General features: G+C 39.3%; 11 protein-coding genes and 1 pseudogene across 18 annotated transcripts in view; 7 read left to right on the top strand and 5 right to left on the bottom strand.

The window, feature by feature from the left end:
- LOC146450794 (pyrethroid hydrolase Ces2e-like) overlaps positions 1–1879 on the bottom strand; it is a 2775-nt gene extending 896 nt beyond the window's left edge. The window contains exons 1-2 of the mRNA XM_085099974.1: positions 605–1879; positions 1–239 (exon numbers count right to left, since the gene is read on the bottom strand). The exon at positions 1–239 is cut by the window's left edge and continues 896 nt beyond it. Coding sequence (XP_084956100.1) covers positions 1–239; positions 605–1752 — 1387 coding nt within the window. The 5' untranslated portion in view covers positions 1753–1879. The remainder of the gene's footprint in view (positions 240–604) is intronic.
- Positions 1880–6137: 4258 nt separating this feature from the next.
- LOC146450793 (fatty acyl-CoA hydrolase precursor, medium chain-like) lies at positions 6138–10920 on the bottom strand. Its single transcript, XM_085099996.1, has 2 exons — positions 9537–10920; positions 6138–8472 (listed from the first exon to the last, which is right to left on the bottom strand). The coding sequence occupies exons 1-2, from the start codon at positions 10688–10690 to the stop codon at positions 7854–7856; spliced, it is 1773 nt and encodes a 590-aa protein (XP_084956122.1). The 5' UTR covers positions 10691–10920; the 3' UTR covers positions 6138–7853.
- Positions 10921–13261: 2341 nt separating this feature from the next.
- Positions 13262–16823, bottom strand: LOC146450792 (neuroligin-4, X-linked-like). The gene is made up of 2 exons (XM_085100000.1): positions 15450–16823; positions 13262–14104 (listed from the first exon to the last, which is right to left on the bottom strand). The coding sequence occupies exons 1-2, from the start codon at positions 16562–16564 to the stop codon at positions 13489–13491; spliced, it is 1731 nt and encodes a 576-aa protein (XP_084956126.1). The 5' UTR covers positions 16565–16823; the 3' UTR covers positions 13262–13488.
- A 5614-nt stretch (positions 16824–22437) lies between these two features.
- LOC146450791 (hsp70/Hsp90 co-chaperone CNS1 homolog) lies at positions 22438–35916 on the top strand. 7 transcript variants are annotated; one of them, XM_085100022.1, is made up of 7 exons: positions 22438–22539; positions 32912–32962; positions 33300–33418; positions 34399–34560; positions 34666–34743; positions 35073–35140; positions 35537–35916. In XM_085100022.1, exons 3-7 carry the CDS (start codon positions 33328–33330, stop codon positions 35708–35710), a joined length of 573 nt encoding a protein of 190 aa, XP_084956148.1. In that variant the 5' UTR covers positions 22438–22539; positions 32912–32962; positions 33300–33327; the 3' UTR covers positions 35711–35916. The 7 variants fall into 7 exon arrangements, with proteins under 7 accessions (XP_084956148.1, XP_084956152.1, XP_084956154.1 ...); XM_085100028.1 differs by having other exon boundaries at positions 22478–22539; positions 32912–32966; XM_085100025.1 differs by lacking the exon at positions 22438–22539 and adding an exon at positions 24880–25599.
- LOC146450790 (uncharacterized) lies at positions 35912–44345 on the top strand. Its single transcript, XM_085100035.1, has 6 exons — positions 35912–36011; positions 36133–36210; positions 37060–37127; positions 37817–37930; positions 40835–43378; positions 43777–44345. The coding sequence occupies exons 1-6, from the start codon at positions 35912–35914 to the stop codon at positions 43795–43797; spliced, it is 2925 nt and encodes a 974-aa protein (XP_084956161.1). The 3' UTR covers positions 43798–44345.
- Positions 44346–52263: 7918 nt separating this feature from the next.
- Positions 52264–55515, top strand: LOC146450789 (cocaine esterase-like). Its single transcript, XM_085099997.1, has 2 exons — positions 52264–53656; positions 53864–55515. The coding sequence occupies exons 1-2, from the start codon at positions 52515–52517 to the stop codon at positions 54477–54479; spliced, it is 1758 nt and encodes a 585-aa protein (XP_084956123.1). The 5' UTR covers positions 52264–52514; the 3' UTR covers positions 54480–55515.
- Positions 55516–57009: 1494 nt separating this feature from the next.
- LOC146450788 (acetylcholinesterase-like) lies at positions 57010–61742 on the top strand. Its single transcript, XM_085099998.1, has 2 exons — positions 57010–58498; positions 59249–61742. Exons 1-2 carry the CDS (start codon positions 57357–57359, stop codon positions 59859–59861), a joined length of 1755 nt encoding a protein of 584 aa, XP_084956124.1. The 5' UTR covers positions 57010–57356; the 3' UTR covers positions 59862–61742.
- Positions 61743–65686: 3944 nt separating this feature from the next.
- On the top strand, positions 65687–70286 carry LOC146450787 (neuroligin-4, X-linked-like). The gene is made up of 2 exons (XM_085099995.1): positions 65687–68178; positions 68615–70286. Exons 1-2 carry the CDS (start codon positions 67034–67036, stop codon positions 69243–69245), a joined length of 1776 nt encoding a protein of 591 aa, XP_084956121.1. The 5' UTR covers positions 65687–67033; the 3' UTR covers positions 69246–70286.
- LOC146450786 (pyrethroid hydrolase Ces2e-like) lies at positions 69924–75053 on the top strand (annotated as a pseudogene). The gene is made up of 3 exons (XR_014860229.1): positions 69924–69966; positions 71807–72999; positions 73655–75053. The product of XR_014860229.1 is annotated as a pyrethroid hydrolase Ces2e-like (transcript).
- An 8089-nt stretch (positions 75054–83142) lies between these two features.
- On the bottom strand, positions 83143–87109 carry LOC146450785 (TNF receptor-associated factor 6-like). The gene is made up of 5 exons (XM_085100007.1): positions 87039–87109; positions 85655–86128; positions 84759–84933; positions 84449–84651; positions 83143–84072 (listed from the first exon to the last, which is right to left on the bottom strand). Exons 1-5 carry the CDS (start codon positions 87107–87109, stop codon positions 83895–83897), a joined length of 1101 nt encoding a protein of 366 aa, XP_084956133.1. The 3' UTR covers positions 83143–83894.
- A 16015-nt stretch (positions 87110–103124) lies between these two features.
- LOC146450784 (TNF receptor-associated factor 6-like) lies at positions 103125–107757 on the bottom strand. The gene is made up of 5 exons (XM_085100034.1): positions 107461–107757; positions 106082–106555; positions 105173–105347; positions 104916–105066; positions 103125–103246 (listed from the first exon to the last, which is right to left on the bottom strand). The coding sequence occupies exons 1-5, from the start codon at positions 107529–107531 to the stop codon at positions 103125–103127; spliced, it is 993 nt and encodes a 330-aa protein (XP_084956160.1). The 5' UTR covers positions 107532–107757.
- A 13089-nt stretch (positions 107758–120846) lies between these two features.
- Positions 120847–125684, top strand: LOC146450783 (neuroligin-4, X-linked-like). Its single transcript, XM_085099994.1, has 2 exons — positions 120847–122137; positions 124140–125684. Exons 1-2 carry the CDS (start codon positions 120984–120986, stop codon positions 124759–124761), a joined length of 1776 nt encoding a protein of 591 aa, XP_084956120.1. The 5' UTR covers positions 120847–120983; the 3' UTR covers positions 124762–125684.
- Positions 125685–127104: the final 1420 nt, after the last annotated feature.

The raw sequence follows: 127104 nt of genomic DNA, 5'->3' as shown, positions 1-127104 counted from the left end.
GGACCGCGCCCATCCACGGCTCCGTACCTGGTCTCGTCTTTGCAAGATGAGCAAACTCGTACATGTACACCGGGGCAACTTTGCTGTGAACATCAGCCACCTCGTGACTTGGGGCGACGAAGAGGTAATCACCAACAAGATCTACAAGTTGGCTTCTCAGTGCGTATTTATCACTGTCGTCAGGCCATGGCGTGTACATGAACTTCAAGGCGTCTGAAATGAGGTTAGCGGTTTCTCTCCTGAAAAAAGAGGCAAGACAAGTGCTGTTAACAACTGTATCAAATGCAAAACCAGTAAAACTGTAGAAATGCAGGGTTATATTGGAGGATAAAATCCGGCATTTATACATGGTCGACTCATCTGATTACTATTTCTATGCTTAAATTGCAATTTCTATACATGAAGATTACATGAACCAAACTAATTGTAAAGCTGACACTACGGCTAAGAGCAAATTATTTGGGCCAATATTTCAACTAAGTACCGCTCATCTTCTTCGGGATCAGTTTGGTTTATTTAGACGTAAAGTGACATCTGGCACTTGCAATTCTACTACAAGAGATCCAAAACAAAGGTACTAGCTTCTAACTGACTACCAACTTACTTTCTGTTCCGCACATGTGTAAACTTTGTTAAAAATGATTTGAACAAAGCTGGGCGCACACCGTTGCTCACGCTTTCCATCAGCTCAAAGGAGGCGTTCACCATAAAACCAAGAAACGTGGCACCCTCGTTACTGGTAAAACCGATTATCAGCGGCACTTTCTTGTAACCTCCGCTTTGTCGGAGATTCCGAGGCGTGTCATGAAGAAAGTTCTTGTCTACAACTGGTGCCCACATTGGGTGATCAGTAAATTTATATTTAATTAATTTGGTGGCTTCCATGATGTCTTTGGCCTCTTTCTCGCGAATGCAGGCTACCATGGCGTTATGGTTACTCTTTGCACAGTTGAGCTTTTCAGCAAGTTCTTTGGCAAAACGGACGCCTAAAGACGTCGGCTGAATCGCAAAAGGGCTCAAATCTACACCGCTCTCTGCAATGGCTTGATGGAAGAGATCTTTGGATAGAGGCGATAAGAGATGAAGGCTCACACTCGACCCGCCAGCGCTTTCTCCAAATATGGTAACCTTGTTGGGATTCCCGCCAAAATTTGCAATGTTCTCTTTGACCCATTTCAGTGCTTCCACCTGATCCAACATTCCGAAATTTCCAGGAGCCGCGGAATCCCCGGTCGTCAAGAAACCAAATGGACCGAGACGATACTGGATTACAACTACTACCACCCCCTGGAGAGCCAGAAGGTCGCTGGGATGGGTGACTGCAGTACCAATCTCGTATCCTCCACCATGAATGTAAACCATCACTGGTAAACTCAAACTGACATTCGGGGTGTAGACATCGAGATACAAGCAATCCTCGCTGTAAGAGAAATTTGCAGTCCAAGCCTTTATGAAATAGGCTTCATAGCCCTTTCTTTGCACGCACACGCCTCCGTGTTTTTTAGCCGGCCGAACGTTTGGCTTCCATTCTTTTAGCGGCTGTGGTGCTTTAAATCTTAGATCTCCAGTCGGAGGAGCGGCGAAAGGAACGCCAAGAAACTTGCTGACGGATTTGAACGAACCAGAGGCATTCGGGTACGAAACCGGCTTAAGCCCTTCGATTTTTCCATACTTTGTTGACACTATCACTGACCCGACCAGATGCAACAATGCACACGATATGAACAACTTTGTTAGTCGAGTCGCCAACATGCCTCTCTTCGTAACGTATGCGATCACTGAGAGCTGCTTCTGTTTGACTCAAACTCTACGCAAGCTTATAAATTGATGACTAACAAGTTTGATCGTCTATTCAGCAACTTTAAAATTAGACGCGTTCAGGTCGTGTTCTTTGTCACGCCAAATCAATTGGCATTTACGTCATAAGTATTTTCCGGTACGTAAACAGTGTTGCGGAATTTTTTACGGGCTCCGCATTCGCCGGTTTACAAACTGAAGAGGACTGTATCTTTCCCATTTTGAAGTTTTATTCTAACCTTCCAACAATCTCCAATGTCCAATCTACAATTTACTATTCTCCATTTGCGATTAAAACTTCCGTTCTCAATTCGTTCTGACTCGAATCTGACCTTGCATTGCAATTGTAGTAGATTTACTCAGTTCCATTTGCGCAACAAGTACTTTCCCTACAATCACGAGCACAGTAAAATCCCAAGCCTACACTATTGTAATGCTACTAAATTTAATTCTTATTACACAATTACACGAGTTTCTCTTCCTTATTACTCGGTCTTCCACAAAGGAAATTCCGAGTTTAAAAATGGGCACAGTTTTGGTTCCTGTCACAAATCACGCTCTGACGTATTCTGCGCGTGCGCAATGTATAAGAGTATGCAGAAAAGGTCAGCGGACTTTAGCGGAGTACATGGGCGGAGTGTTGGCAGAGTGTTTGCGAAGCGAAGCTATCTATCTGTCTTCGGTGGAACTTAGGGATTGTAAGCTTGCTTACTACATTATTTCTAATACGCTAAATCCATGGTAGACTCACACTAAAACATGACGAGTGTCCATTTTGGAACAGGTCGCCCCATGAACTTTACGACAGACCTTTACGAGCGAACCCTTCCGAGTGAATCCTTTATCGAGAAACCTCAGTAGATTTAGTGAGCTATCTATGGAGTTTGAAACACTTAGAGAATCATCTATATTTCGAGAAACTGACGCTATTGAACAATTTTAAAAACATTACGAATAACTGGACTACTGAAATGCAACAGAGTTACCCTGATAAACGCAAGAGTCTTCTCGAAGATGCAAGGAACGCCATTATTTAAGCTAAGTTGCTTTATAAAAACGACATGAGTAAGCTTACTCTTCAACGGCAGCTTTTGGGCCAGCTTTTGGGTAACTGTATTCTTTCTTTTAATTTTTGCTTTCGTATTGATTTTATTGAATTTATCTTGCTTTGTTTTTATCATGGTCTCTCTACAATTATTGCAATCGCATATGCCCGCAAATGAGCAGTCAAGCTCTTCATGCCGTATGTAGATGTCTTTGCAGAGAATGTTGTTATTTTGACATTCGATGATCGTGACCAAGCTATTTACCTGACTGGAAATGTATTCAACGATTTAATGGTGACAATAAAGGTGCGGAAAAAAATGCTATCTCGCTATGCGAAGTATGAATGTGTGCGTAGCATGTTCTTTGCTTATAATAGGGACAATGCTATGCCATACAATGCTATGCCATACTTAAATCTTACACTTAAAATCATTTAAAAATTTAGGGTGGCCTTTTTCACACATAAGATTACTAACAATACTACTAACGTCCCTATGATTTTCAAAGGAACCCTTACTCTTGCCTCTGAAGTTCATAGCGACAACACCAAATTTGTATTGAACCTTAATTTTCATCGGTCAAGGATACGGAATAATTACGGAGCTACCACTTTTGCACTTGCTGGGTCTTAAATTTGGGAACAAATTCCCTTTAAACTAAAAAAAGTCCCATATAACAGCTTCTACAATCAATACAAATTGTACCTTTTAATTACCCAATGAGTTTTTGATTTCTCTGCCCTCACTATTAATTATCATTTCTGTTGTTTTTTTATGTAAAAATTGTAGTATGATTTAATGCACTCTTACTTTTCTTGTCTTTTGTTTTGTGCTACTTGTTCAGTTGCCCGTTATACGCCAGTTAGCTGCACGTGGCAATGACCAACTCGAAAGCCTAAGCTCCTTTAGTCACTGCGCACATTTTACCGTTGATGATTTATATTATTTAATATTGTCCTTATGTTACTTTTGTGATGTATCGTAATTTCCTTTTGTAGTAAACTATTGAAATAGTGCATATTAATTAAAATAAAAAAATCTAAAAATCTATCTTTATTGTAATTATTCTCATGTAAGGATATGTAAATACGTATGCAATATAGATGTTCTCCTAGCTCGCTTTGAAGCCGATGGTCCAAATCACGTCCATCTGGTCCATTTTGTCTGTAAAATACTTAAATCGTCGATCAATCGCCAAAAGCATTTCTTGACCGCTAAAACGGCCACAACAAAAACCTCCTTTGTCGCGGTTTTGTTGTTGGGCAACTGGCCAACATTATCTAGAGATATATTTATTCCTGTACACAAAGTTTATTTCCATAAGAGAAGCCCGAGTACACGCAGTTATGCGTCTAGTTTAGCTCAATAGATACGCGCAGTTTCATCATTGTCACCTTTGTGATATATTTCATGACATTATTCATTCAATTAATTTGCTAGTTAATGTTCTATCATGTAATATTTTTAGTCACGCACGTCAGTTCGTCTGTTCCGACACGCTAGTCTTTTGAAAAAGAAAAAAAAACTGGTGTTTGGACAGTGAGTGGGTATTTTTTTGTAGGAGACAAAAGTAATGATGATAATGTTAAAGTATTTAGATACCTCACATATCACATAGTCTCATGGCAGTTTACAAATCTTCTGTGGGGTGAGATCGGACGTCAGCATGTAAAGGCGCCACTAGCAGGCACTGATCAGGTCCGATCCATATTTTGATCTCACCAACCCACAAATGAATGTGAAAGACAGATGAATTGAGAGATAGAGATTTTACCACAACACCGGGACTACGTCCCCTTCTCTTTTTAAACAGTGTGTGGATTCTTTAACGTCCCACAGATTATTAAGAACAAGGGTTGTGAGACGGGAGCTAACCGGTCGACGGTTATGTAGCTTTATGTGTACGTATGACTTTAAAAGGCTTAACGCCTCATGAAACGGACTGAAAGAAAAAATAAACAATTCCATTCTCTTAACTAATAAATTTCTGAAACTATAAATAGGGTCTGTGGTTGGCTCTTGGGAAATTGATTACATGTGATTAATTGCAATGTTTTTTCCCTTGACTCTTCGGTTTTCTAAGAGAGCGTCGCGTTGGAGCCAGTTTTGACAAAACAATTAAGAGTCCTCATAGCGTTACGAAGCGCTTTTCATTTGTCTTCTCATAAGTAGGTAAATTATGATCATCCAGGTCAAGTGAAGTCTTGAGAAGGACTGTTTGAGGTGACTGACGTTCGTGAGCCACGGAAGTCGAATGTTTCCTTTTTAGGTGTGGTTTTGCTCCTTACCAAAGACAGGAAAAACTCTTATTGATGACCTTGGCTTGACGTTACAAACACGATGACTTGAAAACACTCCAAGAAAGGAAAAATTCAATTTCCGGTTGCCGTCAGTGGCTTAAAAATGTCTGTGCTTTAATAAGTTCCCTGATGTTTCAACAACCTGAGCGGAAGTTGTCTCAGAGTCAAGTAAATTGCGCAACATTATGTGATCGAGTTAACGAACCTCTATATAACGAGTTCAAACGAACGCACAAGCGAACAACGAGCGGATGAACAAGCGACTAAACAAAAAAGGGCCAGCGAGCGTCCACTGGCATGAACGGCGAACGAACAAGAAACATAGTGAAACCGGATGAACAGCTGAACGACCGACCGTGACCGAGTGGACAGTTTTTTTGCTTGCATCCATAAGCATTTAAAAAGATCGACTTCCTGATGCATTTCAAAATATACACTTTAAACTCAATATCCTACCAGAAGGAGAAAGCGACGAAGTGGACTTAGTTCTTATTGCTATTGATGTAAAGTTCAATCAATAAGCATTAACCATAATTCTTATCATTGTTTTCATGTATGGTTAATAATAATAATAATCTTAAGGACTTAATTATTTCAGCGGTGAGCTCATCAAAATGAAACATTAGAAAAGGCATGCATTGATAAAAGCAAAAAATACTGATTCGTCTGCTCAGGAGGTCTGTCATTCTCCTCAAATTTCTCTCCGAGCCAATTTTTAAATAGCCTCCCACGCAGTCGTTTTTAGGGGACTCGTATTACCTCCGGGGAGGAGAAAATACGGACTCCCCTAAAAACGACTGTGTGGAAGTCTAGTTTTTAAAAGTCTCTTTTAGTCTCTCCCGGCAGGGGAAAAATATTTGGAATTCTCTCCCTCTGAGTCTATCAAACGCCGTCAAACCATCGTTTCATAGTGATACCTAAATCAGGGGAGAATCTAATTGTCGCGGGTTAGGGTTAGGATTAGCGACAATTTACCCGCGACCCGCGACTTCATGGGGCTTTCATCTAAAGAAGTTATTAACTTATTGAACTACCGTATTAAAATAAAAGTGATTCATTCATTCAAAGACGACTTGGGGTTATATGGGCGGCATTAACTTCTTCACGTTCCGGTGAAACGTTTAAAGAGACGGCTCAGCTAAGCACACTAAGCAGACAAAGACATCATGGTTCATGGTTCATTTATTTCACACTATTTACACAACATTAAAATGTTGTGTAAATAAAACATAGAAAGCAAAGTATTACAACAGATGATTTATACAAGATAAAAATTAATACAGTACAAATTATAAAATCAGATGTGTGTGGTGGCATCCCACTATAATTTGGAATAATTCAACCTTTTTCCTTGTTCCTCCGTTTTCGTACTGTAAGTCAGGGGCGGGGTCAGGGGCCTATGAGAATACATTCTTCCTTTTCACCTTACGCTGTACAACAAACACTCAATTAATGTCCAGGCAGATTTCTTTTTGATATATAGAACAGCAACGTTTGCAAATGCTTCAAAAGCATTTGAAAATTATACATATTGCTGATGGGGTAGTTGAACACCTGCATCAATATTATGGTACGGCGTGACGATGGTTTAAATAGGGACTTTAAGCAACTTGGCGGACGACACTGAGCAACGCCAGCGAAAAGGTCGCTAACTTCGCGTTACTTTTACGACTTCGCGATTATTCCAATTCGTTCGACTTGTACAATGTGGGCGAATTATCTGGGAACTAAATTGATAGGAACTGCTTTCAAGTAAGGTAGGAAAGTGAAAAATTTACCGCCTTGTGTTCGCGTTCTCCACAAAACCTTGAATTTGGTTATTTCGAGTTGTTGTGTTAACGATAACGGCAGAGACATGTACAAAAAAATATAACACACCTGCAGAGCTGAGTGATTAATTTTGCTCATTACACCTATTGTTCTGTGGCGTACTTGTTGTCGTCGCCGTCCCCGTCGTCGTTGCTTAAGTTCCCTTATAGTAAAATAAGCAAAACAACAACTCTGCACGTGCATTACACTTTTTTGGTACATTTCTAACTTGCCGTCACTGCACGACTAGGACGTGAAGTGTCCTGATGGAACGTTTTATGGAGAACGTGAATACAAGACAACGAACATTTCTTTCTCTTTCTATACTTGGGTACGGCATCATAGAATTCAACTCCAGGGAATTTCACCTACATTTTACATTTAAAGCGAGTTGGAATAATCGCGACGACGTTTGGAAAAACGCAAATTATATTCATGTTAATAATGACGTTTTCGCTACCGCCGTGGTCTTTGCTAAAGCTCCCCTTAAAGCAGCCACGACGCCAACGGCAACGCCAACGAAAACGTAACCTCAGCTTTACGTTTCTCGAACTACTGAATCGTTCAACTCGTACAATGTGGACGAACTATCCAGGAACAGAATTGTAAGTAACGGCATTTTAAGTTAAGACATCCATGCAGAGAACAATTCATCGGTATGTTCTCACGTTCTCCACAAAACCTAGAATTTGGTCATTTCGCGTTGTTGTTTGGCCTAGTACGGGGGTTGAAGAAGTGTACCAAAACTTATAACGAATGTGCAGCGTGTTTGATTCTCACGTTAAATGTTATTGTTATTGTCGCTGTAGTAGTTGTACTCCCCAAACCATACTTCATTTCAGGTTTGAAGAAACCAGCCGAAAATCAAAGAAAACTTTTCCCGCGCTCTTGAAAATCGCATTCACACTAAGAACATGATAATGCTGAGTACAATATGAAGAAACGTTCCCATGGTAACAGCAGGGCTGGCACCGCTGAAGCCATCCTTGTTGGTTTCAAACTTCGCTTTAACCAATTTAGGATGGTAATCATTCCAGAAAGCCATTCGAATAGGATAAAACGACGACGCCATCTTGGGATTTGTGTCAACTCGCACGTAAGCTCTGTGACTCGAGTTGAATCTCTCCCACGAGACACCGCTGGCTGAAGGATCGCCTGATCTGGCAAAGTTTGCGTACATGGTAATGATCAACAAACTGACATTCCTGTCACCCTCGCTATAATAGGGTAAAAAGTTCGGGAGCAGCGGAATCCCAAAATCGAAGGGGACGTTTTCAGCATGAACCACGCCCATCCACGGCTCAGGAGCGTAACTCGCCTGTGAACGATGGGCAAACTCGTACATGTACACTGGAGCAACTTTGCTATGAATATCGGCCACCTCGTGACTGGGGGCGAAGAAGAGGTAATCACCAACGAGATCTACGAGCTGGCTTCTTAGTGCGTACTTATCACCGTTGTCAGGCCATGGCGTGTACATGAATTTCAGGGCGTCCGCAATGAGATTAGCAGTATCTTTCCTGAACAAAGAAGTAAAGTAATGTCTTTCAGTATTTATTTCATTCTGTGCTAAGAAAAAAATGATCATATATTGGACAGAAACACTTGTTTTGGTGTAACCGTTGACACTAAGACTGTGCCTTATTGAGCAGCCCGTCTGGGTTTTTCAGGCCAATCTAGGCAATATTTAAAACGCTGCATATAAACGGCTATTACAGTATATGGTAAAATGTACACTGTACAGAAATAAAACTATCGATAGTTTAATGACATGGTTTAATTTAATGCATTTCATTTTGGTCAATCATTCATTAACACTGGACAATAATCATTATTAGTATAGACAGATTAAAATTGATCGTTTTGTAGGAGAGAGCTTTCGATTGGCTCACCACTTGTGGTGACGCTTTAAGTCTAGGGGACGCAAATTCTGACAAAGATAGTCTATTTTGCTTCGCATTTTATCGTATCCTATCGCATTTTAATTATTATATAGACACGAGTTTTATACTGGAAAATACAACACTTGTAAAATTTACACGAAACTACATCTGGGACTGGCGTGGCGTATTTTCCATATCCTTACTAACGAGGATATTAATGACGTCATTTCCCGCGTTTTAAAGGTTGTTAGAGCAAACAATCAGTAAAAAAATGGCGAGCGATAGATTCGTTTATATAATAAAAGAAAACTACATGGAATTGATTCTGTCTCGCATTTTATCGTATCTTATTGTATTGTACCACATTGTATCGTAACGTATTGCATACTTTAGTTTAGTTTTCTTTTTTTTTTCTCAAAAACTGATGATCAAGGCAGATAAAAATTAAAATGGTTTGCTAGAAGGGATCATTGTTTTTAGAATAGGATATAGCTATAAAGCGTTTTCATTCACATGACTACCGGCCATATTGGTTTACTGAAACAAAAGAAAGTATTTGCATAAAAATAGAGTTCAATTCCCAGAGGTTTAGTTTGGAAAGCCAACATGCATGGCCACCATTCACCAACATGGCCGCCGTGACGTCATGTGAAAACACTCTATAGAATCGTATAGAAGTATTAACTAATCCACCAACTTACTTGCTGTTACGGGCATGTGCAAACTTTGTTAGAAATGATTGAAACAAAGCTGGGCGCACTCCACTGCTCAAACTCTCCATTAGCTCAAAGGAGGAGTTAACCATTTCATAAAGAAATAGAGAACCCTCGTGACTCGTGAAACCAATCATAAGTGGTGCTTTCTTGAAATCAACGGTTTGTCTGAGATTTCGAGGCGTGCCTTGGAGAAAATTCATGTCTATAACTGGTGCCCAGATAAAATGGTCAGTATATTTATCTGTAATTAACTCGGTAGCTTTCTGAATGTATGTGGCCTGTTTCTCGCGCATGCAGGCCATCATTGCGCTGTGGTGGCCGGTGGGACAGCTCAGCTTTCTAGCCAGCTCTTTAGCAAAACCAACACCTACTGAAGTTGGCTGAATCGCAAAAGGGCTCAAATCTACACCGCTCTCTGTAATGGTCTGGTGGAAGAGATCCTTGGATAGAGGTGACAATAAATGGAGGCTTACACTTGCTCCTCCAGCGCTTTGTCCAAATATGGTCACCCTGCCTGGATTTCCGCCAAAATTCGCAATGTTTTCTTTGACCCACTTGAGCGCTTCCACTTGATCCAGCATTCCGAAATTTCCAGGAGCCACAGAATCCCCGGTCGTCAAGAAACCAAATGGACCGAGACGATACTGGATCACAACCACTACCACCCCCTGGAGCGCCAAAATGTCGCCGGGAGAAGTGACTGCCGTACCAATCTCGTATCCTCCACCGTGAATGTAAACCATCACTGGTAAACTCAAACTCACATTCGGGGTGTAGACATCGAGATACAAACAATCCTCGCTGAAAGAGAAATTCGCTGTAAAAGCTTGGACATAAAATTCTAGGTCTTTCCTCTGCAAGCAGATATTTCCGTGCTTCTTAGCTGGGCGAACATTGGGTTTCCAATCTTTTGGTGGTTGTGGTGCTTTGAACCTTAATTCTCCAATCGGTGGAGCGGCGAAAGGAACGCCGAGAAACTTGCCGACGGATTTGAATGGACCAGAGGCATTCGGGTACGAAGCCATCAGACCTTCCATTTGTCCATACTTTGTTGACACAATGACTGACCGGACCAGCGGCAGAGATGCACAGAATATGATGAAGAGATATATTAGTTGATTCGCCACCATGATTCTCATCACTTTTTCATTGGAACTTATACCTTTCGAACAATTTCTATTTTGCAGGGTTCCGAATGTGTCTTTATAAAGCTGAGCTCGCACGTTCTGCTTCACCGCTTGCCTTTGTTCAAGTAACCGTTTTGATGCTAATATCGACTAATATTTTTATTGTCTATCTAACTTCACCTTTCAATTGCATACTTATTAGATCTCTTCAGTTGAAAGTAGAATTAATTTGAAGGAGTTCATTTGAATTTATATTTGTTAGATTCCTAATTTATTGCACGTTTGTTATTTATCTTTGTTCAGCATTACGTTATAAATTCAAATGTAACTTCAAATTAATTCTACTTTCAACTGAAGATGGTCGTTGTACGACCGAAACATGTCTTGTAAACTCAACTGAGTCAAGGTCTCCATGAGACAACCGAACTGGCGGGGTGTGTGTTTGTTTTTGTATGGACGTGACGTCATCGCCGCCATGTCGGTGTACTGTCAACAAAAGGTTTCTCATTAGCTTCTTTTATTGACAGTACACCAACATGGCCGCCAATCAATTAATCTTTAATTATGCAGGGTTAAAAATTCATCAGGCCGATACAAATAAACGTACAACACAAACTATCAATATCAAAATGTACATAAAAATTCTAATCCTAAACAACTATAAACTATGAACTGCTTTCCATGAATGCCGTCTCTCAAGCTCTCATAAAATTGAGATTAAGCAATTGCTTAAATTGATTAAGTGATTCAACTTGCCTAAGATCACACGCTGCGCTGTTCCAAAGAGCTGCACCGCTTCAGCTTAATTAAGTATAATTTGTTTGTGGCACTGAAGAACAATCAATTTGTTCGCAGAGTCCCTTTATAATAAGGAGTGGCCAGTTTCGTTGCGTTTAGCAAACTTAAAGCATAAATACTCAGTAGCAAGACCATTTTAAGACTTGTATACCATTAAGGCTTTCTGAAGTTAGATCTTTCCATTGTGGGTTGAATCTCGTGGGATTGGTCACTTACGCTCCATAGAAAAATCTCAGTTGATCGTTCCACCATACCCCCTTTTCCCTGAAAACAGTCCGTCAGTAACTTTCGGCCGCTGAATGTCCGTCGTTGGACGTAGGCCTTCCCGATTGACCTCCACTGGACCACGTTTTGCGCGACACAGTGCCAGAGCTTTAGGAAACTATCTAAGTCGTTCCTCCATCTCGTTCTTGGTCTTCCTCGGTTCCTTGTGTGTCCCCGGGGCGTCCAGAAAGTAATGCGGGTTGTCCAACGGTTATCCGTTCTTCTCGCTACATGACCAGCCCAATTCCATTTAAGTTTGCTTATCGCCTCCATGATATCTCGTTTTTTCACGTATCCATTGAGCTCTTTTACGATCTCGCCATGTGATGTTTAACATGATTCTTTCATGGACTCTCTGCATAGTTCTGAGTTTCAAGGTTTGTTGTTTCGTACGATTCCAGGTCTCAGATCCGTAGGTAACTGTTGGTAAGATACACTGATCGTTAACCTGGCGTTTGAAAACGGTCGTAATACCTTTGTTTTTTGAAGATTGCAGTTGCTCTACCAAACGCTTGCCATCTGAGGGTGATACGACGTTTGATCTTTTGTTCTTACGAGGCCGAATCCATCCATGGAGAGGTGTTGATCAAGGTAGATGTAATGATTGACTTCATCGATTTCATTGCTGTCGATAGTAGTAGTTCTCAGCGAACTCGTTGTACTTAACTTTGGTCTTCCCTGAGAACACTTCCAGTATAATAGGACTTTTTTCGGCTTTTCTTTGGTGTAAGAACCTGTAAAACTCACAACCGATGTAAAACAAAGGAAACAAAAACGTCAAAACAATTCGGGAAAGGAAAACAATAACCTTCAACAGAAAGAAAAACCGTCAGGTTCTTACACCGAGGTAAACATTTTTTGTCATGTGGCGTACAAGGTTCTTTTGTGATGAAGTCCATTCGTCCTTATTTATTTAAAAACTTCTTCGAGAACTCAATTTTGTGTGACGAATAATTATATCAAATAAGTGGTACAGCTGCAAATGGAGTTTGGAGGCGTACCATTACCCCATGGTACGATATTAACAAATGAACAAACCATTCGAAGCGCAAATGCAAATTTCTCACTCTCGTGGAAGGGCTCAATGGTTTAACAGAAAATCATTGTTGTCTGGAGTCAACAGTTCGTTCGAATGTACTTAAAAGTGAGCTTGATGATGAGACCCCCCCCCCCCCCCCACCGTCATCAAAACTGAATTTTTCAAACAAAAGCTAAACACACGTTGTCACAATGTTCTGTATTACTTTAACAAAAGTTCTCTCTGCGCCAAAAAGATTCTGAGAACAAAAGTAATTTTAATTCAAACAAATGTTGCATGCAAATAGCAAATGTAATCAACATTTTGTCATTAACCTTATTTATGTGAGATTTATTACCAAGAGGAATTTATTTATGCAGCCTGCGTCGCGTTTCATTATCCCGGATGGGTCACATCCGGGACTTGACTACGATTTTATTTAAGCATCTGAGCTTACATGTTACAGGCCTCTTTCATTACCAGCAAGGGGCATAAATGATATGTTATGTTATGTTATGTTATGTTATGTTATGTTATGTTATGTTATGTTATGTTATGTTATGTTATGTTATGTTATGTTATGTTATGTTATGTTATGTTATGTTATGTTATGTAAAAACAGTCAAAAAAGGGACACGTCAGATCTGCGCCAAAACAATCGGAAGTATAAACTTAACAAACATTTCAAATGCTAACTCAGCAAGTTATTACTGCTCAAACGAAGTCGTTATCACTTGAGGAACATTCCTACAATGGTAACAAACAGAATGTGGAGAAACGTTCCCATGGCAACACTGGTGTTGGCACCACTGACCACTTCTTTCTTGGTACCAAATTTCACCTTAACCAATTTAGGATAGTAATCATTCCAGAAAGCCATTCGGCGAGGATAAAATGACGCCGCCATCTTGGGATTTGCATCAATTCGTAGGTAAGCTCTGTCACTCGAGTTGAATCTCTCCCACGTGACACTCCTGACTTGCTCTGGTGTTGGGTTCCCGTATGTGGCGAAATTTACGTACAACTGCATAATAAGTAGACTCACGTTTTTGTCTGCCTCGTAAGTCAGGTTTGAAAATTTCGGGAGCAGAGGAAAACCAAAGTCGTAAGGCAGGTTGTCGCTGTGTTTCACCAATTTTCCGGGTATTCTGCTGTAGGCGAACTCGTACATGTACACCGGGGCAACTTTGCTGTGAATATCGGCGACCTCGTGACTGGAAGCGAAGAACAAGTAATCGCCGAAGAGATCTACAAGTTGGCCTCTCAGTGCGTATTTATCACTGTTGTCAGGCCAGGGCGTGTACATGAACTGAAAGGCGTTTGCCACAAGATTTCCAACCTCTTTTCTGAATAAAAAAGGCCAAAAATGTATGAGTAAAAAGTGTTGAGAAAATGTTCTTTCCACGAACATTCTAGGAATTCCAAAAACAACTTGTTCAGGAAATTGAAGTTAAATTCAAAACGAATGAAAGGGGTTGGCTTGAAAATATGTGCAAACAGAAAGAAAAGGACTTCAAAAATGAGAACTTTATAGGTGAGAAAAGGATCACTGTAGGCCTGCACATGTTTCGAACCTATTCAAAGCTCTATTTTTACTAAACCCTGATAATCTTCAGCTACACTGTTTTATGTCTAAGAACATTGCTTTGTTGTTCGTTCTTCGGTTCTCTGGACCAATAATGTGAGACGGCCTGTTCCAAGCGTGCAGATGGTGGTTAGCAGCGCAAAGAAAATTGACATGCATAAATAATAACAACGTGTCTCTTCCCGTTTTCTCCCGCTCCTCGTCTTTATTATCCGCCCGCATCGTGATTTTCTCCGCATCCCTCCCCAGTTTCTTCTCGTATTTTCCCGCGCGAAATCTCGGGACGTCACCGGAGGTGACAATTTTGTAAACGGTTTCACCTTCCCATGGGAGGGGAAAAAGGCTTCTGTGTAAACCGCATGAGCTTGGTCGGTAAGCACCATTTTAAAGAAGGAATAGGTTTCTGACTTCGCAAGGCCAACCAGAAAAGAATATTCATTTAAACCTTCTTAGAAGGGTGGTCTATTCTGAAATGGGGTAGAGCGGAGTCTGCGTTTTGTCTCTAATGTAAGGGTACGAAATCTGGAGAATAATGTGATAAAAGCACTAGTTTCATTATCGCATCCGTTTGTGTGTTTTATTTATCTATTGATATTTATTTATGAAGATATGTGTAACATTTGTAACATGTGTAACTATTTGTAATTTGAATATTGTCAGCCAATTTATTTATTTATTTATTCATTCATTCATTCATTCATTCATTCATTCATTCATTCATTCATTCATTTATTTATTTATTTATTTATTTATTTATTTATTTATTTATTTATTTATTTATTTATTTATTTATTTATTTATTTATTATTTACCTTTAACGACCCCTCACAAGAATCTTCATTTTTGAAGGAGGTGGGGTTTCTTGGAAGAAGAGGAAGAAGAAGAAGAAGAAGAAGAAGAAGAAGAAGAAGAAGAAGAAGAAGAAGAAGAAGAAGAAGAAGAAGGAGAAGAAGGAGAAGAAGAAGAAGAAGAAGAAGAAGAAGAAGAAGAAGAAGAAGAAGAAGAAGAAGAGGATTTGAAAATTTACGCTGCTCTTAACTCCTCACCCCAACCTATAAACTACACAACGCATTTTAACGCATATTCATGATTACATGAGTACTTACCCACTGTTCAGAGCATGGGCAAACTTTGTTAGAAGTGATTTAAATAAACCTGGCGTCACAAAGGAGGCATTCACTGTAGCGCTGACTAGGTTCGCCCCCTCGTGACTGTTAAAGCTGATCATAAGCGGCACTTTGTGGAATTCGTTTTTCTTCCGCAGATTCTGGGGCGTGTCATGAAGAAAGTTCTTGTCCACGACAGGTGCCCAGAGGAGGTAATCTACATAGCGAAAGTTAGCAATTACTGATTCGGAAGCTTCTTCTATGTCAGTGTCTTCTTTCGATCGTATGCAGTCCATCATGTCCTTGCTATTGCTCGTAGCACAATCCAGTTCTTTAGCAAGCTCTTTAGCTTTTTGGAGACCAAACGAAACTGGCTGCGTTGCCCAGATGCTCAAATCTACACCGCTCTCTGCTATGGCTTGGTGGAAGAGTCCTTTCGATAAAGGGGATAATAGGTGGAGGCTTACACTTGATCCACCAGCGCTAGCTCCAAATATGGTCACCTTGCCTGGATTCCCGCCAAAATTCTCAATGTTTTCTTTGACCCATTTCAGAGCTTCCACCTGATCCAACATTCCGAAATTTCCAGGAGCCGCGGAATCCCCGGTCGTCAAGAAACCAAATGGACCGAGACGATACTGGATCACGACCACTACAACCCCCTGAAGAGCCAAAATGTCGCTGGGAAATCTTATTGCGGTGCCAATTTCGTATCCTCCACCGTGGATGTAGACCATCACTGGTAAACTTAAGCTGACATTTGGAGTGTAGACATCAAGGTACAAGCAATCTTCACTGTATGAGAAATTTTTTGCGAATGGTCTGATTCTAAATTCATAGGTTTTGGGCTGCCAGCAGATGTTTCCATGTCTTTTAGCTTGGCGCACTTTTGGTTTCCACTCTTTCGGTGGTTGTGGAGCTTCAAACCTGAGATCTCCAATCGGCGGAGAAGCAAAAGGGACGCCAAGAAACTTGCTGACAGATTTGAAAGGACCAGGGGCATTCGGGTACGAAGCCGGCGTCAGGCCTTCGATCTTTCCATATCTTGTCGACACCGTCGTTGACTGAACCTGAAGTAACAACGTACAAGATACGAATAACAGTAACAGCGACATGTTTCTGTTCAAGAATATCCTCTTTCGTTGCCCGTTTCGTTGTTCTCGAATGTTTGCTTGTCGAAAGTCACTGTAACGAGACACCGATGACTGTCCTCTATATTTAGTGTTATGTCGTCATAACTCAGACAAGCGACACGTACGCTTCATTGCTTGAAACTGAACTGCATTTTATATTACAATCGAAAGAATACATCCCGGTAAATCGAGGTTGCAATACAAATAGGGGGTAATTCTGCTTTCTGCTTAGAACAGTAACATTACAGAACATATTGAGTACATGACTACGTGTAACAGGAAATTTACTAACACTGACAAGTAACGCAATACACTACACTCGCACCTGGGGCATGGGAGAGTACTCCCATATATAACAGGGTCGTAACGAGGTATATTTTTTCCCGACAGATCCCACAGTTTTAGCCTTAAATTTTGATCCCTGATTCCAAAATCTTTGTAAATCTTGATCCCTGACACCGTGGAAATTAGTTGATCCCTGGGTTCAGAATTCAGCTCAAACGCGGAATCTGGGTCGGAAGAAACGGCGAATAATTATTGCTTAATTCCCCTCGAAAGCGAACACTGCTTTAAAAGACACTGAGACATTAATTGTTTGGCACAGAGAGAGGCGTTATTATACCCACGACCGTCCCTAGAAGGAGTACCCTGGTTCCAGAGGCCCGTTATCCAAATAAATGGGAGAATATAATCCTAATAAATGAAAACTCGGCAGTTTGAGGCACCTTTTTTCTCCTCGGCGCTTCGCGCCGGTGGCACGGCTTTCGCCGCGATTTTTCGGGTTAAAGGAAAAAATAAACCTCTGGCACCCAGGGTATAGAAGGAGACGGAGGGGAAGAAAAAACAAACAATAACAACCTCTCTGATCACCGAAGGGTGGGGAGGGTGAGTACAAAAAGAACAGAACTGGCTACAGTGGAACCCCGGTTAAAATTGCATCGTTAAACTGGGATATCGTTATAGCCGAGTTAAGGATAAGGATATGATCACCCTAGATGAATTTTCTCAATAGTAAATGACTACTCCTCAGTACTTTTACAAGAAAAGTGTATGGACAAGCTAAGGGCAGGATAATTTCTTCTCTGATATAAGGGATTAAAGGGTTAATAATGCATTGGTTTATCACACGCCGTGTAGCATGATTCTGAATGTTATATCACTTCAATTGTCGCATTACTTCAAAATGAGATAATCAAAACAACAATAATTCTCACGTCACAAGATAACCCCATGATTAAGCCGGTATGTTTTTATGTTGTTAATGTTAACATGTGTTGTCGAGAAATAAAACCGTTCTTATTTGAAACAACATTGCTTAACTTTCTCTGAAACAACGGAGCAGTGGGAATGCAGATCTCAGAAAGATTCTGTAGACAAACAGTTTTGGCATCATTTTTCTTTGACAAGAGAACTTGCTTCACATTGTGTTTCCCACGGCCTTGGTACGTGAAGTTAGCATGTGAACTGTTGTAGAAATCTAACAGAATGCGAGAAAGTAGCAACCTTTACGAGGGTGGCAGGTTTAAAATTAACCAATCACTTTATTGATAGGAAACACTTAGCAAGGCAATGATTTGGAAAGTTATTTTCTTCAACTATAAAATTTGCTTTGCATTATCTCTCCCCACCTCGGAGGACTGCAACACTGGAATGGAAACCTTAGAAAATTGAGACAAACTAGCATCTTATCCAGGAGAGTGGGAAGGAAAGGGGTTCTTCTTCTTCCTTTATGCCTGGAAAACTGGTGATGATTGTCAAAATGGCTGACCCTCTTGGCTCACATAGTTAATTGTTTGAAGCACCTTATTAAGACCTTGCGAGACTTATCACAAAGACCTCACAAAGAACATTATTTTGGCTCACAACTTACCCGCCACTGCCTATCATCTTGCTTTAAAGAATTTGAAGCTTTCACACCGTTAAACGAATGGAACCAGTCAACGTTCGTTATAATTAGCCAGCGTCTTTTCCTCGCCCAGTCCCAAGCTTGAGAGCGGAGAAATCAGTGGTGACGTGTATAAACTGCATTAAGTATTTTGATTTAAAAACGTTCTCGTCGGGTGCCCCCGTGATCGATGTAGTCTGTCCTCCATTGGATAATTTGAAGCCACTGATGCACCTAAAGTACAGTCGATTCCCGATAACTCGAACTCTCCCTAACTCGAACCTCGCCCTTACTCGACCCAAAATCGATTTCCCCTGGATTTGCGTTATACATTTACCGTAATTTTACCCGGCCTCGATAACTTGAACCTGAGCTCTCGCTAACTCGAACCAATTTTCGTTTTTCCCTCAAGGTTATTTTCTATATAATTTTACCCTCGATATTAAACTCGAACCATGTTTGTCAAGACGTGACAGGTCAAAACAAACAGCACTGTACAGTCCTGAACAATGAATTTATTTTGAAGCAGCCGTGAATTGTTTCAGTCTTTTCTTTCATTACACGAAACGTGCCAGTCCAGTTCTAATTTTGGTTTCGCTGGTTTAGGATACATTTAACTACAGTGTATTGTATTTTCATAAAGCTTTAATCCTTCTCCGTAGAAAACTTTAAAGGACAATCGAAAGTAAAGCGCCAGGCCGTATTAACTATTTCTCAACAAAGTAAATCGCATGAACTCTGTATCAGTAGCCCGACGTTGTTCTCTTCAAAACCTGCAAAGTTCGCAGTACTCAGTAGTCTTATCCTGCGGCTTTGCTTTGTTTCATTTGTTTTACGTTACGTTTCGTTCTCAGATTTATAATTTAGAAATGTTGTCCCATTTTCATTCGACTTCTCTACAATTAAATTTGATGAAAATGTAAACTGTGTGAATAGAATGACGCAGTAAACCCCGTTTACTTTCCTTATTTCCGGTCATTTGTCCTTAACCTCCCGATAACTCGAACTTTTTTCAGTTTCCGTTTAAGGTTCGAATTATAGTGAGTCGACTGTATCGATGTCAGGCCGTAAGGGGGGAGGGGGAAGACCGAGCAAGGCCGGGTAGGGCTTTTGAACAGAGCTGGGATGTTCTTGTTCATTGCCTCGCTGCAGGACATCTGTGTAACGTCAGTCAACTCACTATACGTCATTGAAAATTTGTTAAAAAGTCCACTGAAATCGGTGAGGGTAAAAGGCGGAAAGAGTTTGCGGAATGGTATGTGGAATGGCGTGCGGAATGGCATAATTATGCGAAATACGATTTACGTGGGAAATAAATTAACTGAAGAGCGCGTCATGTTTTCGCGCCAATTTTATAAGAGCAGCAGCTTTTTTGATGCTGCGGACTCTTGCTAAATATTAACAACAATTCGAGGATTTGATCGTCTGATTGTTGATTTGGAAGAAGTGAGGGTAAAGAAAGCGATGAAAACTTTTTATAGTTTTCGCATTCAAGGAACTATGAGTAAATCCGTAGTAAAATAAATTTCATGTTCACTTTACTCCATGCGACTTCGGTTGACAAAAATAACGTGGCAGCGTGAAGTCTTCTCAGGACAAAGATTGATCCTTTACCGGGGGTAAATAATAAACATATTTTTCTTTTTTTTAAACCCTCGGTAAAAGATCAATTCTCATACCCTGTATGCTCGATGATTCATTTATCATGAGCGGAAAAATGAACAACAATTTGACCAAAATGCATTTGTGATAAGAATAGTTTCACAACCTTTCAAACAACCAGAGTCGATATTTAGACACCATACTTGTCATCTGCTTTTTTGCTCTAGGGCTTTTTCGCTTTTAAATCTCATTTTAGGCTGGGACGTCTGGCACTGAAAGACCTTAATTAAAGACGGATATGTTTAGTTCGATAACGCGTTACTGAACTATAGCTACCTGAATCGCCGTATTAAATAGCTAGGTAGCTAGCTCAGCAGCTCAAAAGTGACTTGCGTACTGTACTCGTCGCTCGACGAAAATGTAAGGTGAGAAAAAGTAGAACATATTTCTCCCTTGAGTCGTACAAATTGTAACCGTCAAAGAGTCTGATAAAATGACCGAGTTTAAATTTAAAATTTCTCACATAATAGTTTTGGCCTTGGACTTGGATTTCCCCAGTCTGGTGTTGCTTTTTGTCTAGGCTACTCGCTGCCACGTTCTTTTTGTCAATTAGAAATTTAATTTATTCTTAGTTCCTTGAATGCGAAACTTCGTCGATTTCTTCACTCTCACTTCCTAACCAGCGATCAGACATAATCTATCCCAGGCGTATATTTTCTAATCCTCGATCTGTTGTTTGGTTGTTTAATAGTCCGCAACATCGAAAAAACTGCTGCTCTTATAAAATTGGCGCGAAAACAGGATGCGCTCTTCAGTTAATTTATTCCCCGCGTAAATCGTATTTCGCATAATTATGCCATTCCGCACGCCATTCCACATACCATTCCGCAAACTCTTTCCGCCTTTTACCCTCACCGCACTGAAATAGCCAAAAGTACCCATTGCGGGTCAATAAATTGCTTTCAAGCCCCCTGATTTTAGCCAGTACGTTTAACAAAATAATATGCAAGGCCAAAAATATTCGGGGATGTTCGTTTTGACAAATGAAGTCAGAGAAAGTAACTGCATGCAAGAATCAGCGGACGTTTATTTATTTACTTATTTATTTATTTATTTATTTATTTATTTATTTATTTATTTATTTATTTAGCTTTGTCAAATATAGACAGGGATATCGCAACAGCTAAGGCCAATTACTGCGGACCCGGGATATACGGAATATACGCACAAAGGCCAGACCACAATACCGGGAACTACGTCCCCTATGGCTTTGCGAACAGTGAGTGGGCTCTTTAACGTCCCACAGAGTTATTTACAAACAAGGTTTGTGAGACGGGGCCTACGGTTTATCGTCCTTATTCGAGAAGACTAGAAAGTCTAACCATTTGCAGATGTCAGAGCAAAGGCAGCACTTTCTCCTCAGTTAGTTAAAGACCCTGAGTGGTGGTCCGGCCGGGGTTTCAACCCGCGACCTCCCGCACGGTAGTCCGGCACTCTACCAACTGAGCTAACCGGTCGGGGGTCTTGACATCGTCGCTTTTTCGCTTTCAACTGCGATTTTTCCCATCACTTATTTCTTCCATCTTGAACTTGAATCTGCCGCTGATACTCTCAGGTTTTATAAGTCAAAGAACGTTTTTATTGAAACATTTTTTATTATAAGTCAGTACAATGATTTAGAGCGCCTTAACTCCCTAAAGCTTCATCTAGGGTTTAGATTTCACAGACACTACAACACGCTTCTTAGCAGTTTTGTCGGAATGAAAGCTTTAATTCCATCACTTAAACATTTCTAGACGTAATTGCAAACTAGTATTGTTTAAATTTTATTTTTCGAAGCCGAACTGTTATTTTAACCCCCAAAACGACCTGAGAGTTCATTGCGAGCGAAAATCCTACATGACTGTGATTGATGTGCCGAGTGCAGAGAGATTACCATTTCAGCCCTCCCCTCCCCCCACCCAATAATTATAATAATAACAATAATAATAATAATAATAATAATAATAATAATTATAATAATAATAATAATGATAATACCCATGTAAAATATTATTTTCCAACTGGAGCTAATAAAAATTCAACACCATGGTTTGATTTGTTTAACATTTTTTTAGAACCAGTTCTGTTTCTGTTTCATTTTCCCAACGAGTTGATAAATGAAGTTTATAGTTTATTGATAAATTCTCTTAATAGCCCAAGCAAAAACCTTTAACATGTATAACAATGGAATATTTCTCCAGTTTTCATTTCAAAAACAACAACAACAACATTTTATTGCACATGAACCTTGTCAAAGTGTATTTTCAACGTATGACGTCGTAACATTTGACAACAAATTTCAGTTTCTTGGAGAAAAGATAGAGTTCCGTGATCTTGAGGTTCACTTTTCAATGTGAAATTCGTCGAAGCAAATCACTGAAAACTCATCAAACGAAAGTGAACAGAATCAAGATATCAAAGGTTTTAGGTAAGCACAACTTTAAAATCATTTTTCGCGTGTGAACTGTATGGCCCACGTAATTTAGCGGCAGCCGTTTTGAATTGAGCGAAAGAACATAAACAAGCCCAGTTAGACAAACTCGGTCTAGTCTTGTGTTTCTCTTTTGTCTGACTGGTTACCAAATGGAGATGAAACTCGATAAAAACGTGTAAAGTATTTTATAACTTGGCTAAACACTGATTTGGCGATTGAGAAACTAAATAAGGCCTTACGAGAGTTTTACAACTGGTGCCTAAACAACCGGTTGACACCTCACCCCAGCAAGAGCGAGGTCATTCTTTTCACAAAGGGGACACCGATGGGACCCATCGCCCCTGTGTACTTAGGAAATTCAGTGTTAAGTTTGGTTACGAAGACGAGATTATTAGGACTGACAGTGGACCAGAAACTCACCTGGGTAGCCAACGTGCTTGAGATAAAGAGAACCTTCGCTAAAAAACTTGATTTGCTTAAACGATCTCGTTTTTTACCTAGAGGCATTTTAAAAGACTTTTATTTTAAAGTGTTCGTTCCAGCTGTTAAGTACGGTTTAGTTTTGTGGGGCTCGTGTTGTAAGTCCGACCTTCTTAATTCAATAGAGAGACTACACTGTAGAGCAGCACGTATAATCTACAATTTACCAAAGGATATGGCTTCTGATGAAGTCCTTAGGCGTGTTCAGTGGCCCACCTTTTTTCTTTACTATAAGCTAGACGTTCTCAGACTTTTTTATAAGGCTCATAGTGAATCTTTACCTGATACGCTGTCTGAGACTATTTGTCAAAACCGCGTTAACACTTATTTCACTCGAGAGCAGAACTGTCTCCTCGTACCAAGGTGCGAATCAAGATATATGAAAGATTCTCTCTCATATAGAGGCTCATCCTTATGGAATTTTGTTAATTACAACGACAAGGAGGCAGCGGCGTCCCCGAACTTTAACTACCTCAGAAAGCGGGTCAGCGCTGAGAACTTTTTTAAAGATTTTAAGTTTAACTGCACATCTGCATCAACCACACGATATAAACAACAGAATTTTGTCTACTATTAACTATTATCATACCTGACATATTCTAATGTAAAGTAGATTAGGTTAGTTTAGAAGTAAACACACGACCCCACAAGCTAACAGCTTTAATTATCATCGTGTTTAAATAAAGATTATGTATGTATGTATGTATGTATGTTCCTCATGTATTGTTACACCAAGAATTGGGAGCCAGATTTTTTCTCAATTATCCCACAAGCGCGCGTTGGATATGAGATGATAGATAGCCAACGAGACTCTTTAAGTGCCGAGTTGGCTATAATCATTTCAAATCCAACAAGCGCAAGTGGAATAATTGTTTTTATTAAAAACTGCATTATTGTATAATGCAATTCCAGAGATTTGATTGGCTTAGCGGCCAAGGTATATGAGCCATTATACCATGCCCGAGGAATGGCGACCAATAAATTGTCTTCTGGTTGTTCTTTCAAAGCGAAATCAGCAAGATCTAGCAATAATTCTTGATTGTTTTTAATAAAACAATTATTTCACTCGCGCTTGTTGGATATGAGATGATTATAGCCAACTCGGCGCTACGCGCCTCGTTGGCTATCTATCATCTCATATCCAACGCGCGCTCGTGGAATAATTGTTAATTTGAAAACACTCAAGAAAAATTGCTAGATATGATCTTGCTAATTTCTCTTTACGACAGTTTAATGGTCGCTATTTCTCGGGTATGGTATAATGACTCACCGATACCATGGCAGCTAAGCCAATCAAATTCCTGAAATTGCATTATATTATACAATAATCCAGTTTTTAATAAAATAATATATACCATAAAGGGCATTTGCACGAGCGGCGAATATTTTCAAGAAACATTTGATATTTTCATAAAATGTTACCCGGGACTTTCAATTTCCATGCAAGAAACCGAAACAAATCAATGGTATTTTACGACGTCAACCGTCGGAATTATTTATCTTGTGGTTGAAGTGTTTCTCGGAATAAAGCTTAACTGAGATGCTTCGAAGCAAGTCCAGAGAATTCATCATCAATAATACATTGTAAAGACACTTGAAGTTTCCGCGAAGTATAACTATAAAACTATGCGGCTTTGTATGTGGACTGTCTTACGTACTTCACAGGTTAAAGATTAAGAAAGGCAGTAAAACGCGGCCAGACAAACCTGACGTCTTTCTTCCCTATTGCGACCGAAGATGGCAATCTTACTAAATTACTTGGGCGGACCCCAAGGTATAAAAAAGGATTTCTTTCTTAAGCCTTAAATGGCAAAGAGGAGTCTACTGCGCGTGCGCTACGTATTGGGCGAGTCTTGGCCTGTTTCCGGCTCCTGTATCTGTCGAGGGATCGTGAACGTGACAAAGTTTAAGTTGTCCTTCTGTTAAATGGTATGGGCACGTAGTAATATTCATAACCTTTGCAGGTAATATTTTTGATATGTAAAAAACTTGTGTTCCCGAGTGGCTGTGATAATTTTCTGGAAAGTAAGGCATGATTTCAGTCGTTGCGTAATGTGGTGCGTCAGAGCTTCAGGGTGTTGTGCGATTCAACCAAGTTACTAGTATCAGTGGGCGAAATTAAAAATCTACAGTGTTGTCTGCTGGGCGACATGTTAAATACAGCAATGTGTCGATAAAACAGCAGCAAGCAATGATTTACGACTTAAAATCGTAAGGGGAATAATTTACTGTCTTTGTTTTGGTGGCAGAGATGACCACGTGACTATGTTTATAATTCATTTGCCGCTCGCTGTTTTCAGTTTCTCAGAAGTATAAATGCGTTAGCATCAAAGGTAATAATTATTTCGCACTATTCTCGTGTATGTATTCATTTTTTTAAGAAAACAAAACCGCCAAAGACAAGCGCTGTTCGCGGTGGACTCACACCAACAAGATGTTGACCGCTTTCGGAACGGGTCGGTGCGCGAACTCCAAGAAAAAGCAGGAGATATTCAATGATACCAAATGGACGAATGGACAGATTGTCAACAAAGCAAAATGGAAAGCAGTTGCTCCACTTTCGTACCTCTTGTGGTAAATCCAGTGATTTTTCTGATTGTTGTTTTAATTTATACTCGTTTTTTGTAAATAATCGTGTAGTTTGGCATGTTCCACAAGTGCAAGTACAGGCAAACAGTCTGGATTTGTAGGATTTTTAACAATGAGACTTTAAGCTGTTGGCTGTGAGTTTCAATAAAACCTCGAAAGCAAACCAGCTTCATTTGAATCTGTCTTGAAATTTTCTGGTCCGACGGGTTAAACGTTGTGTTCGTTTACACAAGTTAGGTTTTGTTTTTGTTTTAGGTTTTCCACTTTTCAATGAGAAGTTTGTCGAGGCAAACACACAGGTAACTTGAAACTGTTCACACAAGCACAATTCGTCAAAAAATCCCTTGCGGTCATTTGGTTGACTAAAAGGAAATTTTTACCTCGTGAATTAAATAGGGAGAAACCAATATGGACTGCCGATTGATGAAGCTTGCATTAAAGTTTTTTTGCCGAACGTAAGAATTCCACAAACGGACCGGTGACGCCACTCAAACGTGTTAAAAAAAAACCCGTGCATACACGATTCTTGCGTGCGAGGAATCCCAACCTCGTCTAATAGGCTTGTTTTCCACCCTGAACGCAAATATACGTATAACCAAAGACCAACACCCAAAACGTATGGCGTTGGCTGAGAAACACATGGCCTCAAGTAAAGTCATTTTTAGATATGCGGACCGCCACGGAATCCCAGTTTCTTCTGCAGTGGAAGCCATTTGGTTCATAATTACCTTTAAAACACTCAGTGTCTGTATGAAAGAAGTAAAAAGGGTTCAATTTACCTTTAACCATGATTTTGTCTTTCGTTATTGCTAATTTTGTAGGTTTTATTCAATTGCGTGACTGAAACCAGCAATTCTGTTCGTCCTTTTGTGATCTTTAGTAAGCGTTTCAAAGATTTTTCGTCGGTTAACATGGGAGAAACATAACACGTGTTGTTAGGACGTCAATTAAGGATGACGAAACACCTTTTCTGCGTCAGAAAATGCATCCTTTATCTAAGTAGTCATTGTGAAATCCCATCTTAAAAAAAATGCGACCACAGATCCCTCCCATCCTTTATCTAAGTAGTGATTGTGAAATCCCAGCTTTAAAAAAAATGCGACCACAGATCCCTTCTTAGCACCTAGAGTCTTACCGTATTTATTCGATTAACCGCCCTGAGGCCCGTTCCTTGAAAGTCCCGCTAACTTACCGGGCCCGATAAGTATATTTTTAAATGTTTTTTCGCCGATTACATAGTTATTCCAGACATGGTACTTGGCCAATGTTTTTATATTATTATAAGATTTCAAAATTAAGTATTCAATGCTAACAAAAAATTGACTTCTGGTTAGAAACATTTATCACCAAAGACACTTATCGGGCCCGGTAATTTACCGGGAGTTTCGAGAAACGGGCCCCTGGGCGCTTATTTAAGGTTAGTCCCATGAGGATGGGCGCCTACTCGAGGTGGGCGCTTATTCGAGGGTGGGCGCTTATTATTTTCATATCACTTGAAGTTTTTTTTTTTTTTTTTCACAGTCTTTTCACTTTTCTGTTCTTGAACAAACTTTTGTATCTCCTCTGGACTGTTACCGCAATTTTCGTCTTCGTGATTGATAATTTTGCTCATGTTGTTTTGCTTACTTTTGACTTGTTCTTCGTGTATTTGGAAAATAAAACTCGCTCTCGCTATGGCTCTCTTCGTCGCTCATACTAAAGAAGTATCTGTATGCTAGTTTTTCTTTCAGTTATTGAAAATATAGTTGTACTTTGTCCATATTTTTTGTTGTTTTTGCCCACGGGATCGTGGCTTTTACTCACAACTCAAAAGAGCCGTAGAGCCGAGAAAAATTTTCATAACGCCCGGTCATTACAAGAAAATCTTGGGACGCTTTTGACTGGAATTAAACAAATACCGGCTCCCTGCAAGATAGAGATCAGGGGCACCCAACGACAATTTTCTCTCAGATCCTTTAACACGTTCTTTTAGGCGATCTGGAGTGGCTTGAAAGCTCTGTAGGTTCATTTTAGGCAGCGCTATAATATTTTTATCTGTTCGGTCATTCTAGGGGAACTTGAGTCTTTTCGAAATTAGTAGGGTATTTTTGTCCATTTCCCGAAAACCTTAGGTCTTATTTCCTTTCCGAAAATCTTAGCTGACCTTTTTTCGGTACCCGAAACAACGTTTTTATCAATCCGAAAACACTAGGCCTTAAATTTCCCATACCACGAAAGTTCGTGGTGAAAATTCCCTTTAGAAAATTGTAGGGGATTAAGGGCCTTCCGAACAGATAATTTACCGAAACGATCCGTTGGGTGCCCCTGAATGCTATACATCAAACAATTAAGACCACGCTTGAATGTACAAACAGATTTGATCCGCGCCAAAGTATTTATTTAAATTACTCCATTATGCTAATCTAAGATCTTACTCCGTTGAACTCGCTTATATTATTCATTCCTTGAGAATGGCGTCATGACGTCGCCGAAACATTATATCGCTAGCTTTTACTTGCCTGTATAATAATAATAATAATAATAATAATAATAATAATAATAATAATAATAATAATAATAATAATAATAATAATAATAATAATAATAATACCCGTGTAAAATATTATTAATTTTCAACTGGAGCTAATACAAATTCAACACCATGGTTTGATTTTGTTTAACATCTTTTTTAGAACTAGTTCTGTTTCTGTTTCACTTTCCCAAAGAGTTGATAAATGAAGTTTATTGATAAATTCTCTAAATAGCCCGAGCGAAAACCTATAACATTTATAACAATGGAATATTTCTCCAGTTTTCATTCCAAAAACAACAACAACAACATTTTATTGCACATAAACCTTGTCAAAGTGTATTTTCAACGTATGACGTCGTAACATCTGACAACAAATTTCAGTTTCTTGGAGAAAAGATAGAGTTCCGTGATCTTGAGGTTCACTTTTCAATGTGAGATTCGTCGAAGCAAATCACTGAAAACTCATCAAACGAAAGTGGACAGAATCAAGATATGAAAGGTTTTAGGTAAGCACAAAATTTAAAATCATTATTTTTCGCGTGTGAACTGTATGGCTCACGTAATTTAGAAGTTTTGAATTGAGCGAAGGAACATAAACAACCCAGTTAGACACAGTACAAACTCGGTCTAGTCTTGTGTGTTTCTTTTGTCTGACTGGTTACCAAATGGAGATGAAACTCGATAAAAATGTGTAAGGTATTTTATAACTTGGCTAAACACGATGTTTCCCATGCATTGTTACACCAAGAATTGGGAGAAAACACTCAAGAAAAATTGCTAGATATGATCTTACTAATTTCTCTTTAAAACAGTTTAATGGTCACTATTTCTCGGGTATGGTATAATGTCTCATATACCATGGCAGCTAAGCCAATCAAATTCATGAAATTGCATTATATTATACAATAATCCAGTTTTTAATCAAATAATATATACCATAAAGGGCATTTGCACGAGCGGAGAATATTTTCAAGAAAAATTTGGTTTTTTTCATAAAATGTTACCCGGGACTTTCAATTTCCATGCAAGAAACCGAAACAAATCAATCGTGTTTTACGACGTCAACCGTCGGAATTATTTATCTTGTGGTTGAACTGTTTCTCGGAATAAAGATTAACTGAGATGCTTCGAAGCAAGTCACACAGAATTCATCATCCGTAATACATTGTTAAGGCACTTGAAGTTTCCGCTGAACTTCAGATAACTATAAAACTATGCGGCTTTGTATGTGGACTGTCTTGCGTACTTCACAGGTTAAAGATTAAGAAAGGCAGTAAAACGCAGCTAGACAAACTTGACGTCTTTCGTCCCTATTGCGACTGAAGATGACAATCTTACTAAATTACTTGGGCGGAGCCCAAGGTATAAAATAGGATTTCCTTCTTAAGTCTCAAATGGCAAAGAGGGGTCTACTGCGTGTGCGCTACGTATTGGGCGAGTCTTCGCCTGTTTCTTTCCTGTATCTGTCGAGGGATCGCGAACGTGACAAAGTTTAAGTTGTCGTTCTGTTAAATGGTATGGGCACGTAGTAATATTCATAAACTTCGCAAGTAATATTTTTGATATGTAAGAAACTGGTGTTCCCGAGTGGCGGTGATAATTTTCTGGATAGTAAGGGATGATTTCAGTCGTTGCGAAATGTGGTGTGCCAGAGCTTCAGGGTGTTGTGCGGTTCAACCAAGTTACTAGTATCAGTGGACGAAAATTAAAAAATCTACAGTGTTTTCTAGCTGAGCGACATGTTAAATGCGGCAATGTGTCGATAAAACAGTAGCAAACAATGATTTACGACTTAAAATCGTAAGGGGAATAATTTACTGTCTTTGTTTTGGTGGCAGAGATGACCAAGTGACTATGTTTATACTTCATTGCTGCTCGCTGTTTTCAGTTTCTTAGAAGTATAAATGCGTTAGCATCAAAGGTAACAATTATTTCGCACTATTCTCGTGTATGTATTCATTTTTTCAAGAAAACAAAACCGCGAATCTCACGTTTGCTCCCTAAAAACAGGGAGCGAGCACTTAGCAGTCAAATATGGAATGAACTTTTTGCTTTTGCTTGTTTTGGTGAATTGAAGCTGGTTATGTCACATCGAGGGACACCCATAACACAAGCGTTGAACTAAGTTGAAAAAACGAATGAATCTGTGAGACAAAATGCGATTGAGCGATAACGATCAAAACACTGTTTGTTTACCTTGTAGTGTGAAGCAGCATCTCATTGATGACTAAATGATGGTTTTTGACATTCAAGCAAGTCAATATTGCGTTGCTGTTTTGCTTAGAAGGCGTGATTGAGTCAGAGTGACAAGAAATGTCGTCTAGTGCGCTCATTCCACATGTAACTAAAAGCGCTGTTCGCGGTAGACCCACACCAAAAAGATGTTGAGCGCTTTCGGAACGGGTCGGTGCGCGAACTCAAAGAAAAAGCAAGAGATATTCAACGATACCGAATGGACGAATGGACAGATAGTCAACAAAGCAAAATGAAAAGCAGTTGCTCCACTTTCGTACCTCTTGTGGTAAATCCAGTGATTTTTCCGATTGTTGTGTTAATTTATACTCGTTTTTTGTATATAATCGTGTAGTTTGGCATGTTCCACAAGTGCAAGTACAGGCAAACAGTCTGGATTTGTAGGATTTTTAACAACAGAATGAGACTTTAAGGAGGCTCACTGCAGTTTTTTGGACTTTGGGTGAAAGTTTTGAAATTACAATCTCGTTACCATAGCAACGGTAGCGCATAGCCTCTCATTTTAAACATTGTTGATTATCTCGAAATATAGTCAGACACTGCTTCATTTGAATCTGTCTTGAAATTTTCTGGTCCAACGGGTTAAATGTCGTGTTCGTTTACACAAGTTAGGTCTGAAGAACAGTCAACCCCAAGTTTTCTTCTCCGCACGGTCCCGCATGATTCGTGCAGTGTTTGTAATTAATTAATTTATTGACGTATAAGGTGATAATTTATTTCGGTTTCTGTGAATAAAGGAATAGTTGCGTTTTTTTGTCTTTGTTTTTGAAGCTCGCTTTTCAGTGTGAAATACGTCGAAACCAATTACTACTGAACACTGAGGGCTGTAAAACTTAAGTAATCTAACAGATCGACGAGAAAGATAACAACAAAGCGTTTAGACGGACAGAGGATGAATATCTCACCAAACTGTGCTATAAAAAATCCCTTGCTGTCATTTGGTTGACTAAAACGAAAATTTTACCTCGTGAATAAAATAGGGAGAAATTAATATGGACTGCCGATTGATGAAGCTTGCATTAAAGTTTTTTGCCGAACGTAAGAATTCTACAAACGGACGTCACGCCACTCAAACGTGTTAAAAAACGGGCATACAGGATCCTCGCGTGCGAGGAATTCCAACGAAGGACTATAGGCTTGTTTTCCACCCTGAACGCAAATATACGTATAAAAAAGACCAACACCCGTGAAAAACAAAAAACAAACTTTATGGCGTTGGCTGACAAAATACGTGGCCTCAAGTAAAGTCATTTTAAGATATGCAGACCGCCACGGAATCCCAGTTTCTTCTTCAGTGGAATGGAAGCCATTTAGTTCACAATAACGTTTAAAATACTCAGTGCCTGTATGAAAAACGTAAAAAGTGTTCCATTTACCTTTAACCATGATTTTATCTTTCGTTATTGCTAATTTTGTAGGTATTATTATATTGCGTGACCGAAACCAGCAATTCTGTTCGTCCTTTTGTGATCCTTAGTAAGCGTTTTGAAGATTTTTCGTCGTTTAACATGGGAGAAACATTACATGTGTAGTTAGGACGTTAATTTAGGATGACGAAACAACTTTTCTGTGTCAGAAAATGCATCCTTTATATAAGTAGTGATTATGAAATCCAAGCTTAAAACAATTGCTAGCACAGATCCCTCCTTAGCACCCAGAGTCTTACCGTATTTATTCCATTAACCGCCCTGGGCGCTTATTTAATGTTGGGCCCATGGGGATGGGCGCCTATTCGAGGTGGGTGCTTATTCGAGGGTGGGCGCTTATTATTTTCCTAACATTTTCAGCAAACGAGAGCATTTTTAAAGAATAACAAAACAAGGGCTAATAAGTTTATTTCGCTTCAACAAGACAAAACAAAGAGTAAAAGCTAACATAGACAAGTCATAAACAATAGCAAAGTACATTGACTACCGTATCTAAAACCAATTTTGGAACACAATAGGACATTTTCATTATGGCGTCATTTTACTACAACTACCAGAATCCTTCTGGTTTTTCTTTTCTCATGCTAATTAGGGCTATTGTTCTTTGCTGTCCACTGGGATTACAAAATTTACATTTAAAAAGGAAAACGAAATGAATTCTGGTAGTTGAAGTAAAATGACGCCATCATGAAGATGGCCTATTGACTCTCCTCTTACTTCACGCTTGGCTAGTACAGAAAGGGTTTGTCGTTGTTGTTGTTGTTGTTGTTGTTGTTGTTGTTGTCGTTGTTGCTGTTGTTGTTGTTGTTGTTGTTGTTGTTGTTGTTGTTGTTGTTGTTGTTGTTGTTGTTGTTGTTGTTGTCGTTGTTGTTGGGAGAGGGTGGGGTAGGCGCCTATTCGAGGGTGGGTGGTTAATCGAATAAATACAGTACTCTAGCGTCTAAAAGATTTTCAATGATTGGCCTCTGTTCCTTGGGTCTAGTCAGTAAGTTACTTGTCCGTGAAGTTGGTTAAATGTTTTGCCTCTTTGAAACATAACTGTCTATTCTTCAAAAAAACAATAAATGGAGTGACTAATGTGGGCAAATGAACTTTTCTCCTGTAGCTAGCCACCTTGACAAGTTCCGTAATGTAAATCATACTCTGGGCTTCTGAGGTAGGTATTAATTTCTTTCACTGTATTCATATTATAGACGAATTAGCTTATCTAGAACGGGCTTTTTGGTCTCTTTGGCCTGGGTGGAGGGAGGGGAGGGGGGGGCGGGGACGGAATAACTCCGAGAGTATTAAGAGTAAAGTAGTGAAACTTGGAGGGTGAATATTGCTGACTTCGCATGACGTTGCATTGCTTTATGATTTCCCGAAAGCGTCCATTTTCTTCGCCTCTAGAACTCATTGGCCTTTTCTTCATACAGACCTTTCTTTTTTAAACTGTTTTAATGCAACAACAGTGACCTGCAAACTAAACGAACGTGCAAAAATTCGCTCCATAGCATTTTGAGGAAGACACTCGCAGCATTTATGGCGAGCAGTTCAACCAAAGCTGCAAGTGAAAGTGACGTCACACCCGCTGGTGAGAAAACGCTGGATTTTGATGACGTCACCTTAAGAGGTGAGAAGAAATATATTACTTCTTTTTTCAGAACACCGTAGAGAGCCACTTCAGTATTAATTCTTTCTTCCTGGGTAGCGTGTAGCGCAGGCGTATATTGGGCAGTGGGTGCCGAACATAATCCTTTCAGTAAAAAAGGCCAGAATTATAGCCGAAACGATGGCTTTTGTATTAGTATTTGTCATTTAAACGAAATAAATTTTTAATATGAATACCAATTGTTCTTTTCATTTTGCTGTGAGTCCACTTGGTTAAAAACCCCATACGTTATATGAAAAGATAGTTCAAGGTATGTGCGCGGACGTTTCTAGGTAAAGGGATGATGCAAAAACTTCCTTTCCTTTGAGTGTTTTAAGTCTCTGCTCGACCAGGAATTAAAGACCCTCCAATCTGACTGCTCCACACTAAGGACTTATGGGTAAATTAATGCGAGGAAGGGATTGTGGTTTCGTTCTGGTGGAGGAATTAGGAATAGACATTGCGCCGACAAAAAAAGGATTTTTTCGACATTTTCATTGCTTAATTCTTGTTTAATCTCCTTTGTTAACGGCTTTTCCTTGCAGGTCACTGTTTTAAATCCCAACGTCTTTTGCCATAGAGTCAGTTTTAAAAACACCCTGAAGAAGAAATGCGTGCCTTTCGAAATACTGGCAAAATATATTTCCCTGACAATGAAATCAGCCTTGCTCATTTCTGCACTATTTGTCTGCAAATGCCGGTTATTTATCTTTATTTATTGATTATTTTTTTTTTTTTATATTGCCACTTTTTCTTGACAGCGATCCCACAATTCCCTACTAGTACCAGACTCCTCATTTTTATCGGAGAGGGAAATAAGCCCTACTCTCCCTCCCCATACCTTACTTATTTACACAAAATTACAACATTTTTTTTTTCAAACACTTTTACTATGCTCCTTGAAGCTTCTTCACGGCGTACTCGCTTCCCTATCCCAATTCAACACTTTTCATTTCTTTTAGCCATTGCAGAGGCTTATAACACTGAAGGTAATGAGAGATACAGAGAGGAAGATCTCACCAACGCAATTCACTTCTACACGGAAGGAATTCAAGTGAATTGCAAGGATGAAGAACTGAAGGCCGAATTGTACAGCAACAGGGCGGAGGCCTATTTTTGTTTAGGTTAGAATTTTCTAATTGTTTGGGCTTTGCCTAACTAAGATATTTAAATGTCGCAAATTTAGGGAGCATTTTAAATTGAAACTTCTCCTCTCTCTTCTTCTTCAGGAAATTATAATGATTCGTTGAATGATGCTAACGTTGCTACTGACTTACAACCATCATTGGTGAAAGCGATCGTGAGAGGTAAGATTTCTAAAAAACAAAAAAGGCGGCGAGTGTGCAGTGACAAATTTGAAATCTTCAACACCGCTTAATGTTGCATGTGCTGAAAATTTAGTTTGCACTTATAGCAGATTAAGTTACGCATCATAAAGTTTAAAATACCTCTTCAGTATAGATGTTGTATTCAAAATTTTAGTATTTCGATTTCACAAACGTCTTTGAAGTCAATTGCGGCTAATACCCGTGATAACACACCAAAGTGGCCTTGCCTTCCTTGGGTGTCCTTATAGAAGTGTCCGTCATTAACATTGTACGAGCCATACCGAACTAACATTATTCTGCTTTATTAGGAGCAAGTGCCTGTGTTCAGCTGAATCAGTTTGAGGAAGCCATCAAGTGGTGTGATAAAGGATTAGCCGTATCCTTTATTACAGATGCTACAGATGCTGATTTTAGGTGCCATCTTATGCAAGACTGATCAGAACAAATGATTCCTTTGTTTTTTCATGAATATTTCAATGTTTCTGTTTCTCTTAAATTCTCGAAGAGAAAACCAAGCAAACAAACGGACAAGAAGTTAAAGTGCACCTAACCCCCAAGTGTTTTTTTCTCTTAAATAAATCTTTGCACCTGTTCGAAACATATTGCGCTATTTGGCGCCTTTTTCAACCAAATCTTGACTTTTTAAAAACTGTAAAAGTTACGAAATTTGGCCATCATCTGTCCCATGACCGGCCTAGTAAGGGGCATGGGTCTATTCCTTACTTAAAGTCACAAACTTGTTTGCATTGTATTAAGTCTTGACTCATGTAAGATTGACAAGAACAACCAGACGTTGTTGGACTTAAGGAACCGCGCTGTCAATGAACAGAACCAGCTGCAAGATGCAGGCGGAGAGGACGATGCAAATGAATCTGACATCACAAGTGCTACTGAGAAAACACTGGATAATGATGACGAAACCACTTTAAGAGGTGATAAGTTTTAGTAATGATAATTTATTTTCCAAGAGCTGTTGCCAGTTTAATTAGAAAGCTGAAAGTCTAAGACAAAATAGTTCTTAGGGAGTGTTCATTATTTGCTTTTTAAGAGTGTGGGGTGGGGTGGGGTGAGGGGTCAGCCTGTCTTCTGGAAAAACAAATGAAGCCCCCTCCTCTTCATTTTAAACCTACATTCAGAAAAATGCAAGATGTTTTTTACTTTTTACAAAGGAATCAAACTGAACTACAAAGATGAAGAACTGAACGCCAAACTGTACAGGTACAGAGCAATGTCACATTTTAATCTGGGTGAGGAGTTTTGAGGTTTTCGCAGTTTTGGCAAGTGAACTGTCTTTCAACAAAAAATAAGAGTGCTTTATTGTGCGTTCATCAACATTGCATATTTCGTTTCTGATTGATTTTCGCGCAGGTAACTTCCATGATTCACTGAGTGATGCAAAGACTGCATTGGACTTACAACCGTCTTATGTCGGAGCGACTGTTATAGGTGAGCGTCACAGACGGAAATGGTGATCATATGGCAGCCTTTAATCGCGTTTGTCACTAATTATAATCCATCAAATATTTTCGCTCGTGCGCGATTGGAATAAACGCCTCACGTGACCGAATATTACCCAGCTAAAACTGGGGAATATCCGATGATATTCCCCAATTTCAAAAACTTCAAGGCCCCTCAAGTTTGCAATTAAAATTAGAGTCAAGATGGGGGAACGGTTTGCTTTTGTGACAGAAGAAGAGATAAACCTGCTGGTCGATAAAGCAGTATCAGAAAACAACATACGCTCTAAACGTTTTTGACGGTAAACTGTTCTTAAACGAAATGTTTCAAATACTCAAGCTCGTTGCTACATGTTGCGAAAAATATTTGAAGGATAATAACAACAATAGCCTCCATTTTGCTTTAAAATTATGGTCAGATATTTGTCCTTGGACATTATCTGTTCCTCGAAGCTCACAGTTTTCCTCGAGCTTCGCTCTCGGAAAACTGTTCGCTTCTCGGAACAGATAATGTCTGCGGACAAATATCTGAGCATATTTTCGCGCCAAATGGAGGCTATTGTTTATTTATAACTCAAATCCTTGTAACTTGTCATCCAATCTGGAAGAATATTAATGAAATTATAATCAGATTATGTTCACTGATTTTTTTTTAAGTCTGATGATTGGCCATAGTTGGGAAGGCAACCGACTTTTTCATGTATGATTTTGTATCAAATATAACAAAGAAGGACTAGTTTTTCTAAAGTACTTATCTTATTTTATAACTAATTCGTGGAGCCATGATACTGATCTAACATGAGTGAACTAAAATGCTGTTATAATTCTGTGTTATTAGGAGCAAGTGCCTGTGTTCAACTGAATCAGTTTGAGGAAGCCGTCACGTGGTGCGATAAGGGATTAGCAGTATCCTTTTCAAATAAACTGTGCAATTGCCGTTCCGAAGTTCATAAAGGGACTGGGCTCTTGTTTAAAATTGTTCAAATTGCGTCGTGTGAAAATATGAACCCCATCGCCAGAGAGATCACATAAACTGACCAATTTTAATGCGATCTTTCTTTTGATGGACTCCAATTTCTGCTAAAATAAAAATTTAAAAACTCATCCCCAGTTTCCATTTGAACACAAGAACGCGCAATAGCAGAAACTTGATCACTGGCAAGGATCAACTTATTTAAAAGAAATAAGTGGATTGTGACGTCGTTTACTATATCGCTTACTCTCTTTGGAGAAGTGGTTCAGCAAGAGGGAACAAAATACTTACAACAAGGACATTGATATTTTGACATTTACAAGTGACTGTCTTAATTTTAAAACCATTTGATAACATCGCAACCTTTTGAAAACATTCCTTTGAACCTCTCTTTAAGTCTTTGAAGTTTTAGTCTTGTCTTAAATAAAAGAGCAAAACGTGTTAGGTGGAAACGTAGCTTGGCATACTGAGCCTCTTAAATAACATTTTGAAAGTCAGTGTCAGAAAATATTTGGAAAAAGTTTAATCTAGATAATGCCCATTCACTATTCCCTGTAAGGGTTTTTTAAAAATCCTTTATAGCATTTGTTCTTCATGTATTGGAAATCTTGACTAATGTAAGATTGACGACAACAATCAGAAGTTGTTGGAATTAAGGAGCAGTTCGGTGAGTGAGCAAAACAACTTGCAAGGTACTGGGGAAGAGGCAGCGAAGGATCTGTCAGAAACGCAAACAGTAAGTTTGATAAACAACAATTTAAGTTTTATTCATTGATGATTGGTTATTAATTTAAAAACAAATTAAATTAGCCACGCTTATGGAACAGTTGAGTGGATTGAATGTCGTAAAACCAAAACAAAAGCAATTACTCTGGCTAATCACAACAGCACAATGGACCAATTAGAATTCGAAGCAAATACATGAAACCAGCAGCGAGCGCGGGAAAACGCGGGCGAGCAAGCTACGATTGGTATTGGCTTAGCTTCCATTAGTTTTGTGTGTTGCAAGACTTTCACGTACTAATACCAAAACCACAATCCGCTTGATCGGACACTTTACGTTTAACGAGTTTCAAAGGAGTTTGCGTCATCCGAGAGAATCGTCGTGAGGATTTATGTCGAGGCTTAAATTTAGTAGAACTTTAAACATGCATTTAACAAGAGCTAAAAAACTCTATAAGAAACAAAGAAAACATTCAGTTATATTAAATCTTCACAGTGACTGGCTTAATGAACACCTAAGATTTGTTTTTGTTTTTTTTGTTGTTGTTGTTGTTTATCGTCTTTTTGTCTGAACTCCCAATAATTTAACTTAGCCGCCACGAATAGAGTAAATAAACTTCATTCGGCGCATTTTTTCTTCCTTTTCATTGGCCAAGAGCAAACCATGTGAAATGCAAATAACTGTCTACATCCTGTCTACAAATAATGGTCTGCCCATGCGCAGTACTCTTCAACTGTGTTTTGCTGTAAATGGTATTCTGCTTATGCGTCAACGAAACCACGCTCTTGTGTGAAAATGGCAGATCGCTTCCCTGAGCTGTCAGAGCGATTTGACATCTTTAGTTGATCAAAAAAACTGTGAGAATACTAGAAAGCAACAAAAGGTGACCTCAACATCTTTCGAGAGTACTAATTGTTCAACCTTTATTTTTCTCAAGATTAATTACAGTGTTTTAATTACATTCTTATATGGTAAAATTTGTTTAGTTTGTTTTGAGTTAACCATCCGATTTTCTAGGTGGCCTCTATATTGCGTAATGATGTTTTGAAATTAATAACAGGTGAGGAACCAAAAATGAAAAGATTTAGAATAAAAAGAACTAAGGGAATAAGTTACAATAACTAATAAAGAAGATTATGATATATTGTTGTGACAAGTGTGCGATGAACGTCAGCTTAAAGTATTTTTAAAAATTACTCGCGATCTCAAATAATGAAAGATAGACGAAGAGTCAGTCGTGTCATCGAAAGACAAGTTGACAACTGTTCTGAGAAAATTTTACTCTGAAGCGCGAGCATTTCACCAAAAACAAACCAAAAAAACCACGGTGATGGAATGATAAAACAATTATTGAACTCGATTATCCCAAAATATGGTGGTTTGTCAGTGTCACGCAGATCAATAATTTGCCTCAGTATTCGGCTTCGGCAAATAATTGATCTGCTTGCCACTGACAAGTCAACCTCGTCCAATAATTATTAATTGATTGTTAAACATATACAGGCAAAAACTAACGATAGAAGAGTCCTTCTGTTCGGCGACATCTTGGCGCCATGATCAAGGGAAACTAAAATTAAATATGCGATTTCAAGACTAACTGAGAGTTCAGAGTCACTAATTTGTATAAGTTAGACAAAGACCTTAGCGCAAATTGAGTCTGATTGCACATTTAAGCACGGTCGTAATTGTTTAATGAGTAATATCTCATTAATGAGATAATCAAACTTGTTCTGGCAGTTTTTCAACACATTAAAACAATTACGAAAGTCATCTGGAATCCTTGCTTTTATGTCCATCAACGCGTGCGAACAGATAGCCACGGGTGTGATTGTTGATTACTATTTTTTTTTTTTTTTCATTAACTTTCAACGCCACTATGGCACTTAGTTGTATTTTTTGTTCTTAAAACCTTTTTTTCTAAGTAACAAGGAAAGTTCGCTTATTTTCTCTGCTGTATTCTTAGCTTTTTTCGTTTTAATAACTTTATGTAAATACGTTTCTTTTGAAAAGCTAGGAAATGACCATTTTGCTGTCGTGGGTATAGCTAAGAAGGTAAAAAGTTAATGTTCTTTTTGTACAACTCGGACCTGTATCCGTCTCCACGAAGGATTTCTATTCTGGTTAACAATATTTTCTTTACTATCTGAAAAAACAAACGAACAAAGAAACAAAAATCAGCATGTATCACGAAACAAAGCCAAATTAAATGAAATCTAGGCTATACAATAAAGGTTTTTGAAAACAAAACATTCTCCACATTAGGTTCCGTCGTTTTGCTCCTCTGCCCAGAGAAAAACAGATTTCAAATAAAAAAATATATATACGGTATCTGTCTTCATTAAGTGGTAATTTTGTCTCAAGGAGTGAAATGTTTGCCTCGTTTAACTAAGGTAGAAGAAAAATAAGCAGCGGTGAAGGAAAATATAAAAGAAACAACGCAAACTTGCAATGCAGTTACTTGGAACATAATTCACCGCTTCAGAAAAGATCTCCTTGTTAACCTCTGTTACAACTTGTTCCCACTTTTAAAATGGGAAAATTTTAGTGTGTCATTGTCTATATTTCGTTTTTTTTTGCTTTTCTCGATTTACATAATATAAAAGACGATCAACCACTTGTCTTCCTACCCGCCTTGCATCAGTTGTTGGTGTATGTCGGCAGTGACGATGATGATCATGACGATGATGATGGCAATTAAGATTATTAAAATTCTTTGTAAAAGCTTACTCGTTTCCTCCACTAGAAATCGATTAAGTAGATTCAAAATAAATTACACTATTTAACATTTGACAGTAAGGAGCCTATTTCAACAGCTAGTTTAAAACACATGATCAGCAAGCACCTTTTTCCTATTTCCATTTCTTCCACAAGTTGAACAAAATCGTTTCGAAAAACAGTTATGTTTATATTTGACAGAAAAAAGGCAGAGATGCAAATGACAGCTGTAGAAAAAGTTGGACCTCTGGTAATAACATCCCCGGAAAACTCCAAGCAAAACTGCAATACTATGGCCATGAACTTAAGATTGCAAAGGAAACGGGAGACAAATTACAAGAAGAGAAAATTTGTTGTCATCTTGGGAACGTTTATTACAGTCATGGGGATTTCCAAAAAGCCATACATTACCATGAACGTTGCCTCGAAATCGCAAGAAAAGTAGGAGACGTCTCAAATGAAGGAAGGGCATACAGTAATCTAGGTTGCAATTATCAGGGACTCGGAGATTTCCAAAAAGCCGTTCACTACCATGACCTTTGCCTAGAAATCGCAAGAAAAGTGGGAGACGTCTCAAGTGAAGGAATGGCGTATCTTGAGCTAGGCCATGATTATCAGAAACTCGGAGATTTCAAAAAAGCCATTCACTACAATGACCTTTCCCTAGAAATCGCAAAACAAGTGGGAAACGTGTCAAGTGAAGGAAGGGCATATGGTAATCTAGGCAACGGTTATCAGGCACTCGGAGATTTCAAAAAAGCCGTTCACTACCATGAGCGTTGCCTAGAAATCACAAGAAAACTGGGAGACGTCTCAGGTGAAGGAAGGGCGTATGGTTTTCTAGGCAGCGATTATCAGGAACTCGGAGATTTCCAAAAAGCCGTTCACTACCATGACCTTTGCCTAAAAGTCGCAAGAAAAGTGGGAGACGTCTCAAGTGAAGGAACGGCGTATGGTTGTCTAGGCAGCGCTTATCTGGGACTCGGAGATTTCCAAAAAGCCATACACTACCATGAACGTTGCCTAGAAATCGCAAGAAAAGTGGGAGACGTCACAAGTGAAGGAGCGGCATATGGTAAACTAGGTACCGATTATCAGAAACTCGGAGATTTCCAAAAAGCCATACACTACTATGAACGTTGCCAAGAAATCGCAAGAAAAGTAGGAGATGTCTCAAGTGAAGGAAAGATGTATTGTAATCTAGGTAGTAGTTATGGTAAACTCGGAGATTTACAAAAAGCCATACATTACCATGAACGTTGCCTGGAAATCGCAAAAAAAGTGGGCGACAAAGTCTTCATTGGCAATGCGTTTAATAACCTTGGAGTTACCTTTTTATTTATTGGTTCTTTATGCCAAGCTGAAGAATGTTTTTTACACAGTATAAAGACGTTTAATAATGTAAGGCGCGATCTTGCGTTTAATGATGACTGGAAGGTGAGCTTTCGCCATTTGTACCAAACAGTATATGTTACTTTATTGCGTTTGCTTTTACAGCAAGGCAAGGTTGTGGAGGCACTCTTATGTGCCGAGCAGGGACGTGCACAGGCTCTGAATGATCTCATGGAGTTCAAGTATGCATCCAAAGACACCCGAGCCGAATCTTGCACAGAAATAAAAAACATAACTGACATTTACAGTTATCTTTCTTCCAATGCAGTTTTCATAGCGCTCGGAAACCAAGTAGTAAATTTTTGGGTTTTACAGAAAGGAAAGGATGTACAGCGAAGAGCAAAACGGATCCCCGATGGCCAACTTGATGCCGAAGATTTCTTGGATACCACGCTAAAGAAAATTCGTGAAAATCTTTCAGATGCAAGAACCCCTCCCGGGAAGAAGCAAAATCAATCCTCCAGTTGCTGGAACAGTGCCTTAAGTTTACTATATGAGACCATCGTGAGTCCTATACAAGATTTGTTACTTGACAATGAAGTGATATTCGTTCCAGAGGGTCCATTGTGTTTGGCTCCTTTCGCTGCATTCATGGACTCAGATTCCAAGTACCTCTGCGAATCTTTCAGAATCCGCGTGATTCCATCACTGACGAGTTTGCAATTAATCGCAGAATGTCCCGCTGATTACCACATTAACAGTGGGGCGCTGATCGTGGGTGATCCTTGGATCGAAAAGGTTACTTTTGAGGGGACAAAGTGGCCGCAGCTGCCATTCGCACGAAAAGAATCGCAAATGATTGGACGAATACTTCACACTACGCCGCTAATTGGAGAGCATGCAACGAAGAATGAAGTATTGAAACGCCTCTCCTCGGTTGCTTTGGTGCACATTGCAGCACATGGGCGAATGGAAACAGGAGAAATTCTCTTAGCACCAAATCCGTCACCGTTATCACGGACTCCCATCGAGAAAGACTTTCTTTTAACAATGAAAGATGTACTGAATGTTCACATGCGAGCAAGGTTGGTTGTGCTGAGTTGCTCTCATAGTGGCCGTGGGGAGATTAAGGCTGAGGGTGTGGTTGGCATCGCACGGGCATTTTTGGGTGCTGGTGCTCGGTCTGTTCTGGTGTCATTGTGGGCGATTGATGACGAGGCTACTATGGAGTTCATGAAAAGATTCTATCAGCACTTAATGAAAGGTGAAAGTGCCAGTGCAGCTCTGAACCAAGCCATGAACTCCATGAGAGAATCTGACGAGTTTAGTGCAGTGGATTACTGGGCTCCATTTGTACTCATTGGTGATGACGTTTCACTAGAATTAGGCGGACAAGAGCAGTTGACCTCCTCTGTGAGTAGATAGATCAACGTTCACAAAAGAATTTACTAGCTCTCATTAAAGTTATTTGCAGCTGGTCTCCTTTAACTTTTGAAAAAACAGATGAGAGATCCCTTCCCCGTTATATGTTTTGTAGGTGTGAAGTTGTTTTAGGAACTATGTTCTTCCTTTACAAAGGGCAAAAAAAAAAAGAAAGCACAAAAATGAAAAAAAAATACTCGGTCGCTACAACACTATGGTGCATAATTATTTCAGACATTTGTTGTTGTCCATAATATTTGTTTGAGACTTATAATACTATTTTCAAGGTTAAAAAGTTACAAGAGATATTAACTTTTTGGCCTTGTAAATAGTATTGCACATCTGTTGCTGTTACTCAAATTTGCCTTTCGGATGTTTTTGCTTTATAGCTTCTGAACGGAGATCCGTAATAAACGAAGAAAAGACCACAGGACCATTTGTGACAGCTTACATGATGAAGAAATCGTCGTGAGAGGAAAACAATGTCAAGGAACTTGTACAAGAGACTGTAAATAGCTTGTTAATTTTGAGTATCGTGTGATTTTGATTGTTTAAATAGTGGACAGACTTTTTTCTGCAAATTTTATTAGAATTGTTTTTAGATAAGTATTACCGTGGACTCTCTATAAAATTGGGAATTATTTATCTGACAAAATTGTGTTAGCATTTTTTTCCGAGAAAAGTTTGTGCTGAAAAGCAATATTTTAGATTGAATCTTATACTTCAGTAAAAACAAAACAAGACAATAAGCGTCTAGATTAAAAAGAGAAGGGTGCGATTACGTTATAATTTTTTTGCTGGTACTACCAGCATATTGGTAAGATGCCCGATAGTAAATAGATGTTTGATTTATTTCTTTATTTCGAAGACATTTATTTCAGAAATTATAACTACTACAGGATAGGAATAGTAAGAAAAGAAGCAGAAAGCAAAAAAAAAAAAAAGAAAAAATCACAAAGAGAAACAAGAAAAAAAATAAATTCCCTAGATTTAAGCTGCAAGAATGAACTCCTAAACTTAAGAATTAGTATTTTGCGGTGTAATTGAAACATGGTTTCTCTGTATTTGTCTTAAATGAACTAGGAGTGCTGGAAATCACATACGAAAGTAAAGAGAGCTTAGTGCTCAGAAAGTTTCAATCACAATGTTTAATTAGAAATTGGATCTGCAAAAACTGAATTCTTTTCATGCCTGAGCTCCGTTTGTTTTAGACTTTTAAGCGGAGGAATTACGATTGCAAATGGAGCGACGAATTAAGATTTATAAGACTGCAGATTTACAAGAGTAGGCGCTCCAACCTTTAGTTAGCTGTGTAATGTTAGTAGGTACCAACTGGCCACTGGTTACCTAGACACAAAAAAGCATGCCTATTCATGAAGCTTAGTTTTAGTTTTTCAATGTTGGGTAAACTGGATTTTAGCCCCCGAATGCCAAATTGATAGGCAGTCATATCAGTTTAAAATAGTTTTCCTTTGAATAATAAAGAGAAACTCGATCATCTGGACTCATCAATTCTCTAGATTCTTATTCCGGGTTGCTGAATTCTTGATAAATATTACCGAGTCGAGATTTCTAAAACCATGCAAATCTAACTCGGTGCTAGTAGGAAAGGTGCAGCACCAGAGAGCCAAATAATCAAGTTTCAACTGTAAATACCATACAACGTTTTGTTTTAGGATTAATAATAATTTATGGCACGTTAAGAAAGAGTGACTAGAAGCTCAAGGCAGCCGCTTTTACTGAAATAAGTTTGACGCCTTCTCATTAAATGGCTATCTCAAATAATGGTTTAAAGTTTCGAAATTTCAATATTCTCCAGTGTATTACTGAATTATTCCTCCAGAATATTAAATCTGTAAACCTGAAGTCCTTCGAGTTCTGACAATGAAATTCAAGTTTTGGGGTCTCTCCCTTACTCTTTCTCACTCGTATTCTACTCCCTTCACTTGCATTCGATCCAAATCTTTTTCCCTTTTGTTATTGTGAAAAACAAAATTGACGTCAGGTTTTGATGTTTCTGTATTCTCATTGATTGTTGAAGTTTGTTGTAGATCCATGAGCCGAAAGGGCGCATGCATCCACAACAATTTTTGACAATGTTCTGAAGCAATTTATCATCGATAAGGAGACATAATAAATAAAAAGCCTTTCGCCTTGGGAGGTGATGCTTGTGTAAGCCGAGGCGTTTTTTTCAAAGGATTTACAGTATATCCCTTCAGGCGCACAGCAGAGTGGTCAGAGGAGAGGACCTGTAATCCGGAGGTCCCGAGTTCGAGTCCCCCTCTCTGATCACTTCATGGATTTGTTTCATGTTTTTGTTTGTTTGTTTGTTTGTTTGTTTGTTTGTTTTTTCAACGAGGGAAACAACAACCCAAACGACTTTTCGATTTCCTCTGCTCATCTCTTAAAATATCCCATCATCATCATCATCATCATCGTCGTCGTCGTCGTCGTCGTCATCATCGTCATCATCATCATCATCATCATTTTGGGCTGTCACTAGAGCGTTTATTTCATTCCACAGGGAATAACCCGGCCGATATGGGATTTTACATCGGTCTAAACTTTGCGATAAATTCTTTTATTTGGACTTAGCAAATCGCTGTAAGGACTTTAAAGAAATCTCATGACAACGATGAAAAAGTTTCCTGTGTGTGTTGGCAATTGCCAGACATGCTTTTTGCGTTGATTTCGGATATGCCCCCTTAAACTGAGTATTTAGGGATAATTTAAAAAGTCATATTACGTATCAGTTACAATCGGACACCAACATTATCAAGGCTGCATTCGGAGAAAAAATGAAAGAAATTTTAATTTCCAAAGATAATAGCGTGTGCAATCGTTGTGTACCACGAAAAGGCAACAAACATCGAACTCATCAAATACTCGTTTTCGCAAAAGGCCATGGAAACTGCCTGCTAGGATAGCTAAATAAATTTGTGATAAGATGGCAGATCCATCCTTGATTCTTTGGATTTTGAGGAGAGAGGAGGTGAGATCTTTAAGTGTGACCATTTAAACTAAGCAGTACTTTCCTGTGGTGCTATTTGTTAAGTTATACAAGGTGGTTCTAACTTTTCAGTCTGTGGAAGAAATCCCAAAGCAGTTGCGAAAAGAAAGCCTAAAACAATTCATGACCTCTGCGATGCCGGTGCAGTGATCTACTAACTGAGCTCTCAAGCCAACTGGGAGCTGGTCATATTGTGAGTTCGTAATATACCCGTGAAGGATGAATAATTGATAACTATCAGCCAGGACTAGGTCTTCTGTCTGGCACACAAACGTTATACTGTCACTTGAGTTTCTTACCCCCCTAACCTCCCTCCCTCCCCTTTTTTACTCCCATGATCTGAATGATAATTCTCCATACTGACTGAGGCATGAATGTCTCACTTTGAATGTAATGATCAGACCATAACCCCTAGCTCATGTTTTTCCTCATCACCAGTTTGCTAAGAATGTTTCGTATTGTAAGGTGTAACTGCATACTAATCACCCCTGAGAGTATAAAGGGTGCATGGTTTCAGCATCACCCAGTGTTTGTGGTTCGTCTTGGGGAATACACTGCGTGTATTTTGGGGGATGAAGTGCTCCCAAACAGGTCACCCTTTTCCCCGTAGACTCATGTGTTTCTTCTATACTGGGTATTGAGCCCCAATGCAGCCTTATAACATTGTTACTATAGCAACTAGGTGAATATCTTATAAAAGATAAGGAATTCTTCATTAGGGAACTTGACCCCTTGGAGAGGGCGAAGAATTGTGACCTCTCGTCTAGCATTGTTACCATAGCAACTAGGTGAATATCTCATAGGATAAGGACCTCTTCATTATAATAATAATAATAATAATAATAATAATAATAATAATAATAATAATAATAATAATAAATACAGTCGAACCTCCCTTTGCGACCACCTCTTGTAAGCGACTACCTCTCATTAGCGACTACTTTTCCAAAATACCAGAAGTTTTCAAGTCAAATCACTATAGATGGAACCTCTCATAGGTGACCACCTCTCGTAAGCGACCATCTCCCGTAAGCGACCACTTTTAGAGATGATTGTTTAACATTTTCAATTGTTTTTAACCTCCCGTAGGCGACCACTTGACACACTATCTGCCGTTTCTCTCAAGGGGCGGAAATTGACTGTAACGTATTCTCGGATTTCACTGTCACGCCATTGAAAAAAAAAATCGAAACCATTTCATGAATGAAGTCAAGAAATTGACATAGTATAGAGGATAAATAAATAAGGCATCTGTCCAAGTGTCAGGTCTGTGCGGCATTCCGTACTCGAGTTATTTGACAAAATGTTCCACATAAATTTATAGAGCTTAGTATGGAGACGCCATGTTTGTGTCCCTCTGAGGGGCACAAACATGGCGGCCGGAAATAGGAAAAGACATCTTGAGTTCACTTTTGCCAGAAAAGAGGTTTATTTGCCCTTGTGAATTTTCGAATGTTTAGATTAATATTTCTCCTCAAACTTGAATTGTTTAGAGTGCTGAACATCACCCGAAGAGTCATTTTTTTAAGATAGGGAAAAGCTCTGTCACGGCCGCCCTCCTGATGTCACGCACGGTGGAAACTCGGAAATTGAAACTGTTCTATTTTCAAAAGGAAGCACGACATCGAGCTAAGAAATTATGAACAGGCATATTTTTAGGTAATCTTTCCTTGAATGAAGGTAAAAATTTTGTAGGCCCCCAGTTTTGAATTCTAGAATTTGGTGACGTCACGTGAAAACCAAGAATCATTACAGCGGGTGCCGTATTAAAATCTTACCGCCAGAGCTACCGGAAGTGTCTGCCGACATCGAAACAAATGATAATATATACATGCACTATAGTGTACACTGAAAAAAACTTTAATCAGGCTAAATCCCTTGCAGGAAAGAAACTCTTTTATCTTGTAAATAGCATGCATGTACATGCACGACCGGTGATGACTCTCAACCTTGTATCATTCAACAGAAAAATTGTGGCGATAAAGAACGTCAACTGGATCAAGTTTCAGCCGGCTACTCGGCATTGAGGAAGAAAATTTTTCGGCGGTTCTTGGAAGGAAAACTGGACGGTTTCTACTTGTTATCCAATAGCTACGAGAGCTGCAGTGTCGTTCCACTTTATAAACCCAACTTCTTCCATTAAAAGCCCTTCTAAAACCTGGAAACACTCTCTTTTGTGTCATGATGTTTTGTACATTGGCAATCACGCAAAACCACTCACCACTAAAACACTTCGACTTTTGCGTTGCCTTCCATATCAATAGGAACAGTGAGAGTGAAGTTTATTTTCTATTTTGCGTGTAATAAACAAATAACACTTACTGTAGACATAATTTGAAATACTTCTTTCACTGGTCACTCACAGAGCGCTTTGATTTTCTCGTTAAAGTTCTGTCCCATTCCAGTGATCATGAAATAGATTCGTTGAGTTAACTTTCTGTAAATCGGATGTTCTGTGAGGTTTGTCTTCTCACACGCGTCCCATATCGAACGCATGTCTTTTCGCACGCGTTTATATTACACGTTAAGCGTTACAGTTTTAGATTAAGGTGTTTAACCCTAAAGGTCAAGATCATCAGTGAAGATACGTGCAAAAGTGTTGGCACTTTCTAGAGTGTCTACAAGAATCCAAGAAACGTGATTTTTCTACAGAAGCTAATACCAACAGATGAAAAATACTTATTTATAATGTTAGGTATACGCGATGGGTCATCAACAATGTTAAGTTTATTGATTGGCTTAGAGCTTCTTCTCCGACAATTTTTAGCGCATTTATAGCTTGCCACGTTTTCCTCATATCATTCAAGTTGTTCTTGAAAAATTCGTGATAGTAACTTTTCTTACTTAAGCGAGTCAGAGTACAAATTTTGTTTCTATTTAGAACAATATCGCACAGCACAAACAGTCGCAGTCTAAAAAGTGACATCCACGTTGATTCGAGTATTGATGAGAACGAAAAAGCAGAAAGTCTAATATTACATTTGAATAAACTTGAGAAGTATAATATTTCGATGTTGCAAGAATTTTACTAATAAAGTAAAGATAAGGTCTGTGACCGGAAAGAGCGAGCTAATGATTACTTTCGGTTTTAGAACCAAGATCCAACGGCTCAGCATTTCTCAATAATTCCCCTCGCAGCACTACACGCCTGTTACAGGATCTATTGTAGTCGATCAAGTAATTGAAAAGGACTAATTCATGCATATTATTTAATGAATTTATCTGTCTTTCGACATGGCATTTCATCCAAAGATCCGATTCTCTATTTCCACAGATCCTTTTTTTTTGTTTTATTATTAATATTGTTATCATCGTTATTATTATTATTATTATTATTATTATTATTATTATTATTATTATTATTATTATTATTATTATCATCATCATCGTCATCATTATTATTATTATTATTATTATTATCATCATCAATCATCATCATCATCATCATTATTATTATTATTATTATTATTATTATTATTATTATTATTATTATTATTATTATTATTATTATTATTACCTGAGTGGAGCCCAACAAAACCCATGGTTTTGTCCATGCTGTGCCTTTTAAGCATGGTTTTGTCCATGCGTTTCAATGTTAAGATGGTTTTGTCCATCTACATTCAGTTGACTTTGCGAGACAGGAATTCGATGCTTTGTCTGCTTTCTTCCTGAGGCACGTGATGTGGCAGCGCGTGGTTAGGTTCAAAGTACGATACTTGATAGGACATGGGTTTTGTTGCATTTTATTTGAGCTGGCTCTGTCGCTGGTTTCATATAGAACTGCTACACCGTGCTGACGAGTTCCAATAAGAACGAAACAGCTGTCCACGATTGCAGCCCTGTTTTGTTGGTTTCTGTCGGGTTGTTGTCTCGCAAAGTCAACTCTTTCACGTAGTATCAGCCTTGCAGTTTGTGTTACAGTTTATTTTTGGCTGATTAGGTCTCTTGTAGATCCTACGTCAACTGACAGCAGTATCGTTCGCGGTCCTTTGCAGTTTTCACGTCTACTTATGTAAGTGGTTTTGCTGTTCAGTACTGCTAATCAGTCGCTAGATAGCCAAAGTAAGTTTCAGGTGTTAACACTGTTTTTCGGCCGTCAAATTGGTGTTCCACGGAGGTACACCAAGATGGCGGATCCATACTGGGCTCTGTAAATTTCAGCGAGTAAAATGGCACGCAAGTGACCAATTCATCTTCATTAGACGTTCTTTAACGCGACATAAACTTACGAGGGATACGAGAAAATGTCAGATGACTCGTGTGCTCGTTTGAGCAAACATAAAACGCAAAAACAAAAACTTTCAAAGAAAATCACCGTAAAAATTCAAGTTAACGTTGTGAATGGAATTATAACAGTAGAATCTGAAAAAAATCTTTCCTTCGGGGTCGGGTGTTAGCAATAAGATCGATTCATTGGAACAAACGTAAACGCCGAAAATTATTCACACCAACAGCAACTGAGTACCGCAACGCTAAACGCATTTTTATTTTTACGTTGGATAAAGTCAAAATAGCAACTTTAGCACCCGGGCTTCTATAGCAAAACTGAAAGCCCCTTCCGATGTTACAAAACGTGCTAGGCAACCAAAATCGTTCACGTGTATCAAGTTTCATCCGGCTAAGCGGCATTGAGGAAGATAATTTTTTTGGCGGTTCTTGGAAGGAAAACTGGACGGTGTCTGCTTGTTATTCAATCGCTACGGGAGCTGCAGTGTTGTTCCACTTTATAAACCCAACTTCTTTCATTAACAGCCCTTCTAAACCTGGAAACACTCTCTTTTGTGTCATGATGTTTTGTCCATTGGCAATAACTTAAAACCACTAAAAGAATGAAAGTACACTTCGACCTTTGCGTTGCCTTCCATATCGAAAGGAACAGTGGGAGTGAAGTTTATTTTCTTTTTTGCGTGTTTAATAAACAAAAAAACTGTAGACATAATTTGAAATACTTCATTCACTGGTCACTCACAAAGCGCTTTGATTTTCTCGTTAAAGTTCTGTTCCATTCCAGTGATCATGAAATAGATTCGTTGAGTTACATGCAACTTTCTGTAAATCGGATGTTCTGTGAGGCTTGTCTTCTCACACGCGTCCCATATCGAACGCATGTCTTTTCGCACGCGTGCATATTACACGTTAAGGGTCACAGTTTCAGATACAAACAGAAAATTAAGGTGTTTTACCCTAAAGGTCAAGACTGCTTTCGGACGTTACTAAAAGCCAAAAAAGAGAAATATTGTTGAGCTATAGAAGGGTAATCAGACCTAAGAAAGGGCCGATGACTTTATTCAACAGATGCAACGTGTCAAATAAACCGATATTACCTGCTGTTCGAAAACAATTTATTCACTTTCTAAACTTTTCCGGGCTTAAACAACCCTATGCTAAACAATGCAACAATGGCTTAACCCTTTGGATCCTAACAACGCATATTTGCGTGGAAAACACCGTTCTTGCTTCTATGAATTGCTTCTTGTTTAACTTAAGCTACAACGTCATGATAATCTGGGAATCGCACCAGCTGATGTATATTGCCATCATCACACCCAGCAAACCGGCTACACCTCCCGGTTTTCGCTGCATTTCACCGTTCGTTTGGCAACAAAGCCCAAAATGCCAATTTTGCGCCCAAATAACAACACTGAAACTTACATTTATTTATCGTTAATTTTTAATCCATATAATTTGTTCAAAACTGAAAAGTCTACATTTACCTTAAGGTCAGACCTTAGTATCTGACTGAAAGTTTTCCTCTCAATGCTTTCTGAGGGCTATACTTCAGCCATTTTATCAGACCTAGTATTGCGTATATCACGTTGCCTCGATCACGCCCGAAAATAATTCTTGGTAATTCAGCCATAGCGCGAGCGTGGAACTCCTGCCCTTTCCATTTCATAGGATGTTCTGTGAGGCTTGTCTTATACGCGTCTCATATCGAACACATGTCTTTTCGCACGCGTGCATATTACACGCTAAGCGTCACAGTTTCAGATACAAACAGAAAATTAAGATTTTTAACCCTAAAGGTCAAGATAATCAGTGAAGATACGTGCAAAAGTGTTGGCACCTTCTGGAGTGTCTACAAGAATCCAAGAAACGTGATTTTTCCTCAGAAGTATGTTCTCCTCAATGGCGACGGCGACGCTGTTCATATTCTGTGCATTTCTGCCGCTGATCCGGTCAGTAATTGTGACAACAAAGTATGGCATGATCGAAGGTCTGACGGCCTCGTACCCAAATGTTACTGGACCGTTCAAATCTGTTAGCAAGTTTCTTGGCGTTCCTTTCGCCGCTCCACCGATTGGAGAATTAAGGTTTAAAACACCACAACCTCCAGAAAATTGGAAACCCAATGTTCACCAAGCAAAAAAGCACGGCAATCTCTGTATTCAACCGAAAAGAGATGAATGGCTTTTCAGAATTTATGCTCAAAATTTTTCGTACAGCGAGGATTGCTTATATCTCGACGTGTACACCCCAAACATCAGCTTAAGTTTACCAGTGATGTTTTACATTCACGGTGGATCTTACGAGACTGGTAGCTCATTCGTTCAACCCAGCGACATTTTGGCTCTCCAGGGGGTGGTAGTGGTCGTGATCCAGTATCGTCTCGGTCCATTTGGTTTCTTGACGACCGGGGATTCCGCGGCTCCTGGAAATTTCGGAATGTTGGATCAGGTGGAAGCACTGAAATGGGTCAAAGAAAACATTAAGAATTTTGGTGGGAATCCAAACAAGGTGACCATGTTTGGATTTAGCGCTGGCGGAACAAGCGTAAGTCTTCACCTGCTGTCTCCGCTGTCAAACGATCTTTTCCATCAAGCCATTGTAGAGAGTGGTGTAGCTTTGAGTCCCTTTGCAACCCTGCCGCTGTCAATTGGTATCGATGTGGCTAAAGAGCTCGCTCAAAAGCTGAATTGTCCAACAGGCAAAAGTCAAGAAATGATAGCGTGCATGCGCAAGAGAGATGCCAGGGACATATTAAAAACTTCCGAACCAACGAATTCTCGATTCGTCGATGTTCTCTATTTTGCACCAGTCGTTGACAAAAACTTTCTTCACGATACGCCAGAGAATCTGCTAAAGAAGAGAGATTTCAAACAAGCGAAGCTGATGATCGGCTTTACCAGTCACGAAAGTGGAATCTTTCTTGGCGTTGTTGCATATTCCTTTGGACTGACAGAGAGTGCAAACAACGGCGTGAGCCAGACCTACTTCAAGACATTCGTCACAAAGCTTGCACATCACCGAAACAGCGGGTGAGTTGAGACTACTTCTTGCAGTTTGCTTAACAAACCTTGTTTTATCTTTAAAGGATAACCCCACCCTTATTGCACTCTTTTTAAAGTTCAATTTCCAAGTCAAGCGATTTTGAAGAAAACAATGGTAATTGTAGGCCTTTTCTCTCAAGAAACACACTAATGAATACTGACCCTAAGACTTCTTTCCTCTTTCCTCATCCTTAGAAAGACCGCCGATCTAATCACGGACGCCTTGAAGTTCATGTACACGCCATGGCCTGACAACAGTGATAAATACGCTCTGAGAAGCCAACTTGTAGATCTTCTTGGTGATTACCTCTTCTTCGCCCCTATTCACAAAGTCGCCGATGTTCACAGCAAAGTTGCTCCGGTGTACATGTACGAGTTCGCCCACAAGTCACTGAACGTCAGTTCTGGTACCGAATGGATGGGAGTGACTCATGGGGATAATGTCGATTATGACTTTGGAATTCCCTTTCTCCCGATTCGTCCATACAGTGCGATTGACAGGAGCGTTAGTTTGTTGATCATGACCATGTACGCAAACTTTGCCAGGTCCGGCGATCCTTCAGCCAGCGGTATCACGTGGGACAGATTCAACTCGAGTCACAGAGCTTACCTACGAGTTGACACAAATCCCAAGATGGCGTCGTCGTTTCATCCTCACCGAATGGCTTTCTGGAATGATTACTACCCTAAACTGGCGCAAGTGAAATTTGATACCAAGAAAGAAGTGGCCAGTGGTGCCAACACCAGTGTTGCCATGGGAACGTTTCTCCACATTCTGTTCACTACCATTGTAGGAATGTTCTTAAAGTGATAAACGACTTCGTTTGAAAAAACTAACTTCCTGAGTTAAAACTTGAAATGGTGCAATTTTTAGTTATATACTGTATGTGTGTAAGACTGTAGTTAGTGGTAACGTCAATAATCAATCGACATTCTTTTCGGTCGATTTAGCGGCTGTTATAAGGTCTCATGTGATTGGCTCGCAATCCTTCTAGAAAACAATAGAACAAACAACAGAACAATACTCTCAACCCTAAAAACAATAGCAGCTGCTACACAGTTGAAACAACTACAAACTTACAAGAGCTGCTACTGTTAACAACAACAACAACAACAACATTTTATTATTTGCCAATAAATCCTTAATCCCCTGGCTCCGCAGATAGCAGTGCTAATCGAGGCGGGTCAGGATAATCAGTAAAAAGAGGAAAGTACACACAGTAAAAACTACAGATAAGTAAATAGGTAGGTAAATACGAAAACAGATTAAGTCTACAGAAACAACTATGTAATTAATTCAAGTTGGCAACGCATTATGTTGTGAAAAGTGAATAAATAAGGCAAAGTGAATTAGGTAGGATAGACGAGACAAGGGTGATGGCTATTAAGAGTATTTTCTAACTTTTGCGATTATCGATTCTAAGTCTTCATAGGAGTCTTCAGATTCTAATATATTAAACAAGATCGTACGAATTTTCCTTATAAAGATGAGATTTGGTAATGTTCGCAGCTTAGTTGGTATCTCATTCCACAGTTATGCACCAATTTTTGAAAACGATTTTCGTTCAATTTCAAGTTTCGATTTTTTAATATAAAAATTGCTGAAGATCGCGTATTATATGAATGAATTTTTGCGATAGGGATGAACAAATCCTTCAATTGTTCCTTGTCACGCTAACGCTGACTTAGGTGATATCAAAATTAGACGCTTTCTATTCAAGAACTTAAGACAAAAGTCACAAAAGGTGTCATAATATTAGCTATGAGTAAACTTCTTAATCATAACACAAATAATTTTTCGATTCATTGTGCTGTCTTACGCAGAATCGATAAAAGTGCCGACTATACGTATGACGTGTTCATTCATGTTAAGCCCAAAGTGGGATCCCCATGACGTACTTTACCTTTTTTTGAGGAATGTTTGATCAAAATCTGCTTTCTAGGACCGAATCAAATCAGATGAAATTTTCTCATCATTTAGGTAATCTGAATCCATCCTGGTTATAAACGTTACAGTCGAACACTTGAGGAAGGAAAAAAGAACTAGATCAGTTGCCCTTGCATTTACGGGTGTCAAAATCACAATAAAACCAACATTTCTCAGTCACTTGAAAGACAAAAATGGCGCATAAGAAATGATGATGTCACTTTTATCCTAATAGTTATTTAATTATCCATGACCACTCATTGGTTCCAATCTTGTTTTGTGTTGCGTCAGGTATTCAGCCTATATTGAAACTCATTGTCCTTAGGCGTTTTAAATTAAGGTGGCTTCGTTAAATCTGCACCGTTAGCATGAATTGGGATTTGGTTTGTTATAGCCGAGTTGAGGAAGTTTTAGGGCTGAAAGTTGCCTCATCAGTTGGAATTTAAGCCTACGACGTATCGAATCCATACCGTTCCATACATTTATCGATGAAATCCTCGAGGGTAGCAATGGAAAATAGATCAATTGCGCAACATCTGCTCGAGGTCACTCGAGGTCACAACCGTTTTAAATCACTCAGTCATAAACTCTGCACTGTTGACATAAAACGGGGATTTGGTTGGATGGGTTTTCTACATTTACTTCTAAGTAGACCCATCAGCTTGCATTACCATCTCAAGCGTTTTAGCTATTTTTTTTAACTTGCAAATTGGTCGTCTCAATACGACTCTGTCATAAAATCTCCACCGTTGGCAAAAGTCCGGCTACGGTTGAATTGGTTCGTGCGGCAGAAGTGTTCACATTGTTCATGGGGCCTCTGAAACGTTCTACAACACGTTTCATCGAAAAAAATCAATCGTATAATCATTCACATAATTGTTAGTCAGTAGAGGCAAAAAAACTACATTTGGTCCGCACAAATTTGGCTCTGTCTTGTCTTTGCAATGTTTAAGATCACTGAAGAGAGTCATGGCTCGCATCTACTCAGTCTACTTAAAACGTGGAAAAGCTGGCCATTTAACGTATTACACCAAGACACAAATCTATCAGTCAAAATACTGACAAACTTTCTACGTGACTTTTTTATCATTTCACAGAAATGTCTCTTTACATAGCTACTTGAGTCCGCAAAATTGAGTCATTGCGTTTTAATTTATTCAATTACATATTGTTTTCACAAAGTTCTCAAGGACTCCACCTATGTATTCCTCTCAGTGGATTTTTTTTTTTAGTAAATTGCGACTGCTTTCAGACGTTACTAATAGCCAAAAAAGAGAAATGTTGTTGAGCTATAGAAGGGTAATCAGACCTAAGAAAGGGCCGATGACTTTATTCAACAGATACAATGTGCCAAATAAACCGATATTATACCCGCTGTTTAAAAGCAATTTATTCACTTTAATTCTAACCCTACGCTAAACAATACGCTTAAGTCAAAACTGCCTAGGATGGGGTCACTCGTGCATGGCAAAATTTTGTTGTTTATTTGTTTTGCGCATCGTGCATTGCGCATACAGGCAGCTAAATAGCTGAAGTCAACAAAATCTCTTGACATTTTACAAAAGTGTTACACTGACGTCATGATTTCTCAAAGTGTATTTTTAGCATATCATGACTCATCGTGGGCAGTGGCGAGTAACAAGTGTTGCATCAAACCCTTAAAAGCTAAGCATAGGTGCGGCAAACTTTATTATCAACCACCAGTGTTAAGCTGAAAGCCTACGAAACTAGGTTCGTGGAAAAATATCTCTGAAGACAACTATGACGCCCTTGCTACCAGAGTTGTTCATGTTGTGTGCAATATTGCCCCTCGTTCAATCTGTAACAGTGTCAACAAAGTATGGACAAATCGAAGGTCTGATGGCTTCGTACCCGAATGCCTCTGGTCCGTTCAAATCTGTCAGCAAGTTTCTTGGCGTTCCTTTCGCCGCTCCACCAGTTGGAGAACTCAGGTTTAAGGCTCCACAACCCCCAAATACTTGGAAACCGACTGTTCGCCAAGCAAAACGGAATGGAAAAATCTGCTGGCAAGACGAAACCTACCCATTTCTATTCAACCCCTACAATGAAAATTACTCCATCGGCGAGGATTGCTTGTACCTCGACGTCTACACTCCAAACGTCAGCTTGAGTTTACCAGTGATGTTTTACATTCACGGTGGAGGATACGAGACTGGTTCAACACTTGCATACCCCAGCGACATATTGGCTCTTCAGGGGGTGGTAGTGGTTGTGATCCAGTATCGTCTCGGTCCATTTGGTTTCTTGACGACCGGAGATTCTGTAGCTCCTGGAAATTTTGGAATGTTGGATCAGGTGGAAGCACTGAAATGGGTCAAAGAGAACATTGAAAATTTTGGCGGGAATCCAGGCAAGGTGACCATATTTGGAGAAAGCGCTGGCGCAGCAAGCGTGAGCCTCCATTTGATGTCACCTCTATCCAAGGATCTCTTCCACCAGGCCATTGCAGAGAGTGGCGTGGGTTTGAGCCCCTGGGCAACTCAACCAACTTCGTTTGGTGTCAATTTTGCTAAAGAGCTCGCTCGAAAACTGAACTGTCCAGCTGGAAATTCAAACGAAATGATGGCCTGCATACACAAGAAAGAATCCAAAGACAAAGTGGAAGCTACCAAATTAATCCCTTTTCCGTTGATTGATTTTCTCCGCCTGGCTCCAGTTGTGGACAAACACTTTCTTCTTGACACGCCTGAGAACCTGCGAAAGAAGGGAGACTTCAAAAGTGTTCCACTCATGATTAGCTTTAACAGTAACGAGGCAGGAATCATGCTCAGTCCCATGGCCCTCTCCCTCAAGCTGATGGAGAGCGTGGACAATGGAGTGAACTCGTCTTTCTTCAACACATTTCTTACAAGGCTGCCGCATGCTCGAAACTTGGGTTACTCGTAAGTTGAGATATTTTTTTCTTTTAGTGTTCATTTTCTCTTGACTCTAAGTCAGTCATCGTGGTTCTTACCGCGCCTTTAAGCCTATGAAATGTGCTAAAACATGTCCGCAGTCAACATGTATAAGGTTAAACATAATTTGTGTTCCTGGCTAGCAACCACACTTATCCAATGAATAAAGACAAACCGACTTTGTGCTACCCAGATTTAACGCGGTTATTCACGGTAAACACCAGTCAGTTAAGATACCTTGGTGCTAAACTGTCGAGTAACCTCTCCACTAAGGAGAGACTCGAGAGCAATCTCAAGGCTTTTAAATTGCAAATAAGAAGGCGTGATCTATTGAGCTTTCTACAGGATGGATGCCAGGGTTGCCATCTATGCAATTCTTAGTCTTTGTAACAGGCAATGTAATATTTACTTGAATTTTTTACATAGTTTTTTTACGTTGTTATCTCAAAGTCATTTTATTATTAGTTAGGTGACCTCTTTTGACTGAGGGATCTCCCATAAATTTCATTCATTCAGTCATTCTCGCGGAACCGCTTATCATGCCATTTAAAGCAGTTCTGATTTTTAATTAAGTTTGTGGAATATAATTATTATTCTGAAGTGCGTAACCATTCAAATGTAGACTACTGGGCAACAGTTTCCTGTGCTGCTGTTTACTATCTTTTCAAGGTGGTTAGAACTTCTCTTTCTCATACTACATGAAACTCAAGCCTGTAACAAGTTTCCGTTCTTTTTCAGAGACAAGACCGCCGACCTTATTTCGGACGCCTTAAAGTTCATGTACACGCCATGGCCTGACAACAGTGATAAGTACGCACTGAGAAGCCAACTTGTAGATCTCATCAGTGATTTTTTCTACTTCGCCCCCAGTCACGAGGTCGCCGATATCCACAGCAAAGTTGCTCCGGTGTACATGTACGAGTTCGCCCACAGGTCAAGCGTGTCTTATGGACAGGAATGGATGGGGGTAGTCCATCTAAACAACGTACCTTTTGACTTTGGAATCCCGCTGCATCCTGGTCTTCCATACAACGCAACTGACAAAAACGTCAGTTTGTTTATCATGACCATGTACGCAAATTTTGCCAGATCTGGAGATCCTTCAGCCAGCGGTGTTACCTGGGAGAGGTTTAACTCGAGTCACAGAGCTTACCTGCGAGTTGACACAAATTCCAAGATGGCGGCTTCGTTTAACCCTCGCCGAATGGCTTTCTGGAATGATTACTACCCTAAATTGGTTGAAGTCAAGTTTGATAGCGAAAGAGAAAAGACCAGCGGCGTTGGTACTGGAGTTAACATGGGAACGTTTTACCAGACTTTTTTCATCATTTTAGCTGTGTTCTTTATGTAGATGTTATAATCTGCCTAACACACGAACTCTGTAGTGAAAATCCTCGGATAAATTATAGGATTCCTGAATATGACAGTAACCAAATGAAATGTAACTAAATCTTCAAAACTATCAATCGTTGAAAGCCTATTCGCTTCCTGATGCACTTCATGGTTCGTTTGTTATTGACAAACTCAGTAAGTGAAATTTCATCGATCAACCTCCCCTCCATTGTTTTCATCCAGCATATCCGACGGTAGCTGTAGTTCCTCTTATTTAAGATGATACTTTACGAACACTTTTAGGCCAATAACTCCAATGATAGTCAGACGATAAACATTGTTTTGATTACCTCGCGGTTTCGGCACACAAATATGTTATTAACATATGTATTTTTTTCAGTCAGTAACAAAGGCATACACAGAAAAAGATAATCTGCCAGTTTTCCGGCCCAAACGCAATCAAACCTAGGACCTTCCAATTACTAGTTAAGTATTTGAATGTCAGTGAGTGGTGTATTTAAAGAGATGTGATGTTATGTTTTAAACCAGGGCTCAGTTGTTCAAAGGCCAATAAACTAATTCTGTGTTAACGTGAACTTTGATTCGAGTTAAATCACTATAATCAATGAAGACTCTTCAAAAAGATTTTTGTTCCTCGGGTTTAACTAAAACTTCCCTTTACCATTAGCTTAAAATTAGCACTTTTTTATACGCGAGATGAAAACCTCGGTTAATTTTTAATCCGGGATTAGCGTTAATAACCTCTCGAGCGATCGGGTCCAGGGCCGGGTTGTTCGAAAGCCGTTTAACGTTAATCCACGATTAAAAGTTAACCGAGGTTTTCAGCTCGCTCCCTATAAATGTTCTTAAAAGCCAATTTTAAGCTAATGGTAAAGAAAAGTGTTCTTCAAAACCGAAGGAAAAAAATCTGTGGCAAAACTTTATTTGTTAGCAATTAAACTCGAATCAAACTTCACGTTAACCCAGGAGTAGCTTAATCGGGCTTTGAACAACTGGGCTCTGGTGAATAAATGATAGAGGTATTGTTTCAGTTAGTGGGAGAGGCGTTATATCCCATGAGTCTCCTGTAGCTCAGTGGTAGCAAATGCCTGTGTCAATGACTGAAAAAAAAATTGCATCGATCGTTTATTCACCAGATTTAAAACATAACACAACATCTCGTTCACAAAGACAATTCATATTTTCTAGCTGCCTTAGCCAATTCCTTCACTTCAAATCAACTGTCCACCCAGCCCTAGCTTCGCGAGGGTTTGCGAGTCACGTTATTATTAGCTTCGCTCTTGCTTTGCACCGGTTCTGTCGACACAGCCCTAACCAAAGCGTTTTGGACAGCAAAATACTTTGGGCTCAAAACATGAAAAGAAACTACATAAACATGCTTTGCACTAGATTACTTTGGCGTAATGGTCTGCTTGAAGGAAAACAACCAGCCTTGTTTCCAGGGCTTTTCCCTTGTAAATCGGGACGGATGCATGGAAAAACCCTAGGATCAAGACCGAAAACGACTTCGTAAGTTCTAATAAATTTGGGGCTCCGTAAAGTTGTTGAAGAGGGCTGTAGTTTTATTGGTTAAGTAAGCAGCTGTAATTTTATGTTAGGTGGAATACGTTTAGTAACAAGTCAGTTGGTGGTGATAAACCCCTAACAATCCACTGGCAAATTTTTGGAACCAATTCGACATTTTCATCGGCTTTGTTCAAAACGTTTCTTGGCCGTGTTGTCATTAAAAACAGTGAGATCAATAGTGGAAGCGTGAGATTCCAGAAAAGTACTAAAAATATTATACCATTACATACATTAGCTAGCTGCACAACATTAACTTCTTTATGTAATCGGCTTTTGTTATAATAAAGTGGATGACATGAGTCAGTGTATTGTATAGCTGTGTCTGTCCATTGCAGTGTGGTAAATACTTATTACTTTCAGGAGGACAAAACGGAGCTGTTCCACAAAAAAGCTGTTCTTCATGCACCTCTCTGCTGGCTGGAAGAAACAATATTTCAACTCGTCTGGCTGGGAGAAACATTATTTCAACCCGCCTGGCTGCGAGAAACTTATTTAAATTACCTAGCTGGTAGAAACTGGCTAAGACTTGGCTGGGAGAAAGCTCAATGCGCCCAGCTGGCTTGGACTGTAGGAGCTGAGCTAGCTCAGGCCGACGCCCTAACATCGCCAGGAAGACCTGGGGGCGAGGTAAACTCGTACCCAGATCTCAGTCGATTCGGGAATGTCGAAATGACTGAACGTGGGAGACTTGGGTACGAGATTAGGGGCGAGGTTGCAGGGTCTGGGAGTGAAATTGGGAGAGCGGGTGCCTTGTTGCTAGAAAGCCGGCACTTGGCTAGGAAAGTCAGGCAGCTGGCTGGGAGAATTAGTTGGCTGGCAAGTTGGCTGGCTGGCTGGCTGGCTGGCATGAGTCAGCTGGCTGGCGGGCTGGCTGCCCCTTACAAGGGTGAGCTGGCAGGAAAGAACAGCTTTTATCCTCCCAGCTCACTGTAAAATTAATCACATGGATTCCAGAATAGTATAATAGCTATTTTCTGATCAAAATGGGCATTTTTGGCGATTTGGGTCGTTTTGTCCTCCTGTACTTTATTTCTAGCCTTCTGGTTAGGTGATGATATAACAGTATAATACACTCTCTATTTAAAAGAACCTTTTTATAAAACCTCTATTTAAAAGAACGTTGAGGCTAAGATCAAAATTAGTATAGGAGAATGGTTATGAAGCCAAACAAGTTTTTGTTATTATTTTTGGCCTTGACCGTGCACAAACCACAATAGATTTTGAAATGTGTTGTGACAACTGGCCAAAAGCAACGTTCCTGTTAAACTATCCAGCTGTAGTGTGAACGTTAAAACAAAGGATTGTGCACGGTCACGGCCCTTCCAACCTAAATTGCAGCACCGCTGTTATCAACCTTGAAAACGGCAAGATTTCATAACCAGTCCCTCCTAAGATTAACTGAAATTTCCGCAGAACATACTAAGAACATTACCCATTACACATTATTTTGACCTAATGTTTTTAAATGAACAGTAAAATGATAAAGGGGCACATTTTAACATTAACAATGGATTTCTTGTCTGAATATCTCATTTTGTGTCGGACTAAGGCTGTATTTTTTTGTTTTCATTCGGGACTATTAAAAGTACAGCAACATCTTTAGAACTTTTTCAGGTTCAAATTGCTAAGAAAAATAAGAACGTTCAGCCTGAGCCCCAAAATTAGACGTTCTTATAAAAATGGTTTATCGGCTGTTTCCTGACATACCATTGGTTCTCCTTGGGAATCCGTACTTCACCACTCAAAAGGCTCTGACAAGAGCGCGCCTCGGTTCTTCCTTGAAGAAGTGTTTGACGGTGACAGGCGGTGGCTGTATGGTCGACACTCCTGTCAGATTCTAAAGTTGTTTCTCGGCAAGTCACCCACTTTTCTGGACGAATTAACAAGTTTACCAAGAGTTATTTCACGGGAAACAAGCTTCCATGAATATACTGAGACTTATAAAAGCGGCTTCTTTAGAAGCCACCAAAGATAACAAACGTTATTGACCAACATGATGTCGATAGCAAAAAATAACAAATTTATTTATAAATGTGTAAGGCACAACTTCTCTCGCATTCCATTACATACCTTCCTATCACGGTATTCTCTTTCACAAATCACACCAACTCTTTAACGCATTGCATACACCATCTCTCTTATTCTCATCACCGATACATACACTCCAAAGGATACATATTAAGTGGAGGAAAATGTAGTTTGTGTGGTATGGATGTTATACCACTAAAAAATCTAACAAAATCTGTATAACATCCATACTTCAGAATCACGAAATAGGTTCTTTATTCAGAGCCGGTCATTTGGGTCATATGATGTGCTTGAAACTTTATAAGCCTCAAAATGAGTTCGTTTCGGCTTTTTGTACTGTTATCCTACTACATAAGGAGCATCTATTGATCCAGCTTCGCCAACTGACCAGGATAGTAATAATATGTAAGCAAAATTAAGGTATCCGCTCAAATCAAAATTCACGAAACTTTGGCCGGATGCCAAAATGTTTTCTGTCCAGTGTCCTACACTTCCCTTGCAGTCACTTTACATGGCATTAGTTCTTTCATCAAGTTTTTGTACAGAGTTACCATGGCAACGTTTGTTCCAGTTCTTCTCGTTCCTCTAGTGATGTTCTACATACAGCTAAATGATTAAATGAAAGCACTTGGATATGCTTTTGTTATTTTCAATTAACTGCAATAAGTTCTTGGCATTAGTTCTTTCATCAAGTTTTTGTACAGAGTTACCATGGCAACGTTTGTTCCAGTTCTTCTCGTTCCTCTAGTGATGTTCTGAATACAGCTAAATGATTAAATGAAGGCACTTGGATATGCTTTTGTTATTTTCAATAAACTGCAATAAGGTCTGACATATGAGCAAATATCATGTACCCATTCTCTGGGAATTTGTTTATATTGTGCTGCACTTCGAAGATAAAATTCACTTGCTAATGTAAAGTGGTTCTACATTGAGTCTGTGGATGAAATCCTAAAGTGTGACCATTCAACTGAAAGCTACTGAGCAGTACTTTCCTGTGGTGTAGTTTATTATGCTGTACAAGGTACTTCTAACATTTGATTTTGTATGTAAATTCTAAAGTTTGGCCATTGAAATGTAAGCTACTGAGCAGTACTTTCTTGTGTTGCTGTTTATTATGCTGTACAAGACGGGTCTGTATGAAGTCCTAGGTTTTGACTATTTCAAATAACTCAGCTCTTTTACTGTATTTTCCAGGAATAATCGCTTGGTTTTCACGGCTCATCCATAAAGAAATGCTCATCATTTTTGACATTCTTCAAGGAGAAAAAGAAGATTCGAGAAGCGAAGCATGAGTAGAGCAGGCGCAATGCGTGCCACTGGCCCAAGCTTGACACTAGGCAATTTTTCTTGCAATTTGTCAAGCAATTTTGTTACGAGAAAAGTTGCACGAATCGTTGCCTAGTGTAACATGCTCTGAAATGAACATGTCTCGCAATTTTTTTGTTGCCGCAATCGTTGCGAGAAATAGAAGTCGGTTCTACTTCTCGCTACGGTGACTGCAACAAAAACGTTCGAGACATTTTCAATTCAGGGCATGTTACACTAAGCCACGATTCGGGCAACTTGTGTCGCAATGGCGCAACGAAATTGCGAGACAGGTTGCAAGAAAAGTTACCTAGTGTTTACCAAGTGTAACAGCGCCTTGAAGGCCAATTGAAACACAACCTTGTTTTCAGGGTACTTATCTCTTCCTCCCTCACGAAATGATCCTGGGAACAGAGGTTGATCGAAAGGGTAACAGAAGAGTCATAGTTATAATTAATCGAGGGCAGTTTTCTCATTATAGTCTTTACTCCAATAGACCGTAAAATGACGTCATAAGATGTTCAAAACTCAAGTGTGTTACTGCAAGTTTAGAACCTTTTATGGCATCATTTTTTGGTCTATAAGAGTATAGACAGAAAATTGCCGTCGATTTGTTTAATTTTTTGCATGACTTGGAAAAAAATTCGAGCGGAATCGGCGTTGAGAAAACGCACGTGACAGAGCGTCAATCCGTCAATCAACCATAAATCTTGTAAAGTTGATAGTCTTATTAGTTTTGACATGAATGAATTACAAATCTGTCGGCTACAAATCTTGTAAATTTGTGATTGCCGAGGAGTATACTCGGTAATTTCAATGATGCTATGGAATATTTTATCTGATCATATTAGAACTAACTACTGCATGCTTAAGTACTTTTAAAAGTAGAGTCAAGACTTAAAAAATAGACTTTTTTATTTAGTCGTCCCTTTAAGATCCTCGTTGCATTACAACCGTTTTTATATTAGTGAATTAATTACTATATTAGTAAAGTAATGCTTATTTGTTTCAGTAGTTTTGTCAAGCGCTATTGCCTTACTAGCAGAAATGGTGCCATTGAAATAAAGAGCTCTATGTGATATCATTTTTATCGTCTGCACTCTTAATAGCTCTGAGCTAATCCGAGCGCGCGTAAAAATAGTGTCTCCAGTCATTTGATATTGTCTTTTGATTTCAAGAAAACATGCATTTATTTTAATCGACCGTGCAAAATAAGACACTCCATTTTTTGCTCTGGTCACAGTTACATACGAGTTTCCAGTTACGCTGGTTGAATTGAACCCGTTTTGAAATTCCCCATAACGTTCCTCTCGGAGGATCACTCGGATAATTGGCATCCAACGGTGTTATAAAAGAGAAATCTTTCTTATCAGTGCATTATTACACGTAACCCCTGACATTTTTCTAAGTTTGCACCGGCTCCCTCCCGTCACGTTTGCTAAATAAAATTTTGAGGACGGAGACGGGGAAAACATGACAGTGTCGCAAGCATTTTGTTCGAAATTTTGTTCTAACCAAAAAGAGTTCGCGAAGAGCCACACAAGTTCTAGCTTTTCAAGAATTTCCTTTCCGAAGAAGCAGCTAATTCACCGTACTGAAAAGGATTTCGACTGGTACATAACCCAATAATTCCTAGCATACGAAAACCCTAAAAACGCTAGTTAAAACGCACAGTTAAATTCTAAAAGCTTCAAACCTACCAAACGGGGATGCGAATCTTCCTTTTGGTTGTGTTAGTTTCGCAAGGTATTGTGGTAAAATTTTCAGGATCCTCTATCATATCTCTTTATATCACGGTAGATAATCACATTTATTTATGACCTATGGATGCTCATGTACCATTTCTCGCTAATATCACGCAACGTAAGTTCGTCGGCACGCAACATCATTTCTCCACTGACTCACCCCTGAGCAGTATGTAAAATGTCATGTTTCTTCTAGTGAACTGAATAAAGCACAGGTGTAACTTTCCATAAACGTTTAAGCCCTTCTGCTGTCGATTTGAGTCTCGTTGTGGTGCAAGTTCTGGATGTGTGATGTTGAAAAGCCTATATATAAACCAAAGCATGTTTACAATCACAAGTGCTTCTGTTGTTTCAAAGTGGATCATTTCAGCGCGACGCAACTCGTTTTCGTCATGCGTGACAAGTTATGTAACAGACCAAATTAGATACAACGTATTTAAGGCGTGTTTAAATGCAGTTATAAACACGATTTTAGGAGCGGTACAAAGCTGCCTCAAAAGCTTTCTCCTGAAAGAATAGAAGTATGCTGAAGTCTTCCCTAACAACGTTGTTCATATTCTGTGCATTTCTGCCGCTTGCCCGTTCAGTAATTGTGTCAACAAAGTATGGAAAGATCGAGGGTCTCATTACTTCATATCCGAATGCGTCTGGTCCGTTCAAATCCATCAGCAAGTTTCTTGGCGTTCCTTTCGCCGCTCCTCCGATTGGAGAGCTAAGATTTAAGGCACCACAGCCGGTAAAAGAGTGGAAACCGAACGTTTACCCAGCGAAAAGTCATGGAGGCGTTTGCTGGCAAGGTAAACTGCTTGATTTTTTTACCAAACTATTCGTCCAAAATTTCACGTACAGCGAGGATTGTCTGTATCTCGATGTCTATGCCCCAAATGTCAGCTTGAGTTTACCAGTCATGGTTTATATTCACGGTGGAGGATACGAGTTTGGTACATCAATCACATGGCCTGGCGACCTTCTGGCTCTCCAGGGGGTGGTAGTGGTCGTGATCCAGTATCGTCTCGGTCCATTTGGTTTCTTGACGACCGGGGATTCCGCGGCTCCTGGAAATTTCGGAATGTTGGATCAGGTGGAAGCACTGAAATGGGTCAAAGAGAACATTGAAAATTTTGGCGGGAATCCAGGCAAGGTGACCATATTTGGAGCTAGTGCTGGCGGATTAAGCGTAAGCCTCCATCTTTTATCACCTCTGTCAAAAGGTCTCTTCCACCAGGCCATAGCAGAGAGCGGTGTAGATTTGAGTCCCCAAGCATTTCAGCGCACTTCGTTTGGTCTCCATTACGCTAAAGACCTTGCTCAAAAGTTGAATTGTCCTACCGGCGACCATGGCGAAATGGTAGCCTGTATACGCGACAAAAGCCCCACACAGGTATTGGAAGCTTCTGATGCAGCAAACTTCGAGATCGTCGATGCCACTCACTGGGGTCCTGTTGTGGACAAGATCTTTCTCCATGACACGCCACAGAATCTTCGAGAAAAGGGAATGTTTAACAATGTGTCGTTAATGATTAGCTTTAACAGTAACGAAGGCGCTGGTTCTGTCGGCATTATGGCTAACATGTCTATTTTTGGACTGATGCAGAGCGTGGACAACGGAGTGAGCAAACAATTCTTCAAAACATTTCTAACAAAGTACGCCCATGCTCGACATAGCAGGTAAATTGAATTGGGATCTTTTTCATAGAACGATCTTTTCGTTTTTTAAGAGTCAACTCTCGCCTTGCAGACACCCCGATAATACGGACGACAGCTAAATTCCCAGTAAAATAAAGTACAGACGTTTGACTGAAATAAACTCCCGTTAGACGGACTCTCGCTGTTAAGGACATTAACTCGCAGCCCCGAGGGTGTCCGCAATAAAGGGAGTTAACTGTACGTACCAAATTTTCTCAGTTAAACACTGGGCTGAAATAAAAACCTGATGCACGAGGCCCAAGCCCAGCCCTCTTGTAGTCCTGGTCATGTAATTTTAACAAGATCAAGGTCAGTAACAAAAAAACGAACCTCGCTACGATATCGTGCTGAGTAATTGACGCGAGTCAAAACATTTGAACTAACGCTTTATTTGCCTATTTGCTATTTTTTCTTTTAGGAAAGAAACTGCTGACGTCATCGCGGAAGCCTTGGAGTTCATGTACACACCATGGCCTGATAACAGTGATAAGTACGCACTGAGAAGCCAACTTGTAGATCTCGTTGGTGATTATTACTACTTCGCCCCCAGTCACCAGGTTGCCGATATTCAAAGCAAAGTTGCTCCGGTGTACGTGTACGAGTTCGCCCATAGGTCAAAGTTTAGTTTCAATGCCGAGTGGATGGGCGTGGATCACGGTACCAACGCACCGTATGATTTTGGAAGCCCTCTGGTACCAAGATGGCCCTTTCAACACAATGAAGCTGACAACAACGTTAGTGTGTTTATCATGACCACTTATGCAAACTTCGCCAGGTTCGGCGATCCAACACCACAACCGGTCAGCGATGTCACGTGGGAGAGGTTCAACTCGACCCACAGAGCTTACCTGAGAGTTGACACAAATCCCAAGATGGCGGCGTCATTTAACCCACGCCGAATGGCTTTCTGGAATGATTACTACCCTAAATTGGTGGAATTGAAGTTTGATACCAAGAAAGAAGTGGTCAACGGTGCAAGTGCAAGAGTTACAATGGCAATGTTTTTCCAGGTTGTTCTCCCCGTCTTTTTAGTAATCTTCAGAATGTAAATTAAGAGATTACGCGTTGTACCTTAACTCAATCACATTCTAGTGCAATTCTTACGTACAATGCGAAATCTTAAAGGCAAAGCCCTTACGTTTAGACTACGCATGCGCATGCCGCCGACCCAAATGCCTCAAAAGCCTCAAATGACTTATGTGCTCACGCAGTTTGAGTTTTCAACTTCAAGAGGAGCAATATTTTACCTAAAATCGCAGAAAATGAGCTTTAATCCAATAATTCTGGGTCACTAATGTAGCAGCAAAAATTTCTCACTTCTCAATTGCTGAGGAAAGTTAATGTTTTAATTGAAGAGCATAGTCATGAAACTAACTTGCGATAGGCCTCGAAGCATGATAGTCCCATAGATGCCGTTGAAAGATTTACACTCTAATTTTCTAAAATGCTGTCGTGTTAGTTTTGTTTTGTGTTTTTGTTTTGTTTTTGTTTTTTGTTTTTTTCAGTTAGTTTTCTCGCTGGTTTCAGTTCATTTAACAATTTGTTCATGCGTCAGCGCGCTTTCATCGAGATATTAAGCACGCGGGAAGTTTGGAGAGCACGAAAGATGCTTCTTGAGAACTCTCAAAACTTCCCAAGCTGAGATTATTTCGGACCTTACCTCTGGGGTTAACTGAATTATAGTGACCGGAATAAATTAAAGAACAATCACAAGTTTCAGGGACAGCATGAAGAAAAAAGATTTCACCATTTTGATAGGGGCCAGTCACGGTAAAAACTGTGATCTGTGTAATTGAAAGTATACTTAGTTTTTGACTCAAGAGCGAGAAAATGTTTTAATTAACATTGTTTCCGCATTCCACCTGGAATCTCAGACATATATAGTTTTATCCAGAAGGATTTCGTAGTAGCTTCAAAATTTTATCATTTCTTAAAAAAGTATTTTAAATTCTTATTGCTATATTAGGGCATGACTTGTATACGGCATTTTAACATTTTCTAAATAGCAGTACTTTATCTATAGTGTCTCCAATTAGTTCATGTAGTTAAATAACCCAGACACTTCAATAAAGTCATTCTTTCTTCATGCATTCCTTCGGCTCGTGTATATTTTTCTTCAGTACTTATTCTGGTACAAGCTGACTCATTCTTTAGAGAATAAACTGGCTCTACAAGAAAACACTTGCGTGCAAAGAAACAATAGAATGTCATATTGAAAGAAAAACTTTACAATTCAAAAACCCGAGAAACAAAAGATTCAAGGTCATTAGATGACGCCTAAAAGGATATTTGTACAATAAGTATCTACAAAGCGGTGAATGAACATTGCAGTTTTGTACGCAACTTGCGAAAAGGAAGACTGAAGAAAATTAGGGTTGAATGGGGTTAGAACGCATGACCTCTGCCATACCATTGCAGTGCTCTACCGACTAAGCACTGCACCCGTAATTAAGCCTGAATTTTTTCAGGCTTTCTTTTCGCAGACTGGAATCTTTAGAGAACAAGCTCAAACTTTTGTAAACGCAAATCGTGTGCACGGCATTAACGCAAATTTTTGCAAGCGTGATATTACAGATTTTTGCAGCTGAAAAACCTGTATCGGTTGTATCTTTGTCGCATTCATATCGTTTTCTGTGTGGACTGGTAACTATTTTAAAATGCGTCGTGTGAACGCTTTGGTTCCTACTTTTTGTTTCTTTCTGAAAACGAAAATGACGTGTGCACCCAAATGAGCTGTGACATTCTGCGACAAAAAATGAATTCCTTAAAATTGTTTCTGTTCCAATAAGTAAATATCAGCGAAGACTTACAATGCTTCGACATCAACCTGACACTATTTACAACTGAAGTTATTAAGGTCATGATGATTCATGAAAGCCTATGAACATTCAAAAGTATCAAATAGTTGCATAAAGAAAAGGTCAATGACCTCTTTCATAGTTTGTATTCTTCAGTGCGTTAACACTGGCTTGTAAACACTAAATAATTATCATATTCTGTTCGCTCTCACGCAACTATATATATATATCTGACCCTTGCTCAAGGGTCCGTGAACTTCGCGTTATAAGGCGATTAAGCTTAGCCAGTGTTTGAGTAGTTTTAAGGGTAATTTAAGAAAGTATCTTCTAAAAGACTTTTTACGATGAGCTACCCCGTCACCTGTTTTTAGCTAGTTTTTAATTACTTGAACTGATTATCATTTTTAAGATTTATTTATGTATTGCAAATTGTCAATGAAAAACCCCTATGGGGAGTGTCAATGAAGTATTGTTTTGTATTGTATTGCATTGCATTGTATTGTATTGCATTGTATTGATGGTGATGTTGGAATAGTGTCGAGACACTTTCGCTGATTTTTTTAATTTCCTGTAAAATATAACTGGAACCTCGATTTAACGAACCTCTATATAACGAGGTCCTCGGTATAACGAAACGATACTCTTGAAACGATACTCTTAAAATGTATGGAACAGGTGTAAAGCCTTCTTTGTTGTTCTCATATAAAACGCATGACTGCCAAAATTTGCTGATTACCAAACAAATAATTTCAAACCACAGAACAAAACCGAAGAATGCAGTAACGTCATTCAAAATTGCATGAATGCCTGAGTGATAGTAGAGTATAAACCTCATTTTCATTACGGTGCAGATTTATTTGCTTTGCGGACGCACACCGTTATTGAGAGAAGCACTGAGCTGACAGTGTTGCTAACTACGTTCCTCATATTCTGTGTATGTTTGCCTCTAGTTCCGTCAGTAATAGTGACAACAAAGTATGGAAATATCGAAGGCTTGACGGCTTCGTACCCGAATGCCACTGGGCCGTTCAAATCCGTCAGCAAGTTTCTTGGCGTTCCTTATGCCGCTCCACCGATTGGAAAGCTCAGGTTTAAGGCACCACAACCGCCACAAGAGTGGAAACCGAACACCCGTCCAGCAAAAACTCACGGAAACATTTGCTGGCAAAGTGACACGTTTGAAGAGCTTGTCAAAATGTTCACTCCAAGTTTCAAGTACAGCGAAGATTGCCTGTATCTTGACATCTACACCCCTGATGTCGGGTCAAGTCTACCAGTGATGGTTTACATTCACGGCGGCGGTTACGAGGGCGGTAATGCGATTTTATTTCCCAGCGATGTTTTGGCTCTGCACGGGTTAGTGGTGGTTGTGATACAATATCGTCTCGGTCCATTTGGTTTCTTGACGACCGGAGATTCCGCAGCCCCGGGAAATTTCGGAATGTTGGATCAGGTGGAAGCGCTCAAGTGGATCAATAAGAACATTGTGAATTTTGGCGGGAATCCAGGAAAGGTGACCATATTTGGAGAAAGCGCTGGAGGAACAAGTGTAAGCCTCCATTTATTGTCGCCTCTATCCAAAGATCTGTTCCACCAGGCCATAGCGGAAAGCGGTGTAGATTTGAGCCCTTTTGCGATTCAGCCAACTTCAGTAGCTGAGCTGTCCCACCGGCAGCCACAGCGCAATGGTGGCCTGCATACGCGAGAAGAAGGATACCGACATACAAGCTGCTTCTTCATCGATACAGTTTCGATTTATTGATTTTCTCCAGTGGGCTCCAGTCGTGGACAAAAACTTTCTTCATGACACGCCCCGGAATCTGCGAAAGAAGGGAAGTTACAAGCACGTGCCATTTATGATAAGCTTTAACAGCCAAGAGGGTTCTAATGCCCTGCCGTTTATGGCTAATGGCACCTTTGGGTTGGAGGAGAACGTGAATCACGGAGTGAGCCCTGAGTTCTTCAAGACATTTCTAAGAAAATTTGCTCACGCTCGAAACAGCCGGTAAGCTTATTCATAACTGAAATCTTTATTTGTTTCATTATCATCATATCTTTATTTACCCTCGGATTTTAGAGTAGCTTATGCAGCTAATATCTCCTAGCATTTGCCCACCCAAACGTGAGAATAAACACACAAAGACCGTTTGCAGATGTCATTACAAAGGCAGCACTTTCTCCTCAGTTATTTAACTCTGTTGGTCCGGCCGGGGTTTGAACCCACGACCTCCCGCACGGTAGTCCGCTACTCTACCAACCGAGCTAACCAGTAGGCGGTTTTAGTTATTTATATATTTACATATTTATTTATTTATTTATTTTAATTTTTCACCTTATTATCACCCGTGGTGAAGTCCTCGCTATAAGTCTAATAAGTATACTGGATGTTATGATGGGAGGGGGGATATAACCGGGCAACTTATATCTTCGGGGCCGGAAGATTGCAGGCCTACGATCGGAATAAAAAAAAGCGTTCCAAATTGCGATAACAAACCGCTTAACCCCCCATGCCAAAACCACCCCCACCCCCTCCCCCTCAATTCAAAGTGCTTTTAGCAGCTTAAACGTTAACTCCTCTGTAACAATGAGTTATTTTATTCCTGCTTTAAACAGTGTTTCGAACGCGTTGTTCTAATCTGTTACATCTCTGTTCTCCTTAGAAACGATACCGCTAATCTCATTGCGGACGCCTTGGAGTTCATGTACACGCCCTGGCCTGACAGCAGTGATAAATACACACTGAGAAGCCAACTTGTAGATTTCATCAGTGATTATGTGTATTTCGCCCCCAGTCACAAGGTCGCCGATATTCACAGCAAAGTTGCTCCGGTGTACATGTACGAGTTCGCCCATCGTCCAATGAACGCCAGTCGTTTTCCAATGTGGATGGGCGTGGTACATGGTGACAATGTGGCCTTTGATTTTGGAATCCCACTGTTTCCTGGTTTTCCTTACGTGGAGGCTGACAAAAACGTCAGCTTGTTCATCATGCTCATGTACACCACCTTCGCCTGGACCGGCGTTCCTTCAGCCAGCGGTGTTACGTGGGAGAGGTTCAACTCGAGTCACAGAGCTTACCTGCGAGTTGACCCAAATCCCAAGATGGAGGCGTCGTTTAATCCTCGCCGAATGGCTTTCTGGAATGATTACCATCCTAAATTGGTGGAATTGAAGTTTGATACCAAGAAAGAGGTGGTCAGCAGTGCCAACCCTATTGTTACCATGGGAACGTCTCTTTATATCGTACTCATCATCATTAGTTTAGCAATATATCGAGTTTAATCTAATGACGATGATTTGTAGTTAAGCATATTCAACTAAGCCTTCAAATTGTTTCAAATATAGTTTATGACAATTTTTACCTCGTGTCATACCCAGTTGGAATAATGCAAAAGAAAACCAAACGAAATGTAGTCACACAGTGTTTGAAGAGGTTTTCATTTGAGTGTCCCAATCCCAGAGTAATCATTCTACTCTAACCAATCAGAACAGGTTTAGACTGCGCAATGAGCCAATCAGAATTCAAAGCAAATGCATGTAACCGGCATCAAGCGCAGGAAAACGCGTGAGTTAAAGTCAATGATTGGTTTTGGTTTTGTTCCTGATTGGTTAAAAAAATGGAGCGAGTTTTGCTAACCAATCAGATAGCGTAGTAAAGAAAACCCAAAACAAACGTGAATTACCCTCATCACACAATTGAAAGCCACTCTAATCAGTCCTCGTTCGTCCCAGTAGCCATGATACAACTGTGTTATCCCTGTTACACACTGTTGGTTGTGTGACAGGAGTCCTCTAAAAAACCTTTTGGGCTTTACAAGGAGAGCAACTGTCACAAAATTTACGTACCCCCAATATCGTTTTGGATTCCAATAGCCATTGCTAAGATCTACTTTACTTACCCGCATAGTCATTAATTGCTTTGTATTAGAAGGCACCGTGGTTAACGCACCCTAAAAAGGAATGTTCTTCAACGAGATAACGTTATGCGCAATAAAAGATCAATGTTTTCTCGCTTTGAGTTATACCAGGCATTTTATTAAGAGAGAGGTGGTCTGAATGAGACACATACGGACAATTTTCTTTTTCCTTTTTGTTTTGTTTTGTTTCGTTTTGTTTTGGTTTTCAGTTAACTCTCGACTTTCTAATCAGTCCGATGCGCGTATGCGCGCACCGGTAGTGAATTCTCCTTGGTGTATTGGGATACACCAGTGAGAATTGATCGACGAGTGAAAATTTACGCTGCCCACTCCCCAATACAGCTAAATTGTCACGCCGACAATTTCCCGATCAGTCGTGAGCTTTTCCGCTTAACTTCGACCAAAGTCCCCCAGCGCCACCAAGGACAAAAGGACTATTGTCTAACGGCACAATGTCCAAATTAGGGCCGGAACAATAGACCATTTCTTGATACGTGGCCTTATAGGAAGTTATGTTAAAGTCCTGTATTATTTGTTGTCAACAGAAAGCGAAATTTCCTTTCCACTTAACACGACTGTATCGATATTGTATCGGAATTTCGTTCAAGTGACGAAGACATCGCATATCAACTGAGTGGCCAATAACATAACATAACATAACATTTTATTCAGGAGGCCTTAACACAAATACAAAAACATCCTGAATAGGGAAATCGTGAGGTTAACCCTATACAAAAACAATTTCCCTAACTAAAAACTTGCAAAAATATTTTAAAATTTCTAAAATTAGATAAAATTCGATGGCTACTGATTCAATAAATGTTCAATATTCAATCGAACAGGAGACTGTAGAAGCAATTTGTCCCGGCACAAATTCTACTACAAATCGGGGAAAGCTGAAAGCAGAAAGCTGAACGTTCCTTCCTCGTTCCTCTGTGTTGTATACAACAGTTCTACTGTACAACTGAAGGACGACGTAATTTAATCGTGAAAACAAATATATTTAGATAGAGAACAATGCATCGAATTTCTTTTTATTGTATTAGCTTGTGATTACCTCAGGATAGTGGTTCCAGCCTACTCAGGGGGAGGGGGAAATCGTGTCGGTTCTAGGAGGGGAGGGGGTATATGCCACTAGGAGGGTTTTCAGTCAAAAAGATGCCCATTCTATAATGACTCGTACGAGTTTTGAAAGCGCGTGGGGGACCGTACGGGTCATTTATTTATTTTGTATATTATAATTCACAAAGGTTTCCCATCACTGTGAACGTGCATGTGAAAGATTAAAAATACAAGAAAAAAAAAAGCGGTGCTATCATGTTACAAAAATAAATAAATAAATAATAATAAATATACAAAATTAGTGGGAGAGACTAAAAAAGTTCGTCATAGCAGATTTGAAATCGTCCACAGATGGCTGATCGAATAAAAAAGAAGGTAGAACGTTCCATTTTTTTAAGGTTCTGGTAAAGAAGTTGTACTTGTATGTGTTACTGCATGCGTCATTTTGGTGTTTTTTTCGCGTTCAGGTGACAATAAGTGGAGGTCGACTAGCAATAGAGTTATTTCAGTAGAGTTATGACTTAGAGTTAGAGTTAACGACTGCCAAAATGCTGAATTCAAGATTTTGGACGGCCAAAATCTTGAATTCAAGATTTTGGACGGCCAAAATGCTGAATTCGAGATTTTGGACGTCCAAAATCCTGAATTCAAGATTTTGTACTGCCAAAATCCTGAATTCAAGATTTTGTATTGCCAAAATCCTGAATTCAAGATTTTGGACTGCCAAAATGCTGAATTAAAGATTTTGGACGCCCAAAATCTTGAATTCAAGATTTTGGACGGCCAAAATCCTGAATTCGAGATTTTGGACGTCCAAAATCCTGAATTCAAGATTTTGTACTGCCAAAATCCTGAATTCAAGATTTTGGACTGCCAAAATGCTGAATTCAAGATTTTGGACTGCCAAAATGCTGAATTCAAGATTTTGGAAGGCCAAAATATTGAATTCAGGATTTTGGCAGTACCAGGGTTTTGTACGTCCAAAATCTTGAATTCAGGATTTTGTACGTACAAAATCTTGAATTTATGGCGTTCATTACTGCTCAAAACACTTTGAGCACATTTTAGACGTGTGTTACGCCACAAAATGTAATAACTGACACAAAATGTAATAGTAACGCAAAATGTAATAACTTTTGACGCAAAATGTAATAGTAACGCAAAATGTAATAACTTTTGACGCAAAATGTAATAACTTTGTTAACGCAAAATGTAATAACTTTTGACGCAAAATGTAATACCAGAAAGTAACGCAAAATGTAATAACGCAAAATGTAATAGTATTTTCAGTCGGTCTTTACAGTATGTTGGGAGGGGAGGAACACAGCATCTGCGATGCTGCATTTTACCCGGAGGTTGACTTTGATTATTTTTCTGCAGATATTTGATTTCTGCTGATTCAAATTGCATCAAAAAAGAAGTACGCGATGATTGACCATTTTAAAAGTCATTTCCCACGCTGATTAAAGCCGCGGTAAATTTTACCGTTGTAACATGCCGTTACACGTGAATTGTTTATTATAGTAAATTAGTCGCTCTTACGGCTTCATTCGAGCTACAATAGCTGTAGGGGAAATAATCACTGGCGATATGGCAAGATTTAATGTTACCAAGGACGGCGGAACATTTTCCAAGTTGTGGTGGTGGCGGGGGGAGTGACTAGTATGATGAATTGAGGAAGCTGAAGAAATTCTTCTTCTCTTTCCTGTAACTTCCATCTTAACGTGAAATCTGATATACAGCTATTTCAATTAACGTTGTCGGATCAAAGCTAAAAGCTAAAAGACAAGACCGAAAGTTTACGTGGGATTTTTATGAATAAATTTATCAAAATCAGTCATGTCTGGAGAAAACAATAGGTTGTAATTAGCAGTACAATGACCTGCACGTGCAGGGATGATTTTGATGAAATTATTCATAAAAAATAATCCCACAAAACATTGCGGTCTTGTCTTTTAGCTTTATTTTTATCCGACAACGTTAGTTGAAATAGCTGTATCAACAATAGCGCGAAGCAAAAGAGGCTTGTTTAAAGGGATACTCTAGCCCCCAAAACAACTTTTCAAATTCAGAAAGCTTATGACCCAAATAAAAGATATTTACCAAAATTGGAGTTCGATCTCCGCTATTTTGCCTAGAAAAGCGAAAAGTTTCTCGTCACGGGATTCGAAGCAGCGCTTGGGCCGAAAACCGGAAATGACGTAGAAAGAAGAACTCGCCAAACCTTTTCCGGTTAGATTCCCCTGGATTTCTTTAGCAAGATTCGGTAAATGGCTTGATTTTAAAATTCCAAAATAAAATGTATAGTTCGTGTTTTGAGGAAAATTCAATAATACCGTATCGATTTATGGTTGCTTTATGCTTAATTCTAGTAACAACGGTGAAGGTCTTAGTAATTCGCATTTCTTTCGGGTTTTGTACGGATGGTTCGGACACACGCGATTCGATTTGTTTGCTAACCCCACGACCTCTGCTCACTTTTCTGAAGACTGTTCTCAACCACAAATTATCACAGCTGTGTCTGTGGAAAGATGAAAAGCTCACAAAACGCCATTTCAATCTTGTTTTAAAGAAGGACTATCAGAAAATAAGAGCATAGGCGACCATAGGCCCGATGGAGGACAGCACGTCCAATGAAGCCGCTCGCGCCAGACAGATTACAAAACAAGCTACTCCACCAGAACTAGCTAGGGTTCACTGTATGTTTGAAAAATAATAAGAAATTGTTATTGCAGTGCAGCCTGAAGAAAACTAGCATTAGCCGATAATGATATACTTAAGCTTACCTTTAGAACACGCGTAGTATCGCAGTTATTTCATTAACCTTGTTCAGTTCAGGTACGCGACTCAGTCATATATATTCGCTGTATACGCGGCGCGACAGGGCAAAATGACCAACAAAGGTGAACACCGTTTTCTAAATCAGCATAATATCAAAGGTAAAGGCCTTATTTTGCTTTAAAATGGAAAACAATGAAAAATTGCCAGTATCGTTACTTAGCGGAAAAAATCCCTGTAAAGTGAGCTCGAATGCGGTATTAATAGAACGCAATATGCAATATGGAAGGAAAGGTATAAACTCGTTTAATGTCCCAAAAGGCCCAGCACAACACAATGACTTCCGAATTTATTTATGGGCTTAGACTTCGTCGTAGTATTGCTGTCTGTAGAGGTACCGCTCCTGTAAAGTGTGAATCGTTATAATGAAAGCTGCCCTCATCTCCAAGCTTTCGCTGAGCTTTGTACGCTGTCTCTAACAGGCCAATTCCCGGGGTAAAATTTACGTGGATTTTTTTTTAAAAAATGTAACTAAACTGGACTTCAAATAACAACGCCGTACCATAAAAAGGAAACTTTAATGCTACTCAAAACGTATTCAATCGCCAATGAAATCTCATTGCGCATGTGAAATACACTGAATTTGCGATAGAATGCATAACTGGTCGCTTACCAATCCGCTCTTAAACACCTCTTCGCACTCGTTTTGTAGAGTCCGTAACCGAGTTCACTTCGCTGTTACACGGCTAAACACATACGACAGAGCGCCTTCATAGCTCTGCTAACATAGCTCCTTCGGCAATTTCGATTGTACTATTTTGTTCAGAAGAAAAACAAGCAAAAGAACTGCGCTAATCCCCAGAATCCATATTCTCTTCAGTGTTGTAAACAAGAGCGGTTCTTCATTCTACGTCATCGATCACGTGCTCCACTAAAGACGATTTTTACTTCCGGTCTTCAAAAAGGGGAAAATTTCGCCTTTCTCCAGCAATTTTCGGCCTTTTACTTGTTTCTTTTGTACTTTTTGTGCCGTTTGCCCTTTATTATAGTCCAAATGCTACCTTTTAAGCGAAAGTTGTTTTGGGGTCTAGAGTATCCCTTTAAATTAACATTTTTTTTTTTTGCGGCTTCGTGTTGGTTTCAAATGAAATATCGTGATCGGCTTTCTTGCCTCGGGTATCGAAAAACCCTATTTATTTACCACGTTAAATGTTATGGGAACATACTGTAAAGACCGACTGAAAATACTATTACATTTTGCGCTATTACATTTTGCGTTACTTCCTGGTATTACATTTTGCGTCAAAAGTTATTACATTTTGCGTTAACAAAGTTATTACATTTTGCGTCAAACGTTATTACATTTTGCGTTACTATTACATTTTGTGTCAAAAGTTATTACATTTTGCGTTACTATTACATTTTGTGTCAGTTATTACATTTTGTGGCGTAACAGACGTGCAAACACCTCCTGAACGTCTAGGAGGTCATATTACTGTCACAAATATTACGCCGTAAAATTTACGACGTAATCATTGCGCATCATGTCAACGTCTTGTGAATGTCATATACACGTGTCAACAAAACACGCTGTTAATTTTATTTCGTCAAATTACGACGTAAAATTCAAAGCGCATATTATTCACGTTGTGATCGCACGACGTAAACTTATCATCGCGTAAAATTACGTCGCAAAATCTCGACGTAATATTACGGAGTTCATTCACTGAATCTGAAGGTAAAATTACAACGTTTGTTGTATTAAGAGTACGACGTAAAAGTAACACGTTCAATTTAGTGAGTAATTTCACGTCGTAATTATTACGTCGTAAACTTAATAAGTTAAAATCAAAGTGTCATTCTGAATGTTTAATAAGTTAACATTCTCAATGTCTAATAAGTTAACATTCTGAATGTTTAATAAGTTAACATTCTCAATGTCTGATAAGGTAACATTTTGAATGTTTAATAAGTTAACATTCTCAATGTCTAATAAGTTAACATTCTGAATGTTTAATAAGTTAACATTCTCAATGTCTAATAAGTTAACATTTGGAATGTTTAATAAGTTAACATTCTCAATGTTTAATAAGTTAACAATTTGAGTGAATCATTTTCAGTTCGCCGCATTTTAAATCAAGGCTACAAAACGCACAATGGACCTTCATAGAAGAAACGATATGTACATTTATTTTAATGATAGACACCGAAACATCAACAATGCTACTGAGTACAATATCATAATTCACATGAAATGGCGCCTAATTGATTATTATTTACAGGGGAATAGAAGGCTGCAAAGCGCACAACGGACCTTAGCTTCATAGAAGAAATGAAATGTGTAAGCGATATTCAATTATAAAGAGAAGAGTGTTTTATTGGAAAAACTTCCTTTTTGGAACCAGATCAAAACACAAGAAACTTCATAACTGAAACGAAATGGCGCCTTATTGGTATTTACATGGAAATAAAAATTAAATGTTATTTATTTTACAATTCTAATTGCGAAAAATCAAACTATTTTTAGAACATGTATCTAAAGTTACTATAAACAATTATGTACAAAAAGAACAAAATTTCTAAGTTGCAGGACAATCTTTTGTTGTCCGAAATGAACACCTGGTTTTCACTAGATACGCCGTAGTTCTTATCTTATTATACTAAATTTCAGTTAAAGCCGGCCAAGCGTTCCCGTCGTTAACGGATAATTTTTTCCAATAATTGTATCAGTTGTTGTACAGAAATAAAGGCTAAGTGGACATCACAGATTTATTGGGCGCTCGGTCTAGTCTTACACGTTTCGAGAGGGAGGGCAGCCCCGGGAGCCATGCCACAGCCAGGCGACTCTCACTCCCGAAAGTGTTTGCAAAGGATGAATGGGAAAGAAGGAACGAAGCCTCCCAAAAGGAGAAGGACGGATTCCAGAGACGAGGGGGCTCCGAGAGCACGGGCCACAGCCAAGCCCCCCATCCCCCCGCCTCCTCTCCTCCCTCCTTCTCCAGGAAAACCCAGACGAGAACTACAATAATCTCGTAGTATCCAATCGATGGAATCGATAATTCATGACAATCGATATCAATCGATACCCAATCGATAGATAAATTGGTATCGATTGGTTGCAGATTGACGGCACCGGAATCGACGCATAAAAAACAAGGTATTAATTTCGGACAACAAAGAATTGTCCTGCAAAAAAGAAATTTTGTCCTTATTGTACATAATTATTTTATTTACATGGAAATAAAAATTAGATGTTATTTATTTTGCACTTCTAATTGCGAAAAATGTCAAACTATTTCTTGAACCTGTATCTAAAGATTATGTACAATAAAAACAAATTGCTATGTTGCAGGACAATCCTTTGTTGTCTGAAATTAACTCCTGGTTTTCACTAGAGACGCAAGCACAAGCGCAAGCATAAAAATGCTTATTTTACCGGGAAAACGGCCTCGACCCAAGGATAGACACAAGCGCAATTGTTTTTCTTTTCTTGTACTTGTGCTTGTGTTTGCGTCGCGTTTGATTTGATTGTGCTTCTGGCTCTTCTGTAGTAATACTGACCGGCAGTTATTGTACGTAGATCAAGAATAAATAAAAGCTAAGTGGACATTACAGATTTGTTAGACGCTCAGCCCAGTCCTTAACTTCCCGAGAGCGAGGGCAGCCCCGGGAGCCATGCCTCAGCCAGGCGGCTCTCGCTTCAAAAGTGTTTGCAAAGGATGAATAGGAAAGGGACGGAACCCCGAAAAGGAGAAGGACGGATTCCAGGGACGAGGGGGCTCCGGGAGCACGGGCCACAGCCAAGCCCCCCCGCTCCAGGAAAACCCGGTAGAGAATTACAATTACATAGTGAGCCATTACGGCAACTAGACAACGCTCCCTTATGCGGAGTAACAAATGCATTCTTCAAAAATTGTTTCCGTTCATCGATTCAATAATCCATTTATGAAATGAAAAATACAACATTAAAATTTAGCCGCGATTCCATAATTGAATCTTGCTTATATTAATGATTGGATTAAATAATGTTATGTAGTTGCCTATTTCGATTTTCAAGAAAATTAATGCAAGATTTCTAGAGTAAGAATTTATCTTCTGAAGATTTCACTGTAACGACGTGAGACGTTTCAACATGTTGACATGCAAGACGTATATCTTGTACGTATTACCCTACATTTCTTTCAACAAATCGACGGCAGATTTCTATCGTCTATACTCTTTTATAAAAACTGAATCATTGTATAATGTAATTCGAGGGATTTGATTGGCTTAGCGGTCATGGTATATGAGCCATTATACCATGACCGAGAAATGGCGACCATTTATTGCCTTCTGGTTGTTCTTGCAGTGAAATCAGTAAGATCTAGCAATATTTGTTGATTGTTTTTAATAAAACAATTATTCCACTCGCGCTTGTTGGATATGATATGATTATAGCCAACTCGGCGCTACGCGCCTCGTTGGCTATCCAACGCGCGCTCGTGGAATAATTGTTAAATAGACCATACTATGACGTCATAAAATGTTCAAAACTCAAGTGGAGCCGCAGGCGAGTGGTTTCACTGCCAAGTTTTGGACATTTTATGGCGTCCTTTTATGGTTTTATAAGAGTGTAGACCATAGAAAACTGCCATCGATTTGTTTTTTACACTAACATGGAAAAAGTACGGGCGGAATTGGCTTTTGTTTTTCGTTGAGAAAGCGCGCGCGTTACATCTGACGTCAATTTGGATAGTTATTGTAAAAAAATCTTTAGAGCAAATATGGCCGACTATTTATGGCCTCCTGAAATAACACTCATTGTGACAACGTAACAATCTACGTTCATCCTCCAGGATACAATACAAATAACACATTGAAAGGTGGTGACTGCATTAGGTCAGTTCAGAATATAAGCAACCCTTACTTTTTCCAGTAAACAACTAGAAGACTCTTCCTTTAATTTTCGTAAGATATTAAAATTGAAGTTTGAAACGAGGTAGGGGAATAAAACAACATATTTTTATATTTCTCTTTACATGTGCCTTCGAGATGAGTGATAATTGTTTCGTTTTACTCCCCTAAGTCTTGTTTACAAGCTAGAATTTTAACATATCGAGATTGGTCTATTAAAAAAAAAAAAAAAAACGAGGGAGGAACCTCTCTACTGAAGCAGCTGGATGGTCACTTGGATGTTGAGCGCTCCATCTCCGTCCACATAGCGCGCCTTCACCTCGTCCAACGGTAGAAATTCCTCCCATCCCAAAGGATCCTCCTGCTGAAGCCACTGTTTTTGTGGTGTTCGTTTCACAAACACCTCCCTGCCATTCCGCAGTGCAACACTGTCATATGTAAAATATACCCAGAATATTGGCTTTTATAACAATGTATTTCAGCGGTGACTATGTTGTTGATGGTTATTATTATTATTATTATTATTTTTATTATTATTATTATTATTATTATTATTGTTGTTGTTATTATTATTATTATAATTATCATTATTATTATTATTATTATTACTATTACTATTATTATTATAATAATAATAATAATAATAATTATTATTATTATTATTATTATTATTATTATTATTATTATTATTATTATTATTATTATTATTATTATTTGCATGGATAAATTACTTTTCGGGAATTGTTTACTCAAAAAATGTAAAAGGGTTTAGTTACACAGGTCCTAGTATTTATAGAAGCATACCTTAGATTGAGGCAAAGAGGAGTTGTCCCTTGACTGGAAACGAACACCCCCATGCCCCCGGCGGCGGACATCTTTGGCACCAAAATTGCTCTCAAAGATGAGAATAATGGGCTTTTGATGCCCACCGCCGGGTGCATGTCATCGGCCAAATTAACTTTCCAAGTAAAGGTCATCGCTTGGGATGGTTTCAGTGTTGGTGGTACCTGAAATTACAACGTAATCGCCATTATTATTCAGTTTGACAATATAACACTCAATGTAACTTTTTCACCAAAATAATATAGATACTTTACTGCATTTTGTAACTTACATTATTGAAAATGGTCGACATTCTGTCGACCATCAGCAAATCCACGTGGGCTGTTGCCTCCCTTGCCAAATGACCAGCTAGTTCCTCCCGTCTAACTTTCTCTTTGCAAGTTGGCACTGTACAGTCCACAAAGGCCCGCTGACAGGCTAAAGCAATGTGCCCATTCAATTGCACCCTATGAAAATGATTGAGACCTATGTTACCACACAGAGCCACTATTGCACGAGATGTTCTTCGCGTTGTACTTTTTAGATGTTCAAAATAGGGTTAACCAGGCTGGAGATCTATAACTTTAACAAATACAATGAATTAAAACAGTTCACTGTAGTCGTGTGATGAGGCCCCCTATAACATCTATGAATGTCGGAAAGTAACTACTGTTTTCAATTCCAAAATGACCATTCAAAGTTTAATTTCTAAGTTTCAATATTAAAGAAACAACACAAAAGAAAATAAATTGGCAAAAAAATTGATGTTGTCTTCTCTCCAGATGCTGTATAAGTGTTTGTTTTTTTGTTTTGTTTTGTTTTATTTATTTTATTTTATTTTTTTTGGCAAAAATGTATGGTCTACCTTGACAAAATTACCGTGCAAACGGTCTACAATATAGAGAGTTAGAATTACTTTCACGGCAAATGGCAATGGCACGAATGACAATGGATATGTTTATCTGTGTTTGCCACTCATTGTTTACATTTCATAGGCGAACCTAGAAAAAAAATTTGTGTAAGTGTTAAAGGTCAGAATTATTTTCGTTATCCTCATCTACGAACTAGGTTTTTTTTTTGGTTAATTTTTTTATTTGCTTTTTGTTTTTAACATGAACGCAAATCTATTCAACGTTTGCTGTTTGCCGTAAATGCGATTCTCAATCTCTACTAATAATTGATACACACCGAGGTATTGCACCATGGTTGCAATTGAAGGGGCACATTACCGGTGCCCATCGACATCCGTAATTCTGGTGGGCATCTTGTTGACTTATGGGAAGCTGAATACCACAATGTGGGCAGTTTTCTGGCCTCATATTACATGTGGCCAGATGTGGATTCAGCTCCCCACGAACTACCACCACGCCACAGCCAGGGTGTGTACACTGCACGGGCTCCTTTAGACACTCCCGTCTGTGGATGTTTATCCTGTCTAGGGCACCAGTCCACGAACAACCCGAATCTTTTCGGGGGCAGAAAACCTGCATAGACTCAACCACCCTGTCGAAAGCAATTATGTTCCTCAAGTCTGAGGCTTGTAGGGATTGTCTTCCGACAGGGCAGCTGCCGTTGTTATGGGTATTAACCCAACGGTCTATGCAGGTTTTACAGAAAAGGTGACCCTCTTTACAGGCCACAGCCTCCTTGATGACGTAGCAGCTTTAAAAGAGAAAGAGAGAATTTTTTTATTCCTTTGTGTTAAAACACACTTGAAGGTAAATTACATTAACCGACATTAAAAACGTATTTAAAAACCCACCCACACCAGTTTTAGCCGTATTACAAATATTGGTTTGTTAGAACGTATTTTTTTTCCTCAGACTGAGGCTGAACTTTCTTAAAAATTTTTAAGGTATCCCTGTCTCCCTTGAGTTTTTTTAATAGCTCCCAAGCGCACTGATGATGCGAGCTCTAGTAATGTGGATCCCTCAAACTCATAAGACGGCAGTTGATTTTTAACTCGAACACGATTGACTTCCTGTCAACAAAAAGTACGTTGCCGCCCATGTGCTGATAGAAGCACGGGTAGAATACGACACTGACTTCGCCATATGGCTTTAATGCACATTCCTATACGGATCTACTCATTCCCCAGTCAATATCCCTGGATCGCTATGCCTCAACCTAGCAATCGCAAGAAAATAGCCGTAATTGGCCGGAAAAAAGTATTGGTGTCAAAATGCACAGACACGCTGCACGTGGTGTATTCAAATGTTTTACGTACATAAAATTAGGGAAAGCACTCTTCTATATTCCAGTGGTTTTGCATCAAAGAAAGAACACGTCCTGATAGATATGTAGTTTATCTGTGTATTCTTTGTTTTTTTGTTTTTTTTAAATAAATGTTATTACATAAAAGCCACAGAATGTGGGGTGGAGTTTTCCTCACATAATTGCAAAGCATCAGATTGCAAAGGATTTTACCTTTACATTTCGCAGGAAAGAAGAGACTAAAATCTTAGTAAAGATTGATCTAAATGTCGGTCTGTTGTCTAAGATATCTCAATTTCCCTTTCAATGTCCTTAATATCTCAGTTCAATACGTATAGCAATGTAGAAATTCACTCACCAAATCGGGCAAAGGAGTGACTGGTCTGGAGCGACAGTAAAAATGTCCGGGTGATATCCAGGCTCGACCATCGTAGAAACAAAGGATAACGCTAGATAAATTATTATCTACTAATAACTCTGATAACTAAAACCGTAGACAAGCTTAAGAGCCGCAAGAGCAATCTGGTTCAACAAAACCGGCTTTGAACATACGAGGTCCTCTTTCTGTAAGTTGATATACCTCGTGACGAAGATTAGTGGCAGGCAGTTATAAATTAAAAGTTATGACTGATAAATTATTGCTACCTACAGTCGACGCCCGAAACCTTATTACTGGAAATCAAAGCTCGACTTAAACTTACGCTAACTGCGGAAAAACATACTGCACAATAACGGGAATTAACGCAAAAGATGTGCAAAAACTTCAAAATGCGGGCAGTTAATGCAATTTACACACAAGGAAACAGAATTTTTTAGACAACAGGAACAAATTTATTTTAACACTTCGTGTAAAATTCTGAAATGCAAAGAATGTTCATGGAATTGTCCCTAAGCGTAGAGTTAAGCAAAAGCCTTCGCTCCAATAATAAATGGTCCTCAATGACAATCTTGAAACCTATCGAATAATCTACCGGTTGATATAAGAACTGAGGTTTGCTTAAGTTTTTTTAAACCAAAGTCAAGACCCTTTATTTTTTGTCGTTGCTTTTAAATGTTTCTTACTTTGCATATAATAATACTATTATTATTATTATTATTATTATTATTATTATTATTATTATTATTATTATTATTATTATTATTAAGCAAAATAATCTGGCCACTTTGACTGCTCTTCACAGTGCCATTCGGTGGATCTCCACCCTGACAAAACAATGTTTTTTAACTTTCTGGCGGTGTATCGAGAATCGGGGCGGAAATCATGGGAATTAAGGTCGCGGAAATACATGGACCGCGGAGCCGGGGGAAAATTATTTCAATTGAAAAATAACTGTTTTACTGCTTTCATAGATATGTGATAATTAATGAAGACTTTCGCCAGTGAGCGTTGTGGTACGCGGTAAATTGAGTTCTTCATTTAGGACATGCAATATGGCGGCCCTTCCGTTAAAAATGATGTATGAATCAGTTAGGATCGACAGGACAACAATTTGAAGAAAACATCACTTCATTCAAACAGAGATTACGCTGCAGAGGTTATCTCGATAACCTTATAGATAAAACTCTTTCAGAGTTCAATTTCAGCGAAAGAATGTCGGTATTACAAACCAACCAAAAAAAGCGTAAAAACATTGTGCCGTTTGTTACGGAATATCGCCCTTCTGTGCCTAACCTAAAACCATTCAGATGACTGAATTGCATTTGATAGAAAATCAACCTCTGCTAAGAGAAATCTGCAAAGACCATTCCCTGTTTTCGTACAAAAAGGGGGATCTTTAAAGATGTACTCGTAAGAGCTAATTAGCTTTTGAAGGTCATCCTATCTTGACCAATAGGAGCCGTGTTTGGCCTGTCTTCATTTTTTTTTTTTTTTTTTTTTTACCAAACAAGCTCTTCCATGTCCGAATTCATATTTCCCGACATTTTAAATTTCGTTGAGTAAAACCAAAAGCCGCTGACCACGATAATCTATTTTCTCAATTTAGCCTTAAGTTCGACTTCAGTTAAGTTCGACGTCTGAATCAACTGCCGAACGTAATTATGTGGGTCGACTTTAATAGGTTTTCGGTTAGGCTCATGCAACGTTCGACGTATGAACCTGGCCTCAGTTTAGGAAATATCACAGCCACTGTAACTCATCCGCTTAGTCATATGAGGCCTTTCTTTTTGTGATAGGCTTCTGGTAGGTTAGCAGGTGTTCCTTAATATTTGAAGTCGTACCTCCTTCACGAGAGTACGGTACTCAACTCCAACGTAGTTAATACATAGACACAACCACGTCATGCATAACCTTCATCTACGAAAGCCCTACACGTAAACTTCGGTGTCGTTTCACAAAACGTGTTTAAGTTTTCATCGGCCACCTCAATTTTCAAAGAATCGGCTTGGTTTATATATATGTATTATACAGTATTGAGTACTTTTCTTTGTTGTGAATGTTGGGCTCATTTTGTTATAGCAAAACAATGCGACAGATCTCTTTCGCTGTCCATTTTATTTCCAGAAGAGCAATTCATAGATATAAGCATAATACTATCAGTCAAAATAAAGATTAACTTGGTCACGAACTGTTTCGTATCCAGTTTCCCAAAAGTTCAGAGATCATTCGGGACATAACCTAACTTAGCTAGGCGATGCTTCGTAAAAGTAATGTCGTTTAATATTTTGAATTGAAAGCTTCTAATAATATGACTTATATTAAGAAACACTTTCGCAGCACTTAATCATCAAGGCCAAAATTTTCTTTCAATTGTTATAAAGCCTCTGGAAGGTTTTGCTTTTCGGACACTAACAAGTGATAAAACTGTTTACTTTGACTAGATAATGGGTTAAATATTTTTTCTCCACAACAACCCCAATTCCTTTTCCTTTTCCCAATTCCTTTTCCTTTTCGCTAAGATTCATAGTCTTCGGGTGGGTAGGAATCGCACTTCTTACCCGGCTGTCCACTTTAAAAAATTTGTATTTCTCAAGCCAGGACCTATTGCATTGTTACGTTTCCCTTTTTTTTTTATCACTATCTGCTACTTCCGATATAACATTGAAGTCCATTTCTTCCAGCCATATGCAATGTCCACCACAAATCGACCCCCACCCCCCTCCACATCAACTTGTGACAAAAAAAAAAAAAGAATAGCCATAGTTCTCCAAGAGCGTGTGGAATGCATAAAACCAAATGCAAGGCTGATTGGACAGCTAAAAAGGGTAATTTCATTGCCCAATATTTCGGTTACACGATATTTACCCTATTCATGGGCTACAAAAGCTACATAAATATTGGAAATAAATGATTTACAGCATTAAAAATGATACTAATGAAAAGCTGAGATTGTTTTATTTATTTTAGTTTTTATTATTATTATTGTTTGCTACACAAATATTACAAAAAGATACATTAAAACTAACTACACGAAAAATGCAGATATGAGATATGACTTGTTGAAAACAAAGAAAGCAGAAACGTGTACAGAAGCCATTATAAAAATCAGTAGAGATTAATAAATAGACCGTAGATTCAGTTTCATCACGTCTGTTCATCACAAGACTCTTTCCGTTGGAAATTATAAACGCCTCTCTAGCTTTCCTTATGCCGTCTCTTCCAAAAACTCGAAATTTTACAGAGAATGTATGGCTGATTAACTTTTTTGCCACCCAGCAATTTCACAGTTTTTCATGGCTGATATTTCCTTCGATATCGCTTGCAAAGAGTTGAAAATTGCACAAAAAGCTCAACTTAATCACCTCTTTCAACTTTTGCATTTAGTTCATATACATGTATACGGCCACGGGTCTGATAAAAGTCGTATGCTAATGGGGAAAAATGTAAACAATGGCGTCAATCAGTGAGAGTCGACTATAAGTTCTATGTTGTTTACTGAATGGCCAGGAAGAGTGAAATGAGTGAGTGGGTGGTTCTTGCATTATTCAAGAGTGACCCTTATCAGGAGCCCATTATTAGGATGCATCGCCATCCAACTTCTGTTCCTGCAGTTTCATCTCACTGTGTAACGAGAGATTTCGCAAGTTTGCATGGAATTAGGAACTTAATATTTCGCACAGAATTTTTAGTCGTATAGCACAAACAAGTATATAGCCTGCTTAAGAAATGCACTATTCATCACGGGTTGATTGTCCGTAAGTTAAACCATATTTAATCTTAAAAAGAAAGGAGTTGGGTCGTCTTGCAAATTATTTATTCGCTTTCGCTGCAAGAAGTTAGTTCACTTTAAGATATTCGCTGTTTCTTGTTCTCTGTAACTTTAGAAAACCAACGGAAGCAAAATGTATCAACTTGTAGAGCTAAATTAGCATTTCTTTTGTCCCTTGAGGACTCGGAAGTATTGTACTAAACTTAAGCTAACAATCACTTTCTGTAGTTCATTAACTTTAAAATTACTTTTATTGGAGCTTGTTTCGGTTACTTTAGAAGTAGATAGCTTCTACACGATTTATTTAAAAGCTAGCAAATTCAGCTGGCCTGTCATTTCCTAGTTGAATTGGTTCTCGTTAGACGTGTTGATGTACTTAATGAAAAGTTCTTGTTATCTCCAGAAATATTCACTTGCACCTGTTGTTAGTCGTAGGATTCATTAAGATTTTCTAAGTTGTAATTTAGCGTATTCAGAAAGGCGTTTGCCGTCGAAATTAGTTTTTCAAGCTGGACTCACAATCTAGAGTTCCGGGCGACAATTTTAATTTAGTTCTCTATTTAAAAGACCTTGGTTCCGCTCTTAATAATTTAGTTCGTTATCTTACAAAGACGCTTGTTCCGCTCTTAATCGTTTTTCATTTAGTTCTATTGTCACGCGTATAGCACCTTGTAAACAACAATTAATGTACAAGCACATATAAGCCCTTGTTGTACAATGTTCTTGCGAATTACAAGAATTACAAGTGAGTCAGAATAAAGCTCTGTTGGACCAAGTTCTCGTTCCTTACTGAAGTTCTGTCCAGTTCGTGGTTTGATCCCTGGTACCGCTTTGAGAAGTGACAGTCTCTCCCTGCAAGCGAGTGCTCCCATTTGAGTGTAATTTCCCCCTGCGTTCCTGTCAAGCCTTCGTTGCAGTCTCCGTGTATTTCCCGCGAAAGTTGGAAAATCTACTGTCACACTAGTGGAGAAAGTGGTTGCCGCGACTGGACGACTAAAGAAGCCATCTGAAGCACAACAAGAAGAACGAAGAAATCCAAGTCATGTAATTCCCCGGGAGTTCGACCGGTAGAAGACGACATTTTGTGAGTACAAAACAAAAGCATTTTTCACTATCCGTCATATGAAGTCAGTGAAGAAAGTTTTGCGAAAAACATTGCCTAGATATAATTTAAGAAGTAATCCCGTATATCATTCAAGTTCGCCTAAAGTTAAAGTAAACAGTTCCGTTCAAGTTGATTTGTCGCAAGAGGAGATCAGTGCCTTGTTCGAAGAGTTGCCTTTTCAAGTATCTCCAAGCGACGACGAGTTACCCGAAGACAGCGCGTGTCCCAGTATATTGAATTACAGCACCGTACCACCTCCTCGAAGTTCCACAGCCTTTTCCACGCTTGATCAAGCAGACGTTACTACGCGCGAACCCCTCGATATCAGCCTTGATTCAAGCAGCGAATCCTTGGTCTACCCAAGTGTACGAGAAACCGCAAGTCCAACGAGTCCGCCAGATTCGCCCGAATTTGATCCCGCGGATTTACAGTCCTTTGTGTACCGAACGCCACAACAGGCCGGTCCGGCCCGCATCGCTTTACAAGTAGAGAACATTTCCGATTTTGACGATTTAGAAGAACCACGAGAGGGCGAGGAAAATCAGCCAAAGTCTACGCCTTCACAGCCTCCTGTTATCAATACGCCCGCGGATTTGGTGAAATTAGTGCCTCGTAGATCGATAAACCGCGAGTCAGATATAAGCAGCGGTTCCGAATCAACAACTAGTGAAGTTTCCGAAGACGAAGACAGTTCAAGCGAGTCAGAACTAACCATGGAAGCCGAGTTGTTGCGGGGTCTCCAGGAACAAGTGGCTCACTTGCAAAACCAACTAAAAGCACAACAATTACATCAACAGAAGACCACTAGTGCGTTAGAAAAAACACCTCTTCCGGAGTCATCTAGTACACAAAGACCAGCTCCATTCCACGGCTATGACTCAGAAGATGTTTCGCGCTGGTTAAATAAGATCGAAAGCTATCTCAAGCTTCGCCGTATAGATCCAACTAGTTCCACGGCACTAGCAGAGTTGTCGTTAAATCTTGCCGGTCCCGCAGAAGACTTCTATTACTCCTTGCCGGAAGAACAAAAAGCGACTTTTAATCAGTTAAGAGATGCCCTACAAGACCGTTTTTCCAACGATAACCAGAGCTGGCTTATTTGGCAGGCCGTGTCTACTCGCCAACAGGGATCCTTAGAACCCTTAGACACTTATTTGACCGACTTGACCAACAAGTTCCGTCGCTTGAATATTACCGACGCTGAAAAGATGAGATATTTCGTCCACGGCTTGCGAGCGGATATTCGGAAAACAGTCCTGTTAAAACAGCCGAAAACATTCCGCGAAGCAGAAGAGATGGCCAGACTAGCTTGTTCAGTAGAGAACACCATGAGTAGTGCACCAAGCAGTCATATGGCCGCTCATTTAAACCATTTATCTCAAGCTGTGAACTCATTGGCAAACGTCCAGGCTGCTAGCAACTCACAGCCTATATTATCCGCAGAGAGAAAGATCGTAAGCCTCCTCGAACACAATAACGATGTTTTAGCGGAGTTAAGAAGTAAGCTAGATAGTTCTACTAAACCTACAGCCACATCTGTCCAAACAAATACGACTCTCCTAAATGGACCACCGGCGGTCGCGGCCATCAACGAACCTTCTGGCGAAACCTCTGGAGTAATACACAAGATAAGAAGCGACTTACAACAACTGAAAGATCTGATCCATAATCTTGGCCGAGAAACCGATGCAAGAATACGTGGTCTTGCACGCCGAAATCAACCAACGCGCAGTGAACCGCCTCGTGAGAGAACGCGTACCGGCCAGCCTGTATGCTTTTCCTGTGGGTCGCCAGGACATTTCCAGAATAATTGTCCAGACAGACGAAACTCAGGTGCGCGTAGCCAAGAACCTCAACAGTATCGTCCGCAAGGTCCGTCGCGGCGTGAAAATAATTATGCTTACAATCAGCCAAGTCGCAGAGAAAATAATTATCGCGACGCCCCACAAAGAAACCGGACTGATCCACGTCTGGCTGTTTTAGACGACGGATGGTCCGACGAGGACTTTGTGGCTCCTTTGGAACAGAGAAATGACGATTTAGAACAGTTTTACGCAGTATCAGAGCCACAAAACGCCGGTGGAATTCGTGAAACTCGTCCCGAAGTAAATATTCAGTTAGATGGAGCTGTTCGCTTTTCAAATACACCTCTACAACAACAACTAGCTAATTTGAATGAGAGTCCAGTGTTACCAAGCAACGCCGTACCGGAACTGTCCAATGGAACTAAACCGGAAGTGCTTTCCGCTCCAAGGTTTGGAGGTGTTCGAGAAGAGAAATCAGCTACTGATCAACACAGCAGCCCAGTACCCGCTGACAACAAAGAGTTGGATCCAAGCCAGGTGTCACCGGAAGTTAAGTCAGCCCTCGCCTTACTCTCTCGCACGTTTGGTTTACAAATGACCGGAAGTGGTTCAGATAACGAAGAGACCGAGCAGTCTGGTACTCAACGAGACTCGCTCCAGCCCTCTGACCTGGCTCGGACCCTTACGACCAGTCCGTTGGGCGTTACTCAGATTATGGAGTCTGGTATCCACAGCCACTCAGCGCCAAGCCACCCTGGACCAATGTATTTCGCTCGGAGATCCACGCTGCGTCACCGTGAAAATAACGTGATTTCTGCAATAAAGCCGAGCAGCAAACAAAGTATGGTTCGTTGTCCAACAAATTTGCATGAGAAGATCGCAACACAGCACGCTGTCATGTCGCCTAGCAACCAGAAACCGGAACAGGCCACACCCGCAGCAACGGTGGCATATGAAAAGTTTCCAGCACCCAAGGACAACCACGCTACCCCTAAGCCAGTAACAGACCAAGATTACGATACTTCAGATATCTCTGTGGAATTCAAGCCAGCATTTGACTTATTCCTTCGCGCGATAAAACAGTCGCAGACTACAAGGGCAACTGAACAGAAATCGCTGAGTCCCCAGATCGTGAATATTCCAAACGCAACTACAAACAAACCCATTGATACCGATGTGGAAGATTGCTCAGACGAGCTCTCCTCTGAACCAGATCAAACTAGTGTGAAGAGAAAAACCTTGAAAGTCCACGATTGGACTCCCAACAAAGTAATGCCAGCACTAGATGAGAGCTCAACAGCACAGGTGTGTCCCAGCACGACAACAACTAGTTCAGAGAAAGTAAAGAAAAGATTGCCTCACTCAGATGCACGTCTCCATTCCAGTGACCTGACCACCAGCGGTGTAATTGCAGGTGAAGCAGTTCAGTTACTCGTGGACACTGGTGCGTGTTTATCAGTCATAGACGAAAAGTTTCTCCAGACGATTTATGGCCCGTTTTCGCCTAAGATGACAGATGGTTCCCTACTGTCGATCCAGACAGTCAATGGAGAGCATGTTCCAGTATTAGGAAAGATAGCCGTACCTATCGAGCTGAATGGACGCGAGTATGCCTGTGATTTTCACGTCATGCAGAACCTTGCCTATGATGCTATCCTTGGCCGGGATTTTTTACAGCAGAACCGAGCCTTGATTGACCTAGACAACAACAACATCACCTTTAAAAGATCCGGCAAAGTCATAAAGAAGGCTAGAAAGAGCACGTCAAATCTGCCCGTTCTAGGAACCTTCTTTTTTCCGACAACATCTGTAGAAAGACAGACCTCCACGAAAGCTGATCTGGAACCTCGCCCCAAAAGGCATAGTCCAAACGGAGTCCTGGAAAGCCAAAACGGAAATAAGAGAGTATCTCATTACTCTCTCCTGGTATGGGTCTGTTTCGTTTTGTACCTATGCACAGCATCGCCTTCAGTTATGCAGGAAAGCCACAAGCCCGCTGTCCAGACGGCACAAAAGTCCTTGGTTTTTCACGATGCTATAAATGACTCCGCTGCCCGAAATAACGCAGGTGTATCAGTCCACACAATTGGCCCATTTAATCACAAGGAACCTTATAAAGTTACACGAGATAGTCCAGATGCCCCGAAATCCCGCGGAGAACCGTTTACGACTACAAAGACCGCCGCAGACATCCTCAACGATTCAGAATATGCACTTCCAGACGGTGTTAGCATACGGCAAGGGACTACCGTCAGAGATCTGGTCCAGGAGAGCCTGATATCCGTTGCTCTGGATTTGCCCAAAGATGAGTTAAAGATAAAACCAAGCCCGACGTTGAACTTATAACCAGTAGACATGTACCAGTTAAGAACGATAGCCGTTCGATGTAGTTGTCGAAAAGTAACCTAGTACCGTAGCCTAGTTAGCAAAGAATCATAGTTTGCTTCAGAGATGTCATACCACGTATTACGATTATTTTCATTACTCGCTCTCCTGTCAGAGAAGAAGAAAACGTTCGTTCCAAAGATTAAGGATTATTAGGACCATTGTGCGTCACACAAAGAAGAAATGCCATTAACTCGTTGCTCATCTTGACAACCAACAACGTAGAAAAACTTACAACGGAAAGTGCCTTGTGTTACTTATTTTTGCTCGACGAGGACGTCGAGACTTAAGGAGGGAGATATGTTAGGAGAGAAAATCAATAGCTTATTATAGTTGCTATAGTTTTGAGGTTCTCGTTACTGAATAACGAATTTTACTATTGGATCTTTTAATACGCGTAAAAACAAACCGTATTTAGCCATGTTTAGTATTTAGCCATTCATATTTACTCGCATTTACGAACTAGTTGCCCGATATTTTATGCACTTGTTCTTATATTAGATTATATATTTAACCGTCGTATTCGCTGTCTATTATATACTATTGCACATGTAAACAGTTGAGTGTATTGATAGCTAGCTATAACTGCTTCAGGGAATTGCCATTCATTCGTTGCTTTTAGAGAACAACATAAGTGTTACTTATTTGGCTCGGCGAGGACGCCTCGATTTGAGGAAGGACGAGTGTTACGCGGGATTTCGCAAGTTTGCATGGAATTAGCAGTGTGACAGTAGATTTTCCAACTTTCGCGGGAAATACACGGAGACTGCAACGAAGGCTTGACAGGAACGCAGGGGGAAATTACACTCAAATGGGAGCACTCGCTTGCAGGGAGAGACTGTCACTTCTCAAAGCGGTACCAGGGATCAAACCACGAACTGGACAGAACTTCAGTAAGGAACGAGAACTTGGTCCAACAGAGCTTTATTCTGACTCACTTGTAATTCTTGTAATTCGCAAGAACATTGTACAACAAGGGCTTATATGTGCTTGTACATTAATTGTTGTTTACAAGGTGCTATACGCGTGACAATAGAACTAAATGAAAAACGATTAAGAGCGGAACAAGCGTCTTTGTAAGATAACGAACTAAATTATTAAGAGCGGAACCAAGGTCTTTTAAATAGAGAACTAAATTAAAATTGTCGCCCGGAACTCTAGATTGTGAGTCCAGCTTGAAAAACTAATTTCGACGGCAAACGCCTTTCTGAATACGCTAAATTACAACTTAGAAAATCTTAATGAATCCTACGACTAACAACAGGTGCAAGTGAATATTTCTGGAGATAACAAGAACTTTTCATTAAGTACATCAACACGTCTAACGAGAACCAATTCAACTAGGAAATGACAGGCCAGCTGAATTTGCTAGCTTTTAAATAAATCGTGTAGAAGCTATCTACTTCTAAAGTAACCGAAACAAGCTCCAATAAAAGTAATTTTAAAGTTAATGAACTACAGAAAGTGATTGTTAGCTTAAGTTTAGTACAATACTTCCGAGTCCTCAAGGGACAAAAGAAATGCTAATTTAGCTCTACAAGTTGATACATTTTGCTTCCGTTGGTTTTCTAAAGTTACAGAGAACAAGAAACAGCGAATATCTTAAAGTGAACTAACTTCTTGCAGCGAAAGCGAATAAATAATTTGCAAGACGACCCAACTCCTTTCTTTTTAAGATTAAATATGGTTTAACTTACGGACAATCAACCCGTGATGAATAGTGCATTTCTTAAGCAGGCTATATACTTGTTTGTGCTATACGACTAAAAATTCTGTGCGAAATATTAAGTTCCTAATTCCATGCAAACTTGCGAAATCTCTCGTTACATTCCTCCTTCCTTAAATCGAGGCGTCCTCGCCGAGCAAAATAAGTAACACTTACGTTGTTCTCTAAAAGCAAACGAATGAATGGCAATTCCCTGAAGCAGTTATAGCTAGCTATCAATACACTCAACTGTTTACATGTGCAATAGTATATAATAGACAGCGAATACGACGGTTAAATATATAATCTAATATAAGAACAAGTGCATAAAATATCGGGCAACTAGTTCGTAAATGCGAGTAAATATGAATGGCTAAATACTAAACATGGCTAAATACGGTTTGTTTTTACGCGTATTAAAAGATCCAATAGTAAAATTCGTTATTCAGTAACGAGAACCTCAAAACTATAGCAACTATAATAAGCTATTGATTTTCTCTCCTAACAACTGACATTTACAACTTTTGCGAGATAAGTCTAATTAGATGGAGTACATAGGTATTATGTAGTTGCAATTAAATTATTTCAGCATTTTAGTCAAGTCCTTCCTCACCTACCACGTGATGTCAGGCAAAAGATCCCGACATCCTACCTGTTCATTTTCTCTATGATGAATCTGTTTCCTGTTTAATGTATGATATCCAAAACAAACTAGCACCTGTTCATATTCAAAATTTATTTAAACAGGTCTCAGATATACATTCCTACAACACCAGGTCAGCAACCGCCGACAAATTTTATATCAATAATCATTTCTTCACGTCTTGATCAACTAAAGAATTCATTGTCTCGATTTGGCGCACGGCTATGAAATTCTTTACCGGATAATATTAGAAAGTCTGACAACAGAAAACTATTCAAAAAAACAAATACATGAAATACTTATCAACATTTTAAAAAAAGAAAATGATATGCTTACCTTACACCTTCTTCAATTCTTGAAATAATGAAAAGCTTGCGAATATGTGAACAATCCTTTAATTTCTATCAGCTAGCGAATCCCTTTTTTTGCGTCACTTGCTTGTTTACTACTTATTTAACTTTTATTTTAGTCAATTCAGTTGTTAACACCAAATGTATTTGCATTTAGTTAAGTATAAACATACCTACCCGCCTCGACTAGCTTCAGCTATTTGCGGGTAGGGATATAAACACCTTTTAAGTAACTGCTTTTTTTTTTAATTAAGTGTAAAGTGTAAAGTGCACACTACACCACCCAAGAGACGGCTCCAACAAATACAGTACGCGCTCCAAAACAAGATGACTGTGTTGTTTCCTAGTCTCTTGTTGTACTAACTAATGCATTAGACGTATTTTCATCTTCAGTAATCGACGCTCGGTACTGATAGGATTCTTTCTAAACGTCTCTTCTCAATTTCAAGAACACTAAAAAGTATAATTTACTCGGCACTGGCTATGGTGAACGTGCCACTATCGAATGTGAATATCCGCGCCTGCTATTTTCCCGCTTTTTTTTTTATATTTGTTTACGCCAACATTGTAGTGTACAGAAATGAGCGGGATTTGCGGGGGGGGGGGGGTAAGCATAGTCCAAGGACTGCAAGATATTGTGTTATTTGACTACTGTATAGTTCACTTTTCTTAAACGTAAAAAAAAATAATAATAAAAATAAAAAATAATTAAATAGTTAGAGATATTGCAGTTGACGTCACATTTCACACAACTGCTATAATGAATTTGCACCTGAGCCAAAAAATTGTGAAATTTATCTAGTTCTAACAAATCAACACTTGCGCCAGATGAACAATTAAATAGAATTAAAGGAATACCCTCGCAATTATTTATGCAGTTTCGGCAGTTGCGAAAAGAAAGCGTGAAATAACAAAAACAAAAACAAACCAAAAAAACAAAGAAACAAAAAAGAAGAAAACAGAAAAAAAGAACAACAACAAAAAACAGATTCGAACCCATGACCCCTGAAATACTTGAGCTATCAAGCCAACTGGGAGTTGGTCATATTGTGAGTTGGTAAAAAGATACCCCGGTGAGGGTGAATTAATTTCCACTTATAAATACATGAAACATGTATTTTGAACTTCGGATGAAAGATCAAAAAGAAGAAAGATCCCTGAGTTACTACGCAACTTAAGGACAGTGCCTACTATTGTTAAAGCGAAAATGTTTTGCGCATCACGAGATACTAGGCTATGGGTGGTGCCTATTAATACAGGAATATTTTTTTGCGGTTTAAAACTATACAGAGAAAGCAGGACTTACCAAATGCAGTTGGTATCTCAAAAGAAAATTGGGGAAACCTTGCATTTTTTAGAGAAAATTAAACTTCAATTTAGGAAAAAAATCCCATATAGTTCTTTATCTTTTGACGCTTTTTGGAGATGAAGAATCGCGTTTACGGCTAACTGCAAACGTTAATTCGCGTTTATGTTTTCTTGAGAAAAAGCGAACAAATATGAGAATAGTAAAAACTAATTCTGGCCTTTGATGCTAGCGCAAAAAGTACTCGATTTGACAGAGAAACTGAAAACAGCAAGCGGCAAATATAGGATAAACATGGTCACGCGGTCATATCCCACATTTGCCGTAAACGTCATTCTTTAATAACTTCTCTATTTGTTGATTAATTGTCTTTCGCTTTGCTAAGATCTGCTTTTCTCGCATAGTCCTAAACCGCACAAAAAATACTACGGTATTAATAAACGAACCATACACTGATAAACTGGCATGGGATTATTTGTGCCCCGGAAATCTGACTTGACTTGGCTTTGTACAGCAGGCATCGATCCTTTGTAAATTTTAAAAACAAGAGAGAGATAAGCGAGGGATCATGACAGAGGAATTAGCACATAATTTAATTTCTTAGATATCTTTTGCAACGGGATGGTGGTACATCGATTACTAGTATGATGTTCATTAACTTCTGGCAACACCAAAAAACCTCTCTGAAGATACAGTCAAACCTGTATTAAGCGGACACCCTCGGGACCCTTCCAAGTGTCCGCTTAATACAGGTTGTCCGCAGACTGAAATAGGTTCTCTTAGATTTAGTCTTAAAAGGGTCACATTAACATTCCGCAATAATAAATTAAATGGCCTTGAGAGGCAAAAATACCATTTTCGTGAACGTATACGATAACTGTGGAATGCCGTATTCCAATTAGCAAGGGGAACGGATGATGTGTTGTAACAAAAATAAAGCGTAACAGAATCTATATTGATCAAATTATGTAAAGGTCCACACAATCAAAACACGAATATAAGTTCTGTACAAACAATATGAAATAAATAAGATGTTGCGTTTCTGTGGTTCGTGCAGTAGGCTGACAAGAATATTTTGTATAAGTATAGACAACAACAGTAAACTCTGAAAGAAAAATACTAAACAGAGCGTTAATTTGTGGCTGCTTCAGTTTCTAAAGCCTGCTTATTTGAAAAACCCATTAACTTTACCGATGTCCAGTGAAAGGTCGTCCCTTCTATGACAGCGATAATACTCCATTGGTAGCTGCCATTTTTTAAGCTTCACGGGTCAGACTTTAAGGCAGGCTTTTTTTCGTCAAGTTCATTCTCTTCGCCCGAGTCGCAATCCAGGTGCACTCACTTTGCTGGAGTTAATTCTACAAAGATGTGAAAGCTCTTTTGTCGGCAACGTTAAATGACCGATCTGTTAAAACGTGGACAATAAAAAATGTGCATCCTTTTTTCCGTGTCCGCTTAATACAGGGTGTCCGCCTAATATGGGTTCCACTTAAGGCGGGGGTCTACGTGAAAGCCGTTTTCACGCCGCTTAATATCGGTTCAACGGAAATATCTCGTTCGCGTTTCAAGCAATACAAAAACCCTATGCTCATTACACAAATCAATGTTTTAGGGTGTTTTGTAAATTTTTGGGTGATTTTTAGGTATATTTGGTACATATTTAGGTATATTTCTGAACTTTTTAACCAAGACCGTTTGAATCCTTGCTTAATAGAATTTTCTTACCCCAAAAATCCGAAAAAGTGCGACCCCATTCTAGTAACTCTATTGAAAATGTAACCCCATTCGGTCAATCCAGTCGTGAAAATGCGACCCCATCCAGCGGCACATCCCCATAAGCCTCTTATAATTAAGTACCCCCCTTCCCCCGGGCAACCTGGGGTGCTCTTGCGTAGGTATCAACTGTCTGTTAGTGTTCCAAAAATCATTTTCTTTCTTCTATCCCTTCCGTAAACCTCTGAAGTTTCCATTCAAATTTCCACCTTAATACAGGTTTGACTGCAGTAGCCTCCCACGTAGTCGTTTTTAGAGGCCTCTTATGACCTCCCTGGGGAGGCGTAATTCGAGTTCCCTAAAAACGACTGGGTGGGAGGCTATGAGCATACAGTCGACTTTAGCGAACTCGTATTACCTCAAGTTGCGTGATAACGACTGTGTCGACCGTCCTTTAGGTTTTCGATTTAACAATCATGTCTAAGATCGTGCGGGAGTTTGTGAGCGGTTTGTTGAATTTGGTAGAAGAAATTACCCGTCTGACTCCACATCATGTTGAACGACACTCTCTGGAGACGCATAGTGCAAGACTCGATGAGGCGATGAATCGTCTGGGTTGGATGCGATCTGTGCTTAGTGAAGCAGTCCTCGGTGCCGAGTCAAGGTCCTTTAGTGAACAACTTGTGCATAATTTTCGTAAAACATCACTTCTGAAACTTTTGGCACTAGAAAAAGGTTTTAAAAAAAAATTGGAGGGATGTGGCTGTGCCAGGAAGCGTCCAGTCGTGTTTTGAACTTTCCATACATTTGTCTGTAAAGTGAACCAGCCGTAAACTGCTCCAAAAATAGTTCGCAAGAAAAAATACAGGGAAATGTATGGAAACTTCAAAACACGACTGGACGCTTTCTGGCACAACTACATTCCTGAAATTTTTTTTCTTAAAATCCTTTTCCTAGTGTCAAAAGTCTCCAATTCATGAATTTTTCACAAGCGATGTTTTATGAAAATTATTTGACATCGGATTTCCATACAAACACTGTTATTTCAAGCCTGATTGCCTACTCGTGAAAATGGCGTCGAAAACCGTGATAAGGCCTATCTTTATTTCATTAAAGCCTGGTTTTCAGTATTAGCGACAAATGCACAGGCGCAACCACCAGCACAAACGTAACGCAAACACAAACACAAGGCAGGGGGGGGGGGGGGCTTGGCGGTGGCCCGTGCTTCCGGAGCCTTCCTTCTCCTTTTTGGGACTCCGTCCCTTTCCTATTCATCTTTTGCAATCACTTTCGGGGGCGAGAGCCGCCTGGCTGTGGCATGGCTCCCGGGGCTGCCCTCGCTCTCAGGACGTCAAGGACCGGGCCGAGCGCCTGACAAATCTGTTGATCTCTGAAATAACTGATAACTGAAACAATACAATCATTGGAAAAAAATTGGCGTGAACAGGTGTTAATTTCAGACAACAAAGGACCTGTTTATGGATTGTCCTGCAACATAGAATTTTTTTTATTTTATAGAATTGCATATAGTAATTTTAGATACATGTTCTAAAAATAGTTTGGCATTTTTCATGCCTTCCATCTTTCGCAGTTTAGGGCGATTAGAATTGTAAAAGAAATAACATTTAATTTCTGTTTCCATGTAAATACCAATAAGGCGCCATTTCGTTTCAGTTATGAAGTTTCTTGTGTTTCGATCCGGTTCCAAAAGGAAGTTTTCCCAATAAAACACTCCTCTCTTTATAATTGAATATCGCTTACACACTTAATTTCTTCTATGAAGCTAAGGTCCGTTGTGCGCTTTGTAGCCTTCTATTCCCCTGTAAATAATATGATCATGTACTCAGTAGCATTGTTGATGTTTCGATGTCTATCACTATAATAAATGTACATATCGTTTCTTCCATGAAGGTCCGTTGTGCGTTTTGTAGCCTTGATTTGAAATGCGGCGAACTGAAAATGATTCACTCAAACTGTTAACTTATTAAACATTGAGAATGTTAACTTATCAAACATTCCAAATGTTGACTTATTAGACATTGAGAATGTTAACTTATTAAACATTCCAAATGTTAACTTATTAGACATTGAGAATGTTAACTTATTAAACATTCCAAATGTTAACTTATTAAACATTCCAAATGTTAACTTATTAGACATTGAGAATGTTAACTTATTAAACATTCCAAATGTTAACTTATTAGACATTGACAAGGTTAACTTATTAAACATTCCAAATGTTAACTTATTAGACATTGAGAATGTTAACTTATTAAACATTCAGAATGTTAACTTATTAGACATTGAGAATGTTAACTTATTAAACATTCAGAATGACACTTTGATTTTAACTTATTAAGTTTACGACGTAATAATTACGGCGTGAAATTACTCATAAAATTGAGCGTGATACTTTTACGTCGTACTCTTAATACAACAAACGTTGTAATTTTACCTTCAGATTCAGTGAATGAACTCCGTAATATTACGTCGAGATTTTGCGACGTAATTTTACGCGATGATAAGTTTACGTCGTGTGATCACAACGTGAATAATATGCGCTTTGAATTTTACGTCGTAATTTGACGAAATAAAATTAACAGCGTGTTTTGTTGACACGTGTATATGACATTCACAAGACGTTGACATGGTGCGTAAGGATTACGTCGTAAATTTTACGGCGTAATATTTGTGACAGTAATATGACCTCCTGGACGTTCAGGAGGTGTTTGCACGTCCAAAATGTGCTCAAAGTGTTTTGAGCAGTAATGAACGCCATAGTTCATTGCTGCTCAAAACACTTTGAGCACATTTTGGATGTGCAAACACCTCCAGCACGTCCAAGAGGTCATATTACTGTCACAAATATTACGCCGTAAAATTTACGACGTAATCATTGCGCATCATGTCAACGTCTTGTGAATGTCATATACACGTGTCAACAAAACACACTGTTAATTTTATTTCGTCATTTTACGACGTAAAATTCAAAGCGCATATTATTCACGTTGTGATCGCACGACGTAAACTTATCATCGCGTAAAATTACGTCGCAAAATCTCGACGTAATATTACGGAGTTCATTCACTGAATCTGAATGTCTCAAAGATGAGAATAATGGACTTTTGATGCCCACCGCCGGGTGCATGTTATCGGCCAAATTTCTAAAATTAGGAACTTTCCAAGTAAAGGTCATCGCTTGGGATGGTTTCAGTGTTGGTGGCACCTGAAATTACAACGTAATCGCCATTATTATTCAGTTTGACAATATAACACTCAATGTAACTTTTTCACCAAAATAATATAGATACTTTACTGCATTTGTTACTTACATTATTGAAAATGGTCGACATTCTGTCGACCATCAGCAAATCCACGTGGGCTGTTGCCTCCCTTGCCAAATGACCCGCTAGTTCCTCCCGTCTAACTTTCTCTTTGCAAGTTGGCACTGTACAGTCCACAAAGGCCCGCTGACAGGCTAAAGCAATGTGCCCATTCAATTGCACCCTGTGAAAATGATTGAGACCTATGTTACCACACAGAGCCACTATTGCACGAGATGTTCATCGCGTTGTACTTTTTAGATGTTCAAAATAGGGTTAACCAGGCTGGAGATCTATAACTTAAACAAATACAATGAATTAAAACAGTTCACTGTAGTCGTGTGATGAGGCCCCCTATAACATCTATGAATGTCGGAAAGTAACTACTGTTTTCAATTCCAAAATGACCATTCAAAGTTTAATTTCTAAGTTTCAATATTAAAGAAACAACACAAAAGAAAATAAATTGGCAAAAAAATTGATGTTGTCTTCTCTCCAGATGCTGTATAAGTGTTTGTTTTTTTGTTTTGTTTTGTTTTGTTTTGTTTTATTTATTTTATTTTATATATTTTTTTGGCAAAAGTGTATGGTCTACCTTGACAAAATTACCTTGCAAACGGTCTACAATATAGAGATTTAGAATTACTTTCACGGCAAATGGCAATGGCACGAATGACAATGGATATGTTTATCTGTGTTTGCCGCTCATTGTTTACATTTCATAGGCGAACTTAGAAAAAAAAAATTGTGTAAGTGTTAAAGGTCAGAATTATTTTCGTTATCCTCATCTACGAACTAGGTTTTTTTTTGGTTAATTTTTTTATTTGCTTTTTGTTTTTAACATGAACGCAAATCTATTCAACGTTTGCTGTTTGCCGTAAATGCGATTCTCAATCTCTACTAATAATTGATACACACCGAGGTATTGCACCATGGTTGCAATTGAAGGGGCACATTACCGGTGCCCATCGAAATCCGTAATTCTGGTGGGCATCTTGTTGACTTATGGGAAGCTGAATACCACAATGTGGGCAGTTTTCTGGCCTCATATTACATGTGGCCAGATGTGGATTCAGCTCCCCACGAACTACCACCACGCCACAGCCAGGGTGTGTACACTGCACGGGCTCCTTTAGACAATCCCGTCTGTGGATGTTTATCCTGTCCAGGGCACCAGTCCACGAACAACCCGAATCTTTTCGGGGGCAGAAAACCTGCATAGACTCAACCACCCTGTCGAAAGCAATTATGTTCCTCAAGTCTGAGGCTTGTAGGGATTGTCTTCTGACAGGGCAGTTGCCGTTGTTATGGGTATTAACCCAACGGTCTATGCAGGTTTTACAGAAAAGATGACCCTCTTTACAGGCCACAGCCTCCTTGATGACGTAGCAGCTTTAAAAGAGAAAGAGAGAATTTTTTTATTCCTTTGTGTTAAAACACACTTAAAGGTAAATTACATTAACCGACATTAAAAACGTATTTAAAAACCCACCCACGCCAGTTTTAGCCGTATTACAAATATTGGTTTGTTAGAACGTATTTTTTTTTCCTCAGACTGAGGCTGAACTTTCTTAAAAAATTTTTAAGGTGTCCCTGTCTCCCTTGAGTTTTTTTAATAGCTCCCAAGCGCACTGATGATGCGAGCTCTAGTAATGTGGATCCCTCAAACTCATAAGACGGCAGTTGATTTTTAACTCGAACACAATTGACTTCCTGTCAACAAAAAGTACGTTGCCGCCCATGTGCTGATAGAAGCACGGGTAGAATACGACACTGACTTCGCCATATGGCTTTAATGCACATTCCTATACGGATCTACTCATTCCCCAGTCAATATCCCTGGATCGCTATGCCTCAACCTAGCAATCGCAAGAAAATAGCCGTAATTGGCCGGAAAAAAGTATTGGTGTCAAAATGCACAGACACGCTGCATAAAATTAGGGAAAAGCATAAAATTAGGGAAAGCACTCTTCTATATTCCAGTGGTTTTGCATCAAAGAAAGAACACGTCCTGATAGATATATAGTTTATCTGTGTATTCTTTGTTGTTTTTGTTTTTTTTTTTAATAAATGTTATTACATAAAAGCCACAGAATGTGGGGTGGAGTTTTCCCCACATAATTGCAAAGCATCAGATTGCAAAGGATTTTACCTTTACATTTCGCAGGAAAGAAGAGACTAAAATCTTAGTAAAGATTGATCTAAATGTCGGTCTGTTGTCTAAGATATCTCAATTTCCCTTTCAATGTCCTTAATATCTCAGTTCAATACGTATAGCAATGTAGAAATTCACTCACCAAATCGGGCAAAGGAGTGACTGGTCTGGAGCGACAGTAAAAATGTCCGGGTGATATCCAGGCTCGACCATCGTAGAAACAAAGGATAACGCTAGATAAAAGATTATCTACTAATAACTCTGATAACTAAAACCGTAGACAAGCTTAAGAGCCGCAAGAGCAATCTGGTTCAACAAAACCGGCTTTGAACACACGAGGTCCTCTTTCTGTAAGTTGATATACCTCGTGACGAAGGTTAGTGGCAGGCAGTTATAAATTAAAAGTTATGACTGATAAATGATTGCTACCTACAGTCGACGCCCGAAACCTTATTACTGGAAATCAATGCTCGACTTAAACTTACGCTAACTGCGGAAAAAAATACTGCACAATAACGGGAATTAACGCAAAAGATGGGCAAAAACTTCAAAATGCGGGCAGTTAATGCAAGTTACACACAAGGAAACAGAATTTTTTAGACAACAGGAACAAATTTATTTTAACACTTCGTGTAAAATTCTGAAATGCAAAGAATGTTCATGGAATTGTCCCTAAGCGTAGAGTTAAGCAAAAGCCTTCGCTCCAATAATAAATGGTCCTCAATGACAATCTTAAAACCTATCGAATAATCTACCGGCTGATATAAGAACTGAGGTTTGCTTAAGTTTTTTTAAACCAAAGTCAAGACCCTTTTTTTTTGTCGTTGCTTTTAAATGTTCCTTACTTTGCATATAATAATACTATTATTATTATTATTATTATTATTATTATTATTATTATTATTATTATTATTATTATTATTATTATTATTATTATTATTATTATTAAGCAAAATAATCTGGCCACTTTGACTGCTCTTCACAGTGCCATTCGGTGGATCTCCACCCTGACCAAACAATGTTTTTTCACTTTCTGGCGGTGTATCGAGAATCGGGGCGGAAATCATGGGAATTAAGGTCGCGGAAATACATGGACCGCGGAGCCGGGGGAAAATTATTTCAATTGAAAAATAACTGTTTTACTGCTTTCATAGATATGTGATAATTAATGAAGACTTTCGCCAGTGAGCGTTGTGGTACGCGGTAAATTGATTTCTTCATTTAGGACATGCAATATGGCGGCCCTTCCGTTAACAAGATGCCTGCTATACTGGCATTACGCGTGATGCCCGGACTGATTCATTTATTCCAACTGTATGCTTCGCCGATTGATAAACTATCCTTGCTAATGGAATAGTTTGAGTCACGACGATCGCGTTACGTTGTTTCCCTTGTGTTACGTTACTCAGGGTTTCAAGGGAAATTGCGGGAATTCCATTGCGATAACGTAAGCTTCTCAATGACCTCTTCTCTGTCTGCAATCGTGGACTAAGACTGTCAAAGAAAGCACGATTCCTTCGCTAGGAACTCTCCAATTTCCACCGTTTTAGATGTAGAGTGCTTCTTAGAAGTTATTCTTTCGATTTACCGCTTCAAAATGGTGAAATTTCCGTTTGAAAACGGCACACTTGAGTCCAGAACATGTTATAAACAATATGGCACCACAATGTAATGCAGTTTTAATGAAGAAATCAAATGATGCGATGACGTCACACAGGTAAGGGTGAGTGGGTCCCCTCCCTAGCGATATAAGCGACAAGAATGGATTTTGATTGGCCTTCTTTTGTTGAAGACAATCAGAACAATACATCCCGAGTAGGAGAGGGGAGAGTTTAATGAATAAATTAATGTACCGATTTGTAGCTACGAGGAAGAAAAAAAAAAAAAAGAAATCGACCCTTTTTTAGACACGGTATGCCCCTTTAGGGCATCCCGCGTAAAAATGATGTATGAATCAGTTAGGATCGACAGGACAACAATTTGAAGAAAACATCACTTCATTCAAACAGAGATTACGCTGCAGAGGTTACCTCGATAACCTTATAGATAAAACTCTTTCAGAGTTCAATTTCAGCGATAGAATGTCGGTATTACAAACCAACCAAAAAAAGCGTAAAAACATTGTGCCGTTTGTTACGGAATATCGCCCTTCTGTGCCTAACCTAAAACCATTCAGATGACTGAATTGCATTTGATAGAAAATCAACCTCTGCTAAGAGAAATCTACAAAGACCATTCCCTGTTTTCGTACAAAAAGGGGGATCTTTGAAAGATGTACTCGTAAGAGCAAATTAGCTTTTGAAGGTCATCCTATCTTGACCAATAGGAGCCGTGTTTGGCCTGTCTTCATTTTTTTTTTTTTTTTCAGTTTTTTTTTTTACCAAACAAGCTCTTCCATGTCCGAATTCATATTTCCCGACATTTTAAATTTCGTTGAGTAAAACCAAAAGCCGCTGACCACGATAATCTATTTTCTCAATTTAGCCTTAAGTTCGACTTCAGTTAAGTTCGACGTCTGAATCAACTGCCGAACGTAATTATGTGGGTCGACTTTAATAGGTTTTCGGTTGGGCTCATGCAACGTTCGACGTATGAACCTGGCCTCAGTTTAGGAAATATCACAGCCACTGTAACTCATCCGCTTAGTCATATGAGGCCGTTCTTTTTGTGATAGGCTTCTGGTAGGTTAGCAGGTGTTCCTTAATATTTGAAGTCGTACCTCCTTCACGAGAGTACGGTACTCAACTCCAACGTAGTTAATACATAGACACAACCACGTCATGCATAACCTTCATCTACGAAAGCCGTACACGTAAACTTCGGTGTCGTTTCACAAAACGTGTTTAAGTTTTCATCGGCCACCTCAATTTTCAAAGAATCGGCTTGGTTTATATATATGTATTATACAGTATTGAGTACTTTTCTTTGTTGTGAATGTTGGGCTCATTTTGTTATAGCAAAACAAAGCGACAGATCTCTCTCGCTGTCCATTTTATTTCCAGAAGAGCAATTCATAGATATAAGCATAATACTATCAGTCAAAATAAAGATTAACTTGGTCACGAACTGTTTCGTATCCAGTTTCCCAAAAGTTCAGAGATCATTCGGGACATAACCTATCTTAGCTAGGCGATGCTTCGTAAAAGTAATGTCGTTTAATATTTTGAATTGAAAGCTTCTAATAATATGACTTATATTAAGAAACACTTTCGCAGCACTTAATCATCCAGGCCAAAATTTTCTTTCAATTGTTATAAAGCCTCTGGAAGGTTTTGCTTTTCGGACACTAACGAGTGATAAAACTGTTTACTTTGACTAGATAATGGGTTAAATATTTTTTCTCCACAACAACCCCAATTCCTTTTCCTTTTCGCTAAGATTCATAGTCTTCGGGTGGGTAGGAATCGCACTTCTCACCCGGCTGTCCACTTTAAAAAATTTGTATTTCTCAAGCCAGGACCTATTGCATTGTTACGTTTCCCTTCTTTTTATCACTATCTGCTACTTCCGATATAACATTGAAGCCCAGTTCTTCCAGCCATATGCAATGTCCACCACAAATCGACCCCCACCCCCCTCCACATTCCTTGTGACAAAAAAAAAAAAAGAATAGCCGTAGTTCTCCAAGAGCGTGTGGAATGCATAAAACCAAATGCAAGGCTGATTGGACAGCTAAAAAGGGTAATTTCATTGCCCAATATTTCGGTTACACGATATTTACCCTATTCATGGGCTACAAAAGCTACATAAATATTGGAAATAAATGGTTTACAGCATTTAAAATGATACTAATGAAAAGCTGAGATTGTTTTATTTATTTTAGTTATTATTATTATTATTATTGTTTGCTACACAAATATTACAAAAAGATACATTAAAACTAACTACACGAAAAATGCAGATATGAGATATGACTTGTTGAAAACAAAGAAAGCAGAAACGTGTACAGAAGCCATTATAAAAATCAGTAGAGATTAATAAATGGACCGTAGATTCAGTTTCATCACGTCTGTTCATCACAAGACTCTTTCCGTTGGAAATTATAAACGCCTCTCTAGCTTTCCTTATGCCGTCTCTTCCAAAAACTCGAAATTTTACAGAGAATGTATGGCTGATTAACTTTTTTGCCACCCAGCAATTTCACAGTTTTTCATGGCTGATATTTCCTTCGATATCGCTTGCAAAGAGTTGAAAATTGCACAAAAAGCTCAACTTAATCACCTCTTTCAACTTTTGCATTTAGTTCATATACAGCTATTTCAATTAACGTTGTCGGATCAAAATAAAGCTAAAAGACAAGACCGCAATGTTTTGTGGGATTATTTTTTATGAATAATTTCATCAAAATCATCCCTGCACGTGCAGGTCATTGCACTGCTAATTACAACCTATTGTTTTCTCCAGGCATGACTGATTTTGATGAATTTAATCAAAATCCCACGTAAACTTTCGGTCTTGTCTTTTAGCTTCATGCTTTGAACCGACAACGTTAGTTGAAATGACTGTATACGGCCACGGCTCTGATAAAAGTCGTATGCTAATGGGGAAAAATGTAAACAATGGCGTCAATCAGTGAGATTCTATGTTGTTTACTGAATGGCCAGGAAGAGTGAAATGAGTGAGTGGGTGGTTCTTGCATTATTCAAGAGTGACCCTTATCAGGAGCCCATTATTAGGATGCATCGCCATCCAACTTCTGTTCCTTGCGACCTAGTACTCTGCAGTTTCATCTCACTGACATTTACAACTTTTGCGAGATAAGTGTAATTAGATGGAGTACATAGGTATTATGTGGTTGCAATTAAATTATTTCAGCATTTTAGTCAAGTCCTTCCTCACCTACCACGTGATGTCAGGCAAAAGATCCCGACATCCTACCTGTTCATTTTCTCTATGATGAATCTGTTTCCTGTTTAATGTATGATATCCGAAACAAACTAGCACCTGTTCATATTCAAAATTTATTTAAACATGTCTCAGATATACATTCCTACAACACCAGGTCAGCAACCGCCGACAAATTTTATATCAATAATCATGTCTTCACGTCTTGATCAACTAAAGAATTCATTTTCTCGATTTGGCGCACGGCTATGAAATTCTTTACCGGATAATATTAGAAAGTCTGACAACAGAAAACTATTCAAAAAACAAATACATGAAATACTTATCAACATTTTAAAAAAAGAAAATGATATGCTTACCTTACACCTTCTTCAATTCTTGAAATAATGAAAAGCTTGCGAATATGTGAACAATCCTTTAATTTCTATCAGCTAGCGAATCCCTTTTTTTGCGTCACTTGTTTGTTTACTACTTATTTAACTTTTATTTTAGTCAATTCAGTTGTTAACACCAAATGTATTTGCATTTAGTTAAGTATAAATATACCTACCCGCCTCGACTAGCTTCAGCTATTTGCGGGTAGGGATATAAACACCTTGTAGTCCTTGTAAGTAACTGTTTTTTTTTTTAAATTAAGTGTAAAGTGTAAAGTGCACACTACACCACCCAAGAGACGGCTCCAACAAATACAGTACGCGCTCCAAAACAAGATGACTGTGTTGTTTCCTAGTCTCTTGTTGTACTAACTAATGCATTAGACGTATTTTCATCTTCAGTAATCGACGCTCGGTACTGATAGGATTCTTTCTAAACGTCTCTTCTCAATTTCAAGAACACTAAAAAGTATAATTTACTCGGCACTGGCTATGGTGAACGTGCCACTATCGAATGTGAATATCCGCGCCTGCTATTTTCCCGCTTTTTTTTTTTTTATATTTGTTTACGCCAACATTGAACATTGTTCCTTGAAAAGGTAGTGGACAGAAATGAGCGGGATTTGCGGGGGGGGGGGGGGGGGTGGGGTTAGCATAGTCCAAGGACTGCAAGATTTAGTTCTTATTAACCGAGCGAGAGGTCTGTATGGGAGAATCTTGACCGAGGTCGCCAGTACAGACCGAACGCAATGAGGTCTGTACCAGCGACCGAGGTCAAGATTCTCCCATACAGACCGACCTAGCTCGGTTAATAAGATGTTTATTATATGGCCAAACAGGAAATCAAAAGGAAAAAAGTATATTGTTCCCCTGCGCGGGCTCAAGCATTTAGCTGGCTTACTTCTGTCACTAGTCTCCAGTCCAAACGGGACAAAAATAACTGTTCAAAGTACAGCTTTGTACAAACTTCGTCAATGAATGAAGACAAAATAACCGTTGTTTTCCTACAGGCTCAACGAAAATTTTCTAAAATGCGACCAAAAGTGCAACAAATTTTAATGCCTGTCTGTGCCGTGATCGCTCAGCGATAAGTTCTCATTCAGCCTTGCGACCTTTGACTGATCACCACGGAAAACCGGTTAATGTTAAATGTGCAGCCTTCAAAAATTGCCTGAGGTTGGATTTGTTGGACTGTGAAGACATTTTGCTGAGTTGTAGTGGAGGCACTGACTTGGTTTTCATGGAACTGAGCGGATGTATCTGGTCCACGATTCAGGACAGTAGACATTTCTCGCTGTCGCTTGAGAGATGCTGAACTGCTAGCTGTCAAGGCTTTTCAAATTTTTATGACCGCTTAGCTGTGCAACGAAATTTGTCTGAACGTCTGCTTCGAGGAGTCATCCAACACTGGTCTTCCTAACGGAGTGATTAGAAACCTTCTTGTTTGTTTCATCGAGTTTGGCTGAAGCAAAGGCGTTTTTGAGGAACTTGCCAATTTCATTCTTTCCGAGGGGCCTATCCAGATACCATACCTCGTCACTTGGTTTTCGTCGGTGATTTACGGCGAGATAAAAAGGAGCATCTGGATCTAACATGGCTTCGGAACAATGGCTTAGAAACACTTTGTAAAATTCAACTGGGCATCTTCATTTGTTTTTGTTGATCAGACTTCCTTTTTCACGCAAGTGGCGTTGAAAACTTCGCTGGAAGCCGCTTGATGTACACGGTTCGTACTCGGTGCCATCTTGTTTACGAGCGGAGATAAAAAATTAATTCAGACAAAGGAAGGTCGAGCTCGTTGGCAGGTATGTTTTCAATTGCTCTAGACTCTTTCATTGACTCACAAAATTTCTTTCTTGCGTTTAAGTCGCTCTTAGTCTTGTATTGAGAGTTTTTGGATTTTTGCGCTTGCAAAAACGTCTCAATTTCGACTTCATCTTTGCTCGTAGCTTTCTCGGCTGGACTCAAATTTGCAACGTTTGCTAATAATAATAATAAATAATAAATATAATTCTCTTTACCTGCTTCCAAGTTCAGGGCTACTGGTTCTTCCATTTAGTTCTGTATTAACAGGAACAAGCCAATTTTTTCTTCTTATTTTGTTTGTAACTTTTTGAGGACAAATGTTACATTAAATCGGTCTAGATGCCGGTCTAGATGGGAAAATCTAGACCGCCGTCAATATCAATTTTAGCCAATCAGGTTCTTGAATTTGATCGTTTCCAGTCCTTTTGAGACACGGCCATATAATAAATTGTGTTATTTGACTACTGTATAGTTCACTTTTCTTAAACGTAAAAAAAAGATAATAATGAAAATAAAAAATAATTAAATAGTTAGAGATATTGCAGTTGACGTCACATTTCACACAACTGCTATAATGAATTTGCACCTGAGCCAAAAAATTGTGAAATTTATCTAGTTCTAACAAATCAACACTTGCGCCAGATGAACAATTAAATAGAATTAAAGGAATATCCTCGCAATTATTTATGCAGTTTCGGCAGTTGCGAAAAGAAAGCGTGAAATAACAAAAACAAAAACAAACCAAAAAAACAAAGAAACAAAAAAGAAGAAAACAGAAAAAAAGAACAACAACAAAAAACAGATTCGAACCCATGACCCCTGAAATACTTGAGCTATCAAGCCAACTGGGAGTTGGTCATATTGTGAGTTGGTAAAAAGATACCCCGGTGAGGGTAAATTAATTTCCACTTATAAATACATGAAACATGTATTTTGAACTTCGGATGAAAGATCAAAAAGAAGAAAGATCCCTGAGTTACTACGCAACTTAAGGACAGTGCCTACTATTGTTAAAGCGAAAATGTTTTGCGCATCACGAGATACTAGGCTATGGGTGGTGCCTATTAACACAGGAAAATTTTTATGCGGTTTAAAACTATACAGAGAAAGCAGGACTTACCAAATGCAGTTGGTATCTCAAAAGAAAATTGGGGAAACCTTGCATTTTTTAGAGAAAATTAAACTTCAATTTAGGAAAAAAATCCCATATAGTTCTTTATCTTTTGACGCTTTTTGGAGATGAAGAATCGCGTTTACGGCTAACTGCAAACGTTAATTCGCGTTTATGTTTTCTTGAGAAAAAGCGAACAAATATGAGAATAGTGAAAACTAATTCTGGCCTTTGATGCTAGCGAAAAAGTACTCGATTTGACAGAGAAACTGAAAACAGCAAGCGGCAAATATAGGATAAACATGGTCACGTGGTCATATCTCACGTTTGCCGTAAACGTCATTCTTTAATAACTTCTCTATTTGTTGATTAATTGTCTTTCGCTTTGCTAAGATCTGCTTTTCTCGCATAGTCCTAAGCCGCACAAAAAATACTACGGTATTAATAAACGAACCATACACTGATCAACTGGCATGGGATTATTTGTGCCCCGGAAATCTGACTTGACTTGGCTTTGTACAGCAGGCATCGATCCTTTGTAAATTTTAAAAACAAGAGAGAGATAAGCGAGGGATCATGACAGAGGAATTAGCACATAATTTAATTTCTTAGATATCTTTTGCGACGGGATGTTGGTACATCGATTACTAGTATGATGTTCATTAACTTCTGGCAACACCAAAAAACCTCTCTGAAGATACAGTCAAACCTGTATTAAGCGGACACCCTCGGGACCCTTCCAAGTGTCTGCTTAATACAGGTTGTTATTCTTGACTGCAACCAATGTAATATTGTCCGATGTATCGACTGACAGTTGACCAAAGTATCGACCGCTTTATCGGTAGACACCCCCTACAAAACACAAGATAAAGAAAAGCTGCTCATATTGAGACTTTATATGTTATTATCTAATATTATATTTTAAGGCTAATGAAAGGGCCATCAGAGAAGCAAGAGGGCTGCTACCAGAAGAGCCCTTGGAAAACGAAGACACATTGACAATAAGACTACGAGGACCTCAGGGCAATGACATAAGAAGAACCTTTTATGCTGTGGACACCACGGAGGTAATATTATTGTTCATTCACAACTAAATTTCTAAATTCCAAGAAAAATGAGAGATTTAAGATTGATAAGCTTTTACATGTAATTACCTTTTTTGCTGCATGGCTGTTGTTTCGGTTGCTGAAAAGTGCCAAAAAGACTTTCTCGATAATATAAAATAAACAGGTATAATTCACACCTGTTTCCTTAAATAAGCTACCTATAACAAGCCCAAAATTATTTGTTTAAACGCGTTCCATTTCTCAATAGTTGAGGTATTAAGGTGCCTTAACATTTCAAAATAAAGTAATGAAATCTCAGTTGGCATGAGTAAAGAAAGGTTATTGGCAAACTTTTGGAAATAAATGAACCTTAAAGGCTTAATGCAAATTAAATAAACAGCATGACTCACCAAACAAATCAGAAGTGAAAGTAAGCGTCTCAAAACCGTTCAGTTTGCAAGCGCGAGTTTGAAAAATGTCATTTGCTTCGTGAAGGCCCTTTTTTCAAAGAACTGGCGAACGTAATATAAAACCATACCTGGACTGTTACTGTAATTCCCGTCTCATCCGCAATTGCCTCATCACGCACCTTGTTATTTTGGGCCGATGGCCTCTTCTTGGAAAAGATCGTTGAGCCCTCTGTCAGCGGTGCAACGCGGCGACTAACCGCTGGCCAAAGAGCCCGAGGACTCTTGGTAAGAGATTGGCTTTCTTTCGGCGGGCAGGGTTTTTTCGAAACCGATTAGTATTAAAAGTTCACTGAGGTTTTCAACTCCCTCATTAAAGATGATTTTAAAGGCTCATTGTAATATAATGGTAAAGAAAGGCTAAGGCAAAACTTAGAGACAATAACTTTTTGGACGAATCCTTACGGATTAGTACATATAGTCGAACCAAAGTTCACGTTTGCCCAGGAATAAACCTGCTGTAGCAAATTGTGGCACTGACATCCCTTTTTTTCAATTCTATATTTTCAGGTTCTCTTTGCTTTGTTGGGCTTACCGAGCGACCAGTTCAACTTAAGGGACTCAGTATCTGCCGAAAGTATTCCAAACAATGGCTCTCCATTAAGAGAACTTTTTCGGAAGAACACTACCCTGTCCGTTGAAATGACTGACGAGGAATGAACGTTTTATGTAGTTGGGGCACCCAAGGGTTCATTTCCATGAATATCTATCCAGAAGGAAATCGCTTGTACATTCTCTTTCTTGCAGCCTTTGCTTTGTTGGGCTTACCGAGCGACCAGTTCAACTTAAGGGACTCAGTATCTGCCGAAAGTATTCCAAACAATGGCTCTCCATTAAGAGAGCTTTTTCGGGAGAACACTACCCTGTCCGTTGAAATGACTGACGAGGAATGAACGCCGTTTTATGTAGTTGGGGCACCCAAGGGTTTATTTCGATGAATATCTATCCAGAAGGAATACGCTTGTACATATTTGCCTTTCAAAAAAGATTCCAAACGGTCTGGAATTGTTTGGTTTATCAACAGATTTATTTGAAAAGGTAATTTGGCCACCGTAAATGAAATATTCTAGTGCTGGAGTTTTGAGCGTTCACCTTTTGCCAATCACATTATGTGCAGTTATTACCTCTGTTTATAAACCAAACATTTCACTCAACACCACAGTTTCTTAAGAAAATTGAACAGTTTGAGTATTTTGTCTAAATATCCGATTGACCGTAACTCCACCAAAGAGAACTTTGGGTGTCCTTAAAAACCTGCTAACAATTATTTATTGTAACGTTAGCTATTCCAGTTTTTTCCCTTTTCCTAGTTTCGTTCTAGCTTTTACATTCCCATCATCTTAAGGCAGACCTTCTTTTTATTATCGATAATTGTTTATTGTAGAAATAGTTTGGCATTTTTCATGCTTTCCATTTTCGAAGTTTTACTCATTGTTTTACATTTTCCTTAACAAAAAGTTTATAAGTACACTTAGTGGTAGATATTAATCAATAAGGTTCCTGCATGTATGTAGGAGCGGACTTAAAGTGAAGGCAAAATAGGTCTTATCACGGTTTTCGACGCCATTTTGACGTGTTGGCAAACAGGCTTGAAATAACAGTGTTTGTATGGAAATCCGATGTCAAATAATTTTCGTAAAACATCACTTCTGAAACTTTTGGCACTAGAAAAAGGTTTAAAAAAAAATTGGAGGGATGTGGCTGTGCCAGGAAGCGTCCAGTCGTGTTTTGAACTTTCCATACATTTGTCTGTAAAGTGAACCAGCCGTAAACTGCTACTAAAATAGTTCGCAAGAAAAAATACAGGGAAATGTATGGAAACTTCAAAACACGACTGGACGCTTTCTGGCACAACTACATTCCTGAAATTTTTTTCTTAAAATCCTTTTCCTAGTGTCAAAAGTCTCCAATTCATGAATTTTTCACAAGCGATGTTTTATGAAAATTATTTGACATCGGATTTCCATACAAACACTGTTATTTCAAGCCTGATTGCCTACTCGTGAAAATGGCGTCGAAAACCGTGATAAGGCCTATCTTTATTTCATTAAAGCCTGGTTTTCAGTATTAGCGACAAATGCACAGGCGCAACCACCAGCACAAACGTAACGCAAACACAAACACAAGGCAGGGGGGGGGGGGGAGGGCTTGGCTGTGGCCCGTGCTTCCGGAGCCGTCCTTCTCCTTTTTGGGACTCCGTCCCTTTCCTATTCATCTTTTGCAATCACTTTCGGGGGCGAGAGCCGCCTGGCTGTGGCATGGCTCCCGGGGCTGCCCTCGCTCTCAGGACGTCAAGGACCGGGCCGAGCGCCTGACAAATCTGTTGATCTCTGAAATAACTGATAACTGAAACAATACAATCATTGGAAAAAAATTGGCGTGAACGGATGTTAATTTCAGACAACAAAGGACCTGTTTATGGATTGTCCTGCAACATAGAATTTTTTTTATTTTATAGAATTGCATATAGTAATTTTAGATACATGTTCTAATAATAGTTTGGCATTTTTCATGCCTTCCATCTTTCGCAGTTTAGGGCGATTAGAATTGTAAAAGAAATAACATTTAATTTCTGTTTCCATGTAAATACCAATAAGGCGCCATTTCGTTTCAGTTATGAAGTTTCTTGTGTTTCGATCCGGTTCCAAAAGGAAGTTTTCCCAATAAAACACTCCTCTCTTTATAATTGAATATCGCTTACACACTTAATTTCCTCTATGAAGCTAAGGTCCGTTGTGCGCTTTGTAGCCTTCTATTCCCCTGTAAATAATATGATCTTGTACTCAGTAGCATTGTTGATGTTTCGATGTCTATCACTATAATAAATGTACATATCGTTTCTTCTATGAAGGTCCATTGTACGTTTTTTAGCCTTGATTTGAAATGCGGCGAACTGAAAAGGATTCACTCAAACTGTTAACTTATTAAACATTGAGAATGTTAACTTATCAAACATTCCAAATGTTGACTTATTAGACATTGAGAATGTTAACTTATTAAACATTCCAAATGTTAACTTATTAGACATTGAGAATGTTAACTTATTAAACATTCCAAATGTTAACTTATTAGACATTGAGAATGTTAACTTATTAAACATTCCAAATGTTAACTTATTAGACATTGAGAATGTTAACTTATTAGACATTGAGAATGTTAACTTATTAAACATTCCAAATGTTAACTTATTAGACATTGAGAATGTTAACTTATTAAACATTCAGAATGTTAACTTATTAGACATTGAGAATGTTAACTTATTAGACATTCAGAATGTTAACCTATTAGACATTGAGAATGTTAACTTATTAAACATTCAGAATGACACTTTGATTTTAACTTATTAAGTTTACGACGTAATAATTACGACGTGAAATTACTCACTAAATTGAACGTGGTACCTTTACGTCGTACTCTTAATACAACAAACATTGAAATTTTACCTTCAGATTCAGTGAATGAACTCCGTAATATTACGTCGAGATTTTGCGACGTAATTTTACGCGATGATAAGTTTACGTCGTGCGATCACAACGTGAATAAGATGCGCTTTGAATTTTACGTCGTAAAATGACGAAATAAAATTAACAGTGTGTTTTGTTGACACGTGTATATGACATTCACAAGACGTTGACATGGTGCGTAAGGATTACGTCGTAAATTTTACGGCGTAATATTCGTGACAGTAATATGACCTCCTGGACGTTCAGGAGGTGTTTGCACGTCTAAAATGTGCTCAAAGTGTTTTGAGCAGCAATGAACGCCATAATGAACGCCATATTTTGCAACTCTAACTCCACGCTATAACTCTATGAAGATAACTCTAATAGTAGCCGTCCCCCAATAAGTGACCTTTTGAGCCTTTTTGGAATTGGAGCCAGACAAACAATAGAATTTGATGTGAATACCAATGAGCTAGTGTTACCACAGATCCCGTGACTGGGTTAGCGTTTATATAAACACTCCTTTTAAAAACAGCCGTTCACGAAACTGCCTGTGAAAACCCTTTCAAGAAGATGCTCATGTCCGTTTTAGCAGCTCTGTTTACGTTCTGTGCCTTTTTACCTCGGGTTTCACCACTCGTAGTGTCAACAAAATATGGAAAGATCGAAGGTCTGACGGTTTCCTTCCCGAATGCCACTGGTTCGTTCAAATCTGTCACCAAGTTTCTTGGCGTTCCTTTTGCTTCTCCACCGATTGGAGAGCTGAGGTTTAAGGCACCACAGCCACCAAAAGAGTGGAAACCAATCGTTCGGCCGGCAAAGAAGCATGGAGACATATGCTTGCAAACTGGACAGTATGCGAAATTCTTTGAAGCTCTCTACAAATATTTTCTTGCAGATCCAGTATACAGCGAGGATTGCTTGTACCTCGACATCTACACCCCGAATGTCAGCTTAAGTTTACCAGTGATGGTTTACATTCACGGTGGAGGATACCAGCTCGGTACTACAGTCATGCATCCCAGCGACATTTTGGCTCTCCAGGGGGTGGTAGTGGTTTTGATACAGTATCGTCTCGGTCCATTTGGTTTCTTGACGACCGGGGATTCCGCGGCTCCTGGAAATTTCGGAATGTTGGATCAGGTGGAAGCCCTGAAATGGATCAAAGAGAACATTGAAAATTTTGGCGGGAATCCAAGCAAGGTGACCATATTTGGAGTTAGCGCTGGGGGGACGAGTGTAAGCCTCCATCTAATGTCGCCTCTATCCAAGGATCTCTTCCACCAGGCCATTGCAGAAAGTGGTGTAGATCTCAGTCCCTTTGCGATTCATCCTGTGTCATTTGGTCTCAACCATACCGAAGTGCTCGCTGAGAAGCTGAAGTGTACTACACGTGACCACAATGCCATGGTAACCTGTATTCGCCAGAAAGACGCTTCAGAGATTAAGGAAGCTGTCGATTCAGTGAATTATGAAGTCGGCGCTGATTATCTCCAGTGGGCTCCAGTGGTGGACAACAACTTTCTTCATGACACGCCTCGGAATCTGCGGGCGAAGAAAGAATTCAGGAAGGTGAATTTGATGATAGGTTTTACCAGTCAGGAGAGCGCCAACTCTTTGCCAATTACTGCCAAATCTTTTGGGTTGGTGCAGGATGTGAACGATGGGGTTAGTCCATCTTTCTTCAAAACCTTTCTCACAAAACTGGCCCATCTTCGAAACAGCGAGTAAGTTGACAGTTCAGCTCAGTTAAAACCATAGTTAAGTGAGGGACTTGTTATGTTGTTAACAGTAGTACCGTAGTTTATGTTGGAAAGGGCGCGACTTTGCACAATTCTTTGTTTTAACGTTCACACTACAGATGAATATCTTAGCAGGAACGTCTCTTATCTATTGGTCAGTTGCCCAACAGATTTAAAAATCAATTGTTGTTTGTGCACGGTCAAGGCCAAAATGCTAACAAAAACATATAACAAAGACGTTTGTCTGGCTTAAAACCATTGCCTTATTAACTTAGGCCAACTAAAGGCCGGCTATACTAACATTAAGCTCACGATCTGATCGTTAGCACATGTCACTGACAATAGTGAACAACATGGGCTTATGAAGAAGTAGAGGGTTATTGCCTTTGCGTGACGAGCATGACATTCAATTTTTTAATGTTAAAATACCAAAATAACTAACTGTCACGCTGTCAATAAAAACCCCAGTTAATTCATATTTAGGAGGCATCGCAATTCACAACCAGCCTAGCGAGCGGCGGCATTTTCAGCGCGGTGTCTGCGGGCAAAGTTTGGTGGTAGAGGCTCTGCTGCCAAATCTGATAAAATCTTTGCCAACCACGGTCCCAGGGTATCTCCTCTACACGTCACTGGGAGCGAGAAGACGACACCATGAGAACGAGATTGAGTTCGCGCCAAAAACACCTACCTCAGAGCTCTTAGGACATAATAATAATAATAATAATAATAATAATAATAATAATAATAATAATAATAATAATACTGATGATGATGATGATGATGATGATGATGATGATGATGATGATGATGATGATGATGATGATGAGCAGGGATTAGGGCCGATGGCGCAGTGGTGAGAGCACTCGCCCCCCACCAATGTGGTCCGGGTTCGATTCCCGGTCTCGGCGTCATATGTGGGTCGAGTTTGTTGTTGGTTCTCGTCCCTGCTCCGAGCGTTTTTCTCCGGGTACTCCGGTTTTCCTCCCTCCACAAAAACCAACATTTCCAAATTCCAATTCGACCTGGAAACAGAGAGAGAAGAGCCACTCCGTGGATTCCACTGAAATTCCTATTTATTTTTTATTTTTTTATTTTTAATGATGACGATGATGATGATAATAATAACAACAATAATAACGCCTTTATTTAAAAGAGGGTATGCACATAATAGTGGTTACACGCACTAATAAACTTGTCGCCCTGACTAGGAAAATCTAAAAATTTATCATAAAATAAGGAGGTATTTTTCACCTACGGTTATACGGCCAGGTCTTGTTTTTCCGGCGAACAACGGCAGCTATGCTAGGCTTGCCGACTTCCGCCGCTCATCTTCCGAACAGCGGTTTGAAATCGAGCTTACAACTATGTCGACTTCACGGGATACGAATACGTCGTCTATAGAATATTTGTCATATTGATATTCATACCATCGATCATTCTGGGTAATTTATGGTCCTTCCCACGGTCCAGAGTTTGAGTGTGAATACTCCATTGAAAAAACGTTGTCCCTTGCAAAGTGTGTATCGTAAACGATGTGAGCATGCGCATATTTCGTGTTCTTTTTCTCTTTGTCCGCGAGAAATATGTAAGTTTAACTCCCATGAAGAATGCAAATAATTTCACAGTTCAAGGGCTTCCCAGAAAGCTTTCGGGTCTTATCGGTCCCATCCTGGGAGACCCAGTTAGTCGGGTGGAAGGAATTATCGTGGGCGAAAGTTTACTGCAAGAACGGGAGAGCTACCTTTAAAAATTTACTTTTGAAAATGTAGGTTGACTAGCGTACACAACGTCAAGTCATATAAAATGCGCAAGTTTATTATGTTTATCATGGCTGTTTGTATTTTATTTCTGATCGTACTAAACTTTGCCGCTAGTGACGTCACGATGACCTTGATCAATGACTTCGAGAAGTCACTAGTGACGTCACACCGCGCAACCTAATAGTAACGAATGGCAAGCTCATTCTCAGTTATTATTTTCGCTTTAGGGATGAGACAGCAGATGTCATCGCGGACGCCTTGGAGTTCATGTACACGCCATGGCCTGATAACAGTGATAAGTACGCACTGAGAAGCCAACTTGTAAATCTTCTTGGTGATTACGTCTTCTTCGCACCCAGTTACGAGGTCGCTGACATTCACAGCGAAGTTGCCCCGGTGTACATGTACGAGTTCGCCCATAGGTCAAAGTTTAGTTTATTCAACAACAATCCTATGTGGATGGGAGTGGCACATGGTGACAACATAGCGTATGATTTTGGAGTACCATGGCTTCCAAAATTTTCCTCGAATTTTAACGCGGCCGACAGAAACGTTAGTTTGTTGATCATGACCATGTACGCAAACTTTGCAAGGTCCGGCGATCCTTCAGCCAGCGGTATTACCTGGGAGAGGTTCAACTCGACTCACAGAGCTTACCTGCGAGTTGACGCAAATTCCAAGATGGCGGCGTCGTTTTACCCTCGCCGAATGGCTTTCTGGAATGACTACTATCCTAAACTAACACAACTCAAGTTTGAAAACATAAAAGAGGTTTCCAGTGGTGCTAGCGCTGTTTTTACCATGGGAGTGTTTGCTCAGATTACATGTTTTACTTTGGTGATGTCATGACTTGTGTCTCCGTTGTACATGTACTTCGTTTTATGTGATGGTGATGACTTGTACTTTGATGAAACTTAAATTCGTACGCAAGTTAGCGCGGGCTTTCCATCGTTTAGCTTTGTCTACATTGAAGGCGTCATCGGAGAGGGAATGGAAAAGAAAAGAGGGCTAGGAAGAAAAGGGAAGGACCTCTTCCTTAAAGTTCCTTTCCCCTCGCGTTTTTGCCTTTCTTTTTTCTCCTCGTTTATGCCATCGAAGCAAGGCTGCGTATAGCTACACTAGGCAAGACGACAGAATTCGTTCTCACTACACTGGGACTTTCTTATAAGCGCGCTCGCGAGTTCAAGCTTAATTGCGTTTAAGGACGGTGCCTACCATTGTTACTGCGCATACGTTCTGCGCATCGCGAGATACTCGGGTTTCCTATGGGTGGTGCCAACTAATACAGGAATATTTTTGCGCGGTTTAAAACTATACGAAGAAAGCAGAACTTACCAAATGCTTATGGTATCTCAAAAAAAAATTGGGGGTAACCACGCATTTTTCAGAGATAATTAAGCTTCAATTTAGGAAAAAATCCCATTCATTGCTTTATATTTTAGCGTCTTTAAGAGATATTATTGCTTACGTATCTCCGAAAAATGCGTGGTTACCCCCAATTTTCTTTTTGGATTCCAATAGGCCTCGCTGAGATCTGCTTTTCCCGCATAGTCATAAGCCGCACAAAAATACTTCGGTATTAGTAGGCACCGTCCTTAACTGCAAACTGAACACCCATACGCAGGTTGGGTTTGTCAAACTTGGGTTTACTTTAGTACCCAAACCTCCCACGGTTATTTCAGCAAAAAAGAAGTGAAGTCTGGGTACGAGATTAACCCGCCTTACTTGCGTGTCCTCGTGACTTGGGTTTGGGCCAGTGCGTTTTGAGGTTTTTAAGTAACGCTTCGCGTAAGAACTATGGTAGAGAACAATAGGCCGCGGCAACGAGAGCCGTTTTTCTCCCGTGTTGAACTAAGGTGTTATAATCTCCAAATGAGCTTTCTCATTCGGTAAAACGCTATTTGGCGCGAAATTCAAATGATTTGAAGAAAATTTTCAATGTTGGAACCCGAGCAATTCGCTGAATTTCGCATATTGCATTTATATTCTAATAATCTTTGCATAGCCGAAAAGGAATAGAAATCGTATGTGGGGAAATACGTGTTTGGTTGATGACGGCCCGGAGAGTGGTATTTTTACCTTTCTTTCGTCAAAATTTTGACAGATTTATAAATAATTTACAGTAAAGTTATGCAATCCATTGTTTACTTGTTCAGGATACACGCGCGCAAGCGAATCACCAGATATGAAATGTTTCATAGCATTTTTGTTATTTATTTTCTTCTCTATAGTTATTCCAAATGATTTTTGCTTGCCAGACGTTATTATTTTCTTTACTCATTGTCGACTGAATATCGCCGGCTAACGGAGATCAAAATAACTTCCAGAATGGCGTATTTATCGCCTCAACACTTTCTGAATATGAAGAAAGTTTTCGGCAAACAACCATATACGAGTGTTCTCGTAACGTCCAACATCTCTAAGTATTACGACTATAACAGAACATTTTCATATTTTGCGTCAATGAAACCAGCAACCCCGAGGGATTCTCTAAGTCTAAGAAAGTGTTTGACGCGCACAGGCCGACGCAAGCGGCAATCACGGACTCTCAACAGCCAACGAAACCAAAAAAAAATTACAACATCCATAAACAGGCAATATTGAATGAGTCAGTTAAAGCTGTAGCAACAACCGCGACTATAAAACCAGATCCTCATACAGTTCCTCTTCAAAAGCTGACAACACGGACAGTGCGTTGCATTCATCTTCTGTTTACAAGTCTAGTGTACCACTTGAAACGGAGTGAAACGTCTTCGTAAAGGTGGATTTCCACTGTCGCGTAAATTTTACGTGCGTACAGACGTAAATTTAGCTGGCTTTACGTACGTAAATAAAATAAGAAGCGATATATGAGCCGCGTGCGTAAACGTAAAAAGTTGAACAGCACTCAACTTTTTACGTTTACGCACGCGGCTCATATATCGCTTCTTATTTTATTTACGTACGTAAAGCCAGCTAAATTCACGTCTGTACGCACGCAAAATTTACGCGACAGAGGAACAACAATTCGTCTGCAGAAAATCTATATCCATGTGCCACAATAGTTTGTAGACCCTTTGTACATTTTCAAATGAGCACCGCAAACAAGCTACCGCCAAAATCGTAATCTTCTCGCAATTACCTGAAATGTTCGCATATTCCAGTCGACTGAGGGCGTTTTTTCCGTGAAAAATGGTGCTCTTATCAAGAAAC

This window comes from Pavona decussata, unplaced genomic scaffold (genome assembly GCF_977016875.1).
Source record: "Pavona decussata unplaced genomic scaffold, jaPavDecu1.1 SCAFFOLD_426, whole genome shotgun sequence".
In the NCBI taxonomy this organism is placed as follows: domain Eukaryota; kingdom Metazoa; phylum Cnidaria; class Anthozoa; order Scleractinia; family Agariciidae; genus Pavona; species Pavona decussata.
This window is presented reverse-complemented; position numbering and strand designations above follow the sequence as displayed.

Excerpts from the sequence above, each read along its gene's own strand:
- LOC146450792 (XM_085100000.1), bottom strand. The coding sequence starts at position 16,564 with ATGTCGCTGTTACTGTTATTCGTATCTTGTACGTTGTTACTTCAGGTT. Across the intron at positions 14,105-15,449 it reads GCCCATGCTCTGAACAGTGG|AAAAGAGGTTGGAAATCTTG; the intron begins GTAAGTACTCAT and ends TTTTTTATTCAG.
- LOC146450793 (XM_085099996.1), bottom strand. The coding sequence starts at position 10,690 with ATGAGAATCATGGTGGCGAATCAACTAATATATCTCTTCATCATATTC. Across the intron at positions 8,473-9,536 it reads GCACATGCCCGTAACAGCAA|GAAAGATACTGCTAATCTCA; the intron begins GTAAGTTGGTGG and ends TTCTTTGTTCAG.
- LOC146450784 (XM_085100034.1), bottom strand. The coding sequence starts at position 107,531 with ATGGTCGAGCCTGGATATCACCCGGACATTTTTACTGTCGCTCCAGAC. Across the intron at positions 105,348-106,081 it reads AACCATGGTGCAATACCTCG|GGTGCAATTGAATGGGCACA; the intron begins GTGTGTATCAAT and ends TCATTTTCACAG. Across the intron at positions 103,247-104,915 it reads AGATTCAGTGAATGAACTCC|TTATCAGTTATTTCAGAGAT; the intron begins GTAATATTACGT and ends GTATTGTTTCAG.
- LOC146450791 (XM_085100021.1), top strand. Across the intron at positions 33,419-34,398 it reads TGATGACGTCACCTTAAGAG|CCATTGCAGAGGCTTATAAC; the intron begins GTGAGAAGAAAT and ends CATTTCTTTTAG. Across the intron at positions 34,744-35,072 it reads GGTGAAAGCGATCGTGAGAG|GAGCAAGTGCCTGTGTTCAG; the intron begins GTAAGATTTCTA and ends CTGCTTTATTAG.
- LOC146450788 (XM_085099998.1), top strand. The coding sequence starts at position 57,357 with ATGACGCCCTTGCTACCAGAGTTGTTCATGTTGTGTGCAATATTGCCC. Across the intron at positions 58,499-59,248 it reads GCTCGAAACTTGGGTTACTC|AGACAAGACCGCCGACCTTA; the intron begins GTAAGTTGAGAT and ends GTTCTTTTTCAG.
- LOC146450787 (XM_085099995.1), top strand. The coding sequence starts at position 67,034 with ATGCTGAAGTCTTCCCTAACAACGTTGTTCATATTCTGTGCATTTCTG. Across the intron at positions 68,179-68,614 it reads GCCCATGCTCGACATAGCAG|GAAAGAAACTGCTGACGTCA; the intron begins GTAAATTGAATT and ends TTTTTCTTTTAG.
- LOC146450790 (XM_085100035.1), top strand. The coding sequence starts at position 35,912 with ATGTTTTTTACTTTTTACAAAGGAATCAAACTGAACTACAAAGATGAA. Across the intron at positions 36,012-36,132 it reads AATGTCACATTTTAATCTGG|GTAACTTCCATGATTCACTG; the intron begins GTGAGGAGTTTT and ends ATTTTCGCGCAG. Across the intron at positions 37,128-37,816 it reads GGTGCGATAAGGGATTAGCA|ATTGACGACAACAATCAGAA; the intron begins GTATCCTTTTCA and ends GACTAATGTAAG.
- LOC146450785 (XM_085100007.1), bottom strand. The coding sequence starts at position 87,109 with ATGGTCGAGCCTGGATATCACCCGGACATTTTTACTGTCGCTCCAGAC. Across the intron at positions 86,129-87,038 it reads TCACTCCTTTGCCCGATTTG|CTGCTACGTCATCAAGGAGG; the intron begins GTGAGTGAATTT and ends TCTCTTTTAAAG. Across the intron at positions 84,934-85,654 it reads AACCATGGTGCAATACCTCG|GGTGCAATTGAATGGGCACA; the intron begins GTGTGTATCAAT and ends TCATTTTCATAG.
- LOC146450789 (XM_085099997.1), top strand. The coding sequence starts at position 52,515 with ATGTTCTCCTCAATGGCGACGGCGACGCTGTTCATATTCTGTGCATTT. Across the intron at positions 53,657-53,863 it reads GCACATCACCGAAACAGCGG|AAAGACCGCCGATCTAATCA; the intron begins GTGAGTTGAGAC and ends CCTCATCCTTAG.
- LOC146450783 (XM_085099994.1), top strand. The coding sequence starts at position 120,984 with ATGCTCATGTCCGTTTTAGCAGCTCTGTTTACGTTCTGTGCCTTTTTA. Across the intron at positions 122,138-124,139 it reads GCCCATCTTCGAAACAGCGA|GGATGAGACAGCAGATGTCA; the intron begins GTAAGTTGACAG and ends TTTTCGCTTTAG.